The 144179-nt window shown below is 43.0% G+C and overlaps 4 protein-coding genes across 4 annotated transcripts; 2 read left to right on the forward strand and 2 right to left on the reverse strand.

Moving 5' to 3' along the window:
* Positions 1-3458: 3458 nt before the first annotated feature.
* Positions 3459-66917, forward strand: LOC149455943 (uncharacterized). The gene is made up of 17 exons (XM_089685680.1): positions 3459-3749; positions 4922-5079; positions 5572-5710; positions 6992-7183; positions 7584-7718; positions 8312-8439; positions 9148-9264; positions 25203-25380; positions 26837-26958; positions 31767-31881; positions 39815-40030; positions 59280-59450; positions 60623-60780; positions 61273-61411; positions 62694-62885; positions 63286-63420; positions 64014-66917. Exons 1-17 carry the CDS (start codon positions 3510-3512, stop codon positions 64143-64145), a joined length of 2667 nt encoding a protein of 888 aa, XP_089541806.1. The 5' UTR covers positions 3459-3509; the 3' UTR covers positions 64146-66917.
* Positions 66918-95936: 29019 nt separating this feature from the next.
* Positions 95937-100376, reverse strand: LOC149455944 (protein kinase C delta type-like). Its single transcript, XM_089685684.1, has 7 exons — positions 100266-100376; positions 99646-99816; positions 99045-99217; positions 98563-98701; positions 97456-97638; positions 96890-97021; positions 95937-96215 (listed from the first exon to the last, which is right to left on the reverse strand). The coding sequence occupies exons 2-7, from the start codon at positions 99766-99768 to the stop codon at positions 96051-96053; spliced, it is 915 nt and encodes a 304-aa protein (XP_089541810.1). The 5' UTR covers positions 99769-99816; positions 100266-100376; the 3' UTR covers positions 95937-96050.
* Positions 100254-102134, reverse strand: LOC149455945 (uncharacterized). The gene is made up of 2 exons (XM_089685681.1): positions 101351-102134; positions 100254-100381 (listed from the first exon to the last, which is right to left on the reverse strand). Exons 1-2 carry the CDS (start codon positions 102132-102134, stop codon positions 100254-100256), a joined length of 912 nt encoding a protein of 303 aa, XP_089541807.1.
* A 22303-nt stretch (positions 102135-124437) lies between these two features.
* On the forward strand, positions 124438-130321 carry LOC149455946 (protein kinase C delta type-like). Its single transcript, XM_089685722.1, has 6 exons — positions 124438-124728; positions 125901-126058; positions 126551-126689; positions 127972-128163; positions 128564-128698; positions 129292-130321. Exons 1-6 carry the CDS (start codon positions 124489-124491, stop codon positions 129421-129423), a joined length of 996 nt encoding a protein of 331 aa, XP_089541848.1. The 5' UTR covers positions 124438-124488; the 3' UTR covers positions 129424-130321.
* Positions 130322-144179: the final 13858 nt, after the last annotated feature.

The raw sequence follows: 144179 nt of genomic DNA on the forward strand, positions 1-144179 counted from the left end.
TTAGGCATTTTATGATTATAACGCATCTAGTATTTATGTTCATCTGCCTGATAAGATTTATTTTATTATTTTTAGCGCTGCACTTTTATGTGAGACTGTTTTGTAAATAAATGATCACTTTTCAGATGCTCATATGATTGTCCTCCCCTCTCTGTGCTGCTAATGACAGGAGGTACCCAGCATTGGATGTGCGACTCCAGAAACTTCCAAACACATACTTAGCTACATCCCCTACCCATGCATGCGCAGTCTGCTCTATTTTACTCTCACAGAATGCTGAACTGCAAGAGCAAGCGGAATGTGCATGCGTGGGTAGAGTGTATTCCTGAGTTTCTGGGGCCATGCATCCAACACTGGATACATCCTGCCATCTAAAGGATAGAGCGGAGAGGACAGTGATATGTCCACCTCCAGCCCAGGGGCCCCTGTCACCTACCAGGCCCAGCTCTAAGTTACTGTACCCCCATCTGGCCACACACTGCCACTGCAGAGCACAGAGTTCTCTTCATGCTGCCAGACATAGGAAGTTAGGCCTCTTCAACTGAGTACCTATCTGAGGCTTAGCCTTTTCACAATGAACAGGTAGGTACGTGATGGAGGTGACCTACTACACTTCACTGTGAATAAACATTTCTAGAATTATTATTAGCACTAAAATATTACACTTGTACCACAAACGGATGTCCCGGTTGGGGCCCCGGATCCCATTATCTATGTCCCACATAATATTGTGTGATTGTACAATGCTATGGCATATGTTAGAGCTTTATTCATGTATAGAAATAATGTGTGATGGAACAACACACATTACACAAGACACATTTTGTCACAGAGCTGTAATAATGCAGAATAGTGTTTGAATGTACAACCCCACAGTATATGTCAGAGAAGGTTGGCAGGAATGGCACTTGGAAGGGCTTCGTTATGAAGTCAGGATCTGATTACAAAGTAAAGCTAATATTCATGATGAGTCATATATATTACAAATATTTATTACAAGGTCACATCTTGACCTATAAATGAAGGTAATCTGATTCTGGCCACTTTGTAATTCTGTGTCTGCTTAGAGTGGAAATCTGATTTTCTGTTAAAAAAAAAAAAAAAATCTGAATTTGAGTTTTCCTAATTTGCATAATAATTGTCACCAGGAAGAATTCTATATGCTGCAAATCCTACTTGAGGAAAGGCAGCTGTTTGGGGCAAACAAGGTTGCCATGCAACATAGGTGGAATGGGCGGGGCCAAAGTCACGGTGGAGTGGGCGGGGCCCAGAGTAACAGTGGAGTGGGCGGGGCCCAGAGTAACAGTGGAGTGGGCGGGGCCCAGAGTAACAGTGGAGTGGGCGGGGCCCAGAGTAACAGTGGAGTGGGCGGGGCTAGCTTTTACATTCCAGAGCGCAACTGGAAGGTAGTCATTTCTCACTAGCAGCAGCAGGGTGAGGACACGTTTTTCATTGTTCTCATTCCAGTGCTAGAGATTACTTGAACGTATTATATAGATATCATATAATATATTCTATAAAAAGGAGACAACGTAGGAGGTTTACATCTCTCTGAATTTCTAATTTTTTCTGCAATTTAGCAAAAAAAATGACAATGTCAGAGTGCAGAGGAAGAGAGGCAGGGACTCTCTGTGTAGAGAGCTTCACATTTCATACTAAACTTGGACAAGGAAACTATGGGAAGGTAAGTAATCAAAGGCTAGTCCTGAGGACCTATAGACACAGCTAGGGCACAACATGACATTCTCAAGGATGACGGTTTGACAAATACAGATAAACATGTATGCTGAGCTCAGACTATGGGTGGGGGCACTGAAATACTGAGCAAGGGGGCTGTATACTCTGTATACAATTTACAGTTTAAAGCTGAACTCCAGGGAAGAAGAAACCCTTCTCCTTGTTGTGGGTCTCCCTCTACACTGCAAAGGTTAAATACTTGTTTTGCCTAGGGGGTGATGTAATTATGGCCGAAATTCAAATGGACATACATGATACAGCCTGTCAGTAGTGTTAACACAGCAGTGTTTGTTTTTCTGAGTCCCCCTGTAACATAGTGTATTACCTGCTGGTCCTGGCAGTAAGTCTGTGGTTTTTCAGCTTCTTTTAACAGACCAAGCTGTCCAGCAAAAGTGACAGTTGGGAGGTTGGAACAAACTATTTAATACTGACAGGGGTGCTGACAATGGTCAGTTTTTATTTATTTGTGTAAAACCTCTATCCCAAACAGATAAAAACTGTGTCTGCAGTTGCTTAATAAGTGTTGGCCGAGTTTGGCTTTAATTTGTTAGTCACTTATGTAAAGTCCATCTTAATCTACTACTCTATCTAGCACAACCCTCTCCACCAATTAGGAATGCTACTATCCCAGGGTGACTATGTTGCTCCTTGGTATGCTACAATATAATAAATCATGTTTGTGGGTTTAGTTAAGCTTTAACCCTTGCAGTGCAGATGGGTAAAGCTTTTCCCCAGAGTTCAGCTTTAATCGCTTGACCTCCGCCCTATAGCAGATTTACTGCTACAGGGCGGATGTTCTATGCAAAAATCACGTATATAAATGATTTTGCACTACCACCGTAGGGGGCATGCACACAGCCAGATCACCGCTTCTGCTGTGATTGGACACAGCAGAAGCCGATCAACAAGTGCCACCAATGGATAAGAGCTGTCACCCGTTGATTGCCGAGGAGATTGACAGAACACAGCTTTGCCTATGTAACAAGGCAGAGCTTTGTTCTTCCTGAGGCACTCTGCTAGATTTTCTTTACCCGCTAAGCAGGGAATTAAATATAGCAGATTGCCTAGTAAAAACACCCAACACTGTACACAAAAACACAGGTTAGGCACACAGTTAACACTCTGATCACCCTATATGTTTAACCCCTTCCCAGCCAGTGTCAGTAATACAGTAATAGTGTATATGTTTAGCATTGATCACTGTATTAGTGCCAGTTTACATATATGTGGATTGGATGCGGTCTGAACCACATCCAATCTGCATGACATGTGAAATAACATTTCTTCCTATGGGGCACTGGTGGTACGGCTTCAGTGCGGTTTGAAAAAGAGTCATGTAGGATTTCTGAGCAGTGTGGTCTGGTTCAGGTGCGGATTACAGGCTAATGACTTCTATGGGAACAGTTTCTAAACCACATATGTGTGAACAGGATAATCTTGAGAGCTAATTCTGTCCTTACCAGTGGTTAGTCAGAATAAGTAGGAGGAGGGGAGAGGGAGCATTTGTGGAATAGTTGGGGTTTACCTAGTTTGGACTAGGTAGGGTGTGCAGCAAGCAGTCAGAATCAACCATGTACAAGTCTGATTTCTGCAGAGTGAATTATGATTGGTCGTTTTGGGGTATGACACCTACGAATCAGCCTGCTGTAATGAAAAAGACCGATGGAGGCTCTTTGTTATGTCTACAGGACACTAATGCAGGTTGATAATATGTCAACAAATGACAGAAAAAGAGGAGGAAAAGAAATGTAATTAGAGACACAAATTGAGGAATGTTTAGTAATGATGTTACAGCTAGAGTATGTGGAAAAGATGATATACTAACTGTCCCTTTCTTACAGGTCGTGGCAGCCACCCATCGTGACAGTAAGCTCCTGGTGGCCGTGAAGTTGGTCAGCAAGAAGCTTCTAATTGATGAAGACCCAGATTCCGTCCTTATTGAGCGCCAAGTACTGGAAATGGTTGAGAGCAGCCCTTTCTGTACTCACCTCTATGGCGCATTTCAAACAAAAGTAAGTATTTTAGGAAAATATATACAGTAACAAAAAAATTCCTTTATGACATCTGTCTGTCCGCTTTTGAAGCTGAACTCCAGACAGGCAGGAAATATGCAGATGTGACACATGTATGTATTCACACAATCGTGGTTGGTGGTCTCCCCTGCCCCCTACACTGACAACCGTCATACTGCATTGTGCAATACTATGTAATGCAATCTGGCCTGACTGGCTCACACTGGTACCTGTTCCTCTTCTATTTTGAATCCTGCTGTGAGGAAGGGAAGCCAATATAAAAATGACTTTGGCTAATTTTACTGATTTACTTAATACAAGGGATGCACCGATACTGGTTTTTTTATCAGCAAGTACGAGTACCGATACTTTCGGTCAAGTACTCGCCGATACTGAGTGCCGATTCTTTGCGCTGCAATTTGCGCTAATGGATGCAAATTGCACCGCACAGAACAGCATGCAGTTTTAGAAGGAATACAATTCCCGTCCAAACCGCATACGGTTTCCCCACTGCTCTTGTGTGAACCCAGGCTTGTCATAGCCCGAGTTCACATAAGAGTGGTGCAGGTATACCTCCCTGCAGGCATCCCGTGCTGAGTATCAGTGGTAGAAGAGGAGAGAAAGTGGCAGGGATTTCCTCTCATTGCCGCAATGCTTGGGCTAGACGGCATCTGACTGGTCAGCTGCTCTCTCCTCTCCTACCACTGACACTCAGCATGGAATGCCTGTAGGAAGGTTTCCTGCACTGCTCCTGTGTGTTTGCACAGGAGCAGTGGGGAAACCGCATGCCATTTGGACAGGAATCGCATTCCTGTTCAAATCGCATGCTAAACTTTGCGGTGCAATTTGCATCCATTAAACGCAAATCGTGCCGCAAAGTATCAGTTAAGGTAACGGGAGTAGTTTCACGAGTACTCATGAAAATACTCGGTATCCCTACTTAACACATCACTGGAATCAAGGGATGGTTTATATCTGACTGAAGTTCAAATATAATTGGATGAGATAAGTCAGATGTAGGGAAAGACACCAGAAACATGTTACCAAAGGTTGTGCAGCGATAGACAGACATAGATGTCATGCAGTGTATTTTGGTAGAAAATATTCTGCTGCTTTTATTTTGACCTTTTTATTGAATTCATTCACTGACCTGTCTGTATTTGCTTCTCCAGAATTACTTATTTTTTGCTATGGAATTCCTGGGTGGAGGAGACCTGCGGAAGAAGATGATCACCACCAAGCAACCATTTGACGTCACCACCATCAGATGTCTGGCAGTGGAGCTGCTTTGCGGTTTGCAATTCATACATTTGAAAGGTGTAGTGCACAGGTAAGTACCTTGAATAAACTAATCATTTTTACAATCTGCCCCTCCTGCTGCCTCAGCACCTATACTGTTACTAAATCCTATTTGTGAAAAGATCGATGGCGAGCTCACACTTACCCATTCATCCTTCTCCATCCAATGTCTGTGGCTGCCCTTCTGCTGGCAGTTCACATAAGAGAATGGTTGAGCGCAAGTTGGATCACTTTTAATGTTTCACTTACAAAGTAAAGAAGAGGGCCCATTAGGTCAGGTTTGATTGAATTTTCCACCAGGACTGATTGATTAATTCAGATGAAAATGGTTGTTTAATGGTCATACAGTAGCAGTGTAATCAGTCCCGGGAAGACACCATTGTTTCCTGGATCAAATCATTCTGTCTACGGGCAGCTAGGAAAGGCAGATTTGTGAATGTTGATCCCTCTATTGATCAGTAACACTGGGACATATGGGAGATAATTGTCTGAACTGCAGAGCTAACGCTCTTTTTCTCCATAGGGACCTGAAGCCTGAAAACATCCTTCTAGATGATGTTGGTCATGTGAAAATTGCAGATTTTGGTCTAGCCGTGACCAATATGTTCAGAAACAAGAAAGTGAAGGAAAGAGCCGGAACAGACACTTATATGGCACCAGAAGTAAGTAAAAGACCAGTCATCTGCTGGTTCAATGTGCCCATACACAGGGCAATTATCAACTAGATTAGGCCTTAAGTAGAACCTGTATATAAGGAGCAATTATCAACCAGATTAGAGGTGAATTAAAGAGAACCTGTACACATAGGTCAATTATTGACTAGATTAAAGGGAAATTTTCAGTCTGGCATTTTCCAGTCTCAGCTGAGGGTCCCATCTGACACTGGAGGCAGCCAATGACTTCCCGAAGCAGTGCTTGTTCCACGGCTGGCAAATCTCTTTGTGACCCTAAGGAGGTCTGGTGTGCCCTGGAGGTGTTGAACACTGGCAGCCTTCAGAACAGAAAGAAGGTTGGAACTGAGACAAGTTTAATAATCTATGCTGACAGGTTCTCTTTAAGGTTCCCCTAACTGGGTGACATGTAAGGAAATCAGTTATCTGCCCTGATCAGACTTCGGAAATCTCACATTCAGTTATTTTGTGAGATTGGAAGTTTAGCTCAGGAGCCACCCACTTCTGGGGGTCCCATTGATCAGGAATGTTTGGAACTCAAGTAATCTTTATCTAGGACATCAGTCATCTTAAAGCAAAGTTCCACCTGGAAAAAAAAATAAAAGTCAGCAGCTACAAAAACTGTCCCTTGGTCCAGCGGTGTACTCAACCGCTGGTTTCACCAGCCGTCTTCTCTCCCTGGTGCCGGCATCTTCAGTGTGGGCACCCGGCTATCACAGTTTGCAGCTTCACATCCGGGTGCCCACTGCGCATGCGCGAAAAGCGCTGTGCTTTGTGAACGGCCCCGTAGATTTCTGGGACCTATCACGTGTCCCAGAAGACTACTGGGAAGGAGGGTAGGACGACAACTTCTGCTTCCCATCGCCTAGGCGATCGCAGCAGAAGTGGGGGCGGGTACCTGTCAAATCCCCCCCCCCTGCTCCACAAAGGTGCCAATCCTTAATGGGGAGCGGGGAACAAAGGCTTAAAGCGGAACTTCCCCTTTTTGGTGGAGCTCCTCTTTAAGGTGAACGTGTTAGGATAAAATTGCTTTGCCAATTTGTTTTTCTTCTTTGTTGTTGTGTCTAACAGGGGTAGAGGGTTGCACTTACATTTCTGAGTGCACAGGCAGTAAAACTGGACAGCGTGTAATATCTAGCTTGTGTCCGCTGCTTCTACATTAATTCAATATTACAAATTGAACATTTCTGGGCGAAGCTTTCTTCTAAGAGATGCTTCTGCTTTCCAGTCTGATTTGTCACTCTGATCCTAATCTCTCTGATTTTCTTACAGGTGCATGATGGAAAGGCATATAACCAAATCGCAGATTATTTCTCACTGGGAATAATTCTGTTTGAGACCGCCTTTAAATATCACCCATTCTACGACGGCGACGACTCGAAGAAGGTGAAACATTCCATATGCCATGAGGAGCCAAGTTATCCAGAAGAGGCTGACCCCGAACTCCTGGATTTACTGAAAAAGGTAAGTAGTGACATAGTCCCAGTGGGATAAGAAAAGTTTAGGCTCATCTAATGAGTCAGTGTGCTCTGCAAATGCAGTTTACTCTTTGCTTGCTATAGGGATCTGAACAAACTGGAGCCCCATTCATCCTAATGATTGTAAAAAAAAAGTGAGCTAGGAGGTGGAGGAAATTTGTCACATGACATTTCAAGGTATTCTTTGCAGCATGATGCAGAGAACACACCGCAGACTCCACATTGCGCTGTGCATTTCATTAATAGGATATAAATTGCCAACGCCATGTGGAGTATTTCCTGCGACCTGTGGGGAGAAGAAGCTACAGGTCTTTATAAATAAATCTCTTAGCATTTTATGCCATTGCTACCATCTTATGTTTTTCTATTTTCTTTTTCCTCTACAGCTCCTGTGCAAAGACCAGAGTCGTCGCAAAGTGGACGTTGACAACATCAACCAGCACCCATTTTTCAATGGCGTAAATTGGGAAGAGCTGGATGTGAACGGGACAAGTCCCCCATTTTCTACACAAAAAAAGAAGGTAAGTAGAAATTTCAGCAGTAAGTGTGCAGTCCACCCAGCCTGGCACTGTACACACACAATAAAGGGTGTTAGTAAGACAGCGAATCATTGTGCTTAAAGGGAAACAATCAAGACCAGATTAATGAAAAAATCTGAAAATTTCATCTTTATTATAATTGTGCAGCATTTTTACTTCATATCTTAGCTTTACTTGGAGTCTGACTCATCAGATTGAGAGTCTGGGGGAAGGAGTTGCAGATCGCTTTGCTACTGTTATGCACTCAGGAGCTGGGAGACAGTGTGTGAAAATGTGACCTTGAGAGGATAGCAACTGGTACACCTCAGGTGAGCTCTCAGTCTGACTCTCAAACTGAAGACTCAGGAAAAGTGAGTAAAGTGAAATAAGGGGACAAATATAAACCCTTTCAGAATTGAGTCTGCACAAATCTAATAGTGAAAATCCATATCCATGCTTATGCACAGTGGTGGCTGATATCTGACATCTCGCAATAATGGATTTGGATGACCCATACAGGTGGAAATGGCCCCCATAGGTCATAGAGGCATTTCTTTTATTAGTGGATCTAATTACTCTCTCTTTTGCTTTTTCAGACCACTACAAAATTGAAAAAAAAGGAAATAGAGCTGGAAGAAATCACAGACGACGATGAGGCTATTACAGCTAAGGATCAGCAGAGATTCAAGGGCTTTTCTTTTGTCAGCAAACAATGGAGAGCCTTGTAGACGAGGCTATTTCACCTAAGGAGTATAGGCTGTTCATTGGATTTTTGGTTTCAATGGTATTTTTGGATCAATGGTAAAAGCCAATAGACGCCAGATGAAGAACAACAAGTAGCTCTTGGAAAGGACTTCTGGATATTACAACATTTTAGGGCATTTTAACACATAGCAGCTCTGCTGTGTTCAGTAGAGGATCCATGAACAGATAGCCTATAGAGCAGCCTTCGTTAAATGGTGGACTGTGGGCCGTATGCGGACCGAGTCACTGTCCCATCCAGACCACCATATTTCCGCCATTTAGGAGCCAGTTCTTCACCTCAGCCGCCACCACTGCTGTCATTATCAAAGAGGGCAGAGGTAGGACATTGGTTACTAGGATACACAGCAGTCTTAGCAACCAATCACCTGCTAGGACACCTGAAAAGTTAACTCCGGCAGCTCCCACTCCCGCCCTCTATTCGAAGCTGCTGTGTCCCCAGCTCTCTGTCTAGAGCTGTCCTGTCTCCTGCTCTCTGCTCCAAATACCCCGTAGTGTTGTGGGACACGTGACAGGTCCCAGAAGACTACAGGGCCATTCACAAAGCGCAGCGCTTCTCACGCATGCGCAGTGGGCACCCGCTGGACCGAAGGCCAGGTAGGTGTCTGTATTTTAAAAGTCAGCAGCTACAAGTTTTGTAGCTGCTGACTTTTATTTCATTTTTTTCCAGGTGGAGCAGGTTCCTAGAGAGGATACTGATGGGATTGTTAGGCCAACTTTGCTTAATGGGTGGAAGCAAGTGTCTGGGAATGTTAAGTTCAGTCCAGTCATATCAGATGGTTAACAGGTCAGTGTTTCCAGGACAGCATAGTGAGAAACACAGATTTATTATTTCCACTGGAGATATAAATATTTGCCTGAGAGTATTACAAGACAGTAGTGGGCACCCTACAATGATTTTGCAGCCAGAATGGGCAGATTGATAACTGTGAGCAGTGAGCTGTGTATATTGCCATAGTTGGAAGGAACATATAATCTGCTGTGTTTTATACTCTTTTAAGGTGATGAACATCAAGAGGTGAAGAAAGCAGACCAGAGGTCAACGTGAAAGAAGATGAGGCAGACCAGAGGACAATGCGGGAACACAAAGAAGGCACTTGCGATTATCCCTTAGATACAAACCTGTAGAAAGAAGTGGAAACCTGACAGGGAGCTCACACAAAGTGGAAGAGGTCCCTGCTAAGATCAGGCTTACCTGACCCCAGGTAGCTGATACAGCACTGCTGTGTCACATGGCGAAAAGGTGAGTGCCAGAAGTGCAGTACAAGCTGGTGAGGTGGGTAGCACTTGTAGCGTCCCACAGCCACCAAGATTTCAGGCACAAGCCTGTAAAGCCCATAGAAGCCTTCCAGAAGTGCTTGCAAATCCTGGTTGGCAGCCCCCAGATTCAGCAGTACCTGGTATCCCCCATTCACAGCCAAAGCCAGAGTTCAGGTGGAAACGGCCAACTTGACAATGCCCCTTGATTTATGTTTTGCCCATTTTCACAGAAGATTGCTACAATTTGATTGTGGACCAAACTAATCTAATGTAAATTGCCCCCACCCAAATTAACACCTTGCCAGGCTATTTGAATGAAAACCAGTCATAGTTTCCGCATTTAGAACTTTTGTGGGGCTGACCCTTAAAAATGGCATTATAAACAAAACATTCAAAACACCAAGATTGGAGGAAGGAGCCTGACCATGTCTTGGAGTGGGAGCTCAATGTGAAAGCTCCCGGCTCCCAAGCACCTCCAGTGTCCTGCCGAGAAGGGGAGAGATGTGCGGGAAGCCCTGGAGAAACTAGCCGGGGAGAGGGGGGCTTTCCTGGTGGGGTGCGTGGACCGAGGACCTCCGGGAGTGGCAGCCGTCGCGGCGGGTCTTCCTGTGCTCTCGGCCCAGCACTGTGTGTTCCCCACAGCTCAGTGGACACCAGGCGATCAGGTGATCTGCCGCAAGGGAGTTCTGGGAAGCAGGGGAGCCGGCCAGCGTTTCTTGGAGCAAGGGAGACGCCGGCTCTCTTCCTCCTGCACACAGGACTGTGGCAGCTGGAGACACTGTGAAAACGGGCTGGGTGAACCCCCCCCTGCAATCCACTCATTGTGTGAGGGAAATGTCGAGTGCAGTGTTCCCCAGAAGAGTACATGGAGCCGCCTCGTCCCTCACTCGGACCCCGGACAGCATGAAAAACAAAGTATCAAAGGGAGGAGAGCCTAAGGCTTACCAAACAGGGTCAATTAAAAAATATATACCCTCACAGGAGAAAGACTCCAGAGAGACAACAGGGAATAAGTGTAAGAGGTGAAAGGGAAAACGGGGGGGGGGGGGGGGGGAATGTTCCAGACTATCCCTAGAAATAGCTAACAGTAGTCAACATATGGAAGAAGAAGTGGATATGGATAAAGTAGAAGAACAAGAGGAGAGCTCACAGATGCCTACTAAAGCAGAAATGTTTAAAGGACTTGAAAGATCCCTAAAACAGAAACTGGCAAAATTACATAAAGACCTGGGGCAAATATTATCAAGGGTGGAGGAGACGGAAAAAAAAAACTAGATAAACATGCCCAAATTATACAGAAATTAGAAAAACGGGCGATGGAAATTAGAAAGAAATTAAAGAAATTCAACATAGATTTTCTTCAGTGGTTTTGTTTACAGGAGACACGTTTGGTGCAAGAATCAAATGTGAAATTAAATTCCAGATATTATCCAATGTGGTTTTATGCAGATTCCCCAATTAAAAGTGCCAAGGGAGTGGCAATAGGTTTTGCAAAAAATATAAGGTTTAAGCTGGAAGACAGATTGGTAGTTCCAGAAGGGAGTTTTCTGTTTAAGGGAAAATTACAGGAAATTGACTGTACATTAGCAAATATTTATTGCCCGAATAAGAAACCGGAGGTATTCCTAAAAATTACTCTGAGGAAGTTAATGGATTTCAAAAAAGGCAATTTAATTGTGGCAGGTGGTTTCAATCTCTGCATGGATCCCAAGATGGATATGACGTCCCCTGTGCAGAGAGATGGTAGTAGGTCTCTGAAATCCTTGAAAAAAATGATATACTAATGTCAACTTGTAGATATATGGAAAATTAAGCACATGAATGGCAGAGACTATACGTTTTATTCTCTTGCACTTGAGATGTATTCAAGATTGGATTATATATTGCTGGTCCATCGACTTATCGAGTCTCTGGTCACAATGCAATTATTATGGGGAAATGAGCAGATCGGGGGGAACTTGTGGAGGTTAAATGAGACACTTCTCCAGGATTCAGAGGTGGATCAAAGAATTAAAAAAAAAAATTTTTTTTTGAGGAAAATGATTATGGGGAAGTGTCCGTAGCAACAGTGTGGGAGGCTCATAAGGCTTATATTAGAGGAATCCTGATAGCAATTGGAGCAAAAAAGAAGAGGGAAAGAAGAGAAAAAATAAACACGCTTCTTAGTGAACTCTGTGAGTTAGAGCAGATACATAAACATAAAGTAACAAAAGAGATTATGCAGAGGGTAATAAATAAAAGAGAAGAAAAGAATTAAATACATTTCTGGAAGAAGATAAGAGTGTTCAATAAAATGATATGTGAGAGATACAGATGGGGAGATAGGCCAGGAAAGTATTTAATGAGGGCTCAAGAGAAAAAAAATCTAGGAACTATATAGAGAAAATAAGAGACCACAAAGAAGAATTAATGTATTCAACTAAAGATATAGCTAAGGTGATTAAAGAATATTATAATACGCTATATAATATTATCCCCCACAGCTCCATAAGTAAAGGTGAAGTAGGAAAAATAGAAAAAAGACAGACATACTTAAAAAAGCCAGGATTACCAAAATTAAGTGAGGAGCAATTAAAATCCTTACCATTAGCAATAATGCAGGAGGAAATACACTTAGCATTAAAGAGTACTATAGCTGGGAAAGGTCCAGGACCTGATGGATACACAGTGAGATATTATAAAAAATATAAAGAATTATTAGTACCTAAAATGAGGATATATATGAATGCATTGGGGGATGGAAATGAGGAGGGAATCCCTACAAGCCCATGTAGTTCTCATACATAAGGAAGGTAAAGATGATACTCACTGTTCAAGTTACAGACCGATTTCCTTATTAAACACAGATACCAAACTATATGCAAAAGTTCTGGCAAACAGATTGAAAGACCTAATGTTGGAATGGATACACATAGACCAAGTAGGCTTTGTCCCAGGGAGAGAGGGTAGAGATAACGGACTGAGATCTCAGTTTCTCATACAAAAAAGTAGGAAAGAGAAAATCCCTGCGGTGGTACTCTCTATCGATGCTGAAAAGGCATTTGATAGAGTAGATTGGGGATATATGTTGAATTCATTGGAAGTATTGGGGATGGGACCTAGAATTAGAGAGTGGATAAGGAACTTATATAGTCAACCCTCTGCAGCAATCATGGTTAATGGGGAATTGTCAGAGTATTTTGGGATGCACAACGGAACTAGACAGGGACACCTTTTGTCTCCATTGCTATGTTTTATCATTGGGATCTCTTTTGGCTACAATAAGGAATAATAAAGATATAAAAGGAATTTGGATAGGTGATACGGAGCACAAGGTGGCAGCTTATGCTTATGTAGATGACATGCTGTTCTATGTGGGAAACCCAAGGATAACATTGCCAAATTTAATGAAATCACTTAAAGAATATGGGGAGATGTCAAATTTAAAAATTAACCCAACAAAAACAGAAATTTTAAACATAAATCTTCGAAATAGAGAGAAAAATAGTTTACAGGAGAAATTTCCCTTTGTTTGGAGAGAAAAAGAATTGAAATATCTAGGAATAAAATTAACTGTATCCTCCAAGAACTTGTATAAATTGAATTATATCCCATTATTAAATGAGATCAGGGATGAACTAAGGAAATTAGGAGGGGGAACCCCATCATGGATAGGTCGTATAAATTTGATTAAAAATGGTGATTCTTCCAAAAATATTATATAAACTTCAAATGATACCAATTAAACTACCAGAAGTATACTTTAGATCAATTAAAAAAATATTAAGATTTATTTAGAGGAATAAAAAACCGAGAATACGCCAGGAAATTTTATGTAGAAATAAAGAGAGGAGGAATGGGAGTCCCAGATATAAAAAGATATTATAACTCAGTAATAATGGCGGAGATTTTTGACTGAACATATAATGCAGAAGGGAAAAGCTGGGTTAAAATAGAAAATATACTAAGTAATACTAAATTAAGTGGAATTGTATGGTTAACGCCACAATACAGAGGATTAGCATGTTTTAGGAGTTTGGGATATTTTACACAAACAGATGGGATGGGAATATTATTCACTGTTAATGCCCTTAGGGTCCACAGAGTTTTTCCCCCCAGGTAAGGAAGGTATAACAGGGAAGTGGATTAAGAAGGAAGATACACAATTAAGGGATATAATGGTGGGAGAGGAAATAGGATCACTTAAGGAATTGGAAAAAAAAAGAAGTTTTTACGACAATGGATGAGTGGCGTTATTTTCAATTGAAACACTTTATAGGAAAACATTCAAAGCCTTTAACTGCTTGCTGTCCAGCCACTGTAGAAAAATGGCCACATGGTGGCACCGCTGCGCAATATCATGTTTTAAAATGTGATATTGCAAAACAGGTAGGGGGCGCGCCAAAGGCACGCGACCGCCCTACCCGTGCTGCCAATCGCAGCCGCTGGTGTTAATCACCGGGTCCCGGCCGGTCAATACCCGCCGGGTCCCGGCAATTGCAAACAGTGACACAGAGCACAGCTGCATTGTTTACAAAGCAGCTCTGCTCCCTGTCAGTTCCTAACACACTGTTCCTGAGAGAGGAGTTTAGCTCTTGGGATCAGTGTGTTCCTGTGAAGTACACACCCCCCGCCCACTAGTAAAACACTCCCTTCACACAGTTAACCCTTCGAGTGCCTAAAAAATAGTTAACCCCTTCCTCCCCAGTGCCATTAGTACAGTGTCAGTTTGTTTCACTGTCATAAATTGCTGATCACCGCCATAAATCGCTGAACGCCGCCATTAGTATAAAAAAAAAATCCCAGTATCTTTCCCTCCATTTGTAGGCGCTATAACTTTCACGTAAACCAATTAATTTACACGTATTGGGATTTTTTTCTTAGCAAAGACATGTCGCAGAATACATTTTGAGCGAAATTTATGATGAAATTTGATTTTAAAATTTTTTTACTGGACATGTTTTATAGCAAAAAGTCAAAAATATTGGTTTTTTTTCAAAATTGTCAGCCTTTTTTTTATAGCGCAAAAACATAAAAAAAAACACAAAGGCAATCAAATACCACCAAATGAAAGCTCAATTCGTGGGGGAAAAAAAAGGATGTAAATTTAATTTGGGTGCAGTGTTGCACGACCGCGCATTTGTCAGTTAAAGTAATGCAGCGACGTAACACAAACCGCTTCTGTAACCGCTTCCTGACCGCCCTATAGCAGAAATAGGGCTACAGGGCGGCATGGGTGTGCAAAATCACACACACACATATATAAAAATATATAAACACACGTGATTTGTGCTCCTGTGGTTTTCACGCCCCTCCCAGATAGCTTCAGATTGCCCATCAGTACACCAGTCATAACATTTAACCCCTTGATTGCCGGGAGCACGCACAATAAACCTCCATTGCTAGTATAGTGTCTGAACGGGTCAATATCTTTGATCAGCACTATACCAGCGTTCACATTAGTATAGCGTCCCCAAAAATGCAGCGTTAGCGGGATCAGCCCCGGCAACTGCCAGCACCTGCATTTAGCCTCTAAGCTTACCCCCCTTCAGACCCCACGGATGCCCAGACTACATGGGGAGCAGTGGCAAGATAGTTTGGGACTTGGTGTCATCCTTTTTCCATATGGGGTACCACTTATACGTGGATAATTTTTATTCAAGCGTGCCACTATTTAGACGTGTACAATCTTGGAACTGGCGCATGTGGCAAAGTGTGACCTAATGTGTGCCCACCATTAAAAGTGGGTGGATGCAGGGCGGTATATTCTAATGGTGAGCATACCACACACTTTCTGGCAGAGATTTCTTCTCTTTTTTTCATTCAGTCCACAGGATGCATACAAAAAAAAAAAAAAAAAAAAAAAAAAAGAACATAGCATACACACCCAACAAGGACCAGCGACGTACTGGTACATCACTGGACTTTGAATGGTTATACCAGGATGATGCCTACAGCTGCAGGCATCATCCTGGTATCGTTTTTTTCAGCCAGCGATCGGCTTTCATGTAAAAGCAATCCTAGTGGCTAATTAGCTGAAGGATTGCTTTTACAAGCAGCGGGATATGATGCCCCGCTGCCTTCCACGGCCTTCTCGGGCAGTCCCGTGCCATCGGGGGAACCTGAGAATGCAGCCAGTGTTTCTGCCAGCTGACCATAGAGCTGATTGGAGACCAGAGTGGTGTCAATTATCTCTATAGTCTAAGAATTCGGAAACTATGAGAATTTCATCACTTCAGTTCTGTAGGATATAAACAGCGCCATTTGTAAATTGGGAAAGCGTCTGATCACACCGATTTTGGTTTGATTAGATAATGTAAGGGCAGAGGAGATATCTAGAGCTTAATAGACCCCAGATTTCTCAAAAAAGAATATATGACAATGCCCATTGTAGTTATAGGGGATATTTGCATTCCCTGTGATAGCATTAAAAGTGATAAAAAAAAAAAAAATGAAAAGTATAGTATAAAAATAATTAAAAAAATCAAAAAACCTTAAAAAAACAAAAAAACAAAAAAAACTCGCCTCTTCCCATGCACGCACACCTTTGTGCACAAGCGTTGACCCTGTGCCGGTATGTAAACAGCGGTTGCACCATACATGTGAGGTATCGCCATGAACGTCAGATCAAGGGTAGTAATTCTAACACTAGACCTCCTCTGTAAATCTAAAATGGTAGCTTTTAAAGGCTTTTAAAATGTTGCCTATGGATATTAAAAATGTATGCAGTTTGTCACCATTGCACGGGGCATGCACAGTTTTAAAGAATGCCACACCTTTGTGCACAAGCGTTGACCCTGTGCCGGTATGTAAACAGCGGTTGCACCATACATGTGAGGTATCGCCATGAACGTCAGATCAAGGGTAGTAATTCTAACACTAGACCTCCTCTGTAAATCTAAAATGGTAGCTTTTAAAGGCTTTTAAAATGTTGCCTATGGATATTAAAAATGTATGCAGTTTGTCACCATTGCACGGGGCATGCACAGTTTTAAAGAATGCCATGTTTGATATCCATTTACTCGGCATACCATCATCTTTTATATCGTGCCAAATAATTGGCCAATATATTGTGTTTTTGTGCATTAAAAGTAAAAAAAGTGTATTTTTAAAACAAAATTGCTTTTGAAAAATCGCTGCGCGAGTACTATGTGCCATAAAAGATTGTAGTACCCACCATTTTATTTACTAAGGTGTTTGCTTTAAAAAAAAACACATAATGTTTGGGAGTTTAAATTAATTTCCTAGCAAAAAATACTGATTTTTTTCATGTGAACAAAAAGGGGTTTATTTACTAAAGCTGGAGAGTCCAAAATCAGACTCCCTTCTGCATAGAAACCAATCAGCTTCTAACCTCAGCTTGTTCAATGAAGCTTTGGCAATGAAACCTGGAAGCTAATTGGTTTCTATGCAGAAGGGAGTCTGATTTTGGACTCTCCAGCTTTAGTAAATGAACCCCAAAGTGTCAGAAAAGGCTTGATCTTCAGGTGGTTAGAAGAGTGAGTGATGTGTGGCATAAACTTCTAATGCTGGGCATAAAACGCCCCCCACCCCCCAAAACGACCCCTTTTTGGAAAGTAGACACCCCAAACTATTTGCTGAGAGGAATGTTGAATCAATAGAAGAATTTATTTTTTACCACAAGTTTTTGGAAAATTACATGTTTTTTTTTTTATACACAAAATTGTCACTTAAATGATTTACTGCTCACATGCCATGGGTATATGTGGAAATATTTCCCAAAATACATTCTGCTACTTCTCCCGAGTATGGGGGTACCACATGTGAGAGACGTTTTGGCAGTCTAGCCAAGTACAGGACCCCAAAATCCAATAAGCACCTTCAGGCTTTTAAAGGACTTTATTTCCTCATTACACTTCCAGACTACCTTTCACAGTTTCGGAGGCCCTGAAATGCCAAGATAGCACCTAACCCCCCCAAATGACCCCTTTTTGGAAAGTAGCCACCCCAAGGAATTTGATAAGAAGCATGGTAAGTATTTTGCAGATCTCATTTGTTGCCACAAGTTTTTGGAAAATGAAGAAAAAAAACAAAACATTTTTTCTATTCTTTTTTTATATTTCAAAACCTTGTGAGAAAAAATGAGATATGCAAAATACTCACCATGCCTCTTTTTAAATTCCTTGGGGTGTCTACTTTCCAGAAACGGGTCATTTGGGGGGGGGGGGTTGGTGCTATCCTGGCATGTCAGGGCCTTCGAAACTGTAATAGGTATTGAGGAAGTGAAATGAGGAAGTTGCGCACCTTCAGGCTTTCAAAGTGGTCATTGGCTTTCAGGCTCCTGTATGTGGCTAGGCTTCCAAAAAGTCTCACACACGTGCTATCCCCATACTCGGTAGAAGTAACAAAATGTATTTTGGGGTGTAATTCCACATATATGCATGACTTGTGCGAGAAATAAATAATTTAAAATGACACCTTTGTGTAAAAAAAAAAAAAAAATGTTTGTCATTTATTTTAATTAATTAATTTTGTCATGCTTTATCATTTTCTCTAAACTTTGAAACATTTCTGTCATCTCTTTCTTATTTGGTACTTGTAATTCACTGTCAGATTCTCTCTTCTTCATAATATCCGCTATTTGTTGACTACAGCTACTATTCATGCCCAATGATAATCTAGGGCTATTTCCCAGACTAGTTTCCATTTCACCCTTTTCGCTTGCGCCTTGGGACCTTTCCTTGGGATGTATATTTCTTAATCGTACCCGTTTGAGACCCTTTGAGCCCACTTCCTTTATTCTTCATGTCCTCTATGGGTCTTATTTTCTTCTATATGCTCAAGACAGGAAGATCCCAAATGTCTATATTTTGTGACCCAGCCTTGCCTTACTATTTATCCTTTTACTTTATTTTTCTAAGTCTCCTTGGTCCTCTTCTCTTCACCACTTCATGACCCTTGGGAATCCCCCCCTCCTCTCCTTCACCCCTTGCTCCTCTATGCCACAAAGGATAACAGCACACAGTAAGCCCCACCCGTTCTCACTCACCCTTCTCTTTCTACGTTCTTCGGGTGGAGGGCTTTCCTCAGACGCTCAGTCCTCAGGGGGATTCCTCCGGGTCTCCTGGGTCTTTCTTTTATAGCCCACTTCTATTTGGGGTCCATCCTTAAATAGCAAGCTGGGTCTCCTGGGTCTAAGCCCATACAGCAAGCCGGGGAACGAAGCCAGGAGCGAACCAGCACCTCCTGCTCTCCTCGGGACGCCGGCCGGCTTCTTTTCCTCCCAGTGATCCTCCGCGGTTTACCACGTGGTCCCGCCTCGTCACCTCGTCTCCCAGCAACCCGGCTCGTCGTCACGTGAAGCTCGGGGGGATCGATCTCCTTCTCCACCTCACTGCTCCTCACATCACCGATTCTCCGGCTGCTCCACCAATGCCTTCCGCACTCCGGTGAGTCTGCCCCTCCTTAACATACATCTAGAGGGCCCCTGGGGAGGTCGGGAAGCGGAGCCTAGCGGGAAGCTACTGCCTCGCGCTCTCCTCGGCCGCCATGTTCAGGCTCCTCCCCGTGTACCGCACAGCGCTCCTCTTATTACAGCGCAATTCCATGGCATAGGACATCGGGGGATGGCAGGTAGTGAAAGATGAAATAAAGAAAAGATTGTGTTCCAAATCTTACTAAACAGACACAAGAACAAATAGCACTGTGAGTTACATGCATCAGAAACAATGCTGGAACCCCCAATCAGGTTAGACATGATCACCTAGTGGACCATTTGAGGAAATTCAAATTGATTTCACACTCATGCCTAATAGTGTATGATGCAAGCTTCTGCAGGCGATAGTGGATCGCTTTAGTTGCTGGCCCGAAGCATTTGTAACAAAGAGGATACGCACCATTGCTAAAATCCATTGCAAAGAAATCTTCCCTCGATGGGGATGTCCAGTAAGTATAGACTCACACGAAAAAACAGCATTTTCATCAAAGGTTACACAACAAGTAGGCAAACTGATGAGCATTGACTGGAAGTTCCACATACCCTACCATCCACAGAGTTCTGGTCAGGCAGAACGGGCAAATAGAACCCTGAAGGAAAAACTAAGGAAGGCATCAGGTGGGGCATTTAAGGGATGGGAAGTGTACTAGCCAGCTGTTCTGGCTGAGATGAGGATGATACCAAATAAAGTCACCAAGCTTTCCCACTTTGAAATTCTTATGGGCGGGTCATTCCCCACTCCCTGGACAAGAGGTCCTTTGGTAGTTACGTCAGGTGATTTACAATAAATCCAGGAAAGATATTTCCAGGAATTGATTAGGGTGCTGAATGGTGTATACGGTGATGTCGCTCTCATTTCCTCTTCCCACAGATTGTCCAACCCACCCATACAAGCCAGGAGATCGGGTAGAGGTTAAGGAACTTCACAAAAACAAGACCACAGATCTGCCGTACAGAGAACCTACCATAGCGACAGCTGTGACTGCTGATTCCAACGTCTGGATACATGCTTCTAGAGTAAAGAGGATCCCGGAACCTTCAAGGAACCAGGAGAAACAGACGGAACAAGGAAAGGGGACAGACCTACCAGCGTCCTCCAATCTTTAGAATGCTGCTTCATCCAGAGACAGCTTGGAAGAACATTCTTTTGATTGGTTGTCTCTCAGTGATAACTTTTTCAGTGGCTTACTGGGCTAGTCACTGCTACTATCATCCAGAAGAATGGCCACTAATCTATGGTCACAACAATAGGACTGTAAGTGACAGTGGACTAATAAAAAAGGAGCAGAAAAGATCAATGACCGAAAAGATGTCGTTTTTTTAAATGTAAGTATAGGTATGCCAAACTCTCAGATTTCGAGAGTTGTTGGGTTTGCAGTATGCTCCACCCCGAAACAATGAACATTCCTTTGTATGCTGCACCAAAAAATGTGACATCAATGTTTATTGGTAATCTGAGTATTATCCTTACAAATGTTACTACAAGGCCTAAATATAAAAAGGGACTGTGAGCTAATGGTAAAGTTGTTATTATATATTTATTTTTGTAACTTTACTCTGCATAAATCATTTAACAGTGTCATTTCATGAGATAATTACAAGGCCGTGTTTAGGGGTGGGGCAACTAGTGGCGAGTAACTCTTAAGACCTGGCTAGTAGTTCAGGACTTTGAATTTTGAGCCCTGTATTTATTATTGTTAGGATCAAAAACACATAAAAAGGTATAAGGGCTCTTTCACACCAAGTGCTAAATAATCTAACTACTTGGAACGGTCGAGTGATGTAGTATTTTAAACTAGGCCATGTAAGCAGTCGTCTCAAAGATATACAAAAATACAAATTTCTGTACTCAAGGATGAGACAAAAAAGCCCTAATAGCTCAAAAACTGAGGATTGAGGAATTTCTTTCCTAGAAGGAAAATTCCAGACAACAAGTTCAACCAGTCAAAGAGTCCCTAATGTTCCTCCGCAAAACTCTGCAACTGAGCTAAAATGAGAAAGGACGCTCAGTTTTCCTTAACCAGAGTTCTATGTAATTCTCTGCTCCCAGAGTTCCTGAAGCCCAGTGGTGCTTTATATCCTCTCACCAACAGCTTTCTCCATCACTCATCATATACAAAATTCCTAAACAAGCTTGAATTGGATTGTTGGCCTTAAGAAACCTCTCATTTCAGAAATGACACATTTTTGTTTTTACATTAGGAGGTCTGTATGTGAGAGATAACAAGGAGACTACAGTGGTTACATTTGGGAATTGTTCTCTTGTATGACAAGCATGTGTTCTCAGTTCATCATCAAAAGGGACTGGGATAGACTGGAATTTCTGTGGTGCACTACAGCATCACCTGGATAATAAAAACAGGAAATGGTCACTAGTGAGGTGCCGGAGGGGGCAGATAAGAGCCAGCAACCGTGGAAGCAATGGCAATGCCTATAAATTAGTGCCCCGCCAGAAGTTAAAGGGAAACTTGACCCCCCCCCCCCCCCCAACTAGGGATGCACCGATAAATCATCAGCAGACAAAATATAATGGTTGAAAATAGTTTTATTGGCATTTTGCTGATAGGAAAAAAGGTGCCGGTAATGGCCACCGGAAAAAGTAAATTTGCTGCGATTTTATCACATTTAGGGTGCGGGTCATAGGTCATGTGACTCAAAAAATGTATCAAAAAACACAAAGACCGTCAATTAAAAAAACAAACAATATTTTTTGGCTTTTTGCTTTAAAACATATCCAATAAAAAAATAAAATTTCTTCATAAATTTAGGCCAAAATGTATTCTGCTACATGTCTTTGCTAAAAAAAAAAAATCCCAAAACCCGTAAATTAACTGATTTATGTGAAAGGTAAAGCGTCTACAAATGGTGGTATACACACTGGAATTTTTATTTATTTTTTATACTAGTAATGGCGGCGATCAACGACTTATAGCAGGACTGCATTCTAGCACTAAGTGGGAACTGACAAACAGCCATTGACATCCCCTGTGACATTAATACAGTGATCAGTGCTAATAAAAAGGTAATGACACTGGGCAGGAAGGGGTTAACATATGGGGCGATTAAAGGGTTAACTGTGTGTTGTGCTTACACTGTGTGCTGTTTTACTAAGGAGACATGCTGCTTTCTCATGCTGACAAAAGAGAGATCTGTATTGTTCACACACAGATCTTTCCCCTCTCAGCTTTAGCGGCAATCAATCACCGGCCGAGACCTGGTGATTGACATCCGTTGCAACCAATGGCAACGCAGGTAGGGCAAAGCGCACCCCCTACACGGAAATGCAAAATCACATACATTTACGTGATTTTGCACAGTGGCCACCCTCTAACAGTATATCTGCTATAGGGAGTTAGGTAAGTGGATATCTCTTTTCAGGCCTGGTTCACACCATTGTAGTTTTTTGCATTTTGTCTGTTTTGCAGTGCGTTTTGCGTTTCTGCTCGGAAGTTTTTGAAACTTTTTTTTATATGTTTAGTGTTTTTTGAATGCTTTATTTTTTGGGCTAACTTGTTCGGCTGTTTAAAAACACATCAAAAACACAAAATGTGTGTGTTTTTGCTGCGTTTTCAATGCATTTCAGGCCTGGTTCACATCAGTGCAGTTTGCATTTTGTCTAGTACTTTTTGCAGTACAGTTTTGCATTTTTTATACGTTTCGCGTTTTTTTTTTTTTAAATGTTTTGGGGGGAAAAACCTGCTGCTGGGCAGATTAAAGATGCATAACACAACAATGCAGCATGTGAGCATTTGTGGTATGTTTTTGATGCATTTCAGGCCTTGTTCACACCAATGCAGTTAGAGTTCTGTCCTTTTTGCAGTGCTTTTTGTATTTTTGCATGCACGTTTTTGACATTTTTATTTGGTTTGCAAATTTTTTTTTTTGGCCAACTTGTTGCTGGTCTGGCTAAGCATGCATCAAAAAATGAGTCAAACACATGAAAAATGAATCAAAACCACGTGAAAAAGGTGTAAAAAAATGCACTGCATGCGGTTTCTTTATTGAAGTCTATTGAACCAAAAACATGACGTTTTGTGTTTTAAAAAGTCCTGACACTTTCCAAAATTGCAGCAGCTTAAAAATGTATAGATGTGAACGTGTCCCCTAGGAAACCATATTAAATGGATTGTAGTGCGTTTCTGCAAAAAAAAACGCATTGGCGCGAACCAGGCCAGGTGCTTTTTTTTTACTCGGCAAATATGCACCAAAAATGTGGCAAGCAGGAATTTTAACACTGCAAGGGAAGCGCAATGGACCGATGTGAAATCATACACTGAATTTAAAAGGATGCATTTTTCTTAAGCTTTTCTTGTGCCTTTTTTATTTTTCTTTTAAAAAACACGAAAGCACTTCAAAAACTGCTCAGTGTGAAAGCAGCCTATTAGACGAAAAGGTGCTTAAAATAAATGTATTCAAATTCATGATAGTAATTAAAAAGCCGAATATAATATTACTATATGTATATTTTCTATATTTAAACCACTTGCCCTCCAGAGGATTTACCCTCCTTCTTGACCAGGCCATTTGTTGCGATATGGCGCTGCGTTGCTTTAACTGACAATTGCGAGGTCATGCAACACTGTACATAAATGAAATTTATGTCCTTTTTTTCCCCACAAATAGAGCTTTCTTTTGGTGGCATTTTGCTATAAAACATATCTAGTAAAAAATAAATCTTAATACATTGTAAATTAATTGGTTTGCATGAAAGTTGTAGTGTCCACAAATGGCGGTATATATACTGGATTTTTTTTTTTTTTTACTAGTAATGGCAAGAATCAGCGACTTATAGAAGGACTGCGGCGGGCATTCTGACACTGGGGGGGGGGGAACTAACTGCCACTGACATCCCAATGACACTAATACAGTGATCAGTGGTAATAAAAAGCACTGACACTGTACTGACACTGGGCAGGAAGGGGGTTAACATATGGGGCGATAAAAGGGTTAACAGTGTGCTGTTTTACATCATGCGCTGTGATTATTTTACTAGGGAGACATACTGCTGTGTGTTTCTCAAGCATGTCCTTGCTGGCAGGAGAGACCTGCGCCTCCTACCCAGAAATGGAAATCACACACACGCACACACGCAAATTTGTGCAACCCTGCCGCCCTGTAGTAATAGTTCTACTATAGGGCGGCGGGAAAGCGGTTAAACTGTCCATTTTGGTTTCGGTGTTATGCCAAATGCATCCTGAACTTTCAGGTTCGGTGCACCACTACCCAAAACACAAACAAACATTCACAGTGATTGCAGCTCTACACCGTTCCAAATTATTATTTTCTCATTTACCTAAATAATTGATGTAAATAACAGTCAGCATAATTCTCATGTTATCAACTATTAACCACATGCCGCCCAGCCACTGTAGAAATACGGCGGCAGGGTGGCACGGCTGGGCAAAAGCACGTTTTAAAACGTGTGTTTTTAAGCAGGTAGGGGGCGCGCGTGAGGTGCGCCGCCGCCCTACCTATCCCGCCGATCACAGCCGCGGATGTCAGTCGCCGGGTCACAGATGGTTGTTACCGGCTATGTCCCGGTGATCGACGGCAATCGCTGACAGAGAGCACAGCTGCAGTAGCTATGCTTTCTGTTAGTTCCCTGACAGCTCCAGGACACGCTGATTGGGACAGAAGAGCTTCTCTCTCCTGATCAGCACAATTGTCCGTTAAACTAGCACAGCGCTGTATAGCAAAAAAATGGCGTAAATTGCAGTATCTATACCATAGTTTGTAGACGCTATAACTTTCACACAAAGCAATCAATATACACTTATTGGGGTTTTTTTTTTTTTACCAAAAACATGTAGCAGAATACATTTTGGCCTAAATTTATAACCAACTTTGAGTTTACTATATATTTTTTATAGCTGAAAGTAAAAAATATTGTTTTTCTTCAAACTTTTTGTTTATAGCGTGAAAAATAAAAAGCGCGCAGGTGATCAAATACCACCAAAAGAAAGCTCCATTTGTGTGAAAAAAAGGACGTAAATTTCAACATCCTAATCGCTCTGATTTTCCCCACAGAGGCTTTCCAAATTGCCATATGATGGAGCTGCGGATTACTTTGCGTTGGGGATTTTACTATTTGAGGCTGCCTTTAATGCTTATCCCTTCCGTGGCCGTTTCGGCGATCTGAGTATAATACATGGTGTGCCATTCTTCCGGGCCCCCACTGACCCCGACTTCAAGGATTTTGTGGAAAAGGTACGTAATGACACAGTCCCAGCGGGACAGGGAAAGTAGACATTTAGGCTCATCCAAGGAGCCAGTGTGCTTTATAAATGCGGTTTAAACTTCATTTGCTTTGGGACTCTGAAAAAAGCAAAGCCCCATTCATTCTAATAATTGTAACAAAGAGTGTGCAAGGTGGTGGTAGAAACCTGTCACATGACCTTTAAACAAGTCATGTGACATCACTCCACCTATGACCAAGCATTCTTTGCAGCATTATGCAGAGAACACATCGCAGACTCCAGACTATGCTTTGCTTTTTATTGCCAAGATATAAATTGCCAGCACCGTGGGGAGTATTTCTTGTGATGTGTGGAGAATGGAAGCCGCAGGTCTCTATAAATAGACTTTAGCAGTTTTGTGCCATAACTGTCATCTTATGTTTTTCTATTTTGTTCCCCTACAGCTCCTGTGCAAAGATCCACAAAAGCGCAAAGAACATGTTTCCAACATACAAGATCACCCATTTTTCAATGTTATAAAAAACTGGTAGGAAGTGGAAGCGGGGGAGGCACGCCCTCCTGTTTTCATACGTCGGAAGGTAAGTAAAAAAAAAAAAGGACGATGTACATACTTACCTATTTCCAAGCTGCTCCAGTAAGGTCAGGTGACCCGTCTTTCTTGTGTCAGCCAGCAGCGGCTGAAAAGGAGAGGAAAGAGCTCCGGCAATGGCTGGAATGCCTGGGACTGGTGACATCAACCATAGGTTCATATGGCCCAACCTTTGTTAGTGCTCACTCCTCACCCTTGCAGCTGCCGCTGGCTGACACGGGGGAGCCAGATTAAGCAAATGGCTTGAAAAAAATATATATATACATATCCTATATATAGCATATATAGCCTGGAATTACACCTTAGTAAGACTAAAGGCAAACTTTTTTTTAGTTTTGGATAAAGTGGAGAGCGTTAGAACCCTTGCCAGTTTTTATTGCTGTCTGCACCCGTTAAAGAGATTCACAATGTCTGTCCTGCTTACTATTAACATTGAAAGTGAAAGTAAAGAGAACCCAAAATTATGGGTGATCCCCAGAAAAGTAATATAGGGGAATCTTCCAAGGGGACCCTGGTTCTGGTGACCTGGGGATCCCCAAAGGATTCCCTTCACTTGCAGGGATTTCCTCTAACTTCCTGTTTGGCTATGGGATGGGAAGTGAACTCTCTGAAAAGGGAAGCAGATGGTGAAGAAAAAAAAAAAAAAAAAGAAGAGGATAGCAACAGGCAGAAAGTGAAATAAGGGGACGCATATAAAACTTTTAGAAGCGAGTTTGCACAATTCTAATAGTGGAAAATCCATATCCTTGCTTATGCATAGTGGTGACTGAGAATATCTCACAGTCCTAGGGACTTGGATACATACAGGGGGAAATTGTTCCCAGAAGTCAGGAGGCATTTCTGCCAACAGTGGGTTTCATTGTTTTCTCTTTTACAGGGTTTCAGAGACATGACAAGACAGAAGATAAAGCTGGAAGACCTGATGAATGACATGGACAAGAATGGAGAATGTTATGCACCTATTTCAGATGAGGAACAGAAACTTTTTCTATTTCAATGGTTTTTATTAATTTTTTAAACAGTATAAAACAGAGGCAATAAAACACGCCCACGCAGGGGCTATCAATTTCACAGATAAACAAAATGCAAAATAAAAAAAAAAGGAAAAACAGTGCTCTAACGCCAACAGGGCAAAAGGTACGCCCACGCAGGGGCTATCAATGACACATAAGTTACAAAGAACAGAAACTTTTTAATGGCTTTTCTTTTATCAGTGACGAATGGCGAGCCATGATGAAGATGAAATGAAGCCATACACACCAGGTTGTAGAGAAAGAGAGAGAGAGAAGGAGAGAGAGAGAGGGAGAAGTAGAGAGAGAGAGAGGGAGGGAGGGAGAAGGATAGAGAGGGAGAAGGATAGAGAGGGAGAAGGATAGAGAAGAAGAGAGAATAGAGAGAGAGAGAGAGGAGAGAAGAGAGAGAGAGAGAGGGGGGGAGAGGGAGAGAGAGAGAAGGGGGGGGAGAGAGAAGGAGGGGGAGAGAGAGAGAGAGGGGGGGGGGAGAGAGAAGGGGGGAGAGAGAAGGGGGGAGAGAGAAGGGGGGAGAGAGAAGGGGGGAGAGAGAAGGGGGAGGGGAGAGAGAGAAGGGGGGAGAGAGAAGGGGGAGGGGAGGGGGGGGAGGGGAGAGAGAGAGGGGGGAGGGGAGAGAGAGAGGGGGGAGGGGAGAGAGAGGGGGGAGAGAGAGAGGGAGGAGAGGGGGGAGGGGGGAGAGAGGAGAGGGGGGAGGGGGGAGAGGGGAGAGGGGGGAGAGGGGAGAGGGGGGAGAGAGAGGAGAGAGAGAGGGGGGAGAGAGGGGAGAGGGAGAGAGAGAGGGGAGAGGGAGAGAGAGAGGGGAGAGGGAGAGAGAGAGGGGAGAGGGAGAGAGAGGGAGAGAGAGGGGGGGAGAGGGGGAGAGGGGAGAGAGAGAGAGGGGGGAGAGAAGGAGAGAGAAAGAAAGAGGGAAGAGAGAGAGCGCGAAAGAGAGGCGAGAGCGCGAAAGAGAGGCGAGAGCGCGAAAGAGAGGCGAGAGCGCGAAAGAGAGGCGAGAGCGCGAAAGAGAGGCGAGAGCGCGAAAGAGAGGCGAGAGCGCGAAAGAGAGGCGAGAGCGCGAAAGAGAGGCGAGAGCGCGAAAGAGAGGCGAGAGCGCGAAAGAGAGGCGAGAGCGCGAAAGAGAGGCGAGAGCGCGAGAGAGACAGGCGAGAGCGAGAGAGACAGGCGAGAGCGAGAGAGACAGGCGAGAGCGAGAGAGAAAGAAGAAGAGGGAGAAAAGGGAACAGAGGGGGGAAGGAGAGAGAGAAAGGGAAGAGGACAGAAAGAAGGGAGAGGGAGAGGGGGAGGAAGAGGGAGAGAGATGGGGGAGGAGAGGGAGAGAGAGAGAGAGAGAAGGAGGGAGAGAGGGGGGAGGGGAGAGAGAGAGGGGGGAGGGGAGAGAGAGAGGGGGGAGGGGAGAGAGAGAGGGGGGAGGGGAGAGAGAGAGGGGGAGGGGAGAGAGAGAGAGGGGGGGAGAGAGAGGGGGGGAGGGGGAGGGGGGAGAGAGAGGGGGGGAGAGGGGGGGAGGGGGGAGAAGGGGAGAGAGAAGGAGAAGGGGAGAGAGAAGGAGAGAGAAAGAGAGGGGGAGAGAGAAGGAGAGAGAGGGAGTAGGGGAGAGAGAAAGAAAGAGGGAAGAGAGAGAGGCAAGAGCGCGAAAGAGAGGCAAGAGCGCGAAAGAGAGGCAAGAGCGCGAAAGAGAGGCAAGAGCGAGAGAGAAAGAAGAAGAGGGAGAAAGGGGAACAGAGGGGGGAAGGAGAGAGAAAGGGAAGAGGACAGAAAGAAGGGAGAGGGAGAGGGGGAGGAAGAGGGAGAGAGATGGGGGAGGAGAGGGAGAAAGAGAGATGGGGGAGGAGAGAGAGAGAGAAAGAAAGAGGGAGAAAAAGGGCGAGAGACAGAGGGAGAGAGAGGGGGGGGAGAGAGAGGGAGAGAAGGAGAGGGGGGGGGAAGAGAGAGGGAGAGAAAGACAGAAAGAGAAAGGGAAGAGAGAGAACAGAAAGAAAGGGAAAGAGAGAATCATATATACATACACTCATTGAACTCTCTTGCTCTCACATGGGGGGGGCAGCACAAAATCTAAATAAAAATGAAATGGTGTTGTGCTAATATCAATAGTACTAAGGACACAATAATGCGAAGAGTGGGGAGACAGAAAAAATAACCCCCCCAAAAAAGGTGGTAAGTATAAAGGCCTGAATCCAGACCTAATTAGGTGCAATATGAACTGTCACAAAGACAACGTGAGTAATAATCAGCAAGTGCACATAAATAATACATAAAAATGTTAAGAACTGAACCCAGACCAAACTAAGTGCAATATAGATTGCGATGAAATACAACGTGAACAATAGTCACCAAGTGAACATAAATAATGTATTCAACATAAAATAGGACTAACACATCCTAAATAAAAGAGCAAAAAAAACAAAGAAAACTGTGCCAAAATCAAATGGCACAAGATACAGTCAGGTCTATAAATATTGGGACATCGACACAATTCTAACATTTTTGGCTCTATACACCACCACAATGGATTTGAAATGAAACAAACAAGATGTGCTTTAACTGCAGACTGTCAGCTTTAATTTGAGGGTATTTACATCCAAATCAGGTGAACGGTGTAGGAATTACAACAGTTTGCATATGTGCCTCCCACTTGTTAAAGGACCAAAAGTAATGGGACAATTGGCTTCTCAGCTGTTCCATGGCCAGGTGTGTGTTATTCCCTCATTATCCCAATTACAATGAGCAGATAAAAGGTCCAGAGTTCAAGTGTGCTATTTGCATTTGGAATCTGTTGCTGTCAACTCTCAAGATGAGATCCAAAGAGCTGTCACTATCAGTGAAGCAAGCCATCATTAGGCTGAAAAAACAAAACAAACCCATCAGAGAGATAGCAAAAACATTAGGCGTGGCCAAAACAACTGTTTGGAACATTCTTAAAAAGAAGGAACGCACTGGTGAGCTCAGCAACACCAAAAGACCCAGAAGACCATGGAAAACAACTGTGGTGGATGACCGAAGAATTCTTTCCCTGGTGAAGAAAACACCCTTCACAACAGTTGGCCAGATCAAGAACACTCTCCAGGAGGTAGGTGTATGTGTGTCAAAGTCAACAATCGAGAGAAGACTTCACCAGAGTGAATACAGAGGGTTCACCACAAGATGTAAACCATTGGTGAGCCTCAAAAACAGGAAGGCCAGATTAGAGGTTGCCAAACGACATCTAAAAAGCCTTCACAGTTCTGGAACAACATCCTATGGACAGTTGAGACCGACATCAACTTGTACCAGAGTGATGGGAAGAGAAGAGAATGGAGAAGGAAATGAACTGCTCATGATCCTAAGCATACCACCTCATCAGTGAAGCATGGTGGTGGTAGTGTCATGGCGTGGGCATGTATGGCTGCCAATGGAACTGCTTCTCTTGTATTTATTGATGATGTGACTGCTGACAAAAGCAGCAGGATGAATTCTGAAGTGTTTCGGGCAATATTATCTGCTCACATTCAGCCAAATGCTTCACAACTCATTGGACGCCGCTTCACAGTGCAGATGGACAATGACCCAAAGCATACTGCAAAAGCAACCAAAGAGTTTTTTTAAGGGAAAGAAGTGGAATGTTAGGCAATGGCCAAGTCAATCACCTGACCTGAATCCGATTGAGCATGCATTTCACTTGCTGAAGACAAAACTGAAGGGAAAATGCCCCAAGAACAAGCAGGAACTGAAGACAGTTGCAGTAGAGGCCTGGCAGAGCATCACCAGGGATGACACCCAGCGTCTGGTGATGTCTATGCGTTCCACACTTCAGGCTGTAATTGACTGCAAAGGATTTGCAACCAAGTATTAAATAGTGAAAGTTTGATTTATGATTATTATTCTGTCCTATTACTTTTGGTCTCTTAACAAGTGGGAGGCACATATGCACACTGTTGTAATTCCTACACCGTTCACCTGATTTGGATGTAAATACCCTCAAATTAAAGCTGACAGTCTGCAGTTAAAGCACATCTTGTTCGTTTCATTTCAAATCCATTTTGCTGGTGTACAGAGCCAAAAATGTTAGAATTGTGTCGATGTCCCAATATTTATGGACCGGACTGTATGTGCAAAACTAATCATACAAGGTGCATGAAACTATAAATGCATCATAAATAATACATAAAAATGTAAAGGCCTGAAACCAGAACAAACTAAGTGCAATATAGATTGTGATGAAAACAACGTGCACAATAATCAACAAGTGAACATAAATGATGTATTCAATATAATTGGACTAACACGTCCTAAATAAAAATGGCACAGAAAGCGCAGTGCAAAGAAAACTGTGACAATCAAAAAGCAAAAAAATATATGTGCAAAACTAACCATACAAGGTGCATGAAATTAAAAATGCACCTTATAATCAGGATTGATGCCAGTGAAAAACGCAGTGGAAATAAACGTGCGTCAATAAGCACAAAATAAAAATTTAAAGCATTGTGACATATAACAAATGAGTGACCATCAAAATAAATATAAGCGATCATCAAATCGACATAAAGTCCATGTAAATAGACCACCAACTCCAAACGAACAAAGCAACTGGGTGAAATGAATGATATATCCGTCACCGGCTAAAATGCCTCCTCACCTCCACGGCAAGACACCAAGGGGCCACACAGCTTTCAGGCCTCACACTCCCAGGGCCCTTAATAGATATCCAAGATGATGGAATCACACCAATCACAGGAATATGGCCTTCCTACCTTATAACCGAAATGATTTCAGTAGTGTTGAAACTGGTAATCCTTTTCACAGGAAAATCAGCCAGCTCAGACGTACTCTAGAGGAGAAAGAGAGAGCACAAACTTTAACAAAGAAATGCCAAATGAACACTTATATCACATCAGTTGAAATCAGGCCTCAAACACATGTATTGATATGGGTTTATACTTCCAGGGTGTACCAAAACGGCGGCGACCATCACCACGCTCCGCTAACAGACCCACACGTTACTGTCCGTGTGAAGTCACTTTTTTTTTTTACATTTTGGGACTTTTTCATTTATAGAACAAAAAAAATAAAAATCTCAGTGGTGAATAAATACCACCAAAATAAAGTTTTATCTGTCTCAAAAAAATTCATATGGGTACAGTGTTGCATGACCGCGCAATTGTCATTCAAAGTGTGATAGCACTGATAGCTGAAAATTGGCCTGGACAGGAAGGGGGTAAAAGTGTCTGGACCTGAAGTGGTTAAAAAACAAGTTCACCTTTTGGGCAAAAATAATAAATGCACATTTTTTTGCAGGTAAACAAATGTGCATTTATTATTTTTGTCCAAAGGAGCCTGGAAAGCATTGCACCAGAGATCAGAAGATCGCTGATGCCATGCAGGTCTCCTGTAGACCTGTCAGAATATCGGTTTGCCATACAGGATGTACGGTCAAGCAGATATACCGACAGGAAGCTTCAATGACCTATCACGGTGCTCCACAGCATCGAGGTAGTTCATTGACAACTACAAGCCCAAAGCCGCTAAGGCTGCCGGGACTTGTAGGCACTCATTGACAGAAAAAACAGCGCAAACCGATATTAAATATACATCCCAAGACTCAATTAATGCAGAAAAATTATTAATATTTTCTTGAGATCGTCCCACTCCAAATATATTAGATAGGATAAAGTCCTTATTCCGAGACCCTTGACCAGTAGTCACACCCGTTTGTTATAATCACACACCGCACTCACCAGATATAGGTGAATGAAACGCCTTACATTTTGGACTCGGAATCCAAGATCCCTTCGGATCAGCCTCCAATCTCAAGCTGCAAGTAGAAATCCCAAATTGTAGGTAAGACTAACGTCTTTCTCTCAATGCCTCAGAGATCCAAACTGGAATTTAAATCAGCCTCCAACCTCCAGGGCGACCAAAGATCACTATCTTAAAAGAATGTAATCAGCATTTGTTTAATGTGTCTGGAGCCAAACTGCCACATAGCCAGGATAAAGATCTCACAGTCAGCAATCGATGACAGCATGTAATGACATGGTTGATTTCTCCCTCTAGCAAGATGGCACCTGACGGCACCGGACACCGGCTGGCGCTCCACTCACCAGAAGTGACGTGGTACTTTGGACGGCAAAGCCAAAAGTGCTTCAACACGTTTCGCCCCTCCTCCAGGGCGTTTTCACAGACAATACTCCGGCCTTCAGCCGTTAATATACTATGTTTGCGACCCCCCCCCCCTATTCCGGATTGGTCAACTACTATTAACCAGGAAGATTCAGCTGTCCGCCATTTCTCATGCGGGATCCCTTTACAATATAGATCACATCACAAAAACCGACTAGATGACAATACAACATTCCAGTTGCAGGATAACATTACAACGAACAATCACTAATTAAACGGTATTCCAATATTTCAAAATAGTCCCATGGAGAATTAAAGCACCGCTCAATTATAACAATGCCTCTTACAGATATAAATATCCACATTCTAAAAATCTTTAATTATATTAAAAAGACAAAAATATATTTAAAAAAAAAGGAATTTATAAAGAAAAAATATTATATGCATATTAACCACTTGAGCACCTGAGGATTTACCCCCCTTAATGACCAGGCCTTTTTTTGCTGTTTGGCGCTGCACTAATTCAAATGATAATTGCGCAGTCATGCAATGCTGTACCCAAACAAAATTTACATCCTTTTTTTCACACAAATAGAGCTTTCTTTTGGTGGTATTTGATCACCTGTGCGCTTTTCATTTTTTGCGCTATAAACAAAAAAACCACAAAATTTTTGAAAAAAAACAATATTTTCTACTTTCAGCTATAAAAAATATATCGTAAACTCAAAGTTAGTCATAAATTTAAGCCAAAATGTATTCTGCTACATGTTTTTGGTAAAAAAAAATCCTGTGCATTAGAGGGCAAACTGGCGCTATCTAGGAGGGGCGCTAACACTATCGGAAGTCGCCAGCGACACTGATACAGTGATCAGTAAAAATTGGTTCACTGATCAGTGACACTGGTGACAGGGCAGTGAAGGGGTTAACTGGGGGGCGATCAAGGGGTTAAACAGGATTACTGGTGTACTGGCGTGCAATCTGGCGCTATCTGGGAGGGGCGCTAAAACTATCGGAAGTTGCCAGCGACACTGATACAGTGATCAGTAAAAATTGGTTCACTGATCAGTGACACTGGTGACAGGGCAGTGAAGGGGTTAACTGGGGGGGGGGGGGGAATCAGGGGGTTAAATGTGTCCTAGGTGTGTTCTAACTGTTAGTGTAGCGCTTTGTACTCACTTTTACTGTGTCTTCTTCTCTGTCTTGAACGGAATGTGTCCAGGCAGAGAAGAATGACATCATATCCTGCCCTGTGTAAATGTCAACACAGGATAGGACAGGGACCGATCATCTGATTTCAGCCAGAAATCACTGGCTGAAATCTAATGATTGATCCCTCCTGGATCGAATCGTGTCACCCGCGGGTCGGCGGGACGCGCGCGCCCCCTACCTGCGAAAGTGTCGGGAGCGCAGAGCCCGTTTTAAAACGTGCTTCTGCGCTCCACTGCTGCCCTGCACACGTATATATACAGTGGCAGAGCGGCAAGCGGTTAACACATAAAAAAAATTAAAATTAAGAAAAATTATAAATAAAAATAAAAAATAAAAAAAATATAATTCTAAAAATAAAAAATTTTTTTTAAAAAAAATAATATTACAAATAAAATAAAAATGTATTGAAAATCTTAATGCCCAAACACCATAAATCTTTACAAAACCAGATGGAACTCTACCAATTGGAAAGAAAACAATTTATATCAATGTCCACATTTAACCCTTTAGGGGCCAATGTGACTAACTGATAAATCCATTTTGTTTCATTCTGTGAAACAGACTTGACCAAATCACCACCACGCCAAGGGGCTGTGATTTTGTCTATGCCACAGAACAGCAACGAAGATGGATCTCTATTGTGAAATAACCTATAATGATGAGGTGGTTCTCCCTATATACTGGAGATGACATGGACATTCTAACAGATACGTTACGTGTGTACTTCCACATGAAAAACTCCAATCTTATGGGACATCCCATTAGACCGGGACTGAAAATGCGTATATTTCTTTCTATTCTTATCCCCCTTCATAGTCCTACATGCTAAGCACCTCCCATAGCCATGCTAAGCACCTCCCATTTAAAGAAGCCCACTCTATCTAAAAAAGTAAGCTTCGTCAAGGGTGCATCAAGGACATTTTTTACCAGCCTACTCCTAAGGGTTGCTGGTTTCCTATAAATAAATCTGGCTTCTTAGGCAATAAATCGATTAATACATCGTTTCTCATTAAAATAGGCCAGTGATTACCAATATTTTTCTCTAATAATTTATATTGTTTAGAGAACCCAGTGATAAAGGCTAGATCACAATTATCATTTTTCCTGCTTTTTGTGCATAATAAATCATCTCTGTTCATCTTTTTGACTTGTTCTTTTGTATCAATTAAGTTCTCCATCTTGTAACCTTTTTCTTCAAACCTCTGTAGCAACATATCAGACTGTATTTCAAAATCCCTATTATCATCACAATTACGTTTAATTCTAATTAGTTGGCTTTTTGGAATTGCACTCAACCACCTCCTATGATAACAGCTGTGATTGGGGATGTACCCATTTCTATCTACCTCTTTAAAGCGAGTACGGGTACAGAATCTATCCTCATATTTAAAGATGATTAAATCCAAAAAATGTATAGCCGTAGAACTAATATTATCGGTGAAAGAGATATTAAATGAATTCCTCCCCACATCCTGAATATATTCCTCCAATGCTCCCTGAGTTCCATCCCATATTATTACAAGATCATCTATAAATCTCTTATACAATAAAAATTCTGCTCTTATGTTCTTAAAAATATAGTCCTGCTCCTATAGGAGAAGTCCAGCTTCGGGGTTATCAGGTGTTAACATGGAAAGCAAAATAAAAAGTCCTGCTGCTCTTAAAGAAGTCCAGCTCCTGGGATTTAAAGGGTTAACATGGAAAGCTCCAATGATCCTTGTAGAAAGCAATATTCAACTATTCCGCTGCACCTTAAAGCGGAGCTCCACCCAAAAGGGGAATGTCCGCTTGTCTGCATCCCCCCTCCACTGCCATATTTGACACTTTTTAATGGGTGAGGGTTAACTGGTTTTGACAGGTACTTGCTCCCACTGAGGCCTGATGCTACATCCACTTAGGCAAGTAGGATTTAAAAAAAAAAAATATACAAAAATTCCATACTTCTCTTTTAAGTGGATCCAGGTAAATCCAGATTGCACACATCACTCTCTCTGCGCCCTTCTGCTTTCTGTTTCTGGTTTTAGATTGTGTGTCCTGGGACTGTAACCAAAAACCAGGTAAAAAAAATTAAGTTATTGACTTCCCATTGACTTCAATGCAAAACCGGCTCCCACTTCAATGCAAAAACTCCTGTCAATAGCAATCCTAAGTGAACACTTGTTTCTACTCTTATGAGTCTGGAACGTACCGCTACAAACTCGCACAAGACCCTTTTTTTCGTAATAGTACTCAAAATCAAATGCGTGTGGATCTCATCTGTGTGAACCACCTCAACAAAAACACATATCTGGCCTGTCATGCGAATGTGAGTTTGAAAACGCATCCAGAATCACATATGTGTGAAACAGAGTGGTTCCATCCACCTGGGCGTTTTGGGATCACAGCAGAATGGCTGCAATTTTGCTCGCAATCGCAAAATGCAGGTTCAGGTGCCATTATTTTCAATGGCACCTAAAACGTGGTACGGTTTTGTCGTGATTTTCACGCAGCAAATCACACCCCTTCCTAACGAGCACTGAACTGTTGCTCGTCACACTGCAAGGTCTCTCTCCTTCCTGCTAGTTCCCTGGTGCGGTGCTGGTGACAGGCAGGGAGGAGTAGGAGGTAAACAGCGCAATGTGAAAAATAAACGTTTAAAGAGTAACTCCACTTTTGTTGGGAAAAAACTACCCCTCGGAGTGATCTATGTACATTGCAAGGATAACAAACTTTGTTGCAGATTCCTATTTATTTCAGGTACTTGTATAGCGCTGTCAATTTACGTTTTATTACTATCAATCAGCTGCTGCACCTGCAGGGCTCTAATGAGGAAATTGCAGGGTCTGCATCCCTTAAGACATCATTTCCTATTGGGAGTATCTCACCAAAAGACATTTTTGTTGCAAGAGATGGCTGAATTCTGACTCGTATCTTAGTGCAGACTTCTGGGAAAGTCAGTGAGCCAATCACACAAGCAGGAAATGAGGTTGCTGGTGGTTGTTCTGTGTACAGAACACCATCAGATATCCATATTGCATTTTACAGAAAATTACAGCGGTGTAGAAGGAAAGGTAATTTTTAATAACATTCAGTCACAAAATGACTGCTGTCGCAATATATACACTATACAGTTAGGTCCATATGTCTTTGGACACAGGCAATTTTAATTATTTCAGGTATTTACCAAAACATATTCAAGCTATATTTATATAATGGATATGGGCTGACTGTGCACACTCTCAGGTTTAATTTGAGGGTATGTACATCCACATCGGAGGAAAGGTTTAGGAATTACAGCTCTTAAGAGTAGCCACCCCCCTTTTTCAAGTGACCAAAAGTAATTGGACAATTGAATCAAAAGCTGTTTTATGGCCAGGTGTGGGCTACTCCATTATTTCGTCATCAATTAAGCAGGTAAAAGGTCTGGAGGTGATTCTAAGTGTGGTATTTGCATTTGGAATCTATTGCTGTGAACCTGCATCATGCGTTCAAAGGGGCTGTCCATGCAAGTGAAACAGGCCATTGTAAGGCTTCAAAAATGAAACAAATCCATCAGAGAGATGGCAGCAACATTAAGAGTGGACAAATCAACAGTTTGGTACATTTTGAGGAAAGAAAAATGCACTGGTGAGCGCAGCAACATAAAAGGGCATGGACGTCCACGGAAGACAACAGTGGTGGATGATCGCAGGATCCTCTTTATGGTAAACAACAACCCATTCACAACATCCAGACAAGTGAAGGACACTCTCCAGGAGGTCGGCGTATCATTGTCAAAGTCTACAATCAAGAGAAGACTTCACGAGAGCAAATACAGAGGGTTCACCACAAGGTACAAACCGTTCATAAGCCTGAACAATAGAAAAGCCAGATTAGACCTTGCCAAAAAACATCAAAAAAAGCCAGACAAGTTCTGGAAAAGCATTCTTTGGACGGATGAAACGAACACTAAACTGTACCAGAATGACAGGAAGAAAAATGTGTGGGGAAGGCTTGCAACAGCTCATGATCTAAAGCACACAATGTCATCTGTAAAAAATGGTGGAGGCAGTGTGATGGCATGGGCATGCGTGGCTTCCAGTGGCACTGGGCCATTGGTGTTTATTGATGACGTGACAGAAGACAGAAGCAGCCGGATGAATTCTGCAGTGTTTACAGATATACTGTCAGCCCAGATTCAGCAAAGCTGGACGGCGCTTCACAGTACAGATGGATAATGATCTAAAACACATTGCCAATGCAGCCCAAGAGCTTTTTAAGGAAAAAAAGTGGAATATTCTGCAATGGCCGAGTCAATCACCTGATTTCGGCCAAATTGAGCATGCATTTTACTTGATGAATGCAAAACTAAAAGGCAGAAAGACCCACAAGGAACAACTGAAGGCCGCTGCAGTTAGAGCCTGGCAAAACATCAGAAAGGAGGAAACCCAGTCTTTGGTAATGTCCATAGCTTCAAGACTTCAGTGTAGCCAATAAAAAAGGACAGTTATCTACTGTCTTTAAACAGCAGAAAAGTGCCCATTAAAACGACACTTGTCCCCGGGCCTCCTCTACCACCACGCCCCCCCTGTGCACTTGATTAACGGACCAATCGCCTGCCCAAGCTGAGCTCAACCACTACTAATCGGCCGGCTGCGGAAAGGAAGTTTCAGAGCCCGCTGATTAGTAATGGATTGAGCTCTGTTCGGACTCGGCTTGAGTGGGGGGAAGAGGGGCGGGTCGCTGGTCACGTGTGCAGTGATGTGGTGACATATTTGAAAGTGATTGCAAGGAAGGGGCGCGGGGGAGGAGGACCAAAGGCTGCAGGAGGTCAGTGTGTGACAGCTCTGTGTGGCAGTCAGTCACCCCCCCCCCCCCCCCAGACACCGGGCCGCGCGCAGCTCCCCCCCCCAGACACCGGGCCGCGCGCAGCTCCCCCCCAGACACCGGGCCGCGCGCAGCTCCCCCCCAGACACCGGGCCGCGCGCAGCTCCCCCCCAGACACCGGGCCGCGCGCAGCTCCCCCCCAGACACCGGGCCGCGCGCAGCACCCCCCCAGACACCGGGCCGCGCACAGCTCCCCTGTAATAAAGGCCCCGCATAGTGTTGATACCTCATCCTTTTAAACCCAAAAGCATATTATTTACACTGGTTCTGTGGCGGATTAAGGAGGTAATTAAACTCACCTAGTCCTTATCTGTATTAAATTATCCTCAGATCCTGGGTATATTAATATGTGTTCGATTGATGAGGTGACAACTCTAGCACCGCAACTGGAGTAGAGGGCCCTGGGCTCGGGTCTGAGAGGTTCTTCGTGGATTTTTGTACTGGGGCCTGAAGGTTCGTTTCTTCTCTTCCTCATATCACAGACTCCCCCCCCCATATCACAGACCCCCTCATATTACCGCCCGCCATACCACACAGTGCCCGTGCGGAGAATGCCCGGAGACGTCCTTCACCAGCGTTTCGATCCCATAAAGTTGACGCTTCAAAGGGGCGGCAACGGTGGTCTGCGGGAGTTGTAGTCCGCCTGTGATTGGCTGACGGTCCTTGACCACCGGAAGGGGCGTTTCCGGCTGTGGTGCGATCCTGGAGCGGAGAGATTGAGCAGCGCGGAGCGGAGTGAGTGTTGCGGTACACACCTACACTCCGCGATACTCACTCTGATCCGCGCCAGGATCGCACCACATCCGGAAACACCCCTTCCGGTGGTCAAAGATCGACAGCCAATCGCAGGCGGACTACAACTCCGCACGGGCACTGTGTGGTATGGCGTGAAGGTGGGCGGTAATATGAGGGTCTCTGTGATATGGGGGGGAGTCTGTGATGAGGGAGATATGAGACGTTCTGTGATAGGAGGCAGAGGAGAAACTGGAACCTTCAGGGCCCCAGTACAAAAACCATGAAGGACCTCCCTGACCCGATCTAGGGCCCTTTACTCCTGTTGTGTGGCCCTTTATTACAGGGGAGCTCTGCCTTCCCTGATGTAAGGGGGGCTCTGGTGACCAAAGAACCTCCTACACCAGAGTTCCCCTTTACCCAGAATCTGCAGAGTGAATACACTAAGGTAAAGGGGTTCACTGATGTAAGAGGGGAGTGAGGACACTGATATAAGGAGGGAACTTTGATATCAGTGCCCCCCCCCCTCCTTAGGATCTCCACTCACCCCTTACATCAGTGATCCCCCCATAGACAGACTGACTGACTGCTAGACAGACTGACTGACTGCTCCACAGACTGTGGCCTGGAGCTGTCACACACTGATCTGTAATTTCCTGCAGCTTGTGGTCCTCCTCTCCCCAGTGCCCCCTCATTGCAGTCGCTTTCAAATTTGCTGGAAAGGCACCAAGTGTCATAACGTCATCACGCTCATGACCAGTGCCCCCCCCCCTTCCATCCCGCTGAAGGCAAGCTAGAGCCAAGCTCAGCCAAGTAGTAATTGGTCGGCTCCGAAACTTTGCATTTCTACAGCCGGCCAATTAGTAACTGGGTGAGCTTGGCTCGGACGGGTGAACGGTCCGCTGGTCAGGGCCCCCTCTACAGTGGCAGAACACCAGGGTCCGGTCACAAGTGGATCCTTTGGTAATGATATGTGATATGCAGGGATTCTGTGATATGGAGGGGATGATATGAGGGGATTCTGTGATATGGAGGGGATGATATGAGGGGATTCTGTGATATGGAGGGGATGATATGAGGGGATTCTGTGATATGGAGGGGATGATATGCGGGGATTCTGTGATATGGAGGGGATGATATGCGGGGATTCTGTGATATGGAGGGGATGATATGCGGGGATTCTGTGATATGGAGGGGATGATATGCAGGGATTCTGTGATATGGAGGGGATGATATGAGGGGATTCTGTGATATGGAGGGGATGATATGAGGGGATTCTGTGATATGGATATGGACATCAGAGTCTGCAGGATTCCCGTTACATTGCGGAGGGGGGGGACTGAGTGGACCCTGATGTAAAGGGCAATGCTGCAGACCCTGATGTAAGTGGGAACTCTGATGTAAAGGGGAATGCTGTGGACTGTAATGTAAGGGGGTTTGATGACCAGAGACCACCTCATTTCAGAGTTGCCCTTTACATCAAAGTCTGCAGTATTCCCCCTTACAACATGATCCGCAGCATTCCACTTTACATCAGAGTTCTTCTTTAAAGTACATCAAACTCCGCAAGATTTGCTTTACAGTGCAGGGGGGATCTCCGTGGACCCTGATATGAAGAGGAACTCTGTTCCCTTATGTGAAGGGAAACTCTGCAGACTCTGATGTAAGCGGGAATGTTGTGGACTCTGGTGTAAAGGGGATCTCTGGTGTAAGAACTGTTACATTAGAGTTTGCTGAGTTTCTCCTTACCTCAGAGTCTGCAAAGTTTCCCTTTGCACTGTAAGGGTGAACACTTCTGACTCTGATGTAAGGGGTAATGCTGGGAACTCTGATGTAAGGGGGGTTCTAATGATCAGAGAACCTCTTACATCAGAGTTCCCCTTTACCCCGGAGTCTGCAGAGTGAATACACTAAGGTAAAGGGGTTCACTGACATAAGAGGGGAGTGAGGACACAGATATAAGGGAGACCGTTATATCAGTGTCCCCCCTTACTTTACGGTCTGCACTCGCCCCTTACATCAGTGATCCCCCCATAGAGTGACTGACTGCCACACAGAGCTGTCACACACTGACCTCCTGCCGCCTTTGGTCCTCCTCCCCCGCGCCCCTTCCTTGCAATCACTTTCAAATATGTCACCACATCACTGCACACGTGACCAGTGACCCGCCCCTCTTCCCCCCACTCAAGCCGAGTCCGAACAGAGCTCAATCCATTACTAATCAGCGGGCTCTGAAACTTCCTTTCCGCAGCCGGCCGATTAGTAGTGGTTGAGCTCGGCTGGGGTGGGCGATTGGTCCGTTAATCAAGTGCACAGGGGGGGGGAGTGGTGGTAGAGGAGGCCCGGGGACAGGTGTAGTTTTAATGGGCACTTTTCTGCTGTTTAAAGACAGCAGATAACTGTCCTTGTTTTATTGGCTGCACTGCTTGCCCCCCCCCCCCCCCCCCATAGTGGCGGAACACCAGGGTTGGGTCGCAAGTACGATCTTTGCATCCCTGGTGGTTCAGCCACAGATATGAGGGGACTCTGTGATATGGAGAGGATGAGAGACTTTGTTAGGATTGTGGAAAGTTTATAAAAAACTACTTGTCCAAGGGACTAAATCGAGGTCCCAATCTTTTTGTCCCTCATGACAATCTACTTGTCTTGATTAAAAAAAAAAAACATTTAAATCTGAGCTGCTTTTGGAATGTCTGGGGCTTTTAAAAATGAAAGGGGCTTTATGGTGACTTAGAAGGTAACTCTACTTTCATGGGAGGAAAAAAGCAAATAATAAAAGAATATACAGTATATAAACAGTTAGGTCAGTATATATTTAGACACAGGCACAATTTTCATATTTTTGGCTCTGTATGCCACCAGAATAAATTAAAGAGAAACAATCCAAATGAATCTGAAGTGCAGACTTTCAGCTTTAATTCAAGGGGTTGAACATAAATATCAAGTAAACATTTTAGGAACTGCAGCCATTTGTATACACAGTCCTTCCATCTTCAAGGGCTCAAATGTAATTGAACAAATGAATATAATCATAAATAAAATATTCATTTTTAATATTTTGTTGGGAATCCTTTACTGGCAATGACTGCCTGAAGTCTGGAACCCATGGACATTACCAAAGACTGGGTTTCCTCCTTTCTTATGCTTTGCCAGGCTCTAACTGCAGCAGCCTTCAGTTATTCTTTGTGGGTCTTCTGCCTTTAGTTTTGCCTTCAGTAAGTGAAATGCATGCTCAATTGGGTTGAGATCAGGTGATTGACTCGGCCATTGCAGAATATTCCACTTCTTTTCCTTAAAAAGCTCTTAATTGCTTTTGCAGTGTGTTTTGGATCATTGTCCATCTGTACTGTGCACCACCGTCCAATCAACTTTGCTGCATTTGGCTGGATGTTATGAATGGGTTTTTCTTTACCATAGAGAGGATCCTGCAATCATCCACCACTGTTTTCTACCGTGGACGTCTTTTTATGTTGCTGAGGTCACCAGTGCATTTTTCTTTCCTCAGAATGTACCGAACTGTTGATTTGGCCACTCCTAATGTTGCTGCTATCTCTCGTATGTTTAATTTTTGAAGCCTTACAATAGCCTGTTTCACTTGCATGGACAGCCCCTTTGAACACATGATGTAGGTTCACAGCAATAGATTCCAAATGCAAATACCACACTTAGAATCAACTCCAGACCTTTCACCTGCCTAATTGATGAAGAAATAATGAACAAGTAGCCCACACCTGGCCATAAAACAGCTTTTGATTGAATTGTCCAATTACTTTTGGTCCTTTGAAAAAGGGTGTGTGGTTACTCTTAAGAGCTGTAATTCCTAAACCTTTCCTCCAATGTGGATGTACATACCCTCAAATTAAACCAGAGAGTGTGCACAGTCAGCCCATATCCATTATATATCTATAGCTTGAATATGTTTTGGTAAAAACCTGAAATAATTAAAATTGCCTGTGTCCAAAGACATATGGACCTAACTGTATAGTGTATATATTGCGACAGTCATTTTGTGACTGAATGTTATTAAAAATTACCTTTCCTTTTCAATCTACACCGCAGTAATTTTCTGTAAAATGCAATATGGATATCTGATGGTGTTCTGTACACAGAACAACCACCAGCAACTTCATTTCCTGCTTGTGTGATTGGCTCACTGACTTTCCCAGAAGTCTGCACTAAGATACGAGTCAGAATTCAGCCATCTCTTGCAACAAAAATGTCTTTTGGTGAGATACTCCCAATAGGAAATGATGTCTTAAGGGATGCAGACCCTGCAATTTTCCTCATTAGAGCCCTGCAGGTGCAGCAGCTGATTGATAGTACTAAAAAAACTCCCATACAGATCCTCTCTGCAAATGGACACAGACAGACAGCTCTTTCTTCAGAATAACAAAAGATACCTTAGATTGTACGCCCCTTGAGGGTTAGGGATTGATGTGAATGTACAATATTTATATGTAAAAGCGCTGCGTAAATTGACAGCGCTATAAAAGTACCTGAAATAAATAGGAATCTGCAACAAAGTTTGTTATAATCCTTGCAAATGTACATAGATCACTCAGAGGGGTAGTTTTTTCCCAACAAAATTGGAGTTACTCTTTATACGTTTATTTTTCACATTGCGCTGTTTACCTCCTACTCCTCCCTGCCTGTCACCAGCACCGCACCAGGGAACTAGCAGGAAGGAGAGAGACCTTGCAGTGTGACGAACAACGGTTCAGTGCTCGTTAGGAAAGGGGAGTGTGGGGTTCTTTTAATGGTCAGCAGAATCGCATCTGCTGAGTGAGTAAATAAGGCACCGACCCCAATGAATAAAACTGTCCACACTTGGGTGTTTTGGTATTGTGGCACAATCTGCAGTTCTGCCCGCAATCTCAAAATGCACTACAATTGCAAAACACAGGTTCAGGTGTCATGATTTTCAATGGCACCTAAAACGCGATGTGGTTTTACCACGGCGTTCCTGCGATTTACTGTGTGGCAGTCTCGGCAAATCTTGTAAAACTTGTCGCCCAAAAAGAAGCAGGAGCTTCTTTTGGGAGAAAAGCTTCATGCGATGCGATTTGCCACGTGAAATTCACGGCAAAACCGTACCACGTTTTAGGTGCCATAGAAAATAATGGCACCTGAACCTGCATTTTGCGATTGTAGTGCATTTTGCGATTGTAGTGCATTTTGAGATTGTAGTGCATTTTGAGATTGCGGGCAGAATTGCATAGCAAAAAAAAAATTATAATCCCATACCCACAGTTGATCCAGACAGAAAGGCAAATCCAGCCAGGAAGGCAAAAAAAAGTTATGGATTTTGGGGGTTAACCCCACACCATTTTTTTTTTTTCATTTTGGTTTGGGGCTTCCCCTCATAATCCATACCAGACCCAAAGTTGGATGGGAGGGGGGACCCCACGCCGTTTTTTAAAATTGTTTTTTAATTGCTGGCAATTTTTTCTTTTACATTCAGCTGTCAGTGGGAACCCCACTGACAGCTGAAACATGATGCATGCTTTTCACTACTAAAATACAGCATGACTTGATCAAATAACTCATGCAGTATTTTAGTAGCCTTTTTTTAAGTGAATTTACTATTTTTTAGTGCATTCTGGGTATTTCGGAGGGTCTCCTGAGGTTATCTTTTAAAAACGCTTCTAAACGCAAATGTGCATAAATGCGGCTAAACACGGTATGCAAACGCGGCTAAACTGATGTTTTTTTAACCTACGTTTTTCAGCAGTCAGTTTCCATCGTTCAGAAGAGTTTTCCAAACGCCCCGTGTACACGAACCCTTATTCTTCAATAACAAACTGTGCCAGATCTTGTATAATGTGTGTGTGAGATCAGGAGCAGACATCACAGGCACAACTGGGGGTAGAACAGACCATAGAGATGCACGTAGTAGTAGTTTTTACAACGTCTAGTTATTTTTAGGGCTGCAACTAACGATTATTTTTATAATCGAATAGTTGGCTGATCATGGTTTCGATTAAACAGACAAAAACCTCAAAGTTTGGTGTAATAATTAGTTAATATGCAAAGTTGAAAAAAAGACAATTTATTTGTGAATATCTGTATGCAGTGTTAAATATAAATAGCCAGCTATATGGTTAGGGAACACAATATCTAATCCACTCTGAGAATAAGACAGAAGAGACATATACACTATTAGAGGTTGAATCTGGTACATATCATTTTGACTCCGAGATCAAAAAGTTTATTTAAAGAAACAAAAAAATGTAAAAAAAACCCTAAAACGCTATTTTGCAGATTTTCAGACAAGACGGTAATATATTATTATAAATGACAGACTCCCTTGTCCTAGGCAGGCACCTTGATACAAGCTCCCTGCACCTGCTATCACTTAGGCTGGCCGTACATGAACACATTTTTACTTTATTAAAATAAAGATTAGAAAATATCTCAATTGAACACAGTTTTGGACAGTGTATGTGGTTTTTATTCAGAAATGACATTCATTTAAAAATAAGTTGATTGCTAAAAGCAAGTAAAATTTTTGAATGGCATTTGTCCACACATCGAATGTACAAAGAATGTTTGTACGAATATTCTCGTCCAAAAATAGATATACGTGTATGGCCAGCATAAGGCGTCTAGTAGCAGCAGCATGCGTTTTTTATCACCTGTCATAATGGAGTTAAAAAACCCAAATTAGCTCTTTATAGTACAAAAACAGCAGATAATCACTAATCATATATAAAAATATATCTCTATACCCAAAAGTAGGATATACTGAGAATTTTAACTGGGAGTCAGACATGAAGCTATATTAAGGGTGGAGGGAGGGAAAAAAATATTTTATATTAGCCCCTTGGAGCTAAGCGTACACAAATTAGCGACCCCACTGGACTGAGCTTTTTTCTGTGGGGCCCCTAATTTGCATACCCGTCTTGTCTCAAAGACTGTGATGTCAGTGAGAGCCCCGGGCCACGTTCTAACGATCAGGACCTGGAACTCCCAAATCCGGGTCACATGATCGATGTCAAAGCCTGTAATTGGAAAATAAAATAATTAATAAAAATACCTAGATTGAGGTTTAGTCTACGTCAGTGCCAGGGTTAGTGTTTGGGTCAAGGTCAGGGTCAAATGTCAAGGGTCAGTAATTTTTTTATTTTGTCAGGATTTTTTTAAAATAATTTTCTGGACCGTACTATGGGTACAAACAAAAACTAACACACACATATGTAGTATCATTTTAAATATAATGCATAATACTGGTAAACTTTTACTTGAAATTTAATTGTAAGGCCTTATATTACCTCCAGTCTATCAGCCTCCAGCTTCTCTGGGTTCAGATGCTGATCTTCCCCGCACAGAGTCCTTAAAGTGATTGGATTTTTTGTTAAACAACAAACATGTCATACCTACTCTGTGTAATGGATTTGCACAGAGCAGCCCTGATTCTGCTCTTCTGGGGTCCCCCACTGGCCCTTCTGACTCCTCCTGCCTTCAGAGTGCCCTTATAGCAAGCTGAAGAGTATAGGATAGAGCAGTGGTCTCCAAACTGCAGCCTGCGGGCCGGATGTGGTCCTTTGCCTGCTTTTATCTGGCCCCCGGGGAACCATTCCATCCAATGACACCAATAATGTGGGACCATTGCTCCCACAGACACCTATGACGGGGCACCATTGCTCTCACAAACACAGATGATGGGCACCATTGCTCCCACAGACACCAATGATGGGGCACCATCCCCCAAGAGACACCAGTGATGGGGCACTATTCCTTCCTTGAATACCAACAATGGGGCATTATTTCTCACACTAAAACCAAGGATGGGGGAATTCTGTACTCCCACTGACACTGGGGCATTTTTTACTCCCAGTGGGCACAGTCCGGCTTCCCTAAAGCCTGAAGGAAAGAAAACTGGTGTTTTGTTTAGAAAGTTTAAAGACCCCTGGTATAGAGTGTCCTTATAGCAAGATGAAAAAAAACTTCTACCTTTAGATTCATTCACTTCCTTCTTCTGCCCCGGACTACATGTCCCATGGCATAGCTCCTCACACATTCACAAGTTCTCAGGCACTTACTGACATGTATGGATGGTGTACTGAGCTGTATGTGTGCTGCACTGTATTTCCCACCACGTAAACAAATAATGCATAACGTATTCAGGCCAACTAATCGGCCTGTCAACTATTTTCATAATTGATTATGTCAATGATTGCTCACCTTTGCAAGCACGACGATGCCACTACACCGGCTGGTATGAGTAGGCAGGATAATCATGGAAGGAGCGAAGATTCAGCAGCGTTTGCCAGGTGGGGAGGATGTTGTGAGTTATTTCATGTTTTCATTTTTCTGTGAAAAGTTGAGCTAAAACTGGCAATACACTAGTAGAATTTTGTTCATCATTTTAAGTTTTATTAACATTCGTTCAATTCTTTTAATCATTATTGGAAAGAAATCGACATTCGTTTTCAATAGCAGTGAAAAGAAAATTTAAAGGAGAAGGATGAATTTCTAACAGTGAATGTGGTTTTCAATCAGAAAGTTGATTTTGTTCCAAAATTGAATTTTAAAATCAAGTGAAATTTTGATCTACTTTTCGGGTGGTCAGTCTGGGGAAGATGGGGGTAGGGTGGGTCAGTCTAGAGTGGATGGGGGTGGGGGGGTCATTCTGGAGCAGATGTTGTGGGGAGGGTCAGTCTGGGTTACACGACAGTGGGATGGTCAGTCTAGGGTAGATGGAGGTGGGGTGGTCAGTCTGGGGTAGATGGGGGTGGGGGGGTCATTCTGGAGCAGATGTTGTGGGGAGGGTCAGTCTGGGGTACACGGCAGTGGGTGGTCAGTCTGGGGTACACGGCGGTGGAGTAGTCAGTCTAAGGGTAGATTGGGTGGACAATCTAGGGTACATCGGGGTGGGGGGGATCTGTCTGGGGTAGATGAGAGTGGAGGGGTCAGTCTAGGGTGGGTGGGGGTAAGTCCGGGGTAGATTGGAGTTGGGTGGGGCTGCCTTGAGTAGATGGGGTGGGGGGAGGTGGGTTCCCCACTCCTTAGTGTTCCTAATATATTTCAATAAAAGTATTTTACAATCTCTGTGTTTATTTATCTCAGAGTTAGGCTACGTTCACACTAGCGTTGTGTGCAGGCGGCAGAGAGGCGTTTGGGAAGCGTTTTTACCGGTTCCCAAACGCCTCTGGCAATTCTGCACATTGCAGCACATGGTGCTGTTCTAACGGGAGCGGTAGCGGCGCGGCAAAACGGACGCCTCTGGACGAGTCAGGAGGCGTTGAAGCCTCCTATTCTTGTCTATGGTGCCGCTCCGCAAATGCCCAGCCGGCGTTTGCGGAGCGGTAACACCATTCAAACTTCATTCTAGGCATTTGTGGGGCATTTTTAACGCTCGGCAACTGCCGCTAAACCGCACATGCGGTGTTTGCAGAGAGTCAAAAAACGCTCCGCAAACGCCGGACCAACGCTTGCCAAACGCTATAGGGGCGTTTGGCAAGCGTTGGTAAAACAGTCAAGTGTGAACGAGCCCTTAGTGGTGATTTGTGTTGATTATCAGGTGGATCCTCCTGAAAGGGCCCATTCACTCTATATTGATGCATTAACATTCATCTTACAGCGATGTTTACACAATGCACTATAAGGCCCCGTTCACACTTGGGCGCATGGCCGGATCTAGCCAGTATGATATGGGGGTGCAGTAATAAATGTCAGGGGGCACAGGGTATAAGATCTGCAGGGCAGTGTATAAAAACAGGAATCAGTAGCGGAGTGTACTGGGGGTCAACAGATCAGAGGATGGGGTTTAGCAGAGCAGAGGGCAGGAATCAGCAGTTTGTAGGGCAGTGTACCGATTGACTTCTGTACAACCAGCCTCTAGGAAAATGTCCATACGACCAGCACAGCCAGTTATAGCTGGCAGCACTTATCAGTGATAAGTGATACGTCTCTCCGCTGTCAGAACACAATACCTCAGGGGAGTGATTTCCGCATCCACGTGGGAACCCCCATGTTGAACAAAAATGACTAATGTATAGACTGCCTTACTGAGCCTACCATAAGGAAGAATTTCATTAAAACCAACAAACTGTTGACACAATGAACACCTTGGGCAGGTTTATTTACTGTATATCAATGCATAATGTACAGAGTACAGGGGTTAGGTGTAAGTAATATACAAAACAACATATGGAGTGCAACAGTCAGGATGAGTGCCACATTCACATCAGTGTCCCCAAAGTGCCACCACCTTACTCCAGAGTCGGTCAGAGTCTGGCAGAGTGTCCCCTTACATCAGATTCTGGTAGTGTCCCCTTCTTACATCAGTCTGGCAGAGTCCCTTTTTTACATCAGAGTCTGGCAGATTGTTCCCTTACATCAGATTCTGGTAGAGTCCCTTTCTTACATCAGATTCTGGTAGCGTCCCCTTCTTACATCAGATTCTGGAAGAGTGTCCCCTTACATCAGATTCTGGTAGAGTCCCTTTCTTACATCACATTCTGGTAGAGTCCCTTTCTTACATCACATTCTGGTAGAGTCTCCTTCTTACATCAGAGTCTGGCAGAGTGTCCCCTTACATCAGATTCTGGTAGAGTCCCCTTCTTACATCTGAGTCTGGTAGTGTCCCCTTCTTACATCAGAGTCTGGTAGAGTCTCCTTCTTACATCAGAGTCTGGCAGAGTGTCCCCTTACATCAGAGTCTGGTAGAGTCCCCTTACATCAGAGTTTGGCAGATTGACCCCATTAAACATACTTTAACTACTGGTAGGCAGCTGGCAAGAAAAGGCTTACAAAAAAATGTTGTCGGCTCTGTACTGTGCATGCAGAGTGCCAAAGCGAGCCAATCAATGAACTGCTGGGTTCAGCCTCAACTTGTGTGGTGGGGTGTGTGAATATAAGCCATGCCTAAAAAGTGCCATGATGTCACTGCACAGGTGCACACCCAGTTCTCTAATTGGCTGGCTGCGGTACCGAGCATGCACAGTTCAGAGCCCATGGCAAGGGGGGTTTTATGGGCACTTTTCTCCTGTCTGTGAACATTTATGGACAAGAGAAAAGCGCCTGTTTTATACAAAGTGTCTATAAATGTATGGATGGTTGGCAACACAGGGCTGGGGGTGTACACATGCTGCCACTATGATGTTTTGCTTGGTGGCTGTGGCAGGAATGATATACTCTGTTGCATTTTGTGGGCTCAGTGCCTGCTGAACATGACCCATTCGAGTGAATGGAGCACCTCTGCAAGCACCCCACAACTGTGTGCAATGTATGTGGTTCCAGTGCACTAGTGTGGGGTTCTAGGGGTTAACCACTTGCCCTCCAGAGGATTTACCCCCCTTTCCTGGCCAGGCCATTTTTCACGTTACGGCGCTGCGTTACTTTGACTGACAATTGCGCGGTCATGAATTGCGCACCCAAATTAAGTTTATGTCCTTTTTTCCCACAAATTGAGCTTTCTTTCAGTTGTATTTGATCGCCTCTGCAGTTTTAATTTTTTGCACTATAAAAAAAAAGTCCGACAATTTGGAGAAAAAAAACAATATTTTTTTACTTTTTGCTATAAAACATGTCCAATAAAAAAATTTAAATTGCGTCATACATTTACGCCAAAATGTATTCTGCTACATGCCTTTGCTGAAAAAAAATCCCAATACGTGTAAATTAATTGATTTATGTGAAAGTTATAGCGTCTACAAATGGTGGTATATGTACTGGGATTTTTTTTTTCCATTTTAACTAGTAATGGCGGCGATCAGCGACTTATAGCAGGACTGCGACGGACATTCTGACACTGGGGGGACCTGGCTTGGTGTCACTGACATGTCAGCGACACCAATACAGTGATCAGTGCTAAATTAAAAAAAAAAAAAATATTGACACTGTACTAATGGCACTGGGCAGGAAGGAGTTAACATGAGGTGCGATCAAAGGGTTAACTGTGTGCTGGGAGTGTTTTAGTAGTTGGCGGTGTCTGTGTGCTTCACTGTAATCGCACTGCTCTGGTGATCCTCGGAAATCACCGGTGCAGGCGAGTAATTATCGGCTGGAGCTCGGTGATCAACAGCCACGGCCGTGAATGGCGGCACGGGTACGGCGCACGCCTCCTACCCAGAAATGCAAAATCACGTATATTTACGTGATTTTGCAGAGCAGTGCCGCCCTGTAGCAGTATTTCTGCTACAGGGCGGATGAGAAGAGGCTAAAGCAGATGGTGAGGAGGTGAAACAACACCTACTCACTGCCTGCCAAATGCTCTCTGAATGCAGATCACTCTTCAGAGACCAATGCTCATGTAAACAGGCCCCTAAAGCCATGCTGGGGATGGACAGAAAGGTGTTAAAACAGAAGCATCATAAAGGTGTGAGTGAAAACCCCAGAAGTTTAGCCAACTAGCAGATTGCCAGCTATATCCAATAGTACAAAGGTGTCCCGAAGTGTTAACTGGACATGAAGGGGGGAGGGGCAGAGAAGGGAAGGAGATGGGGAGGTTAGAGGGGAAGGAGATGGGGGAGAGAAGGGAAGGAGATGGGGGGGAGGGAAGGGAAGGAGATGGGGGAAGGGAAGGAGATGAGGGGGAGAGAAGGAACGAGATGGGGGAGGTTAGAGGGGAAGGAGATGGGGGAGAGAAGGGAAGGAGATGGGGGGGGGGGGGAAGGAGATGGGGGAGGGGGGAGAAGGGAAGGAGATGGAGAGAGTTCAACATTGGGCAGAGCTCAGCTCACTCAGCCCACGCTGGTCATGTGGCTCAGGCAGTCTTCAATCTTGCAGCCACCATGTAGTTGCCAGCTGTAGAGCTTCAAGTTTGAGCTTCTTTTTGTGCATCTTTAGAGCGAAGGGAGGCCCATTCGGATAAATGGTGCAGCTCCAAGAACATGCAAAAAACATGGCGTAGTAGTGTACTCAGGTGTGAATGGGGCCTAACCTGGTCGAAGTGACGTGGTGGCATTCTTATTGGCCCCCAATGTACCTTCCAGCAGACATACATTGAAGTGTAATGTGTGACAATGCAGTAAAGTGTACTGGGGTGCGCTGCCAAGCAATAGAACATGGACCGTTCTTCCACACACAGCAACGCACCTCACTGTATTGTTGCGCTGTGCTGGAATTGTGCGTTGGGGTGCCGTGTACATAAATGGGGGGAGACTGTACTGAACAATTCATATGAAGGAGGAGAGAACACATTTAACAGCCCTGTACTACTGAGCAGATAGGAGATTTCAGAGGCCATTTTGTTACAGAGATTTAATATGTCCTGTGATCTCCGGTATCTGGTGAAATCTCGTATCCCCTCACTCACGCGCCCTTTGATCTCTGGTATCCTGTGTATCCAGTGAACGGGGTGGTGTGTGATCTGGGGCAGTGATATCAGATTTATCTATAATAAAGAGTCGGTTCACCTTTACTTAGTTCTCCCAAACACCTCCCTATCCACAAAGGGCATTCAGATCCTCTCTTCTCCCCCTTCCCTCTTAAGGTGACCATACACTACGCAATCTGATTGTACAATCTTCCGTAGATCTACCATCAACTAGGTACCATCAACAAGGGCCTGCCTGATGTGGCCATCTTTACACATTTAAAAAAATTACAAATTTAAAAAAATATTTGGATTACTTTCTAAATCTTGGCCTAGGCAAGGGTGACACCCAGGCCTCGCTCATGCACACACATGCCAAAGGTCTCTAGCAGACACCCCTGCAGCCTTCATGCACGAGATCTTGCCAACTGCCTTCTGGGATGTGTGACGTAGACACCCCAGGATGCAGTTGATCTCACACAGGAGCACACAGGCTGCGTGAGTCAGAGACATAGACCCGTGGGGTGTGTGCATGTGCCACAGATCTGATGTATACACAGACAAGCCATGGAGATCTCTGTCCCCTAGACCTGGCAGAGAATTGCAGTGTGTCTGAGCATGTAACGGGTCTCCAGTGAGGATGGCGGATCTGGAGAAGAGCAGCTAATGGGGAAGTTCTGCTTCAACCAAGACAAAGCTGAACTGCTGAAAGTGCAGCCGATAACCGGCAATTGCATTTCCCAGTGATCAGTGTGTCATTGGACACGGCTGATCAGCTGATAAAAGGCAGCTATGATTGGCCTTTTACCACATCAAGTTATCAGCTGTGTCTGTAGGACACAGTGACCATGGAGATCGCCGGATGCACGCCCCTGGGGGCACGCAGGAGAGCGCGTTCTGGGAGAACGTCATATGACGCCCTCCCAGAACTGACCGGCCACAGTGAAGCTGTCATTCTGCTATCTGCGGTCGGCAAGTGGTTTTTAAAGAGTAACTTCATTCTGCCTAACCCCTTCCCCCAAAAAATCCCTAAAAATCATCTCAGAATACACATCCTACAACCATGGAGTCCAGCCTTGTCTTGGTTGAAAAAGAAATTCTCTCTTAGCCACTCTTCTCCAGAGCCGCCATCTTCACTGGAGATTTGACATGTGCCGACACGCCGGTGATCTCTGCCAGTACTCTGCCAAAGACCCCCTCGGTGCGATGCTACATCACACATCCCAGAAGGCAGTTTGTGAGATGTCATGCACGCTCAGACATGCCACGGGGGTCTTTGTCCGAGTACTGATAGAGACATGCAGCATGTCTGTACTGTACATGTGGGGGGAACATGACATCATCCTGGCCTAGGCCAAGATTTAGGAAGTAAAAAAAAAATAAGGAAAAATGTATTTACTTATTTTTGCTAATGTGTTAGAAGGAGGGAGGAGACCTAAAGAAAAAAATCAGCAAGGTTCCGCTTTAACATGAACTCCCTTCCCCTAAGGTGAACAGACTTCTCAACCCACTTAAGAAATGTGATTGCCTGTTGCAGTGGTCACATGATTGCAAGTCCATCCTGCCAACTCCCAATCATAGCAAGAGACGAGGAACTGTCTGTGACACACAGCACGGAAATGTATGCCGCCATGGATGTATTTGTGGGGTGTGTGGTCGTTAAGGCCCGCCCTTATTACTGCCGTACATATGAGTTATGTGGTCAGTAAGAGGTTAATATGGCTGTGCTCTGGTTTGCAAAAATGGCGCTCGCGTATGCCAGGTACAACGTTGAGCTTAGGCTATGCATTTCCTTGCCGCGGACCAATGAAAAATGGCGCCCGCGGTTTCGTGCATGCGCACTTGCCCCGGTCTCCGGCAAGATGGCGCCCGGTAATCTAGGCACGATTTTTTAGATCTTGAAACCTATAAATAGCAATGTACAGACATCAGGCTGCAAATGGCATACCCCTTTTGACAATGTACTTGTAATACGAAACGCATCAAGGAGGAGCCCTGCACGCCGTGACGTCAAGCCGCCGGATCACGGAGGTCCAGCGGCCACCTTATTTTACCAGCTGGTCAGTGTTATATTCATGAAATTGTCATTTTATTGCTTCACCTCTAGTACAAGTGTACGTGTTTGGATTATATACTATTTAATACCATTAAAGCATCATTTAAATACACTATGGGAATACCCTTTTTTTTTGCTCCGCACTGAGCATTTTAACTTCCCAGCAATCCCCGGTAAACATCCCAGAGCCTGGGCGAGGTTGATCCATTTACCCTGGCGTGCCAATATCCTGTAACCTAAGGAAGGCCATCCACTCTCAGGCTGCATTCCGGACCACCCTATGAAGGGATCCCTGACTGTTCCAACAGTATACGATACAACGCGCTATATTTATGTGCTTTTGGTGAGTGCGCATTTCATATATCTATTCACACACCCAACTGAGGATCCATATACTGCGATTTAACTTAATCACCTGGCGATTATCCTGACAGTTATCTGGAAGATTATACTAAGATCGTTATGACATTTTATGTTTGAAAAACACATCAGAGGTGCCTGTGCATTTTTATGTAGGGGACTATATTTCCAAGTGGTTTTAGGCATTTTATGATTATAACGCATCTAGTATTTATGTTCATCTGCCTGATAAGATTTATTTTATTATTTTTAGCGCTGCACTTTTATGTGAGACTGTTTTGTAAATAAATGATCACTTTTCAGATGCTCATATGATTGTCCTCCCCTCTCTGTGCTGCTAATGACAGGAGGTACCCAGCATTGGATGTGCGACTCCAGAAACTTCCAAACACATACTTAGCTACATCCCCTACCCATGCATGCGCAGTCTGCTCTATTTTACTCTCACAGAATGCTGAACTGCAAGAGCAAGCGGAATGTGCATGCGTGGGTAGAGTGTATTCCTGAGTTTCTGGGGCCATGCATCCAACACTGGATACATCCTGCCATCTAAAGGATAGAGCGGAGAGGACAGTGATATGTCCACCTCCAGCCCAGGGGCCCCTGTCACCTACCAGGCCCAGCTCTAAGTTACTGTACCCCCATCTGGCCACACACTGCCACTGCAGAGCACAGAGTTCTCTTCATGCTGCCAGACATAGGAAGTTAGGCCTCTTCAACTGAGTACCTATCTGAGGCTTAGCCTTTTCACAATGAACAGGTAGGTACGTGATGGAGGTGACCTACTACACTTCACTGTGAATAAACATTTCTAGAATTATTATTAGCACTAAAATATTACACTTGTACCACAAACGGATGTCCCGGTTGGGGCCCCGGATCCCATTATCTATGTCCCACATAATATTGTGTGATTGTACAATGCTATGGCATATGTTAGAGCTTTATTCATGTATAGAAATAATGTGTGATGGAACAACACACATTACACAAGACACATTTTGTCACAGAGCTGTAATAATGCAGAATAGTGTTTGAATGTACAACCCCACAGTATATGTCAGAGAAGGTTGGCAGGAATGGCACTTGGAAGGGCTTCGTTATGAAGTCAGGATCTGATTACAAAGTAAAGCTAATATTCATGATGAGTCATATATATTACAAATATTTATTACAATTCACATCTTGACCTATAAATGAAGGTAATCTGATTCTGGCCACTTTGTAATTCTGTGTCTGCTTAGAGTGGAAATCTGATTTTCTGTTAAAAAAAAAAAAAAAAAAAAAAATCTGAATTTGAGTTTTCCTAATTTGCATAATAATTGTCACCAGGAAGAATTCTATATGCTGCAAATCCTACTTGAGGAAAGGCAGCTGTTTGGGGCAAACAAGGTTGCCACGCAACATAGGTGGAATGGGCGGGGCCAAAGTCACGGTGGAGTGGGCGGGGCCCAGAGTAACAGTGGAGTGGGCGGGGCCAGAGTACCAGTGGAGTGGGCGGGGCCAGAGTAACAGTGGGGTGGGCGGGGCTAGCTTTTACATTCCAGAGCGCAACTGGCAGGTAGTCATTTCTCACTAGCAGCAGCAGGGTGAGGACACGTTTTTCATTGTTCTCATTCCAGTGCTAGAGATTACTTGAACGTATTATATAGAAATCATATAATATATTCTATAAAAAGGAGACAACGTAGGAGGTTTACATCTCTCTGAATTTCTAATTTTTTCTGCAATTTAGCAAAAAAAATGACAATGTCAGAGTGCAGAGGAAGAGAGGCAGGGACTCTCTGTGTAGAGAGCTTCACATTTCATACTAAACTTGGACAAGGAAACTATGGGAAGGTAAGTAATCAAAGGCTAGTCCTGAGGACCTATAGACACAGCTAGGGCACAACATGACATTCTCAAGGATGACGGTTTGACAAATACAGATAAACATGTATGCTGAGCTCAGACTATGGGTGGGGGCACTGAAATACTGAGCAAGGGGGCTGTATACTCTGTATACAATTTACAGTTTAAAGCTGAACTCCAGGGAAGAAGAAACCCTTCTCCTTGTTGTGGGTCTCCCTCTACACTGCAAAGGTTAAATACCTGTTTTGCCTAGGGGGTGATGTAATTATGGCCGAAATTCAAATGGACATACATGATACAGCCTGTCAGTAGTGTTAACACAGCAGTGTTTGTTTTTCTGAGTCCCCCTGTAACATAGTGTATTACCTGCTGGTCCTGGCAGTAAGTCTGTGGTTTTTCAGCTTCTTTTAACAGACCAAGCTGTCCAGCAAAAGTGACAGTTGGGAGGTTGGAACAAACTATTTAATACTGACAGGGGTGCTGACAATGGTCAGTTTTTATTTATTTGTGTAAAACCTCTATCCCAAACAGATAAAAACTGTGTCTGCAGTTGCTTAATAAGTGTTGGCCGAGTTTGGCTTTAATTTGTTAGTCACTTATGTAAAGTCCATCTTAATCTACTACTCTATCTAGCACAACCCTCTCCACCAATTAGGAATGCTACTATCCAAGGGTGACTATGTTGCTCCTTGGTATGCTACAATATAATAAATCATGTTTGTGGGTTTAGTTAAGCTTTAACCCTTGCAGTGCAGATGGGTAAAGCTTTTCCCCAGAGTTCAGCTTTAATCGCTTGGCCTCCGCCCTATAGCAGATTTACTGCTACAGGGCGGATGTTCTATGCAAAAATCACGTATATAAATGATTTTGCACTACCACCGTAGGGGGCATGCACACAGCCAGATCACCGCTTCTGCTGTGATTGGACACAGCAGAAGCCGATCAACAAGTGCCACCAATGGATAAGCGCTGTCACCCGTTGATTGCCGAGGAGATTGACAGAACACAGCTTTGCCTATGTAACAAGGCAGAGCTTTGTTCTTCCTGAGGCACTCTGCTAGATTTTCTTTACCCGCTAAGCAGGGAATTAAATATAGCAGATTGCCTAGTAAAAACACCCAACACTGTACACAAAAACACAGGTTAGGCACACAGTTAACACTCTGATCACCCTATATGTTTAACCCCTTCCCAGCCAGTGTCAGTAATACAGTAATAGTGTATATGTTTAGCATTGATCACTGTATTAGTGCCAGTTCACATATATGTGGATTGGATGCGGTCTGAACCACATCCAATCTGCATGACATGTGAAATAACATTTCTTCCTATGGGGCACTGGTGGTACGGCTTCAGTGCGGTTTGAAAAAGAGTCATGTAGGATTTCTGAGCAGTGTGGTCTGGTTCAGGTGCGGATTACAGGCTAATGACTTCTATGGGAACAGTTTCTAAACCACATATGTGTGAACAGGATAATCTTGAGAGCTAATTCTGTCCTTACCAGTGGTTAGTCAGAATAAGTAGGAGGAGGGGAGAGGGAGCATTTGTGGAATAGTTGGGGTTTACCTAGTTTGGACTAGGTAGGGTGTGCAGCAAGCAGTCAGAATCAACCATGTACAAGTCTGATTTCTGCAGAGTGAATTATGATTGGTCGTTTTGGGGTATGACACCTACGAATCAGCCTGCTGTAATGAAAAAGACCGATGGAGGCTCTTTGTTATGTCTACAGGACACTAATGCAGGTTGATAATATGTCAACAAATGACAGAAAAAGAGGAGGAAAAGAAATGTAATTAGAGACACAAATTGAGGAATGTTTAGTAATGATGTTACAGCTAGAGTATGTGGAAAAGATGATATACTAACTGTCCCTTTCTTACAGGTCGTGGCAGCCACCCATCGTGACAGTAAGCTCCTGGTGGCCGTGAAGTTGGTCAGCAAGAAGCTTCTAATTGATGAAGACCCAGATTCCGTCCTTATTGAGCGCCAAGTACTGGAAATGGTTGAGAGCAGCCCTTTCTGTACTCACCTCTATGGCGCATTTCAAACAAAAGTAAGTATTTTAGGAAAATATATACAGTAACAAAAAAATTCCTTTATGACATCTGTCTGTCCGCTTTTGAAGCTGAACTCCAGACAGGCAGGAAATATGCAGATGTGACACATGTATGTATTCACACAATCGTGGTTGGTGGTCTCCCCTGCCCCCTACACTGACAACCGTCATACTGCATTGTGCAATACTATGTAATGCAATCTGGCCTGACTGGCTCACACTGGTACCTGTTCCTCTTCTATTTTGAATCCTGCTGTGAGGAAGGGAAGCCAATATAAAAATGACTTTGGCTAATTTTACTGATTTACTTAATACAAGGGATGCACCGATACTGGTTTTTTTATCAGCAAGTACGAGTACCGATACTTTCGGTCAAGTACTCGCCGATACTGAGTGCCGATTCTTTGCGCTGCAATTTGCGCTAATGGATGCAAATTGCACCGCACAGAACAGCATGCAGTTTTAGAAGGAATACAATTCCCGTCCAAACCGCATACGGTTTCCCCACTGCTCTTGTGTGAACCCAGGCTTGTCATAGCCCGAGTTCACATAAGAGTGGTGCAGGTATACCTCCCTGCAGGCATCCCGTGCTGAGTATCAGTGGTAGAAGAGGAGAGAAAGTGGCAGGGATTTCCTCTCATTGCCGCAATGCTTGGGCTAGACGGCATCTGACTGGTCAGCTGCTCTCTCCTCTCCTACCACTGACACTCAGCATGGAATGCCTGTAGGAAGGTTTCCTGCACTGCTCCTGTGTGTTTGCACAGGAGCAGTGGGGAAACCGCATGCCATTTGGACAGGAATCGCATTCCTGTTCAAATCGCATGCTAAACTTTGCGGTTCAATTTGCATCGATTAAACGCAAATCGTGCCGCAAAGTATCAGTTAAGGTAACGGGAGTAGTTTCACGAGTACTCATGAAAATACTCGGTATCCCTACTTAACACATCACTGGAATCAAGGGATGGTTTATATCTGACTGAAGTTCAAATATAATTGGATGAGATAAGTCAGATGTAGGGAAAGACACCAGAAACATGTTACCAAAGGTTGTGCAGCGATAGACAGACATAGATGTCATGCAGTGTATTTTGGTAGAAAATATTCTGCTGCTTTTATTTTGACCTTTTTATTGAATTCATTCACTGACCTGTCTGTATTTGCTTCTCCAGAATTACTTATTTTTTGCTATGGAATTCCTGGGTGGAGGAGACCTGCGGAAGAAGATGATCACCACCAAGCAACCATTTGACGTCACCACCATCAGATGTCTGGCAGTGGAGCTGCTTTGCGGTTTGCAATTCATACATTTGAAAGGTGTAGTGCACAGGTAAGTACCTTGAATAAACTAATCATTTTTACAATCTGCCCCTCCTGCTGCCTCAGCACCTATACTGTTACTAAATCCTATTTGTGAAAAGATCGATGGCGAGCTCACACTTACCCATTCATCCTTCTCCATCCAATGTCTGTGGCTGCCCTTCTGCTGGCAGTTCACATAAGAGAATGGTTGAGCGCAAGTTGGATCACTTTTAATGTTTCACTTACAAAGTAAAGAAGAGGGCCCATTAGGTCAGGTTTGATTGAATTTTCCACCAGGACTGATTGATTAATTCAGATGAAAATGGTTGTTTAATGGTCATACAGTAGCAGTGTAATCAGTCCCGGGAAGACACCATTGTTTCCTGGATCAAATCATTCTGTCTACGGGCAGCTAGGAAAGGCAGATTTGTGAATGTTGATCCCTCTATTGATCAGTAACACTGGGACATATGGGAGATAATTGTCTGAACTGCAGAGCTAACGCTCTTTTTCTCCATAGGGACCTGAAGCCTGAAAACATCCTTCTAGATGATGTTGGTCATGTGAAAATTGCAGATTTTGGTCTAGCCGTGACCAATATGTTCAGAAACAAGAAAGTGAAGGAAAGAGCCGGAACAGACACTTATATGGCACCAGAAGTAAGTAAAAGACCAGTCATCTGCTGGTTCAATGTGCCCATACACAGGGCAATTATCAACTAGATTAGGCCTTAAGTAGAACCTGTATATAAGGAGCAATTATCAACCAGATTAGAGGTGAATTAAAGAGAACCTGTACACATAGGTCAATTATTGACTAGATTAAAGGGAAATTTTCAGTCTGGCATTTTCCAGTCTCAGCTGAGGGTCCCATCTGACACTGGAGGCAGCCAATGACTTCCCGAAGCAGTGCTTGTTCCACGGCTGGCAAATCTCTTTGTGACCCTAAGGAGGTCTGGTGTGCCCTGGAGGTGTTGAACACTGGCAGCCTTCAGAACAGAAAGAAGGTTGGAACTGAGACAAGTTTAATAATCTATGCTGACAGGTTCTCTTTAAGGTTCCCCTAACTGGGTGACATGTAAGGAAATCAGTTATCTGCCCTGATCAGACTTCGGAAATCTCACATTCAGTTATTTTGTGAGATTGGAAGTTTAGCTCAGGAGCCACCCACTTCTGGGGGTCCCATTGATCAGGAATGTTTGGAACTCAAGTAATCTTTATCTAGGACATCAGTCATCTTAAAGCAAAGTTCCACCTGGAAAAAAAAATAAAAGTCAGCAGCTACAAAAACTGTCCCTTGGTCCAGCGGTGTACTCAACCGCTGGTTTCACCAGCCGTCTTCTCTCCCTGGTGCCGGCATCTTCAGTGTGGGCACCCGGCTATCACAGTTTGCAGCTTCACATCCGGGTGCCCACTGCGCATGCGCGAAAAGCGCTGTGCTTTGTGAGCGGCCCCGTAGATTTCTGGGACCTATCACGTGTCCCAGAAGACTACTGGGAAGGAGGGTAGGACGACAACTTCTGCTTCCCATCGCCTAGGCGATCGCAGCAGAAGTGGGGGCGGGTACCTGTCAAATCCCCCCCCCCCTGCTCCACAAAGGTGCCAATCCTTAATGGGGAGCGGGGAACAAAGGCTTAAAGCGGAACTTCCCCTTTTTGGTGGAGCTCCTCTTTAAGGTGAATGTGTTAGGATAAAATTGCTTTGCCAATTTGTTTTTCTTCTTTGTTGTTGTGTCTAACAGGGGTAGAGGGTTGCACTTACATTTCTGAGTGCACAGGCAGTAAAACTGGACAGCGTGTAATATCTAGCTTGTGTCCGCTGCTTCTACATTAATTCAATATTACAAATTGAACATTTCTGGGCGAAGCTTTCTTCTAAGAGATGCTTCTGCTTTCCAGTCTGATTTGTCACTCTGATCCTAATCTCTCTGATTTTCTTACAGGTGCATGATGGAAAGGCATATAACCAAATCGCAGATTATTTCTCACTGGGAATAATTCTGTTTGAGACAGCCTTTAAATATCACCCATTCTACGACGGCGACGACTCGAAGAAGGTGAAACATTCCATATGCCATGAGGAGCCAAGTTATCCAGAAGAGGCTGACCCCGAACTCCTGGACTTACTGAAAAAGGTAAGTAGTGACATAGTCCCAGTGGGATAAGAAAAGTTTAGGCTCATCTAATGAGTCAGTGTGCTCTGCAAATGCAGTTTACTCTTTGCTTGCTATAGGGATCTGAACAAACTGGAGCCCCATTCATCCTAATGATTGTAAAAAAAAAGTGAGCTAGGAGGTGGAGGAAATTTGTCACATGACATTTCAAGGTATTCTTTGCAGCATGATGCAGAGAACACACCGCAGACTCCACATTGCGCTGTGCATTTCATTGATAGGATATAAATTGCCAACGCCATGTGGAGTGTTTCCTGCGACCTGTGGGGAGAAGAAGCTACAGGTCTTTATAAATAAATCTCTTAGCATTTTATGCCATTGCGACCATCTTATGTTTTTCTATTTTCTTTTTCCTCTACAGCTCCTGTGCAAAGACCAGAGTCGTCGCAAAGTGGACGTTGACAACATCAACCAGCACCCATTTTTCAATGGCGTAAATTGGGAAGAGCTGGATGTGAACGGGACAAGTCCCCCATTTTCTACACAAAAAAAGAAGGTAAGTAGAAATTTCAGCAGTAAGTGTGCAGTCCACCCAGCCTGGCACTGTACACACACAATAAAGGGTGTTAGTAAGACAGCGAATCATTGTGCTTAAAGGGAAACAATCAAGCCCAGATTAATGAAAAAATCTGAAAATTTCATCTTTATTATAATTGTGCAGCATTTTTACTTCATATCTTAGCTTTACTTGGAGTCTGACTCATCAGATTGAGAGTCTGGGGGAAGGAGTTGCAGATCGCTTTGCTGCTGTTATGCACTCAGGAGCTGGGAGACAGTGTGTGAAAATGTGACCTTGAGAGGATAGCAACTGGTACACCTCAGGTGAGCTCTCAGTCTGACTCTCAAACTGAAGACTCAGGAAAAGTGAGTAAAGTGAAATAAGGGGACAAATATAAACCCTTTCAGAATTGAGTCTGCACAAATCTAATAGTGAAAATCCATATCCATGCTTATACACAGTGGTGGCTGATATCTGATATCTCGCAATAATGGATTTGGATGACCCATACAGGTGGAAATGGCCCTCATAGGTCATAGAGGCATTTCTTTTATTAGTGGATCTAATTACTCTCTCTTTTGCTTTTTCAGACCACTACAAAATTGAAGAAAAAGGAAATAGAGCTGGAAGAAATCACAGACGACGATGAGGCTATTACAGCTAAGGATCAGCAGAGATTCAAGGGCTTTTCTTTTGTCAGCAAACAATGGAGAGCCTTGTAGACGAGACTATTTCACCTAAGGAGTATAGGCTGTTCATTGGATTTTTGGTTTCAATGGTATTTTTGGATCAATGGTAAAAGCCAATAGACGCCAGATGAAGAATAACAAGTAGCTCTTGGAAAGGACTTCTGGATATTACAACATTTTAGGGCATTTTAACACATAGCAGCTCTGCTGTGTTCAGTAGAGGATCCATGAACAGATCCCCTGATGAATCAGAGCTAACCGGGACGGACATCAGTTTTCTATAGCAATGGCCATTCAGTTTGTGTCTGCATTTACACAGCGGATACGGGTTGACCTGTGATAGTTCTATGGGTGGTCGGATGTAAATGGACTATAGCCTATAGAGCAGCCTTCGTTAAATGGTGGACTGTGGGCCGTATGCGGACCGAGTCACTGTCCCATCCAGACCACCATATTTCCGCCATTTAGGAGCCAGTTCTTCACCTCAGCCGCCGCCACCGCTGTCATTATCACAGAGGGCAGAGGTAGGACATTGGTTACTAGGATACACAGCAGTCTTAGCAACCAATCACCTGCTGGGACACCTGAAAAGTTAATTCCGGCAGCTCCCACTCCCGCCCTCTATCCGAAGCTGCTGTGTCCCCAGCTCTCTGTCTAGAGCTGTCCTGTCTCCTGCTCTCTGCTCCAAATACCCTGTAGTGTTGTGGGACACGTGACAGGTCCCAGAAGACTACAGGGCCATTCACAAAGCGCAGCACTTCTCACGCATGCGCAGTGGGCACCCGCTGGACCGAAGGACAGGTAGGTGTCTGTATTTTAAAAGTCAGCAGCTACAAGTTTTGTAGCTGCTGACTTTTATTTCATTTTTTTCCAGGTGGAGCAGGTTCCTAGAGAGGATACTGATGGGATTGTTAGGCCAACTTTGCTTAATGGGTGGAAGCAAGTGTCTGGGAATGTTAAGTTCAGTCCGGTCATATCAAATGGTTAACAGGTCAGTGTTTCCAGGACAGCATAGTGAGAAACACAGATTTATTATTTCCACTGGAGATATAAATATTTGCCTGAGAGTATTACAAGACAGTAGTGGGCACCCTACAATGATTTTGCAGCCAGAATGGGCAGATTGATAACTGTGAGCAGTGCGCTGTGTATATTGCCATAGTTGAAAGGAACATATAATCTGCTGTGTTTTATACTCTTTTAAGGTGATGAACATCAAGAGGTGAAGAAAGCAGACCAGAGGTCAACGTGAAAGAAGATGAGGCAGACCAGAGGACAATGCGGGAACACAAAGAAGGCACTTGCAATTATCCCTTAGATACAAACCTGTAGAAAGAAGCGGAAACCTGACAGGGAGCTCACACAAAGAGGAAGAGGTCCCTGCTAAGATCAGGCTTACCTGACCCCAGGTAGCTGATAAAGCACTGCTGTGTCACATGGCGAAATGGTGAGTGCCATAAGTGCAGTACAAGCTGGTGAGGTGGGTAGCATTTGTAGTGTCCCACAGCCACCAAGATTTCAGGAACAAGCCTGTAAAGCCCATAGAAGCCTTCCAGAAGTGCTTGCAAATCCTGGTTGGCAGCCCCCAGATTCAGCAGTACCTGGTATCCCCCATTCACAGCCAAAGTCAGAGTTCAGGTGGAAAAGGCCAACTTGACAATGCCCCTTGATTTATTTTTTGCCCATTTTCACCGAAGATTGCTACAATTTGATTGTGGACCAAACTAATTTAATGTAAATTGCCCCCACCCAAATTAACACCTTGCCAGGCTATTTGAATGAAAACTAGTCATAGTTTCCGAATTTAGAACTTTTTTGGGGCTGACCCTTAAAAATGGCATTACAAAAAAAACATTCAAAACACCAAGATTGGAGGAAGGAGCCTGACCATGTCTTGGAGTGGGAGCTCGATGTGAAAGCTCCCGGCTCCCAAGCACCTCCAGTGTCCTGCCGAGAAGGGGAGAGATGTGCGGGAAGCCCTGGAGAAACTAGCCGGGGAGAGGGGGGCTTTCCTGGTGGGGTGCGTGGACCGAGTACCTCCGGGAGTGGCAGCCATCGCGGTGGGTCTTCCTGTGCTCTCGGCCCAGCACTGTGTGTTCCCCACAGCTCAGTGGACACCGGGCGATCAGGTGATCTGCCGCAAGGGAGTTCTGGGAGGCAGAGGAGCCAGCCAGCGTTTCTTGGAGCAAGGGAGACGCCGGCTCTCTTCCTCCTGCACACAGGACTGTGGCAGCTGGAGACACGTGAAAACGGGCTGAGTGAACCCCCCCCTTCAATCCACTCATTGTGTGAGGGAAATGTCGAGTGCAATGTTCCCCAGAAGAGTACCTGGAGCCGCCTCGTCCCTCACTTGGACCCCTGACAGCATGAAAAACAAAGTATCAAAGGGAGGAGAGCCTAAGGCTTCCCAAACAGGGTCAATTAAAAAATATATACCCTCACAGGAGAAACAGACTCTAGAGAGACAACAGGGAATAAGTGTAAGAGGTGAGAGGGAAAACGTCGGGAAATGTTCCAGACTATCCCTAGAAATAGCTAACAGTAGTCAACATATGGAAGAAGAAGTGGATATGGATAAAGTAGAAGAACAAGAGGAGAGCTCACAGATGCCTACTAAAGCAGAAATGTTTAAAGGACTTGAAAGATCCCTAAAACAGAAACTGGCGAAATTACATAAAGACCTGGGGCAAATATTATCAAGGGTGGAGGAGACGGAAAAAAAAACTAGATAAACATGCCCAAATTATACAGATATTAGAAAAACGGGCGATGGAAATTAGAAAGAAATTAAAGAAATTCAACATAGATTTTCTTCAGTGGTTTTGTTTACAGGAGACACATTTGGTGCAAGAATCAAATGTGAAATTAAATTCCAGATATTATCCAATGTGGTTTTATGCAGATTCCCCAATTAAAAGTGCCAAGGGAGTGGCAATAGGTTTTGCAAAAAATATAAGGTTTAAGCTGGAAGACAGATTGGTAGTTCCAGAAGGGAGTTTTCTGTTTCTTAAGGGAAAATTACAGGAAATTGACTGTACATTAGCAAATATTTATTGCCCGAATAAGAAACCGGAGGTATTCCTAAAAATTACTCTGAGGAAGTTAATGGATTTCAAAAAAGGCAATTTAATTGTGGCAGGTGGTTTCAATCTCTGCATGGATCCCAAGATGGATATGACGTCCCCTGTGCAGAGAGATGGTAGTAGGTCTCTGAAATCCTTGAAAAAAATGATATACCAATGTCAACTTGTAGATATATGGAAAATTAAGCACATGAATGGCAGAGACTATACGTTTTATTCTCTTGCACTTGAGATGTATTCAAGATTGGATTATATATTGCTGGTCCATCGACTTATCGAGTCTCTGGTCACAATGCAATTATTATGGGGAAATGAGCAGATCGGAGGGAACTTATGGAGGTTAAATGAGACACTTCTCCAGGATTCAGAGGTGGATCAAAGAATTAAAAAAATAAATTTTTTGAGGAAAATGATTATGGGGAAGTGTCCGTAGCAACAGTGTGGGAGGCTCATAAGGCTTATATTAGAGGAATCCTGATAGCAATTGGAGCAAAAAAGAAGAGGGAAAGAAGAGAAAAAATAAACACGCTTCTTAGTGAACTCTGTGAGTTAGAGCAGATACATAAACATAAAGTAACAAAAGAGATTATGCAGAGGGTAATAAATAAAAGAGAAGAAAAGAATTAAATACATTTCTGGAAGAAGATAAGAGAAGAGTGTTCAATAAAATGATATGTGAGAGATACAGATGGGGAGATAGGCCAGGAAAGTATTTAATGAGGGCTCAAGAGAAAAAAAATCTAGGAACTATATAAAGAAAATAAGAGACCACAAAGAAGAATTAATGTATTCAACTAAAGATATAGCTAAGGTGATTAAAGAATATTATAATACGCTATATAATATTATCCCCCACAGCTCCATAAGTAAAGATGAAGTAGGAAAAATAGAAAAAAGACAGACATACTTAAAAAAGCCAGGATTACCAAAATTAAGTGAGGAGCAATTAAAATCCTTACCATTAGCAATAACGCAGGAGGAAATACACTTAGCATTAAAGAGTACTATAGCTGGGAAAGGTCCAGGACCTGATGGATACACAGTGAGATATTATAAAAAATATAAAGAATTATTAGTACCTAAACTGAGGATATATATGAATGCATTGGGGGATGGAAATGAGGATGGAATCCCTACAAGCCCATGTAGTTCTCATACATAAGGAAGGTAAAGATGATATTCACTGTTCAAGTTACAGACCGATTTCCTTATTAAACACAGATACCAAACTATATGCAAAAGTTCTGGCAAACAGATTGAAAGACCTAATGTTGGAATGGATACACATAGACCAAGTAGGCTTTGTCCCAGGGAGAGAGGGTAGATATAACGGACTCCGATCTCAGTTTCTCATACAAAAAAGTAGGAAAGAGAAAATCCCTGCGGTGGCACTCTCTTATCGATGTTGAAAAGGCATTTGATAGAGTAGATTGGGGATATATGTTGAATTCATTGGAAGTATTGGGGATGGGACCTAGAATTAGAGAGTGGATAAGGAACTTATATAGTCAACCCTCTGCAGCAATCATGGTTAATGGGGAATTGTCAGAGTATTTTGGGATGCAGAACGGAACTAGACAGGGACGCCCTTTGTCTCCATTGCTATGTTTTATCATTGGGATCTCTTTTGGCTACAATAAGGAATAATAAAGATACAAAAGGAATTTGGATAGGTGATACGGAGCACAAGGTAGCAGCTTATGTAGATGACATGCTGTTCTATGTGGGAAACCCAAGGATAACATTGCCAAATTTAATGAAATCACTTAAAGAATATGGGGAGATGTCAAATTTAAAAATGAACCCAACAAAAACAGAAATTTTAAACATAAATCTTCCAAATAGAAAGAAAAATAGTTTACAGGAGGAATTTCCCTTTGTTTGGAGTGAAAAAGAATTGAAATATCTAGGAATAAAATTAACTGTATCCTCCAAGAACTTGTATAAATTGAATTATATCCCATTATTAAATGAGATCAGGGATGAACTAAGGAAATTAGGAGGGGGAACCCCGTCATGGATAGGTCGTATAAATTTGATTAAAAATGGTGATTCTTCTAAAAATATTATATAAACTTCAAATGATACCAATTAAACTACCAGAAGTATACTTTAGATCAATTAAAAAAATATTAAGATTTATTTAGAGGAATAAAAAACCGAGAATACGCCAGGAAATTTTATGTAGAAATAAAGAGGAGGAATGGGAGTCCCAGATATAAAAAGATATTATAACTCAGTAATAATGGCGGAGATTTTTGACTGAACATATAATGCAGAGGGGAAAAGCTGGGTTAAAATAGAAAATATACTAAGTAATACTAAATTAAGTGGAATTGTATGGTTAACGCCACAATACAGAGGATGAGCATGTTTTAAGAGTTTGGGATATTTTACACAAAAAGATGGGATGGGATGGGAATATTATTCACTGTTAATGCCCTTAGGGTCCACAGAGTTTTTCCCCCCAGGTAAGGAAGGTATCACAGGGAAGTGTATTAAGAAGGAAGATACACAATTAAGGGATATAATGGTGGGAGAGGAAATAGGATCACTTAAGGAATTGGAAAAAAAGGAGAAGTTTTTACGAGAATGGATGAGTGGCGTTATTTTCAATTGAAACACTTTATAGGAAAACATTCAAAGCCTTTAACTGCTTGCCGTCCAGCCACTGTAGAAAAATGGCCACATGGTGGCACCGCTGCGCAATATCATGTTTTAAAACGTGATATTGCAAAACAGGTAGGGGGCGCGCGACCGCCCTACCCGTGCCGCCGATCGCAGCCGCCGGTGTCAATCACCGGGTCCCGGCCGGTCATTACCCGCCGGGTCCCGGCAATTGCAAGCAGTGACACAGAGCACAGCTGCATTGTTTACAAAGCAGCTCTGCTCCCTGTCAGTTCCTAACACACTGTTCCTGAGAGAGGAGTTTAGCTCTTGGGATCAGTGTGTTCCTGTGAAGTACACCCCCCCCCCCCCCCGCCCACTAGTAAAACACTCCCTTCACACAGTTAACCCTTTGAGTGCCTAAAAAAAGTTAACCCCTTCCTCCCCAGTGCCATTAGTACAGTGTCAGTTTGTTTCACTGTCATAAATTGCTGATCACCACCATAAATCGCTGATCGCCGCCATTAGTATAAAAAAAAAATCCCAGTATCTTTCCCTCCATTTGTAGATGCTATAACTTTCACGTAAACAAATTAATTTACACGTATTGGGATTTTTTTCTTAGCAAAGACATGTCGCAGAATACATTTTGAGCGAAATTTATGATGAAATTTGATTTTAAAATTTTTTTACTGGACATGTTTTATAGCAAAAAGTCCAAAATTTTGTTTTTTTTTTTCTAAATTGTCAGCCTTTTTTTTATAGCGCAAAAACATAAAAAAAATGCAAAGGCGATCAAATACCACCGAATGAAAGCCCAATTCGTGGGGAAAAAAAAGGATGTAAATTTAATTTGGGTGCAGTGTTGCACGACCGCGCATTTGTCAGTTAAAGTAATGCAGCGACGTAACACAAACCGCTTCTGTAACCGCTTCCTGACCGCCCTATAGCAGAAATACTGCTACAGGGCGGCATGGGTGTGCAAAATCACACACACACATATATAAAAATATATACACACACATGATTTGTGCTCCTGTGGTTTTCACGCCCCTCCCAGATAGCGTCAGATTGCCCATCAGTACACCAGTCATAACATTTAACCCCTTGATTGCCGGGAGCACGCTCATGCACAATAAACCTCCATTGCTAGTATAGTGTCTGAACGGGTCAATATCTTTGATCAGATCAGAACTATACCAGCGTTCACATTAGTATAGCGCCCCCAAAAATGCAGCGTTAGCGGGATCAGCCCCGGCACCTGCCAGCACCTGCATTTAGTTTCGACGCTTATCCCCCTTCAGCAAGTGCAGTGTCAGTAGGTCACTGTCACTTGATACATTGCACACAAAACCGCAGTGTTCGCAGAATCAGGCCTGATCTCTGTTAGCACTTGCCCGTAAATTTTGATGACTCTCTGGCAGAGTGCCAGAACAAGTGCCGCGCTACCTTTTGGTGAACTGGCGAGTACCAGCGGTCTAGTACCCTTGGTCTTTCACATACCTCCTTGATTTTTGGAGCTGTTTTTCACGGAATATCTGTATGCGTTATGCATCAAAGCAATTTATATGCACAACAATTTATCGCTGCCAACCCAAATTCAAACCTTGCCAGACCAGTCGCATGGAAACGCATTACGGTTTCCAAATTTAAATTTTTTTGGGGCCTAACCCTCACCATGGGCATTACTAAAAGAAATGAATTGCGGTTGCATTGGTCCACAGACCCGATTCATCATATGCCGTGTTCTCTGCTGCCATGGCCAGGCATATAGATATGAGAGTATAATGTGTTTTATGCATTTCAACGACGATACACTCTGTCATCCTCGGGGAGACCCTGAATTTGACCGGCTCCACAAAATTCAGCCCCTTGCAAATCACTATAACAAAAAATTTGCAGATGTCTATACTCCCCGGCAAAACATCTGCGTTGATGAGTCCCTGATTCTTTTTTCTGGCCGCCTTGCATTCAAACAATTTCTCCCCAGCAATCGTGCCAGATATGGGGTCAAGATGTAGAAGACCTGTGAGAGGGCAACAGGCTATACTTATGTTTTGGATTTACGAGGGAATAGATAGTCACGTGGACCCCACGGATGCCCAGACTACATGGGGAGCAGTGGCAAGATAGTTTGGGACTTGGTGTCATCCTTTTTCCATATGGGGTACCACTTATACGTGGATAATTTTTATTCAAGCGTGCCACTATTTAGACGTGTACAATCTTGGAACTGGTGCATGTGGCAAAGTGTGACCTAATGTGTGCCCACCATTAAAAGTGGGTGGATGCAGGGCGGTATATTCTAATGGTGGGCATACCACACACTTTTTCTGGCAGAGATTTCTTCTCTTTTTTTCATTCAGTCCACAGGATGCATACAAAAAAAAAAGAACATAGCATATACACCCAACAAGGACCAGCGACGTACTGGTACATCACGGGACTTTGAATGGTTATACCAGGATGATGCCTACAGCTGCAGGCATCATCCTGGTATCGTTTTTTTCAGCTGGCGATCGGCTTTCATGTAAAAGCAATCCTAGTGGCTAATTAGCTGCAGGATTGCTTTTACAAGCAGCGCTGCCTTCCACGGCCTTCTCGGGCAGTCCCGTGCCATCGGGGGAACCTGAGAATGCAGCCAGTGTTTCTGCCAGCTTACCATAGAGCTGATTAGAGACCAGAGTGGTGTCAATCATCTCTATAGTCTAAGAATTCGGAAACTATGAGAATTTCATCACTTCACTTTTGCAGGATATAAACAGCGTCATTTGTAAATTGGGAAAGCATCTGATCACACCGATTTTGATTAGATAATGTAAGGGTAGAGGAGATATCTAGAGCCTAATAGACCCCAGATTTCTCAAAAAAGAATATATGACAATGCCCATTGAAGTTATAGGGGATATTTGCATTCCCTGTAATAGCATTAAAAGTGATCAAAAAAAAAATGAAAGGTACAGGGTAAAAATAATTTAAAAAAATCAAAATAACTTTAAAAAAAAAAAAACTTGCCCCTCCCATGCACGCACACCTGTGTGCACAAGCGTTGACCCTGTGCCCGTATGTAAACAGCGGTTGCACCATACATGTGAGGTATCACCATGAACGTCAGATCAAGGACAGCAATTCTAACACTAGACCTCCTCTGTAAATCTAAAATGGTAGCTTTTAAAGTGTTGCCCATGGATATTAAAAATGTATGCAGTTTGTCGCCATTGCACGGGGCATGCACAGTTTTAAAGCATGTCATGTTTGATATCTATTTACTCGGCATACCATCATCTTGTATATCTTACCAAATAATTGGCCAATATATTGTGTTTTTGTGCATTAAAAGTAAAAAAAGTGTATTTTTATACAAAATTGCTTTTGAAAAATCGCTGCGTGAGTACTATGTGCCATAAAAGATTGTAGTACCCACCATTTTATTTACTAGGGTGTCTGCTTTAAAAAAATATATAATGTTTGGGCGTTTAAAGATTTTTTCATGTGAACAAAAAGTGTCAGAAAAGGCTTGATCTTCAGGTGGTTAGAAGAGTGAATGATGTGTGGCATAAACTTCTAATGCTGAGAATAAAACGCCCCCCACCCCCCAAAACGACCCCTTTTTGGAAAGTAGACACCCCAAATTATTTGCTGAGAGGTATGTTGAATCAATAGAAGAATTTATTTTTTTACCAAAAAAATTTTTGGAAAATGACATTTTTTTTTTTTTTACACACAATTGTCACTTAAATGATTTACTGCTCACACATGCCATGGTTATATGTGGAATTATTCCCCAAAATACATTCTGCTACTTCTCCCGAGTATGGGGGTACCACATGTGAGAGACGTTTTGGCAGTCTAGCCAAGTCCAGGACCCCAAAATCCAATAAGCACCTTCAGGCTTTTAAAGGACTTTATTTCCTCATTACACTTCCAGACTACTTATCACAGTTTGAGGCCCTGAAATGCCAGGATAGCACCTAACCCCCCCCAAATGACCCCTTTTTGGAAAATAGTCACCCCAAGGAATTTGATAAGAAGCATGGTAAGTATTTTGCAGATCTCATTTGTTGCCACAAGTTTTTGGAAAATGAAGAAAAAAAACAAAAACATATTTTTTCTATTCTTTTTTTTATATTTCAAAACCTTGTGAGAAAAAATTAGATCTGCAAAATACTAACCATGCCTCTTTTTAAATTTCTTGGGGTGTCTACTTTCCAGAAAGGGGTCATTTGGGGGGAAGGGGGGTTGGTGCTATCCTGGCATGTCAGGGCCTTCGAAACTGTGATAGGTATTGAGGAAGTGAAATGAGGAAGTTACGCACCTTCAGGCTTTCAAAGTGGTCATTGGCTTTCAGGCTCCTGTATGTGGCTAGGCTCCCAAAAAGTCTCACACATGTGGTATCCCCATACTCGGTAGAAGTAGCAAAATGTATTTTGGGGTGTAATTCCACATATACGCATGGCTTGTGCGAGAAATAAATCATTTAAATGACAACTTTGTGTAAAAAAAAAAAAATGATTTTGTCATTTTCCAGAAACTTGTGGAAAAAAAAATAAATCTTACATAGACACAATATGCATCTCAGCAGATAGCTTAGGGTGTCTACTTTCCAAAAAGGGGTCATTTGAGGGTGTTTGTACTATCCTGGTATTTTAGCACCTCAAGAAATCTAATAAGCAGTCAGAAAGTAAAAGCTGTGTAAATTCCATTATCTATACCATAGTTTGTAGACGCTGTAACTTTCACACAAAGCAATAAATATACACTTACTGGGATTTTTTTAACCTAAAACATGTAGCAGAATACATTTTGGCCTAAATTTATGACAAAATTTTAGTTTTTTTGGATATTTTTTATGACCGAAATGAGAAAATGTTTTTTTAAAACATTTTTCTTCAAAAATGTTTTTGTTTATAGCGCCAAAAATAAAAAGTGCACAGGTGATCAAATACCACATAAAGCAAGCTCTATTTGTGTGAAAAAAGGACATAAATTTCATTTATGTACCCTACTGCATGACCGCGCAATTGTCTGTTAAACTAGCGCAGCGCTGTATAGCAAAAAAAGGCGTAACTTGCAGTATCTATACCATAGTTTGTAGACGCTATAACTTTCACACAAGCAATCAATAAACACTTATTGGGATTTTGTTTTGGCCTAAATTTATAACTCAGTAAATATAAATCACTGATTCGCCCCAATTCTTTATAAGCACACTTCACCTCTACCCTTAGAGGTGTACAAATATAAACATAAATATGCTCAGTGAGAAATTAATAAAAGAAACCCTTCATTAGATAATAATTTCAAATTAAAATCCAAAATATATAAAAAATTATAAAAATTAAAAACCAAAATGTCCAAAAGTATATATATCCAATACCCCAATAAAATAAATAAGTACGTGTTGTCCAAAATTGATTCAAGTGTAAAAGCTCTCCGCTGTTTGCAAAAACTTGATTACCTCAAAAAAACAAAAATATACATAGTGCATTATCCTTTATAAATCAAAAAATGACATGTGAAATCACTCCAATAATGATCACCCAAGTGAAAAACAAGTGTGTATATCAAACCACATACACATGCAGTATACAGTGCCAAACCGTGTATGTGAAACACTCTACTGTGCTCAAAAACTCACAACACAGTGTACACTTCTATCAGGGTAAGGAGTCCTTTATGATTATGTCCAATGACGAAACGCGTCAAAGGGAAGTGACGTCAGACGCATACGGGAAACCGGAAGTGGAGTGGCGGCCATCTTGGAGAGGGCAAAAATCGGCTGTGACTTGCGATTAGGACTCTCCTGGATCCTGGATGGCAAAAAGGTTTCTATATGCTTTATGCGATTGAAAGATGGTTTTAATGTAAGCAGTACTATTAAAAATTTGGATCTGATTATGTGGCAGTATTACACTATGATTTGTTCCTTATATATGGGTATCTGAATGGCGTATATGGTGGAAACATATCTGAGTTGCTAGGGTGGAAGGATCCATACAGTGCTATGGGATCAAAGTAAACCCTGAGGACACCTGCAGGAGGTTTTATCTCATCGTGCAATTTTTGTGGATCGAGATCAAAGCAAAAATTATTTTGAATATTGGTAAGGGTATTCACTCCTTACCCTGATAGAAGTGTACACTGTGTTGTGCGTTTTTGAGCACAGTAGAGTGTTTCACATACACGGTTTGGCACTGTATACTGCATGTGTATGTGGTTTGATATACACACTTGTTTTTCACTTGGGTGATCATTATTGGAGTGATTTCACATGTCATTTTTTGATTTATAAAGGATAATGCACTATGTATATTTTTGTTTTTTTGAGGTAATCAAGTTTTTGCAAGCAGCGGAGAGCTTTTACACTTGAATCAATTTTGGACAACACGTACTTATTTATTTTATTGGGGTATTGGATATATATATTTTTGGACATTTTGGTTTTTAATTTTTATAATTTTTTATATATTTTGGATTTTAATTTGAAATTACAATCTAAATGTATAACTAACTTTGAGTTTACTATATATTTGTATGAAAAAAAGGACGTAAATTTCGTTTGGGTGCAGCATTGCATGACCGCGCAATTATCAGTTGAAATTCTGCAGCGCCGAGTAGCAAAAAGAGGCCTGGTCATTAATGGGGGTAAATCCTCAGGAGTGCAAGTGGTTAAGAATAAGAGAGGATTGGAATCCTTTTTCGCACTTATTAGGTACACGGGGAGATGGGAAACACGGAACCTCTAAAATATATAAGATTCTCACTGAAATAAACGCAGATATAAGTTCTCCATATATAGAAAAATGGGAAAGAGAAATAGGAGTAACAATAGGTGCGGAAAAACAGAGGAAAATGTATAGAATAATCCACTGAAATATAAATATGCAGGAGGTAGAAATGAATTATAAGTGTTTGGGAAGATGGTATATCACACCGAGTGTGGCACACAGATTGAGTAGAGATAATTGACCTTTATGTTGGCGCGGATGTGGAGGTAGAGGCACAATGTATCACGTATGGTGGGAGTGTTCTAAAATACAAGAGTATTGGGGGAAAATAGTAAGCTTGATTCAGAAAATTACAGAGGTTGATATTCTAGTAGACCCAGAGATTTGCCTTTTTCATAGTACTAAGCTTTCAGTTAAAAAATACAAAGAATATGGTTTATTGTACTATTTGAATGCAGCAAAGGGACTTATACCAAAGTATTGGAGGAGACAGGAGGTGCCAAAAATAAAAGATTGGGTGGATAGGGTGGATCAAATATGTAAATTGGAGGAACTTTATCGTTTGCATGAAGATAAGATGGAGAGTCACCATACAAGATGGAACAAATGGGAGGAATTCAAAAAGTCAAGGCTAGCCTTAGAGGTTATGGGGGATTAACAAAGAATAATATGGAAATATATTTTGTTCTTCTTTTATAGGGTTTACGATCCAGAAATGAACAGGAAAATGCAGAGCAGAAGGGGTCAGGGATTGGATGGGGGGGATGGGTGGTATATAAGTAGGGGGAGGGGGGGGAGGGGAAGGGAAGGGATGAAACAATAAATGTTTTGATAATATGCTAAGGTTTTAATGAGCATGTTTGTATAACTTGTTTATCTGAAAAATAAATAAATATTTAAATTTAAAAAATGGAATTACAAAAAAATGAAATTGTGGTCATATTGGTCCCAGGGATGCACAATTCCTGATGCCCGACGCCCGGACATGCAGTTCCAGGCACCTGGCAGCACAGTGGTTAAATGCTTAGCACTTCCGCCTGGCAGTACTAGAGTCATTCGTTCAAATCCTAACCACGGCACCACCTGCCTGGAGTTTGCATGTTCTCCCTGTGCTTGCGTGGGTTTCCTCCAGTTACTCTGGTTTCCTCCCACACTCCAAAGACATGCTGGTAGGTTAATTGGCTCCTGTCTAAATTGTCCCTAGTATGTGTATGTATGAATGTGAGTTAGGGATCTTAGATTGTACACCCCTTGACAGTTAGGGACTGATGTGAATGTACTATATATATATATATATATATATATATATATATATATATGTGTGTAAAGTGCTGCGTAAATTGACATCACTATATAAGTAGCTGTAATTAATAAATAAAATAATAATTTTGCTCTACATTTAGCCCAACTGTAGGCAGACAGCAGGGCTTGTCAGGTGGAAGCAATTTGGTGGCTCTGAAAAAAGATTCAGTTATTATTCTACCGCTCTGATTAAATAAGTTAAGATCCAGAAAGTTAACGCTGTGTTTACTATAGTTGTAAGTGAGTTTAATATTTAATGAATTATTGTTCAAAGTGCCCAAAAAATTCAATAAAGATTGTTCGTCACCATCCCAAATGAGGAGGACATCATCTATGTATCTTTTGTAGAAAGAGAGTTCGGGCCATTCTCTTCCATAGATGATGTCCTCCTCCCACCTGGCCATGAAGAGATTGGCCAGGCTGGGGGCAAATTTAGCCCCCATTGCAACGCCCTTTGTTTGCAAATAAAACTTCTGGTCGAACCAGAAATAGTTCCTAGTCATTGCAAAGTCCAATAAAATTAATATAAAATCTTTTTGTGAACTGAGCATCCCATTAAAATCATTTAAATAAAATTTCACAGCCTCCATGTCGTCAGCATGATTAATGCTAGTGTACAGCGAGGTTACATCTGCTGTGACTAAAAAAGTATCAGTATTCAAAGTCACTTGTTTAATTTCTTGGAGCACTTGTTTTGTGTCTTTCAAGTAAGCGGGGGTCCTAGTTACCAGCGGTTGTAAAAAATGATCGATATATTGCCCTGCTCTTGAGCAGAGTGACCCAAGGCCGCTAATAAATGGTCTCCCGGGGGGATTCATGGGATCTTTATGTATTTTCGGTAGTATATACATTATTGGTAGTTTTGGGGCTGTGGGGCAAAGAAAGAGTTTCTCTTTTTTAGTGAAAATGTTATCATCATAGGCCTGTTGTATAATTACTTTCAGTTGTTTTTTGAATTGGCCCACAGGATTTCTTTGTAAGGGAAGATATGTGTTATTATCATTCAAGATATTGTAGACCTCTTTCATGTAGTTAGTTTTGCTCAGGATTACTACCCCTCCCCCCTTATCCGCTTGATGAACCACAAGGTCTTTCCTTTTCAACAGAGCATCAATAGCCTGTTGGGATGAGTCATGGTGTTTAATAGGTTTTATTTTTATAGTCTCGAGATCTTTAAAAACCATATCTCTAAAGGTATTAATGTAGGCGTTTGACTGTGGGGGTGGGTTAAATAAAGAAGCGTTCCAGAGATTTGAATTGATATGTCCATTTGCTTCTGCATTACGAATAATAGGATTGTTAGAAAAATATTTCTTGAGTGATAGTTGTCTGATGAATTTTCTAACGTCTATGTAAGTCTGGAATTTGTTTAAAGACTTCTTTGGGGCAATATAAAATAACAGCAGCTTGAACACTTAAAGGTACCACAGAACCCTTGAAGATATTAATGGGACGATAGAATGGTATCAATACTTCAATAGAGCGGGTGTAGACCTGTTGAAATTCCTTATATTGAGGATATATTACTTCTCTTGATGTAGAAATTAATAAAGTAAGAGATAAATTAACCCCATATAAAGACCACAGTGAATACATGGTAGAGTCCAATAAACTGAAAATACATATGGAAAATCTGGAGAAGGAATAAAAGAATAAAAAACGGAAAAAATATGCCCGTGATCATAGAGACTACCAAGAGCAACAAGTCTTCACGTGGCAGGATAAAAAAGAAGAAAACACTACATCAGATCTTTCTTTTAAACCAATACCTTATCTACTCCCGAAATCTTTAAAAACACCTCGCAATGGTCCACCTAGACATAGATTGAGATCCCATAGCCAATACATGTCACCAAGAAGGGGTAATACGAGTTATAATTACAACATACCAGTCAATAATAAATATGATCCGCTACATCCAAACTATGATGAAAATGTTGGCTCACGCAGTTTAAGGTGGCATCCCAGACAACAGAATAATAAGGTATATAATAGAGATTATTCTGGATACAGACCTGGGACTAACAAACAAAATATTAACTCTAGACCTAACTATTCCTCACCTAGAGTAAACAGAGGTAGAGCTCCACAACAATATTGGGGTAATTCAAACCAGAGATCTATTCCCCAGCAGAACAGGCCTGACAATAGGGCTACCAACTTTCCAAGAAATCATAACCATCCTCAGAATGGGCCACCAAATAGGGACTATACTCCGGTTCATTTTTTAGGAGCCAATCAGGCACGCAAAAGAAGTGCCACGGAAGAGGTAAGAGAGGAGGAAAAAGGGTCAATAAACCCAAAAAAAGAAAGATGTGAAAAAGACAGGAATATTCAATCTGAGTGATGTAGAATTATCCACGCAAGAACTAGACTTGCTAAACAAAGGACTTAATTTTGCCCCTAAGAAGTCTTTAAACAAATTCCAGACTTATATAGACGTTAGAAAATTCATCAGACAACTATCACTCAAGAAATATTTTTCTAACAATCCCATTATTCATAATGCAGAAGCAAACGGAAATATCAATTCAAATCTCCGGAACGCTTCTTTATTTAACCCACCCTCACAGTCAACGCCTACATTAATACTTTTAGAGATATGGTTTTTAAAGATCTCGAGACTATAAAAATAAAACCTATTAAACACCATGACTCATCCCAACAGGCTATTGATGCTCTGTTGAAAAGGAAAGACCTTGTGGTTCATCAAGCGGATAAGGGGGGAGGGGTAGTAATCCTGAGCAAAACTAACTACATGAAAGAGGTTTACAATATCTTGAATGATAATAACACATATCTTCCCTTACAAAGAAATCCTGTGGGCCAATTCAAAAAACAACTGAAAGTAATTATACAACAGGCCTATGATGATAACATTTTCACTAAAAAAGAGAAACTCTTTCTTTGCCCCACAGCCCCAAAACTACCAATAATGTATATACTACCGAAAATACATAAAGATCCCATGAATCCCCCCCGGGAGACCATTTATTAGCGGCATTGGGTCACTCTGCTCAAGAGCAGGGCAATATATCGATCATTTTTTACAACCGCTGGTAACTAGGACCCCCGCTTACTTGAAAGACACAAAACAAGTGCTCCAAAAAATTAAACAAGTGACTTTGAATACTGATACTTTTTTAGTCACAGCAGATGTAACCTCGCTGTACACTAGCATTAATCATGCTGACGACATGGAGGCTGTGAAATTTTATTTAAATGATTTTAATGGGATGCTCAGTTCACAAAAAGATTTTATATTAATTTTATTGGACTTTGCAATGACTAGGAACTATTTCTGGTTCGACCAGAAGTTTTATTTGCAAACAAAGGGCGTTGCAATGGGGGCTAAATTTGCCCCCAGCCTGGCCAATCTCTTCATGGCCAGGTGGGAGGAGGACATCATCTATGGAAGAGAATGGCCCGAACTCTCTTTCTACAAAAGATACATAGATGATGTCCTCCTCATTTGGGATGGTGACGAACAATCTTTATTGAATTTTTTGGGCACTTTGAACAATAATTCATTAAATATTAAACTCACTTACAACTATAGTAAACACACCGTTAACTTTCTGGATCTTTCCTTATTTAATCAGAGCGGTAGAATAATAACTGAATCTTTTTTTAAACAAACTGATCGTAACAGTTACATACCGCTGGATAGTTGTCATCACCCTGTTTGGTTACAAAACATACCCAAGGGGCAATTTACACAAATTAGGAGAAATTGTACCAATATTGACGTTTATTATGCCCAAGCCTCCATTATAAGGGACAAGTTCATTGAAAAAGGATATAATGAATGGAAATGAAATCAAATATTGGATGAAATTGGCAACGCCAACAGGGAAGAGATTGTTAGTGATACGGTGAGACAAAGACAACAAAAAATTTGCCCGTTCGTCACTGATTTTTCCATTCAATATAAAGCCATTATTAAAATTATTAACACCAATTGGAAAATCTTAAAATCAGACCCTATTTTAAATCGCATTTTACCTGAAAAGCCAGAGATTCGTTTCAGAAAAGCCATGCCCTTGAGAAACCGAATAGCCCCAAATATAATTAATCCCCCTTCCAATACTAGCTTCTTTTCAGAAATGAAAGGCTTTTTCCCTTGCCGTAAATGTATTATTTGTAGATGCAGTAATCATACCAAAAAAGCAGATTGTTTCAACTCCACCACTAAAGTAAACACATATAAGATTAACAATTTCATTACGTGTAATAGTAAACACGTAGTCTACTTGCTGCAATGTCCCTGTAAGTTGCAATACGTTGGTCCAACTACGAGAAGACTCAGGGACAGACTAAGGGAACATGTAAACAATATTAAAAAAGGGTTCAAAGAACATTCCCTATCCTTACACTACAGAACTTGTCATAATAGGGACCCTACCTCGCTCATCTTCATGGGCATTGGGATTATAAAAACACATTGCAGGGGATTTAACAAGAAACGAGCGGTTTCGCAACTAGAATCCAAATAGATCTTTGAACTGGATTCTTTACATCCTAAGGGGCTGAATATAGATTATGACATGAATTGCTTCATTGATAATAGCTACTGAATTTCTGAATACTACAATACATATTTTGTAACCATGATGCATCTCCTGATGATCTTTTTAACATATATATTTTAATATATTTATAAAACATTTTTTTGGGAAATTGTCGATTACTATTATCTTATTAGTTTTTATGATTCATATTTAAGATGTTTTAGTGTTATTATACAAATTTTCTGATGGCTTTTTTTATGGTTCTTAGCCCTTTATATTGCTTATTTACGAGCAAATACCTGTTTTATTATATATATTTTCTCTTACTGGATTTGATATATATACAAATATACACAATTTTTATTTGTGTTATCTAAAGATGGCTTATGCTTTTTATTACATTCCATGATTTTAACATGATGCTTATGTATGTTTTAGCTTTTATCGCTATTTTTGACTGCCCATGTGATTTTAGTCTTTTTATATTGTTTTATACACACATTTGCTCACCAGTGCATATACTTGCCGAATATTCATAATTGATGTCTTTAATTGGGAACATAAACTTCATTTTTTATATTCTGGAAGTATATTATTTATAAACATTGACGAATTGACTTATAATTAGTTTAACATAAATTTACATATATGATGGGTCGGAACATTTCACCCATTATTTATATCCTCTGTTATAAATATCCTCTCTTGTCCACCAACAGATGACTATAGATACATCTGTTTTAATCTTTTATAAGAGTCCCACAGACCCCCTGAATATAGATATGGCATTAATTGTTCCATTGCAGCACATCGCAGCCTGTTTTCATAGTTTTTACACTATGTCCTGGTGAACATGTGGTGTTTGTGTCTTTTACTACCAATAAAATGGCGACGCTGTGCATGCAGACAATTTTTGGGACCGACTGTGAAATCATGGTCCACAACAATATGGCGCCCGCGATCTGCGCATGTGCCGGATGCAGACAAGATGGCGGCAACGAGTGATCGTGTGTGCCATTCTTCTGCCAGCTTTAGCGCTAAGAGGGGCACTCGTTTCTGCCCACTCTCACATCCCCTAAGTCTGGGCAACATCCATACACCGATGCATATGGAAAGGTGTATGGTAATTTTATTATGGGCAGTATAGATGCATTAGACTACAACAAAAGGGTGCCGACGCACTGTGCATGCGCCGGCAAAATGGCGGCTGCTAAATGCAGTTTATGCCATTTTTTGCCTATAAATAGAGCTGTACTGACGTCTGGTGCTGTAAGCCTGCACCCTATGATTATGTGCTTCGCACGAAACGCATCAAGGTAAGGGCCTACAGCATCCTGATGTCCCCGCCGCCGTTTGGCGGCCATATTTATTCACATGGTCAGTTTCTTGATTTATTCTTTGTATGAATTTTATCTTTGTTGGAATAAAATTACCCCATTGAATGCAGTATCACGCTATGTGGCATTATTCTTTGGTTGCCTGCCAGTTTCACCACTTGCAGAGACCAGTTTAGAGGTGTCCTGAGACCGTGATACCATTAGAGGGGTTCTCAAAGACACAAGCGTGGGAACCTGACTACGCCTGGAAGTGATTATCCTGACTGACCTGATGAGAGGAGTATGATCTCAAATGCGTTTTGATAACGCACTTCTGGCGAGTGCGCAATTCATTCATATATTTTTACGATCTTTCCATACCACCAAATGGAAGGAACTACAATCCTTGAATTGTGACTTATTAGAACTCAGAGTTTACAATCTGTAATTCAGTGACTTTAACCACTCACATGTGGTAACATACTATTGTCTGTACTCATATTTTTTATTTATATTATTTTTATTCAGAACATTTTGGTATTCACATTATTACTTTTTTATACACAGCGCTGCACTATTCTCTATATACAATTCAGATGTATGTTGGTTCTATGTATCCCAATACAAAGGATTGCAATACTAATACAGGCATACCTCGGTTTACCAACACCTCAGTTAATGTAATTTTCGGTTTACGAATGAAAATCCATTGAAAATAATGCCTCGGTTTACACAATTGTTAATAATTTTTTTCGCAATGCAAAGTGTACGTCGGCGCTGATTTTTTAAATGCAAATGCCAGCCTTTTTTTTTCTTCACTATAGTTCACAAGCTTATCTATCACTTTCCCCGAATTTACAGAAAACGTTGTATCTTTTAATATTCCTTTAGGGATATAAACGCAAAGAAAACTTTCTCTTTTAGCTGGGGGAAGTGACAGCTGAATTTCTGAGCTATAGTGAAAAAAAAAAACGTGACACTTACATTTAAAATAAAAACCGGCACCACAATAACTAAAAAAAGGCGTGGGGTCCCCCCTCCTATCTACACCAAGCCCTTCGGGTCTGGTATGGATTTAGAGGGGAACTTCCATGCCAAAATTAAAAAAAATGGCCCGGCAGGTCAGGAAAGGGGGGGATGAGCGAGCGCCCCCCCCTCCTGAACCATACCAGGCCCCATGCCCTCAACATGGGGGGGGTGCTTTGGGGCAGGGGGGCTCCCCCCAAAGCACCTTGTCCCCATGTTGATGGGGACAAGGGCCTCTTCCCCACAACCCTGGCTGGTGGTTGTGGGGGTCTGTGGGCAGGGGGCTTATCGGAATATGGAAGCCCCCTTTAACAAGAGGGCCCCCAGATCCCGCCCCCCCTACGTGAATGAGTATGGGGTACATGGTACCGCTACTCATTCACAAAAAAACAAAAACTGTAGTGTAAAAAAAGACAGGACATGGTCTTTGACAAGTCCTTTAATAAAAGCAAAATCTAAAAGAATGTCCCCCGAAGTAGATCCAACATGAATCACGGTGTAAAGCGCCGCCGACCCGATAAAAGAAAAAAAAAAAAGGTTCTGTTCCCGACGATGGCTGCCCAGCCCTCTGATGTTGGTAGGGTGACAGCTCTTAAATATGTAAGGGGCGGGGCCACCCAGGGACATCACACATGTGACCTCACCCCATGTGACATCATTGATGTCACATGGGGCGGGGTCACTCAGATGATGTTCCCGGGTGGCCCCGCCCCTTACATATTTAAGAGCTGTCAACCAAGCTCACAGCAGAGGGCTGGGCAGCCATCGTTGGGAACGGAATATTTTTTTTTCCTTTTTCGGGTCGCGGGCAGCGGTCTTCGTTATTGACGTTTGATCTACTTGGGGGTGCTGTCAGGGATCCCAGATCTTTCCGTTGCGCACGGGTCTGCGCATGTGCGGTATGCCAGGCCGCACTAGCATGCGAGCATTAGGACCTGGGCACCCGCAATGGCAGCAGCGCTCGCGCATGCGCACTCGCGATCTGGACATGTACCTGGCACCAATGAGGGCGCAGGGCGCCCTATTTAAACAGGTCAGGTCTGTGCACTAGTTGCCGTATGGTCTTACCTGTATCCTGTGTTTCCTGAAGTAGATTGCCTTGTTGCCGACCCTGCCTGACCTTGATTCGCTGACTGTCTCCTGCTCTGATCCTTGGCTTGTCTGACCATTCTCCTGTCTAATCCTGCACGTTTTGATCTCCTGTTACCGAACCCGGCTTGTGACCAGTTTATTCTTCTGTCTACTGTGTTGTACCTTTCTGCCTCCACCGCTACCGACCCGGCCTGCCCGACTCTGCTCTCTCTACCTCCTTACATCAGGCTCTCGCCTGCTATACACCTATGGCAAGTGCTTCTACCACAGCTGAGTGCACCCAGGGGCCTGCTCCAAGTCCATCCCCACCATCAGAGGCCCTGGTGAACAAGCAGGTCGGGGCTTAGATTCCGCGACTTGGGGAATTCCGGTCTGTGGAACGCTAGAGGCTACCGCCGGCAGGTCCATAACAGGGGCATTCTTTTAGATTTTTCTTTTATTAAAGGACTTGTCCGTGTCCTGTCTTTTTTTACACTACACTTTTTGTTTTTTGTTTTTTTGAATGTGTAGCGGTATCATGTACCCCATACTCATTCACGTGGGGGGGTGCCAGGATCTGGGGGCCCTCTTGTTAAAGGGGGCTTCCAGATTCTAAGTCCCCTGCCCGCAGACCCCCACAACCACCGGTCAGGGTTGTGAGGAAGATGTTCTTCTCCCCATCAACATGGCGACAAGGTGCTTTGGGGGGGAGCCCCCCTTGCCCCAAATCACCCCCCCATGTTGAGAGCATGAGGCCTGGTATGGTTTAGGAGGGGGGGGGCACTCGCTCGCCCCCCCTTTCCTGACCTGCCGGGCTGCATGCTCGGATCAGGATCTGGTATGGATTTTGGGGGGGACCCCAAGCCATTTTTTCTTTTTTTATTCTGGCGTGGGGTTACCCCTTAAGAGCCATACCAGACCTGAAGGGCTTGGTATGGATGGGAGGGGTATCCCACACCGTTTTTTATATTTTTTTTAATTGCAGACCTTTATTTTTAGAGTCAGCTGTCAAAATATATATTACCTAGACCTTCGAAATATGTAAAACCATTACAGAAATAATTATAAAGGATAAGAAACAAAAACAGAATCAATAGAACTAAGGAAATCAAATTAGAATACATAAAGATATGCCTAGCTACAAATAGTGCTGTTTGTTAAACACAGTAGACGCGATCGAGTGCCGTCTGTCAGAGGACTCCACACAGAGATTTACTATTAAACAATCTAACGTCTAAAAAGAAAGCGCCCACGGCAGACGGCTAAAATGTGTTCTGCAAATGAAGGAGGACCGAGGGCTGGGCCCACAGATTCAGAGGGTACACAATGCCACACACACACAGACATCGGTTCTTTTACAACAATTACGTTTACTGAACAGTTATAGTGAACAAGTAGTTGAGCATACATAAACAGAATGATAACAGCGTATATCCATACAGTAAGAATTATACTGTCTAACACTAACCCCGTACTTGCGGACTTTTCCCCAATGTCCAGAAAGCAGCCTGGCTGCGCCTGAATGTTCCTGAGCAAGATATAACGTTGGGGTGCACCCTATGTATTGCGCAATACTATTTGTAATCCAAAGGAAAGTGGAGAATGTCTCTTGTAGCTTTCTGGTATATCCAAAATGTCACTGAACACGTGTGGTGCAATGTGCTGCGGCCAAGCCACACTTACAGTTCCTTGGCAGGCTCCTGGTGCTTTCTCCTGATCCACTGGTCCACTCCAGAAGCGGACAATACAGTCACTTGTTTCCCGGTCTCGTCGCGGTGAATCTTCCCTAGGTGCCGTCGCCAGACTCCACTGTGAGCCATAAATCCTCTTCCAGGCGCCACACAGATTCTCCAGACATCCTCAGCATACACCAGCCAGACACAGACTCCCTGTCACTTCCTGCTCTTCCTGCATTTACAGTTCACTATGATCCTTCTAAGGGTTCTACTCAGCCCCTAAATTAGCATTAATTAAACTTTCTAAGGTAAAAAAGCATTAGTCTTGTCTTAGTAAACTTCAATGCAAAATCGATTCTTGTACTTTGCTGCCATCTACTGACCAAAAAGCATATTGCAGGCATATTACAGTTTAACATTGCACATCAGTATTTATCCATGCCTCACACCCTTACACAGATGCGCATTTATATCCATGCACAGACGCTGGAAAAGCGTCTAGTTCTTGACTGTCATAAATTCCTTTGAAAAACTATTTTTTACACATTTAAAATTTTTTTTAAAATGTAAGATATTGTGAAGTCCCGATATTTGTGAAAGCAAATTTCAATGTGAACATGCTCTACAGGCTCCAGAAACAAAAAAATACTTAAAGCATATTTTTTAAACTCAAAGTTAGTTATAAATTTAGGCCAAAATGTATTCTGCTACATGTTTTTGGTAAAAAAAATCCCAATAAGTGTATATTGATTGCTTTTTGTGAAAGTTATAGCGTCTACAAACTATGGTATAGATACTGCAATTTATGACATTTTTTGCTATACAGCGCTGCGCTAGTTTAACGGACAATTGCGCGATCACGCAATACGGTACATAAATGAAATTTATGTCCTTTTTTTAACACAAATAGAGCATTCTTTTGGTAGTATTTGATCACATGTGCACTTTTTATTTTTGGCGCTATAACCAAAAAAGTATTGAAGAAAAAAATGTATTTTTGAAAAAAAATATTTTCTCATTTTGGTCATAAAAAATATCTAAAAAAACTAAAATTTCGTCATAAATTTAGGCCAAAATGTATTCTGCTACATGTTTTTGGTTAAAAAAATCCCAATAAGTGTATATTAATTGCTTTTTGTGAAAGTTACAGCGTCTACAAACTATGGTATAGATAATGGAATTTACACAGCTTTCACTTTCTGACTGCTTATCAGATTTCTTGAGGTGCTAAAATACCAGGATAGTACAAACACCCTCAAATGACCCCTTTTCGGAAATTAGACACCCTAAGCTATCTGCTGAGAGGCATATTGAGTCCATGGAAGATTTATTTTTTTCCACAAGTTTCTGGAAAATGACAAAAACTTTTTTTTTTTTTTACACAAAGTTGTCATTTAAATGATTTATTTCTCGCACAAGCCATGGGTATATGTGGAATTACACCCCAAAATACATTCTGCTACTTCTACTGAGTATGGGGATACCACATGTGTGAGACTTTTTGGGAGCCTAACCACATACAGGAGCCTGAAATCCAATGACCACTTTGAAAGCCTGAAAGGTGCGTAACTTCCTCATTTCACTTCCTCAATACCTATCACAGTTTCAAAGGCCCTGACATGCCAGGATAGCCCCAAACCCCCCCAAATGACCCCTTTCTGGAAAGTAGACACCCCAAGGAATTTAAAAAGAGGCATAGTGAGTATTTTGCAGATCTCATTTTTTCTCACAAGGTTTTGAAATATAAAAAAAATAGAAAAAATAAGTTTTTGTTTTTTTTCTTCATCTTCCAAAACCTTGTGGCAACAAATGAGATCTGCAAAGTACTTACCGTGCTTTTTATCAAATTCCTTGGGGCGTCTACTTTTCAAAAAGGGCTAATTTGGGGGGGTTAGGTGCTATCTTGTCACTTCAGGGCCTCCGAAACTGTGATAGGTAGTCTGGAAGTGTAATGAGGAAATAAAGCCCTTTAAAAGCCTGAAGTTGCTTATTGGATTTTGGGGTCCTGTACTTGGCTAGACTGCCAAAAAGTCTCTCACATGTGGTACCCCATACTCAGAAGTAGCAAACTGTATTTTGTGGAGATAGTTTGGGGTGACTACTTTCCAAAAAGGGGTCTTTTTGGGGGGTGGGGGCATTTTTTGCCCAGCATTAGAAGTTTATGCCACACATCATTCACTCTTCTAACCACCTGAAGACCAATAATCCTAAATAAAAAGGTATGCGCTAATAACAAACTTATACAAAAGTGTATATCATAATTCAAAAAACAGTGTTTTAAATAAATAATTATAGTGTCCAAACATAAATACCGCCCCTTGATGACGTCGGTGTGAAGAAACCGGTTGGGCGTAGCCTACTTGATGTGGACGTTAGAGAGCCTTGCTGTTCTGTGCTGTATGGGAGAGATCCGCGGTGAGCGGTAACTGTATCTCAACCCTTTTTTGCGATTGAAGCTGGTGTCTGTTGGACACCTTGTTTGTTAGTTTCCTTATACCGTTTTTATTAAAGAGATAAATGAAAAAAACGTATTGCACCATTATGTTCTCTTTTTTGTCCCTGAGTGTACTGCATGCTCTCATGGAGGTATGAGAAAGAGTGGAGAAGTTCATCATAAGAGCTTAGGCTGCAAAGTTGTTTGTCTGTGATTATTATTATCTGGAAGTATCTGAAACATCACCATATCTATTTGGACATCGGGTTCATTGCTCCCAGAACACAAGCGCTGTTGCTGGTTTATAATCTGACCAGCCATTAGCTCTGGTGAGTTCATTTAATCTCCTTTGGTGGTGGATTTTTCACAATTGATTCAAGTCACTGAAGATATATATATATTTTTTGGACACTAATTTATGTTTGGACACTATAATTATTTATTTAAAACACTGTTTTTTGAATTATGATATACACTTTTGTATAAGTTTGTTATTAGCGCATACCTTTTTATTTAGGATTATTGTTGCCAAAATTTATTTTGGGTGGGATATGCTGCTGACATTTTGATGTTTTTTGTAAGTGGCGCTTTTTTCTTTTTTAATTTGGCACCTGAAGACCAAGCCTTTTTGTTCACATGAAAAAAATCTGTATTTTTTGCTAGGAAATTAATTTAAACCCCCAAACATTATATATTTTTTTTTAAAGCAGACACCCTAGTGAATAAAATGGTGGGTACTAAAATTTTTTATGGCACATAGTACTCGCGCAGCGATTTTTCAAAAGCAATTTTTTTTAAAAAAAATACTTTTTTTACTTTTAATGTACAAAAACACAATATATTGGCCAATTATTTGGTAAAATATAAAGGATAATGGTATGCCGAGTAAATAGATACCAAACATGACATGCTTTAAAACTGCGCATGCCCCGTTCAATGGCGACAAACTGCAAACATTTTTAATATCCATGGGCAGTGCTTTAAAAGCCACCATTTTAGATTTACAGAGGAGGTCTAGTGTTAGAATTACTGCCCTTGATCTGACGTTCACGGCAATACCTCACATGCATGGTGCAACCGCTGTTTACATAACGGCACAGGGTCAAGGCTTGTGCACACAGGTGTGCGCGCATGGGAGGGGCAATTTTTTTTTTTTTTTTTTTTTAGTTATTTTGATTTTTTTTAAATTATTTTTACATTGTACCTTTCATTTTTTTTATCACTTTTAGTGCTATTACAGGGGATGCAAATAACCCCTATAACTTCAATGGGCATTGTCATATTCTTTTTTGAGAACTCTGGGGTCTATCAGACTCTAGATATCTCCTCTGCCCTTACATTATCTAATCAAACCAAAATCTGTGTGATCAGATGCTTTCCCAATTTACAAATGACGCTGTTTATATCCTGCGAAACTGAAGTGATGAAATGCTTGTAGCTTCCAAATTCTTAGACTAAAGAGATGATTGGCACCATTCTGGTCTCCAATCAGCTCTATGGTCAGCTGGGAGAAACACCGGCTGCATTCTCAGGTTCCCCTGATGGCACAGACTGCCCGAGAAGGCCGCGGGGGAGGGGGGACATCATCTCCCACTGCTTGTAAAAGCAATCTTGCAGCTAATTAGCCACTAAGATTGCTTTTACATGAAAGCCAATCACCGGCTGAAAAAAACGATACCAGGATGATGCCTGCAGCTGTAGGCATCATCCTGGTATAACCATTCAAATCCAGTGATGTACCAGTACATCGCTGGTCCTTGTTGGGTGTATATGCTATGTTCTTTTTTTTTTTTGTATGCAGCCAGTGGACTGAATGAAAAAATGAGAAGAAATCTCTGCCAGAAAAAGTGTGTGGTATGCCCACCATTAGAATATACCGCCCTGCATCCACCCACTTCTAATGGTGGGCACACACTAGGTCACACTTTGCCACAAGTGCCAGTTCCAAGATTGAATAAATGTCTAAATAGTGGCACGCTTGAATAAAAAGTGTCCAAGTATAAGTGGTACCACATATGGAGAAATGATGACACCAAGTCCCAAACTATCTTGCCACTGCTCCCCATGTAGTCTGGGCATCCGGGCGGGCTCCACGTGACTATCTTTTCCCTCGTAAATCCGAAACTTATAAGTATAGCCTGTTGTCCTCTCACAGGTCTTCTACATCTTGACCCCATATCTGGCACGCTTGCTGGGGAGAAATTGTTTGAATGCAAGGCGGCCAGAAAAATTAATAAGGGACTCCTCAACGCAGATGTTTTGCTGGGGAGTATAGATATCTGCAAATTTTAGGTTAAGGTGATTTGCGAGGGGCGGAATTTTGTGGAGCCGGTCAAATTCAGGGTTACCCCGAGGATGACAGAGTGTATTGTTGCTGAAATGCATAAAACACATTATACTCTCATATCTAAGCCTGGCCATGGCAGCAGAGAACACAGGCATATGATGAATCGGGTCTGCGGACCAATAAAACCACAATTCATTTCTTTTAGTAATGCCCATGTTGAGGGTTAGGCCCCAAAAAAATGTAAATTTGAAAACCATAATGAGTTTCCATGCGAATGGTCTGGCAAGGTTTGAATTTGGGTTGGCGGCGATACTGGTACTCGCCAGTTCACCAAAAGGTAGCGCGGCACTAGTACTGGCACTCTGCTGCATATGAGAGTCATCAAAATTTACCGGCAAGTGCTAACAGAGATCAGGCCTGATTCTGCGAACACTGCGGTTTTGTGTGCAATGTATCAAGTGTCAGTGACCTACTGACACTGCACTTGCTGGGGGAGAAGGGGGGGGGTAAGCGTAGGGGCTAAATGCAGGTGTTGGCAGGTGCCGGGGGCTGATCCCGCTAACGCTGCGTTTTTGGGGATGCTATACTAATGTGAACGCTGGTATAGTGCTGACCTGATCAAAGATATTGACCCGTTCAGACACTATACTAGCAATGGAGGTTTATTGTGCATGAGCGTGCTCCTGGCAATCAAGGGGTTAAATGTGATGACTGGTGTACTGACGGGCAATCTGACGCTATCTGGGAGCGCAAATCACGTATATATATATATATGTGTGATTTTGCGTACCCATGCCGCCCTGTAGCAGTATTTCTGCTGTAGGGTGGTCAGGAAGCGGTTACAGAAGAGGTTTGTGTTACGGCGCTGCGTTACTTTAACTGACAATTGCGCGGTCATGCAACACTGCACCCAAATTAAATTTACATCCTTTTTTTCCCACAAATTTAGCTTTCTTTCGGTGGTATTTGATCGCCTGTGCGTTTTTAATTTTTTGCGCTATAAAAAAAAAGGCTGACAATTTTGAGAAAAAAAAAACATATTTTGGACTTTTTGCTATAAAACATGTCCAGTAAAAAAAATTAAAAAATCTAATTTTGTCACAAATTTCATCCAAAATGCATTCTGCGACATGTCTCTGCTAAAAAAAAATCCCAATACGTGTAAATTAATTGGTTTACATGAAAGTTATAGCGTTTACAAATGGCAGGAAAGATACTGGGTTTTTTAAATTTTTTTTATCCTAATAATGGCGGCAATCAGCGACATATGGCGGCGATGAGCGATTTATGGCAGGACTGCGGCGGACATTTTGACACTGGGGGGGAACTGACTTGGGGTCACTGACATCCCTAGTGACACCAATACAGTGATCAGTGAAAAAAAAACCCACTGACACTGTACTAATGTCACTGGGGAGGAAGGGGTTAACATTTTTAGTGTTAACTGTGTGAGGGGAGTGTTTTACCAGGGGGCGGGGGGGTGCTGGATGGGGACAGGCTGATCGAGAGAGAAACTCTTCTCTCCCTCTTCAGCTTGTCAGGGGCTGACAGGCAACTGTCAGCGATCACCGCTAATCGCGGGGAAACGGCCGGTAATGACCAGCGGAGACCCGCTGCTGACACCTGCGGGACAGGTAGGGCGGCGCGCGCCCCCTACCTGTTTTGCAAAACCACGTTTTAAAACGTGGTTTTGCGCAGCTGTGCCGACCTGCAAATGTACTAATGCAGTGGCTGGGGCTGAAGAAGTTAAAGGATTTTGAAAGCAACCATATCCCACTTTACCAGATATGTTGCCTTGCCCTTTTTAAAGTGTAATAAAGTCTTCCTGATTGTTTAAGAAAAAAAAAGTGCTCCGTGTAGCTTTAAGTCATAATGTACTTGTATGCACTGCATGCTTTTACATTATTACAAACCTACCCTTAATGGAGCTCTCCAGCGCTGCACTTTCATAGCTCTCCCAGGTCTCCAGGACTTTCGTCTTCTCTTGGTCTTCCGAGTTTTGTATCTTCGGCTGTTTGAACGGCCGAGCTGAAGTGACGTCACTCCCATGCATGCGAACAGGAGTCACATCACAGATAGCGGACTGTAAACTTGGTCTGAGCCGTGCATATGTGGTTTATATCACATTACCTGCTGACAGGAGGGGGGGGACATTTATGACACAAGAGAATCTTCTGTTATACAATCCCTGTCTGTCAGCGGGTTTTATGATTCTGGACTTTACTACCACTTTAACCTTCTGGTCAGAGGCGGCATAGAATTGATTGAAGCCAAATGCCAACTTAGTATGATACAAAGCATAGAAAGAATCAGCCTGTACTCTTCCTGTGAGGTACACTAGAGTCACGATACTTACCCTGACATCTAGTAATAGTTGTCGGCACACACCAGGTACACAATAAAAACCAACTTCTGTTGGAAAACTGATAAAACACTGCAAGGCATTTTGTATTTTGTGCCCTTTCCTGAAACTCTACAATCAATATGACTTGCCAGATCCAGGATCAAGACACATTATATAAAATAGCTGGGCTTGGCTGAGTCTACCCTAGATTGACTTCCCCACTCCTATTTACCCCAGACTGACCCCTCCACTGCCACTATACCCCAGACTTATTCCTTGACCTCCCTCTACCCCAGACTGATCCCTCCACCCCCCCCCCCCCCCATCTACCCCAGACTGACCCCCACCCCAAACTATCGCAGACTGAACCCCCAACCCCATTTACCTCAGACTTACACCCTCCTTATCTACCCCTGACAGACCCCCCCACCACCCTCTATCACAGTGTGATCCCACTGAGCCCCTACCCTCATCTACCCCAGACTGACCCCCCTCCACCCCCACAGAACTCTTAAGCACCCTTTACCCCTGACTGACCCTCCCCCACCCCCATCTACCGCAGACTGGACCCCTACCCCCCACCTACCCCTGACTTACCCCACCCACACAAATCTAACCCAGACTCATCCCCCTCCTAACCCAGACTGATCCCCTCCACCCCCATTTACCCAGACTGACCCTCTCTGCCCCACCTACCCCAGAATGACCCTCTCCACCCCCATCTACCCAAGACTGAAACCCTTTACCCCATCTACCCCAGACAACCCCCTCTACCCCAGACTAACTCCCTCCACCTCTGTCTAACCCAGACTGACTCCCTCCACCCAATCTACCCCAGCCTGACCCCCTCAACCCCCACTTTACTCCAGACTGACCCCCCACCTATCTCAGACAGAACTCTTAACCACCCTCTACCCCAGACTGACCCTCCCCTACCCACCACAGACTGGAACCCTCCCCCCTATCTACCCCACCCACACAAATCTAACCCAGACTCATCTCCCACCTACCCCAGATTGTCCCCCTCTACCCCCATTTACCCAGACTGACCCTCTCCACCGTCACTATACCCTAGACTGATTCCTTCACCTCTCTCTACCCCAAACGGATCTCTCCACCCCTATTTACCCTAGACTTACCCCCCCACCCCAGATTAACCCCCCCACCCCCATCTACCTCATACTGACCCCCCCACCCCCATCTACCTCAGACTTGTACCCCCATCCTTATCTACCCCTGACAGACCCCCCTTCCACAGTGTGATACCACTAACCCCCACCCCCATTTATCCCAGACATCTACCCCCATCCCCATTTTACCCAGAATGACTCACCTACCCTAAACTTACCCCACCCATCTCATCCCCAGACTGACCCACCCCCATTTACCCGAGGCTAACCCCCTCCCAGACCCCCATCTACCCCAGGCAGACCTACCCCCCAGACCGCCATGTACCGCAGACTTACCACCCACAACCTTCTAGCACTGTCTCGGTCTGAAATGCCTTGCAGTGACTTATGTTTTCCATAAGCTACAACCTGGTGTGTATGGCTTTATTTCATCTTCATCATGGCTCGCCATTCGTCACTGACAAAGGAAAAGCCATTAAAAAGCTTTTGTTCCTCAGCTGTAATAGGTTCATAAGGTTCTTCTTCTTCGTCCATGTCATTCATTAGGTCTTCCAGCTTTATCGTCTGTCTTGTCATGTCTCTGAAGCCCTGTAAAAGAGAAAGCAATGAGACCCACTATTCAATGAAATGCCTCTATGACTTATGGGAACAATTTCCCCCTGTATGTAACCAAGTTCATAGGGCTGTGAGATATTAGATATCAGTCACCACTATGCATAAGAAAGGATATGGATTTTCCAATATTAGAATTGTGCAAACTCACTTCCACTCTATCCAAAACTAAAAAAAAAGGTTTGCCTTTTAGTTTTACTAAGGTGTAATTCCAGGCTATATATATACTTTTTGTTTTCAGGCCATTCACATAATCTGGCTCCCCTGTGTCAGCCAGCGGTGGCTGCAGGGGAGAGGAGTGAGCACAACAAAGGTTGTGTCATATAAGCCTATGTGTGATGTCACCACTTCCAGGCATTCCAGCCATTGTCAGAGCTCTTTCCTCTCCTTTGTATCCACTGCTGGCTGACACAAAGAAGTCGGATCACCTGACCTGACTGGAAAAGCCTGAAAATAGGCAAGTATGTACATCTTTTTTTTTTACATAGGTTAGTCAACATAGATATTAGGGGGAGTAGACATTTTTATGATTAGTTAGGTTTTTAGCCTGGAAGTCTACTTGAAGCACAATGATACTTTGTCTCACAAACTTCATTTTTTCTGAACACACACACACACACACACACAGACACCTCAAAGTCTTTACTTACCTTCCGACGTATGAAAAAAGGAGGGCGTGCCTCCCCCGCTTCCAGTTCCTTCCAGTTTATGCCATTAAAAAATGGGTGATCTTGTATGTTGGCAACATGTTCTTTGCGCTGTTGTGGATCTTTGCACATGAGCTGTAGGCGAAAAAACAGAAAAACATAAGATGATTGTTATGGCACAGAATTGCTAAAAAGTCTATTTATAAAGACCTGAGACTTCCACTCTCCACACATCACAAGAAATACTCCCCACGGTGCTGGCAATTTATGTCCTAGCAATAAAAAGCAGAACGTAATGAGGAGTCTGTGATGGGTTCTCTGCATAATGCTGCAAAGAATGCTTGGTCTCATAGATGGAGAGTGATGTCACATGATGTTTCAAGGTCATGTGACAGGTTTTCGCCACCACCTTGCACACTTTTTTTTTTACAATCAGCATGAATGTGCTTCACTTTTTTCAGAGTCCCAAAGCAAATCAAGTTCAAATCACATTCATAAAGCACACTGGCTCCTTGGCTGAGCCTATAAGTGTACTTTCCCTGTCCCGCTGGGACTGTGTCACTACGTACCTTTTCCAGAAAATCCTTGAAGTTGGGGTCAGTGGGGTGCCGGAAGAATGGTACACCATCTATTATTGTTCTCGGATCACAGGCAATGCCACGGAAGGGATAATCTTTAAGGGCAGCTCTAAATAGTAAAACCCCCAACGCAAAGTAATCCGCAGCTCCATCATATGGCTTTTCGGAAAGCATCTGTGGGAAAATCGGAGAGAGAGAGAGAAATTAGGATCATATTGACAAAGCAGACTGGAAAGCAGAAGCATCATTTTGAACAAGGCTCCACCCAGACATTTCATTTTTAAATGTATAACTTCGTTATTTTAGCAGCATCCGACCTCTATGTATAGCACAGACAAACTAGCCTTTGCACACCATCCAGTTTCACTGTCTGTACACACAGAGCTACAAGGAATATTCGCTGCCCCTTGCCAAATTGACAAGAGTGATTTTTATCCTGACAGATTCTTATTAAGAAGACTGAATGAATTTCAAATAATCCTGAGCAAAGAGATGGGACCCCCAGGGCTGGACCCAAATGGAATGTGAGATTTCTACAGTACAATTAGAGCAGTTATTTCCTTTCCTTATATGTCACCCAGTTATTGGCACATTAAAGAGAATCTGTCACCATGGAATAAACCTGTCCTAGCTGAAACTTCTTTTCAGTGCTGAAGGCTGTGATTGTTCAACCTCCAAAAGTGATGCTAGCTCCTGGGCAGGCCACAACATCAGGGCAGGCCACATATAGGGACTTGCCAGCTATGGAACTAGCACTGCTGCTGGGAGTCAGTGGCTTTCTTTAGTGCCAGATGAGACCCTCAGCTGAGACTGGTAAAGACCAAGCTGATAGATTATCTTTGTTCTAGTCAATAATTGTCCTATGTATATAGGTTCTCTATCATCTAGGCCTAATCTGGTGGATATTTGCTCATTATGTTCTATTTAATTCAGGCTTAATTTGGTCTACAATGTCTCTGTGTATACAGATTTTCTTTAAAGTTGGACAGGCCCAGTCTGGTCTTTTATTGCCATGTGTATACAGGCTTCTACAGGATTATTATGCTAGACAATTGCCCTGGGCACATTGGAAAAGTCAATTAATGTTCTTTTACTCACCTCTGGGGATGCATGAAGCGAGTGTCCACGGTCTTCTGTCACCATGTTGGATCCAAACACGTTGGTTGCTGACACACCGTAGTCGGCAATTTTTACATGACCGGTGCCATCTACAAGAATGTTATCAATCTTCAGGTCTCTGTAGAGAAAAAAGAAAAAAAAAAAAAAAGTCAGATTTGCATTTCAGACAATTTTCCCCCTTTAACCCATATATCCCAATATTACTGATCCATAGAAGGATCAACAATCACAAAGCTCCATTTTCTAGCACTGCCCATACACATTACGATCCGATCCAGGAATCCATTAGTTTGTTTGATGACCTAACTGCAGTAAATGAGCTGTACTGGAAGATGAACGGGTAAGTGTACGCTCACCATTGTCCTTTCCACAAACTGGCTTTGATAGCAGTTTTGTTGTTGAGGTGGAGGGAGGGGAGCAGCAAATTGTAAAATGATTTAAGAATGTATTAAAGTAATTACCTGTGCACTACTCCTCTGGAATGCAGGTGCTTCAGACCACACAGGAGCTCCGCGGACAGAATTCTGATCATGGAGAGGTCAGCTGGCTTCAAGTTGTTTGCTATGCCCAAGGTTTCAAATGCGTCATACACATCTCCTCCTCTCAGATAGTCCATAACATAGAATAGGTAATCCTGGGGAAAGGAATATAGACAGGTTAGTGAATTAATTTTAGTTAAAAGGTCCAAATGAAAATAACATGTTATATTTTTCTACCAAAACACACTGCATGACATCTATCCATCCCATGTAGGCTATCTTCACTCCATGTACAGCTGTAGGTGACACCATTATATAATTTGTTATAGCATCTCGCTTTCAGGCAGTTGCTGTAACTACTGGATGGTTCCCTGAATAAAGCATACATGTACTAAACTTATAAGCATTGTACATTTCTTGGTAGCTTGTTTCTGGTGTCTTCTACATCTGCTTAATCTCATCATTATCAGCTTAATCTATTATTATCATCAAGCAATGTTTGTGCTCCTATATGTTACATTTATATATATACGCTATTCATACGATAATTCTGTCTTTTTAACTTTTCCAAAATTAGACTTACCTCTGTCTGAAAGGCAGCATAGGCATGGCTGCAGAAAGGACTGCCCTCTGCCATCTCCAGGGCTTGGCGTTCATTGAGGACTGTGTCTGGGTTGTCATCAATTGGATTCCTCTTGTGGACCATCTTCACGGCCACCAGTCTTCCGCTGTCACGGTGTGTTGCCAGCACCACCTGTAGGAGAGAAACAGTTAGTACATCATTTTTTCCATGTGCTCTATATATAACATCATTGCTGGACCTTCCTCATGTTCAATGCTTAATTATCTTTCTTTTCCCCCTTCTTCTGACCTGTTGGTTTTGCCATCTGCAGAAATATGACCAACTGCCATTTGTGTCCTGTATACACAGACAGCCTCCGTCCTCCTTATTCAACCCACCAGGCTGATTCTTAAGCGTTGTAACCCAGAGCAACCAATCAGAATTCACTCTGCAGAAGTCAGACAAGGTGCATTCTGACTGGTTGCTGCACTGGCAGGCATAATCTGACACTCCACATTAAAATTTTCCCTTGCAGTGGGGGTGGGGTTATTCTGCACATGGTGTACAGTCTTCAGTGAGGATGGTCATCTTGTGTCCCCCAGTGTTCAGTGTCCCCCTGGCAGTTATCTTTAATCACTTACCTTCCCATAGCCTCCCTCTCCAAGTATCTTGTGAAAGATGAAGTCCTCTGGACCCAGGAAAGTCTTTTCACGTTGTTCACTCTCTGTGCTGTGGATCGTCGTCGGTCCGGTAACTCCTAGAGAAAGAAAGACATTTAATTTATTACCCCGTCACCATACAAATCATGTTGCTGTACTTATGCCTATTGGTAATTGAAGGCTCCAAAACAGAAATAACTGCTAACAAGGAGTACAACAGACAAAAATCGCTTACTCCGGCTATAACTGATAATTCTGTTTTGCATTTAATCAGTTAAACAGATATCAAATCAATAACTAATTCTGCTGCCAACAAGGGAATCCAAAGCCTATTCAAACAGCGCCCGTCCCTGGTATACTTGGCATTTGACTGCCATCTCACCACTCTTCATGCCATGATTATAAATAAATAAAACACTCTTATTCAGAGAGTTACTGCCAGGGCGGGTAGAAATACTGTACAGAGCAGGAAGCTATTATACCTGTCAAGAGCAAGGGAGGGGTTATAACACAAACGTCCCTTTCCCAGTGACACCAACTCCCCTAATTTTTTATCCTGGTGTCATAAGGACAGGAAGCAAGGGGAAAGCTCCTCATTGGAACACGGAGAGCAATACAATACAGATGGGTTCTAACCCCTGTCTGCTCTCTCCAAAAAAAGCATGAAAAAAAACCTTTTTTGTCCATTAACGGTGACAGGAATCCTTTCACCTGAAGGTTCCCTTTCTGTATTTATCATCATGCTCTCGATACTGCTTTACAACAGAGGCATGCTGGGAGTGGGAGGGGTTAACCTGGGCCGGCCTACAGTTTGCCGTTTGACAGTGTCCTATCCATCTTAAGGCCGCAGTATAAAACAACTGTATACAGGTGTTAATGCTACTGACAGCCTGTATCATGTATGTCAAGTTTTATTTTGGCCAGAGTTACACTTTAACATTTCTAAATCCTCCCTATAACAAAGTAAATCTCTGCTGTTTGAATTCAGTTCTACTCTAATGTTGGAGTTGATGCAGAAATACCTTCCCCTCCCCCCTATATACTATATGAAAATCCATAATATTTACCTCCTTCATCTGTTCTTCCTTTCTTGGTCACAGGACACTCACATTCAGGCTCTTCATCAGATTTCCTCTTCTTGCCTCTCTGTCCTGTTTCTGTAGCGCTGTCATATCTGCGCTGGTTCCTCGCCGTCTCGCCATCTTCCTCTGAAGAGCCGTGTAGTGTCTCTCTAGCAGTATAATATCTGCTCGGCTTATCCTGATTCTGAGCATCTTCCTCTGAAGAGCTCTGTAATGTCTCTCTAGCAGTATAATATCTGCTGTGGTCCCTCGCCGTCTCGCCATCTTCCTCTGAAGAGCTCTGTACTGCCCTTTTCTTGGTCACAGGACTGTCACCGTCAGGCTCTTCATCAGATTTCCTCTTCTTTCCTCTCTGTTCTACAGAGCTCTGTCCTGTCTCTGTAGCGCGGTCATATTTGCTCTGCTTTCTCTGATCCTTGTCATCCTCCTCTGAAGAGCTGCAAGGCGTCCTTCTTTTCTTGGTCACAGGACTCTCACAGTCAGGCTCTTCATCAGATTTCCTTTTCCTGCCTTTCTGTTGTGCGGAGCTCTGTACTATCTCTGTAGCGTTGTCATTATTGCTGTGGTTCCATGGAGTCTCACCATAGTCCTCCACACAGGTCTGTACTACCTCTCTGGTCACATCAAGTACTTCCTCCTCCCTGCTCCGCTTTCTGGTGTTCACATCTGAATATTTAAATGTTGAACAACTGCTGATCTCATCTCGGTTGTCATCTTGCCTAGGTCGTGTCCGGGTGGTTGGAAAAAGAAGAGTCTTCCACCAACGCATGAATCTTGCCATTTTTTTTGTTGTATATACAACAGAATGAAATACTCTCTAGCTGTGGAATGAGACGATAAAAACGTGTCTACACTCTGCTGCGGCTAGTGAGAAATGACTGCCTACGCTCTGGAATGTAATGCTAGCCTTACTGTGTCACAGGCCCCGCCCACTCCACTGTGACTTTGGCCCCACCCACTCCACTGTGATGTTGGCCCCGCCCACTCCACTGTGACACTGGCCCCGCCCACCCCACTGTGATGTTGGTCCCGCCCACTCCACTGTGACATTGGCCCCACCCACTCCACTGTGCCTTTGGCCCCGCCCACTTCACGTGGAGCTAGACTCCGCTGTGACTTTGGCCCCGCCCACTGTGCCTGTGTTGCCACGGCAACCTTGTTTGCCACAAACAGCTGCATTTCCTCAAGTAGGATTTGCAGCACTTAGGAGAATTCTCCCTGGTGACAGCTATTATGCAAATTAGCAAAACTCAAATTCTGATTTATTACAGAAAATCAGACCGATGTCCACTCTAAGCAGACCCAGAATTAGGAAGTGGCAGAATCAGGTTTCCTTCATTTATAGATCAGGATATAACCTTGTAATAAATATGTCTCATCATGTGTGTCACCAAATATTAGATTTACTTTGTTATCAGATCCTGAATTCATAACTAAACCCTTCCATGTGCCATTCCTGCCAACCTTCTCTGACATATACTGTGGGGTTGTACATTCAAACACTATTCTGCATTATTACAGCTGTGACCTGTTCTGTGGCAGAATGTGTTTTGTAATGTGTGTCCTCCCTCTTAGATTGTAAGCTCTCAGGATCAGGGCCCTCTGATTCCTCTTGTACCAGATTGTATTGTAAGTGTAATGTCTGCCTTCCTTTTGTATAATAATAATGCGTGTTTTTCAGTCAATACATGTATATGGCTCTGACACATTCCATAGCATTGTACAGTCACATATTATAACTAATATAAATGCATATAGCTCTGATATATGCCATAGCATTGTACAACCACACACTATAATCTGGGGCATAGTTAACGGGACCCAAGGCCCCAACCACAGCATTCATCTCTGGTGCAGGTGCAGCATTTCAGTGCTAATAGGCATTCTAGAAATGTTTATTCACAGTGAAGTGTAGTAGGTCACCTCCATCACGTACCTACCTGTTCATTGTGAAAAGGCCAAGACTCGGATAGGTACTCAGTTAGGGAAGCCTACTTCCTATGTCTGGCAGCATGAAGAGAACTCTGTGCTCTGCAGTGGCAGTGTGTGGCCAGACTGGGGTACAGTGCCTGGTAGGTGACGGGCCCCTGGGCTGGAGGGGGACATATTACTGTCCTGTCTATCCTGCAGATGGTAAGATGTATCCAGTGTTGGATGCACGGCCCCAGAAACTCATGGACACACACTCAGCATTGTTCTCTACCCACGCTTGCACATTCAGCTCTCTCTTGCAGCTCAGCATTCTGTGAAAGTGATAGATGGCAGACTGCGCATTCATGGGTAGGGGACGTAGCTAAGTGTGGGGGGACAATCATATGAGCATCTGAAAAGTGATCATTAATATACAAAACAGAGCACAGCAATGTTAGCCTCTTACTGACCACATAACTCATATATAGTATTCAGTAATAAGGGCGGGCCTTCGTGACCACACACAATGCTCATACACATCCACGACGGCTGACATTTCTGTGCTCTGTGTCAGACAGCCCGTGGTCTCTAGTTATGATTGGGAGTTGGCAGGATGGACTCATCAGTACTCTGGGGAAAAGCCCCTTGGTATGTCTGCATGTGTGGCATCTCACAAAGTGCCTCCTGGGGTGTGTGATGTAGCATGGCAGGAGCCGTTTGTTACACGTTGTGACACATGTGCACTGACATCGGAAAGGGGGGGCTAGGGGGGTCATTTGGTAGAGTACTGACAGAGATTGGCAGTGTGTCGGCACATGTCCAACCTCCAGTGAAGATGGCGGATCTGGAGAAGAGCGGCTAAGGGAGAACTTCTGGTTTAACCAAGACAAGGCTGGACTCCATGGGGTAGGATGTTTTCTGAGATGGATTTTTGGGGGAGGGGTTAGACAGAATGAAGTTCCTGATTAAAGAAAAACATCACCGTAACCCCCCCACAAGACCCTCTGTATGCGCAGACACACCAATTCTCTGCCAGGTTTTAGGGACCCCCAGAGAGCTCCATGGCAGGTGTGTGTATAAGTCAGATCTCCGGCACATGCACACATCCTGCAGGTCTCTGCCAATCCTCTTTCAGAGACCCCCCCCCCCAGCCTGTATGTGAATGTGTGAGATCGGCTGCATCCCGGGGTGTCTACATCACATATCCAAGGAGTCTGTTGGTGATGTCCTGTGCATGTGCATGCAGGCTGCTGGGGCTTCTGCCAGAGACCTTTGCCGTATGTGCATGTGTGTTGGCCTGCGATATCATCCATGCCTAGGCCAAGATTTAGCAAGTAATAAACATTTTTAAAGTTTTTTTTTTTTTTAAATGTTTAAATCTTGCCCATACACTATACAATTTGATTGTACAATCTCCTTTAGATTTACCAAAACAATGTAATAGAGGGACACATCTAAATAAGCCATTCGTTTGTATCACATCAGGCTGGCCCTTGAACTACAGTTGATGGTAGATCTAAGGAAGATTGTACAATCAGATTGTGTAGTGTATGGTCACCTTAAGAGGAAGGGGGGAGAAGAGAGGATCTGAGTGCACGTTGTGGATAGGGAGGTGATTGGGAGAACTGAGCAATGGTGAACCGACTCTTTATTATAGGGAAATCTGTTATCACTGTCACAGATCACACACCACCCCGTTCACTGAATTGTATGGGATAGCAGAGATTACAGGACGTGTTAATGAGGGAATACGAGATTTCACCGGATACCGGAGATCACAGGACATGTTAAATCTCTATAATAAAATGGCCTCTGAAATCTCGTATCTCCTCAGTAGTACGGGCTGGTAAAGGTGCTCTCTCCTCCCTCACACATGTTGTTGAATACGGTATCGCCCGTTTATGTACACGGCCCCCCAATGCAGAATTCCAACCAGCAGAACAATACAGTGAGGTGTGTTGCTGTGTGTGGAAGAACGGTCCACGTACGATTTCTTGGCAGCGCACCACAACACACTTTACTGCATTGTCATACATTATACTGCAGTGTATGTCTGCTGGAAGGTACATTGAGGGCCTCTAAGAACTCCCAACACTTCACATCAAACACCTTAGACCTCATTCACAGCTGAGTACACTACTGCGTCATGTTTGTTGTTCTTTTTTTGGAGCAGCACCATTTATTTGAATAGGCCTCCCTTCAGTCCAAAGAAGCTCATGGACCAGATTTTGGACATGAGCCAAGAGCGTTTTGCATTGCACATTTATCACACAGAAAAATGATGGCAGCTACCTGTGTTTGGGATCTCTTTACGTGTCTGTCCGCATTTCTTCTACACCAAAGTGTGAACGGGGCCCTGTGCTACATTGATGTGCATTGTGCTAAACATCGCTGTACGATGAATGGTCATTCATCAATATAGAGTGATTGGGCCCTTACAGGAGGATCCACCTGATAGTCAACAGAAATCACCACTAACTCTGAGATAAAGAAATAAACACACAGAGATTGTAAAATCATTTTATTGAAATATACAAAACACACTGAGGAGTGAGGAAACCAACCCCCACCATTGATACCCCTCCCCCATCACTAATACCCTCCCCCGCCCCTTCAAATACCTGGGATTGACCACCCACCCCGTCAACTACCCCAGATGGATCCCCCTGCCCCTATTTACCCCAGAGTGACCCCCCCACCCCCTCAACTACCACAGACTATCCCCCTTACCCCAATATGTCCTCCCTGCCCCCATTTACCCCAAAATGTCATCCCAGCCCCCATTTACCTCAAAATGTCCTCCCTGCCCTCATTTACCCCAAAATGTCATCCCAGACCCCATTTGCCCCAAAATGTGCTCCCTGCCCCCATTTACCCCAAAATGTCATCCCAGCCCCCATTTACCTCAAAATGTCCTCCATGACCCCATTTACCCCAAAATGTCCTCCCTGCCCTCATTTACCCCAAAATGTCCTCTCTGACCCCATTTACCCCAAAATGTCCTCCCTGCCCTCATTTACCCCAAAATGTCCTCCCTGCCTCCATTTACCCCAAATGTCCTCCCTGCCCCATTTACCCCAAAATGTCATCCCTGCCCTCATTTACCCAAAAATGTCCTCCCTGCCTCCATTTACCCCAAAATGTCCTCCCTGCCCTCATTTACCCCAAAATGTCCTCCCTGCCCTCATTTACCCAAAAATGTCCTCCCTGCCTCCATTTACCCCAAAATGTCCTCCCTGCCTCCATTTACCCCAAAATGTCCTCCCTGCCTCCATTTACCCCAAATGTCCTCCCTGCCCCATTTACCCCAAAATGTCATCCCTGCCCTCATTTACCCAAAAATGTCCTCCCTGCCTCCATTTACCCCAAAATGTCCTCCCTGCCCTCATTTACCTCAAAATGTCCTCCCTGCCCCATTTACCCCAAAATGTCCTCCCTGCCCCATTTACCCCAAAATGTCCTCCCTGACCCCATTTACCTCAAAATGTCCTCCCTGACCCCATTTACCCCAAAATGTCCTCCCTGCCCCCATTTACCCCAAAATGTCCTCTCTGCCCCATTTACCCCAAAATGTCCTCCCTGCCCCATTTACCCCAAAATGTCCTCCCTGCCCCCATTTACCCCAGCCTTCCATACCCCCGCCCCCATATACGCAAAATTGACCCCCCTTTACCCCAGACTGACCCCCACCCCCATTTATCACTGGACTGCCCCCCACCCCCAAGACACTGACACCTCCTGCAATCAACTGCTGATACTCCACACTGAAGACTAATTAATTTGAGAGACTTGTTTTGCTCCTGCCCATCACATATCCCCATTGCCTGTAATGCTGCCCATACATAAGGGGTTAACCGGTTCAAGCTCCTCCTTGGGATCCAGCTTGGCGCTATGCCCCTCCAACCAATCACTGCTTGTGTGATTAGACACAGGGGGCGGGGCTTTTGACTTAGCCAGTCGCACACAGGGGGCGGGGCTCGTGCCTCTCCATAAGTCTGCAGCTTCTCAGTGTTCTGTCAGCGGCGGATCGTCAGACACCAGACACAGCGCTGGTAGGTGAATGGGATGGGGCCACGGTGGGGTATAATGTAGGTGGTTGTGGTTGGGGCTTCTCAGGGCTCTGGCAGGTGACAGGCGGCTGGGAGGAATATGTCACCTCATCATCACCATCCTCCTCCTCACCGCCTGTTATCACCCTGAGACCCCCGCACTACCACAGCGTACATTACAGGTGATTGCGGTACGCTCCCATTATCCCCATGTTGTGTTTACCAGACAATATTACCTCCAAATGTGACATTGATGTGAATGGGATCATTCCTCCACTACATGGAGTGCGCACAGTCGCAGCGCAGGCTTCATAGGGCTCATTGACACATGCAGCAACCCTTGTGGTTGATGGGGGGAGGGGAGGTAATACGTCTCCTCCTCACAGCCTGTTTTATTCCTGAACATTCTGCACCATCGTGTCACATCCACATTCATTACACACAGTTGTAGTTTGGTCCCATTCACTTGGCAGGGGGGAGCATTTGTTGCAATTACAGAATGTGTACAGTCCTGAGCGGCTCCATATTCTCCTTTAGGTGGCAGTAAAACTGTGGCTGAACCTCCTGTGTTTACCATTCCCTGGATGCCGGTGTGAATGAGGCCTCAGAATTAAAACGGGTGGTGAGGAGGTGACATAATCTCCTCCCCTCTGCCTGTCAACCTCCCTCTGAAAAGTGATCCACTGCAGATCTCTGTAAAGGGGAGATAATATTGCCATAAGTGTGAATGAGCCATAAAAACCCATAGATTGTACAATGGTGGGACACAACATAATTCTTCTCCAGTCTGTGATGTGTGTTCTAGTCATCATGATCAATGTACAATGATTTGTGAACACACTGAAGCAGCAATCTCAACTATTGGTCAGTGTTGGGGTTCTCGCACATGGCAGCCAAAAACACAACTTTGTGAACTGTACTTGTGACTGATGTGAATGCAGCTCATTGTTATCTATGGGTCTGTACACACAGCCGTGTAAATGTCCAAAAACTAGTGCTGTGTTCTCCTTGCGATCGGGACCTTTCCGATCCTGTGACAGCCAATCACGGCAGTCACATGACCCTAAACCCCGTCTCCCAGCCAGAAACCCCTTAAAGGGCCAGGAGGTGCCGGCGCGAAGCAGTTAAAAAGAAAAACTTAATTCCTGGTCATTATATTATGTGTGTACTCCTGAATACTCATACATGTGTACACACATAAATCACACCCCACTTGAAAAAAAAATTCAGCAAGATTGTGGAAGAGACTACTAGTTTCATGTATAAGAGCATCCTGGGAGGTGGAGGAATTTGACGCACTTCTATACATAGTACACACATGCACTATACAGATCCTACTCACATAGTTTTTTCTTCCAGGAAGATCTGGTATGCATGCGTCAGTACTGTGTGTAAGGATCCTTAGGCCTCGTTCACATGGGGCGTACTAAAGGCTATGTGAATGGAGCACCGTGGTTACCCTCACAGGGGACAAACAGGTATGCCATGCATCCGTGTGCACTCAGTCCCTTTCATGTCAATATGGACACAGACGCTGCTCCCAATCTTACATCCTTTTGGGTAAACACAACCCATCTGCAGGTGTATGCTTTAGTACGCACCATTCGAACGAGGTCTTAATGGTGGCCATACACCGCAATAAATTATTTTTTTTAATTTGTATTTTTGCAATCAATTTAATCCTGATTGGAATAATTGATCTAGAACTGACAATCCATTCGATCGATGGGCCACACACAGGGAAGAGGATTTGGACTGATAGAGTAGATGATTGGAAGTTATCAGTCATATCTCTGATTTCCCCGTACAATCTAATACATGGCCATATGAAATGTGCAAATCGCTCCATGGCATGATGGTATGCAAAGGATGCTGTGCCCAGGTTCCTCTGCATTTCCCTATTGACAGTTCTCCATTTTTCAAGATCTCTGAACCCTTTGTTTAAAGAGACAGGACACTCAGAGACCGGAGAGAGTGCCTGGGCGGCCTCTAGTGCCCAGGAGGCATGTCTGTACGTGCGTGTGTATAATGTGCCATGCTGATGGTTGAACTCCAGGCTGGGGCTGACTATACAATCTCCTCTACCATCAGCTATGTAGTGCAAGGGTCTGCCTAATTTGATAGAAATGGACAGGTTTGTTTACATCTGCCTTAATATTGCATCATTTGTTAAATGTAAAGGTAATTGTACGTTCAATCTGTACAGTGAATGGACAGCTTTAAAGTGACACTAAACAATATCCTTCATCTAAGCCAGGCATGTCCAAAGTCCGGCCCGCGGCCATTTACGGCCCGAGGGTCGGTTTAATACGGCCCTCCATGTCAGTGTGTCAGTGTGTCATATGGAGCGGCCGGTCCGGTATTTCCACCTCGGCCGTGTCAGAATACCGGGCCGGCCGCTCAGCTCTGCAGCGGGACCTTACCTGTTCCTCTATCCAGCGGCGCGCTGTCTTCCCGGCTTCTGTAGTGTGGGCGCTGGGCATGACAGCCGGGTGCCAAGTGCGCATGCGCAAGAAGCGGTGCTTTTTGTGAATGGTAAGGCGGTACCTGGGACACATGACAGATCCCAGAAGCCGCCGGACCAATCACAAAGCGCAAGTGCTTCTCGCTCATGCGCACTGGGCACCCGGCTGTCATGCCGAGCGCCATTACAGAAGCCGGGAAGACAGCGCGCGGCTGGATCGAGGAACAGGTAAGATCAAAGAACAACTGCGGAAGTAAGAGCGGGTACCTGTCAAATTCAGGTACCCGCTCCCCACCTCCCCAAAGGTCAGCAGTCATCTGTACTGTCCGCAGTCTCTGGTCATCCCTGTGCTGTCCGCAGTCTCTGGTCATCCCTGTGCTGTCCGCAGTCTCTGGTCATCCCTGTGCTGTCCGCAGTCTCTGGTCATCCCTGTGCTGTCCGCAGTCTCTGGTCATCCCTGTGCTGTCCGCAGTCTCTGGTCATCTCCTGTACTGTGTCTGCAGTCCATTAGTTCAGAATTTTTTTTTTCCTGTTTTCTGCCTCTAAAACCTAGGTGCGTCTTATGGTCAGGTGCGTCTTATACGGCGAAAAATACGGTAACTTGGCATAAAATAATTTATTTGCATTTAATTGTAATGGTTCAAAGAATGTTTGGAAAAATGTTCGGCCCTCCACCATGTTCACTTCATCCAATCTGGCCCTCTTTGAAAAAAGTTTGGACACCCCTGATCTAAGCTGTAATATGCAACTGACTACAATAAAGCTCTCCTTTTTAGTTAAAAAAAAAAAAACAATATTCTTATTCGCCAAAAAAACGCATACACATCCACTACTTAATGACCCTGCAATTTATGTTTTGTCAATAATTTCCTCTGTATTTCTGCCTCCTTGTAACATCCTCTATAAGCTCTATACCCCATCACTTCCATTTGTTTGTATCGAGCATTGCACAATAGTTGTTCTATCCACATTACACATCCTATAGTTCATCTTGGGAGTGAGCTGTGCTTTTTTATATATATACTGTATATATATATATATATATATATATATAGTTAGGTCCATATATATTTGGACAGAGGCACAGTTTTAGATTTTTCAGGTATTGACCAGGACATGTTCCAGCTATAGTTATATAATGGATATGGGTTGAAAGTGTACACTCTCAGGTTTAATTTTAGGGTATGTACATCCAAATTGGAGTAAGGGTTTAGGAATTACAGCTCTTAAGAGTAGCCATCTCCCCTTTTTCAAGGGACCAAAAGTAATTGGGACAATTGAATCAAAAGCTGTTCATGGCCAGGTGTGGGCTACTCCTTCATTATTTCTCGATCAATTAAGCAGGTAAAAGGTCTGGAGGTGATTCTAAGTGTGGTATTTGCATTTGGAATCTATTGCTGTGAACCTACATCATGCGTTCAAAAGAGCTGTCCATGTAAGTGAAACAGGCCATTGTAAGGCTTCAAAAAGAAACAAATCCATCAGAGCGATAGCAGCAACTTTAGGAGTGGCCAAATCAACAGTTCTGTACATTGAGAAAAGAAGAACACACTGGTGAGCTCAGCAACATAAAAAGGCATGGACGTCCACGAAAGACAACAGTGGTGGATGGTTGCAGGATCCTCTCTATGGTAAAGAACAACCCATTCGCAACATCCAGACAAGTGAAAGACACTCTTCAAGAGGTGGGCGTATCATTGTCAAAGTCTACAATCAAGAGAAGACTTCATGAAAGCAAATACAGAGGGTTCACCGCCAAAAAACATCTAAAAAAGCCAGACCAGTTCTGGAAAAGCATTCTTTAGACGGATGAAACTAAGATTAATCTGTACCAGAATGATGGGAAGAAAAAAGTGTGGAGAAGGCTTGGAACAGCTCATGGTCCAATTCTGCAGTGTTTAGAGATATACTGTTCAGCCAAATGCAGCAAAGTTGATTGGACGGCGCTTCACAGTACAGAAGGACAATGACCCAAAACACACTGCAAAAAGCAACCCAGATGCTTTTGAAGGAAAAGAAGTGGAACATTTTGAAATGGTTGAGTCAATCACCTGATCTCAACCCAATTGAGCATGCATTTCACTTGCTGAAGGCAAAACTAAAGGCAGAAAGACCCACAAACAAAGAACTGAAGACAGCTACAGTTAGAGCCTGGCAAATCACCAGAAAGGAGGAAACCCAGTCTTTGGTAATATCCATGGGTTCCAGACTTCAGGGAGTCATTGCCAGTAAAGGATTCTCAACAAAAAATTAAAAATGAACATTTTATTTATGATTATATTAATTTGTCCAATTACTTTTGGTACCTTGAAAAAGGGGGGATGGCTACTCTTAAGAGCTGTAATTCCTAAACCCTTCCTGAATGTACATACCCTCAAATTAAACCTGAGAGTGTGCACTTTCAGCCCATATCCATTATATAACTATAGCTTGAATATGTTTTGGAAAATACCTGAAAAAAACTAAAATTGTGCCTGCACCCAAATATATATGGACCTAACTGTGTGTGTATGTGTGTGTGTATGTGTATGTGTGTGTATATATATATATATATATATATATATACACATACATACAGTGGGATCATGAGGATCCTCTACCAGGAAGTCAGATCACGTCAGCAAAAGCAAAAGGAATTTGCAAATATGGGGAAGGCCGAGAGCAACAGAAGGGACCTGGAACACAATAGAGTGAGCGCTCAGCCACTCATGGAGAGCAATGTATTCTATCAATGAATGCAAAGCTTCCTCTGATTGGCTGAGTCAAAGAGGCAGGCTGATGATTTCACAAAATCAAACTCAACCTTTGTATCAGAGAAAGCTTTTTAGTCATTGATAGAATACATCACTTTCTATGAGTGGCTGAGTGCCGCTCAGACAGATTTTATTGTGCTCCAGGTCTGAGACAGGAAGGTCTTGGCTAGGACTGGAACACGTTGCTGGATACTGTATATAGCCTCAGTTACAGCACATCCAGTGGCCTCACGTTAGTGAGAGACATAGCTAGTTAGGGTCTCATTTTGCCTTGGCTCCTCCACCCCCCCCAGAAAACAGCACTTTTGCATTTTCTCTCCTAGGTTACATAGTTAGTCTGGCTGAAAAAAGACAAAAGTTCATTCAGTTGAACCATAGAAAAAAAAAAAGTTATAATCCTATACCCACAGTTGATCCAGAGGAAGGCAAAAAAAAGGTATGGATTTTGGGGGGGAACCCCACACCATTTTTTTTTAATTTTGGGGTGGGGCTTCCCCTCAAAATCCTTACCAGACCCAAAGTTGAATGGGAGGGGGGACCCCACGGCGTTTTTTAAAATTATTTTTTAATTGCCGGCAATTTTTTCTTTAACACTCAGCTGTCAGTGGGAACCAATGATTGCTCACCTTTGCAAGCACGACGATGCCACTTCACTGGCTGGTATGAGTAGCCAGGATAATCATGGAAGGAGAGAAGATTCAGCAGCGTTTGCCAGGTGGGGAGGATGTTGTGAGTTATTTCATGTTTTCATTTTTGATGAATTTCTAACAGTGAATGTGGTTTTCAATCAGAAAGTTGATTTTGTTCCAAAATTGAATTTTAAAATCAAGTGAAATTTTGATCTACTTTTCGGGTGGTCAGTCTGGGAAAGATGGGGGTAGGGTGGGTCAGTCTAGGGTGGATGGGGGTGGGGAGGTCATTCTGGAGAAGATGTTGTGGGGAAGGTCAGTCTGGGGTACACGGCAGTGGGATGGTCAGTCTAGGGTAGATGGAGGTGGGGTGGTCAGTCTGGGGTAGATGGGGGTGGGGGGGTCATTCTGGAGCAGATGTTGTGGGGAGGGTATGTCTGGGGTACACGGCAGTGGGTGGTCAGTCTGGGGTACACGGCGGTGGAGTAGTCAGTCTAAGGGTAGATTGGGTGGACAATCTAGGGTACATCGGGGTGGGGGGGATCTGCCTGGGGTAGATGAGAGTGGAGGGGTCAGTCTAGGGTGGGTGGGGGTAAGTCCGGGGTAGATTGGAGTTGGGTGGGGCTGCCTTGAGTAGATGGGGTGGGGGGGAGGTGGGTTCCCCACCCCTTAGTGTTCCTAATATATTTCAATAAAAGTATTTTACAATCTCGGTGTTTATTTATCTCAGAGTTAGGCTGGCCATACATTATACAATTATCTGCAGATTTTTGGTTTAGATTTACCAAAAACCATATAATAGGAGGACAAACCTAAACAACACTTTCAGTTGTATCCAATTAGGCAGGCCCTTGCACTACATAGTTGAAGGTAAATCTAAAGGAAATTGGGCAGAAAATCTGCAGATAATTGTATAATGTATGGCCAGCCTTAGGCTACGTTCACACTAGCATTGTGTGCAGGCGGCAGAGAGGCGTTTGGGAAGCGTTTTTACCGGTTCCCAAACGCCTCTGGCAATTCTGCACATTGCAGCACATGGTGCTGTTCTAACGGGAGCGGTAGCGGCGCGGCAAAACGGACGCCTCTGGACGAGTCAGGAGGCGTTGAAGCCTCCTATTCTTGTCTATGGTGCTGCTCCGCAAATGCCCGGCCGGCGTTTGTGACGCGGTTGCGGGGCGTTTGCGGAGCGGTAACACCATTCAAACTTCATTCTAGGCGTTTGTGGGGCATTTTTAACGTTTGGCAAATGCCTAGCAACCGCCGCTAAACCGCACATGCGGCGTTTGCGGAGAGTTAGCCAGTGGATCTAGCCAGTATGATATGGGGGTGCAGTAATAAATGTCAGGGGGGCACAGGGTATAAGATCTGCAGGGCAGTGTATAAAAACAGGAATCAGTAGTGTAGTGTACTGGGGGTCAACAGATCAGAGGATGGGGTTTAGCAGAGCAGAGGGCAGGAATCAGCAGTTTGTAGGGCAGTGTACCGATTGACTTCTGTACAACCAGCCTCTAGGAAAATGTCCATACGACCAGCACAGCCAGTTATAGCTGGCAGCACTTATCAGTGATAAGAGATACGTCTCTCCGCTGTCAGAACACAATACCTCAGGGGAGTGATTTCCGCATCCACGTGGGAACCCCCATGTTGAACAAAAATGACTAATGTATAGACTGCCTTACTGAGCCTACCATAAGGAAGAATTTCATTAAAACCAGCAAACTGTTGACACAATGAACACCTTGGGCAGGTTTATTTACTGTATATCAATGCATAATGTACAGAGTACAGGGGTTAGGTGTAAGTAATATACAAAACAACATATGGAGTGCAACAGTCAGGATGAGTGCCACATTCACATCAGTGTCCCCAAGGTACCACCACCTTACTCCAGAGTCGGTCAGAGTCTGGCAGAGTGTCCCTTTACATCAGATTGTGGTAGCGTCCCCTTTTTACATCAGAGTCTGGCAGAGTCCCTTTCTTACATCAGAGTCTGGAAGAGTCCCTTTCTTACATCAGAGTCTAGCAGAGTGTCCCCTTACATCAGATTCTGGTAGCGTCCCCTTCTTACATCAGAGTATGGCAGAGTCCCTTTTTTTACATCACAGTCTGGCATAGTGTTCCCTTACATCAGATTCTGGTAGAGTCTCCTTCTTAAATCAGAGTCTGGTAGAGTCTCCTTCTTACATCAGAGTCTGGTAGAGTCCCCTTCTTACATCAGAGTCTAGTAGAGTCCCTTCCTTACATCAGAGTCTGGCAGAGTGTCCACTTACATCAGAGTCTGGCAGAGTCTCCTTCTTACATCAGAGTCTGGCAGAGTCTCCTTCTTACATCAGAGTCTGGTAGAGTCTCCTTCTTACATCAGAGTCTGGTAGAGTCTCCTTCTTACATCAGAGTCTGGTAGAGTCTCCTTCTTACATCAGAGTCTGGTAGAGTCTCCTTCTTACATCAGAGTCTGGTAGAGTCTCCTTCTTACATCAGAGTCTGGTAGAGTCCCTTTCTTACATCAGAGTCTGGCAGAGTGTCCCCTTACATCAGAGTCTGGTAGAGTCCCCTTCTTACATCAGAGTTTGGCAGATTGACCCCATTAAACATACTTTAACTACTGGTAGGCAGCTGGCAAGAAAAGGCTTACAAAAAAATGTTGTCGGCTCTGTACTGTGCATGCAGAGTGCCAAAGCGAGCCAATCAATGAACTGCTGGGTTCAGCCTCAACTTGTGTGGTGGGGTGTGTGAATATAAGCCATGCCTAAAAAAAGTGCCATGATGTCACTGCACAGGTGCACACCCAGTTCTCTAATTGGCTGGCTGCGGTACCGAGCATGCACAGTTCAGAGCCCATGGCAAGGGGGGTTTTATGGGCACTTTTCTCCTGTCTGTGAACATTTATGGACAAGAGAAAAGCGCCTGTTTTATACAAAGTGTCTATAAATGTATGGATGGTTGGCAACACAGGGCTGGGGGTGTACACATGCTGCCACTATGATGTTTTGCTTGGTGGCTGTGGCAGGAATGATATACTCTGTTGCATTTTGTGGGCGCAGTGCCTGCTGAACATGACCCATTCGAGTGAATGGAGCACCTCTGCAAGCACCCCACAACTGTGTGCAATGTATGTGGTTCCAGTGCACTAGTGTGGGGTTCTAGGGGTTAACCACTTGCCCTCCAGAGGATTTACCCCCCTTTCCTGACCAGGCAATTTTTCACGTTACGGCGCTGCGTTACTTTGACTGACAATTGCGCGGTCATGAATTGCGCACCCAAATTAAGTTTATGTCCTTTTTTTCCCACAAATTGAGCTTTCTTTCAGTTGTATTTGATCGCCTCTGCGGTTTAAATTTTTTGCGCTATAAAAAAAAAGTCCGACAATTTGGAGAAAAAAAAAACATTTTTTACTTTTTGCTATAAAACATGTCCAATAAAAAAATTTAAATTGCGTCATACATTTACGCCAAAATGTATTCTGCTACATGCCTTTGCTAATAAAAAATCCCAATACGTGTAAATTAATTGGTTTATGTGAAAGTTATAGCGTCTACAAATGGTGGTATATGTACTGGGATTTCTTTTTTCCATTTTTACTAGTAATGGCAGCGATCAGCAACTTATAGCAGGACTGCGACGGACATTCTGACACTGGGGGGATCTGACTTGGTGTCACTGACATGTCAGCGACACCAATACAGTGATCAGTGCTAAAAAAAAATATATATATATATATATATATATATATTGACACTGTACTAATGGCACTGGGCAGGAAGGGGTTAACATGAGGTGCGATCAAAGGGTTAACTGTGTGCTGGGAGTGTTTTAGTAGTTGGCAGTGTCTGTGTGCTTCACTGTAATCACACTGCTCTGGAGATCCTCGGAAATCACCAAGTGCAAGCGAGTATTTATCGGCTGGAGCTCGGTGATCAACAGCCACGGCTGCGAATGGCGGCACGGGTACGGCGCGCGCCTCCTACCCAGAAATGCAAAATCACGTATATATTTACGTGATTTTGCACAGCCGTGCCACCCTGTAGCAGTATTTCTGCTACAGGGCGGATGAGAAGAGGCTAAAGCAGATGGTGAGGAGGTGAAACAACACCTACTCACTGCCTGCCAAATGCTCTCTGAAGAGCGATCTGAATGCAGATCACTCTTCAGAGACCAATGCTCATGTAAACAGGCCCCTAAAGCCATGCTGGGGATGGGCAGAAAGGTGTTAAAACAGAAGCATCATAAAGGTGTGAGTGAAAACCCCAGAAGTTTAGCCAACTAGCAGATTGCCAGCTATACCCAATAGTACAAAGGTGTCCCGGAGTGTTAACTGGACATGAAGGGGGGAGGGGCAGAGAAGGGAAGGAGATGGGGGGGGGGGGAGGGGAAGGAGATGGGGGAGAGAAGGGAAGGCCATGGGAAAAGTGAAGGAGATGGGGGGGAAAAGGGAAGGAGGTGGGGGGGAGAAGAGAAGGAGGTGGGGGGAAGGAGAAGGGAAGGAGATGAGGGGGGGGAGAGAAAGGAAGGAGATTGGGGGGGAAGGGAACGGAGATGGGGGAGAGGGAGAGAAGAGAAGGAGATGGGGGGGGGGGGAGAAGGGAAGGAGATGGGGGAGGGGGAGAGAAGGGAAGATGGGGGAGGGGGGGAGAAGGGAAGGAGATGGGGAGAGTTCAACATTGGGCAGAGCTCAGCTCACTCAGCCCACGCTGGTCATGTGGCTCAGGCAGTCTTCAATCTTGCAGCCACCATGTAGTTGCCAGCTGTAGAGCTTCAAGTTTGAGCTTCTTTTTGTGCATCTTTAGAGCGAAGGGAGGCCCATTCGGATAAATGGTGCAGCTCCAAGAACATGCAAAAAACATGGCGCAGTAGTGTACTCAGGTGTGAATGGGGCCTAACCTGGTCGAAGTGACGTGGTGGCATTCTTATTGGCCCCCAATGTACCTTCCAGCAGACATACATTGAAGTGTAATGTGTGACAATGCAGTAAAGTGTACTGGGGTGCGCTGCCAAGCAATAGAACATGGACCGTTCTTCCACGCACAGCAACGCACCTCACTGTATTGTTGCGCTGTGCTGGAATTGTGCGTTGGGGTGCCGTGTACATAAATGGGGGGAGACTGTACTGAACAATTCATATGAAGGAGGAGAGAACACATTTAACAGCCCTGTACTACTGAGCAGATAGGAGATTTCAGAGGCCATTTTGTTACAGAGATTTAATATATCCTGTGATCTCCGGTATCCGGTGAAATCTCGTATCCCCTCACTCACGCGCCCTTTGATCTCTGGTATCCTGTGTATCCAGTGAACGGGGTGGTGTGTGATCTGGGGCAGTGATATCAGATTTATCTATAATAAAGAGTCGGTTCACCTTTACTTAGTTCTCCCAAACACCTCCCTATCCACAAAGGGCATTCAGATCCTCTCTTCTCCCCCCTTCCCTCTTAAGGTGACCATACACTACGCAATCTGATTGTACAATCTTCCGTAGATCTACCATCAACTAGGTACCATCAACAAGGGCCTGCCTGATGTGGCCATCTTTACACATTTAAAAAAATTACAAATTTAAAAAAATATTTGGATTACTTTCTAAATCTTGGCCCAGGCCTCGCTCATGCACACACATGCCAAAGGTCTCTAGCAGACACCCCTGCAGCCTTCATGCACGAGATCTTGCCAACTGCCTTCTGAGATGTGTGATGTAGACACCCCAGGATGCAGTTGATCTCACACAGGAGCACACAGGCTGCGTGAGTCAGAGACATAGACCCGTGGGGTGTGTGCATGTGCCACAGATCTGATGTATACACAGACAAGCCATGGAGATCTCTGTCCCCTAGACCTGGCAGAGAATTGCAGTGTGTCTGAGCATGTAACGGGTCTCCAGTGAGGATGGCGGATCTGGAGAAGAGCAGCTAATGGGGAAGTTCTGCTTCAACCAAGACAAAGCTGAACTGCTGAAAGTGCAGCCGATAACCGGCAATTGCATTTCCCAGTGATCAGTGTGTCATTGGACACGGCTGATCAGCTGATAAAAGGCAGCTATGATTGGCCTTTTACCACATCAAGTTATCAGCTGTGTCTGTAGGACACAGTGACCATGGAGATCGCCGGATGCACGCCCCTGGGGGCACGCAGGAGAGCGCGTTCTGGGAGAACGTCATATGACGCCCTCCCAGAACTGACCGGCCACAGTGAAGCTGTCATTCTGCTATCTGCGGTCGGCAAGTGGTTTTTAAAGAGTAACTTCATTCTGCCTAACCCCTTCCCCCAAAAAATCCCTAAAAATCATCTCAGAAAACACATCCTACAACCATGGAGTCCAGCCTTGTCTTGGTTGAAAAAGAAATTCTCTCTTAGCCACTCTTCTCCAGAGCCGCCATCTTCACTGGAGATTTGACATGTGCCGACACGCCGGTGATCTCTGCCAGTACTCTGCCAAAGACCCTCTCGGTGCGATGCTACATCACACATCCCAGAAGGCAGTTTGTGAGATGTCATGCATGCTCAGACATGCCACGGGGGTCTTTGTCCGAGTACTGATAGAGACATGCAGCATGTCTGTACTGTACATGTGGGGGGAACATGACATCATCCTGGCCTAGGCCAAGATTTAGGAAGTAAAAAAAAAATAAGGAAAAATGTATTTACTTATTTTTGCTAATGTGTTAGAAGGAGGGAGGAGACCTAAAGAAAAAAATCAGCAAGGTTCCGCTTTAACATGAACTCCCTTCCCCTAAGGTGAACAGACTTCTCAACCCACTTAAGAAATGTGATTGCCTGTTGCAGTGGTCACATGATTGCAAGTCCATCCTGCCAACTCCCAATCATAGCAAGAGACGAGGAACTGTCTGTGACACACAGCACGGAAATGTATGCCGCCATGGATGTATTTGTGGGGTGTGTGGTCGTTAAGGCCCGCCCTTATTACTGCCGTACATATGAGTTATGTGGTCAGTAAGAGGTTAATATGGCTGTGCTCTGGTTTGCAAAAATGGCGCTCGCGTATGCCAGGTACAACGTTGAGCTTAGGCTATGCATTTCCTTGCCGCGGACCAATGAAAAATGGCGCCCGCGGTTTCGTGCATGCGCACTTGCCCCGGTCTCCGGCAAGATGGCGCCCGGTAATCTAGGCACGATTTTTTAGATCTTGAAACCTATAAATAGCAATGTACAGACATCAGGCTGCAAATGGCATACCCCTTTTGACAATGTACTTGTAATACGAAACGCATCAAGGAGGAGCCCTGCACGCCGTGACGTCAAGCCGCCGGATCACGGAGGTCCAGCGGCCACCTTATTTTACCAGCTGGTCAGTGTTATATTCATGAAATTGTCATTTTATTGCTTCACCTCTAGTACAAGTGTACGTGTTTGGATTATATACTATTTAATACCATTAAAGCATCATTTAAATACACTATGGGAATACCCTTTTTTTTTGCTCCGCACTGAGCATTTTAACTTCCCAGCAATCCCCGGTAAACATCCCAGAGCCTGGGCGAGGTTGATCCATTTACCCTGGCGTGCCAATATCCTGTAACCTAAGGAAGGCCATCCACTCTCAGGCTGCATTCCGGACCACCCTATGAAGGGATCCCTGACTGTTCCAACAGTATACGATACAACGCGCTATATTTATGTGCTTTTGGTGAGTGCGCATTTCATATATCTATTCACACACCCAACTGAGGATCCATATACTGCGATTTAACTTAATCACCTGGCGATTATCCTGACAGTTATCTGGAAGATTATACTAAGATCGTTATGACATTTTATGTTTGAAAAACACATCAGAGGTGCCTGTGCATTTTTATGTAGGGGACTATATTTCCAAGTGGTTTTAGGCATTTTATGATTATAACGCATCTAGTATTTATGTTCATCTGCCTGATAAGATTTATTTTATTATTTTTAGCGCTGCACTTTTATGTGAGACTGTTTTGTAAATAAATGATCACTTTTCAGATGCTCATATGATTGTCCTCCCCTCTCTGTGCTGCTAATGACAGGAGGTACCCAGCATTGGATGTGCGACTCCAGAAACTTCCAAACACATACTTAGCTACATCCCCTACCCATGCATGCGCAGTCTGCTCTATTTTACTCTCACAGAATGCTGAACTGCAAGAGCAAGCGGAATGTGCATGCGTGGGTAGAGTGTATTCCTGAGTTTCTGGGGCCATGCATCCAACACTGGATACATCCTGCCATCTAAAGGATAGAGCGGAGAGGACAGTGATATGTCCACCTCCAGCCCAGGGGCCCCTGTCACCTACCAGGCCCAGCTCTAAGTTACTGTACCCCCATCTGGCCACACACTGCCACTGCAGAGCACAGAGTTCTCTTCATGCTGCCAGACATAGGAAGTTAGGCCTCTTCAACTGAGTACCTATCTGAGGCTTAGCCTTTTCACAATGAACAGGTAGGTACGTGATGGAGGTGACCTACTACACTTCACTGTGAATAAACATTTCTAGAATTATTATTAGCACTAAAATATTACACTTGTACCACAAACGGATGTCCCGGTTGGGGCCCCGGATCCCATTATCTATGTCCCACATAATATTGTGTGATTGTACAATGCTATGGCATATGTTAGAGCTTTATTCATGTATAGAAATAATGTGTGATGGAACAACACACATTACACAAGACACATTTTGTCACAGAGCTGTAATAATGCAGAATAGTGTTTGAATGTACAACCCCACAGTATATGTCAGAGAAGGTTGGCAGGAATGGCACTTGGAAGGGCTTCGTTATGAAGTCAGGATCTGATTACAAAGTAAAGCTAATATTCATGATGAGTCATATATATTACAAATATTTATTACAATTCACATCTTGACCTATAAATGAAGGTAATCTGATTCTGGCCACTTTGTAATTCTGTGTCTGCTTAGAGTGGAAATCTGATTTTCTGTTAAAAAAAAAAAAAAAAAAAAAAATCTGAATTTGAGTTTTCCTAATTTGCATAATAATTGTCACCAGGAAGAATTCTATATGCTGCAAATCCTACTTGAGGAAAGGCAGCTGTTTGGGGCAAACAAGGTTGCCACGCAACATAGGTGGAATGGGCGGGGCCAAAGTCACGGTGGAGTGGGCGGGGCCCAGAGTAACAGTGGAGTGGGCGGGGCCAGAGTACCAGTGGAGTGGGCGGGGCCAGAGTAACAGTGGGGTGGGCGGGGCTAGCTTTTACATTCCAGAGCGCAACTGGCAGGTAGTCATTTCTCACTAGCAGCAGCAGGGTGAGGACACGTTTTTCATTGTTCTCATTCCAGTGCTAGAGATTACTTGAACGTATTATATAGAAATCATATAATATATTCTATAAAAAGGAGACAACGTAGGAGGTTTACATCTCTCTGAATTTCTAATTTTTTCTGCAATTTAGCAAAAAAAATGACAATGTCAGAGTGCAGAGGAAGAGAGGCAGGGACTCTCTGTGTAGAGAGCTTCACATTTCATACTAAACTTGGACAAGGAAACTATGGGAAGGTAAGTAATCAAAGGCTAGTCCTGAGGACCTATAGACACAGCTAGGGCACAACATGACATTCTCAAGGATGACGGTTTGACAAATACAGATAAACATGTATGCTGAGCTCAGACTATGGGTGGGGGCACTGAAATACTGAGCAAGGGGGCTGTATACTCTGTATACAATTTACAGTTTAAAGCTGAACTCCAGGGAAGAAGAAACCCTTCTCCTTGTTGTGGGTCTCCCTCTACACTGCAAAGGTTAAATACCTGTTTTGCCTAGGGGGTGATGTAATTATGGCCGAAATTCAAATGGACATACATGATACAGCCTGTCAGTAGTGTTAACACAGCAGTGTTTGTTTTTCTGAGTCCCCCTGTAACATAGTGTATTACCTGCTGGTCCTGGCAGTAAGTCTGTGGTTTTTCAGCTTCTTTTAACAGACCAAGCTGTCCAGCAAAAGTGACAGTTGGGAGGTTGGAACAAACTATTTAATACTGACAGGGGTGCTGACAATGGTCAGTTTTTATTTATTTGTGTAAAACCTCTATCCCAAACAGATAAAAACTGTGTCTGCAGTTGCTTAATAAGTGTTGGCCGAGTTTGGCTTTAATTTGTTAGTCACTTATGTAAAGTCCATCTTAATCTACTACTCTATCTAGCACAACCCTCTCCACCAATTAGGAATGCTACTATCCAAGGGTGACTATGTTGCTCCTTGGTATGCTACAATATAATAAATCATGTTTGTGGGTTTAGTTAAGCTTTAACCCTTGCAGTGCAGATGGGTAAAGCTTTTCCCCAGAGTTCAGCTTTAATCGCTTGGCCTCCGCCCTATAGCAGATTTACTGCTACAGGGCGGATGTTCTATGCAAAAATCACGTATATAAATGATTTTGCACTACCACCGTAGGGGGCATGCACACAGCCAGATCACCGCTTCTGCTGTGATTGGACACAGCAGAAGCCGATCAACAAGTGCCACCAATGGATAAGCGCTGTCACCCGTTGATTGCCGAGGAGATTGACAGAACACAGCTTTGCCTATGTAACAAGGCAGAGCTTTGTTCTTCCTGAGGCACTCTGCTAGATTTTCTTTACCCGCTAAGCAGGGAATTAAATATAGCAGATTGCCTAGTAAAAACACCCAACACTGTACACAAAAACACAGGTTAGGCACACAGTTAACACTCTGATCACCCTATATGTTTAACCCCTTCCCAGCCAGTGTCAGTAATACAGTAATAGTGTATATGTTTAGCATTGATCACTGTATTAGTGCCAGTTCACATATATGTGGATTGGATGCGGTCTGAACCACATCCAATCTGCATGACATGTGAAATAACATTTCTTCCTATGGGGCACTGGTGGTACGGCTTCAGTGCGGTTTGAAAAAGAGTCATGTAGGATTTCTGAGCAGTGTGGTCTGGTTCAGGTGCGGATTACAGGCTAATGACTTCTATGGGAACAGTTTCTAAACCACATATGTGTGAACAGGATAATCTTGAGAGCTAATTCTGTCCTTACCAGTGGTTAGTCAGAATAAGTAGGAGGAGGGGAGAGGGAGCATTTGTGGAATAGTTGGGGTTTACCTAGTTTGGACTAGGTAGGGTGTGCAGCAAGCAGTCAGAATCAACCATGTACAAGTCTGATTTCTGCAGAGTGAATTATGATTGGTCGTTTTGGGGTATGACACCTACGAATCAGCCTGCTGTAATGAAAAAGACCGATGGAGGCTCTTTGTTATGTCTACAGGACACTAATGCAGGTTGATAATATGTCAACAAATGACAGAAAAAGAGGAGGAAAAGAAATGTAATTAGAGACACAAATTGAGGAATGTTTAGTAATGATGTTACAGCTAGAGTATGTGGAAAAGATGATATACTAACTGTCCCTTTCTTACAGGTCGTGGCAGCCACCCATCGTGACAGTAAGCTCCTGGTGGCCGTGAAGTTGGTCAGCAAGAAGCTTCTAATTGATGAAGACCCAGATTCCGTCCTTATTGAGCGCCAAGTACTGGAAATGGTTGAGAGCAGCCCTTTCTGTACTCACCTCTATGGCGCATTTCAAACAAAAGTAAGTATTTTAGGAAAATATATACAGTAACAAAAAAATTCCTTTATGACATCTGTCTGTCCGCTTTTGAAGCTGAACTCCAGACAGGCAGGAAATATGCAGATGTGACACATGTATGTATTCACACAATCGTGGTTGGTGGTCTCCCCTGCCCCCTACACTGACAACCGTCATACTGCATTGTGCAATACTATGTAATGCAATCTGGCCTGACTGGCTCACACTGGTACCTGTTCCTCTTCTATTTTGAATCCTGCTGTGAGGAAGGGAAGCCAATATAAAAATGACTTTGGCTAATTTTACTGATTTACTTAATACAAGGGATGCACCGATACTGGTTTTTTTATCAGCAAGTACGAGTACCGATACTTTCGGTCAAGTACTCGCCGATACTGAGTGCCGATTCTTTGCGCTGCAATTTGCGCTAATGGATGCAAATTGCACCGCACAGAACAGCATGCAGTTTTAGAAGGAATACAATTCCCGTCCAAACCGCATACGGTTTCCCCACTGCTCTTGTGTGAACCCAGGCTTGTCATAGCCCGAGTTCACATAAGAGTGGTGCAGGTATACCTCCCTGCAGGCATCCCGTGCTGAGTATCAGTGGTAGAAGAGGAGAGAAAGTGGCAGGGATTTCCTCTCATTGCCGCAATGCTTGGGCTAGACGGCATCTGACTGGTCAGCTGCTCTCTCCTCTCCTACCACTGACACTCAGCATGGAATGCCTGTAGGAAGGTTTCCTGCACTGCTCCTGTGTGTTTGCACAGGAGCAGTGGGGAAACCGCATGCCATTTGGACAGGAATCGCATTCCTGTTCAAATCGCATGCTAAACTTTGCGGTTCAATTTGCATCGATTAAACGCAAATCGTGCCGCAAAGTATCAGTTAAGGTAACGGGAGTAGTTTCACGAGTACTCATGAAAATACTCGGTATCCCTACTTAACACATCACTGGAATCAAGGGATGGTTTATATCTGACTGAAGTTCAAATATAATTGGATGAGATAAGTCAGATGTAGGGAAAGACACCAGAAACATGTTACCAAAGGTTGTGCAGCGATAGACAGACATAGATGTCATGCAGTGTATTTTGGTAGAAAATATTCTGCTGCTTTTATTTTGACCTTTTTATTGAATTCATTCACTGACCTGTCTGTATTTGCTTCTCCAGAATTACTTATTTTTTGCTATGGAATTCCTGGGTGGAGGAGACCTGCGGAAGAAGATGATCACCACCAAGCAACCATTTGACGTCACCACCATCAGATGTCTGGCAGTGGAGCTGCTTTGCGGTTTGCAATTCATACATTTGAAAGGTGTAGTGCACAGGTAAGTACCTTGAATAAACTAATCATTTTTACAATCTGCCCCTCCTGCTGCCTCAGCACCTATACTGTTACTAAATCCTATTTGTGAAAAGATCGATGGCGAGCTCACACTTACCCATTCATCCTTCTCCATCCAATGTCTGTGGCTGCCCTTCTGCTGGCAGTTCACATAAGAGAATGGTTGAGCGCAAGTTGGATCACTTTTAATGTTTCACTTACAAAGTAAAGAAGAGGGCCCATTAGGTCAGGTTTGATTGAATTTTCCACCAGGACTGATTGATTAATTCAGATGAAAATGGTTGTTTAATGGTCATACAGTAGCAGTGTAATCAGTCCCGGGAAGACACCATTGTTTCCTGGATCAAATCATTCTGTCTACGGGCAGCTAGGAAAGGCAGATTTGTGAATGTTGATCCCTCTATTGATCAGTAACACTGGGACATATGGGAGATAATTGTCTGAACTGCAGAGCTAACGCTCTTTTTCTCCATAGGGACCTGAAGCCTGAAAACATCCTTCTAGATGATGTTGGTCATGTGAAAATTGCAGATTTTGGTCTAGCCGTGACCAATATGTTCAGAAACAAGAAAGTGAAGGAAAGAGCCGGAACAGACACTTATATGGCACCAGAAGTAAGTAAAAGACCAGTCATCTGCTGGTTCAATGTGCCCATACACAGGGCAATTATCAACTAGATTAGGCCTTAAGTAGAACCTGTATATAAGGAGCAATTATCAACCAGATTAGAGGTGAATTAAAGAGAACCTGTACACATAGGTCAATTATTGACTAGATTAAAGGGAAATTTTCAGTCTGGCATTTTCCAGTCTCAGCTGAGGGTCCCATCTGACACTGGAGGCAGCCAATGACTTCCCGAAGCAGTGCTTGTTCCACGGCTGGCAAATCTCTTTGTGACCCTAAGGAGGTCTGGTGTGCCCTGGAGGTGTTGAACACTGGCAGCCTTCAGAACAGAAAGAAGGTTGGAACTGAGACAAGTTTAATAATCTATGCTGACAGGTTCTCTTTAAGGTTCCCCTAACTGGGTGACATGTAAGGAAATCAGTTATCTGCCCTGATCAGACTTCGGAAATCTCACATTCAGTTATTTTGTGAGATTGGAAGTTTAGCTCAGGAGCCACCCACTTCTGGGGGTCCCATTGATCAGGAATGTTTGGAACTCAAGTAATCTTTATCTAGGACATCAGTCATCTTAAAGCAAAGTTCCACCTGGAAAAAAAAATAAAAGTCAGCAGCTACAAAAACTGTCCCTTGGTCCAGCGGTGTACTCAACCGCTGGTTTCACCAGCCGTCTTCTCTCCCTGGTGCCGGCATCTTCAGTGTGGGCACCCGGCTATCACAGTTTGCAGCTTCACATCCGGGTGCCCACTGCGCATGCGCGAAAAGCGCTGTGCTTTGTGAGCGGCCCCGTAGATTTCTGGGACCTATCACGTGTCCCAGAAGACTACTGGGAAGGAGGGTAGGACGACAACTTCTGCTTCCCATCGCCTAGGCGATCGCAGCAGAAGTGGGGGCGGGTACCTGTCAAATCCCCCCCCCCCTGCTCCACAAAGGTGCCAATCCTTAATGGGGAGCGGGGAACAAAGGCTTAAAGCGGAACTTCCCCTTTTTGGTGGAGCTCCTCTTTAAGGTGAATGTGTTAGGATAAAATTGCTTTGCCAATTTGTTTTTCTTCTTTGTTGTTGTGTCTAACAGGGGTAGAGGGTTGCACTTACATTTCTGAGTGCACAGGCAGTAAAACTGGACAGCGTGTAATATCTAGCTTGTGTCCGCTGCTTCTACATTAATTCAATATTACAAATTGAACATTTCTGGGCGAAGCTTTCTTCTAAGAGATGCTTCTGCTTTCCAGTCTGATTTGTCACTCTGATCCTAATCTCTCTGATTTTCTTACAGGTGCATGATGGAAAGGCATATAACCAAATCGCAGATTATTTCTCACTGGGAATAATTCTGTTTGAGACAGCCTTTAAATATCACCCATTCTACGACGGCGACGACTCGAAGAAGGTGAAACATTCCATATGCCATGAGGAGCCAAGTTATCCAGAAGAGGCTGACCCCGAACTCCTGGACTTACTGAAAAAGGTAAGTAGTGACATAGTCCCAGTGGGATAAGAAAAGTTTAGGCTCATCTAATGAGTCAGTGTGCTCTGCAAATGCAGTTTACTCTTTGCTTGCTATAGGGATCTGAACAAACTGGAGCCCCATTCATCCTAATGATTGTAAAAAAAAAGTGAGCTAGGAGGTGGAGGAAATTTGTCACATGACATTTCAAGGTATTCTTTGCAGCATGATGCAGAGAACACACCGCAGACTCCACATTGCGCTGTGCATTTCATTGATAGGATATAAATTGCCAACGCCATGTGGAGTGTTTCCTGCGACCTGTGGGGAGAAGAAGCTACAGGTCTTTATAAATAAATCTCTTAGCATTTTATGCCATTGCGACCATCTTATGTTTTTCTATTTTCTTTTTCCTCTACAGCTCCTGTGCAAAGACCAGAGTCGTCGCAAAGTGGACGTTGACAACATCAACCAGCACCCATTTTTCAATGGCGTAAATTGGGAAGAGCTGGATGTGAACGGGACAAGTCCCCCATTTTCTACACAAAAAAAGAAGGTAAGTAGAAATTTCAGCAGTAAGTGTGCAGTCCACCCAGCCTGGCACTGTACACACACAATAAAGGGTGTTAGTAAGACAGCGAATCATTGTGCTTAAAGGGAAACAATCAAGCCCAGATTAATGAAAAAATCTGAAAATTTCATCTTTATTATAATTGTGCAGCATTTTTACTTCATATCTTAGCTTTACTTGGAGTCTGACTCATCAGATTGAGAGTCTGGGGGAAGGAGTTGCAGATCGCTTTGCTGCTGTTATGCACTCAGGAGCTGGGAGACAGTGTGTGAAAATGTGACCTTGAGAGGATAGCAACTGGTACACCTCAGGTGAGCTCTCAGTCTGACTCTCAAACTGAAGACTCAGGAAAAGTGAGTAAAGTGAAATAAGGGGACAAATATAAACCCTTTCAGAATTGAGTCTGCACAAATCTAATAGTGAAAATCCATATCCATGCTTATACACAGTGGTGGCTGATATCTGATATCTCGCAATAATGGATTTGGATGACCCATACAGGTGGAAATGGCCCTCATAGGTCATAGAGGCATTTCTTTTATTAGTGGATCTAATTACTCTCTCTTTTGCTTTTTCAGACCACTACAAAATTGAAGAAAAAGGAAATAGAGCTGGAAGAAATCACAGACGACGATGAGGCTATTACAGCTAAGGATCAGCAGAGATTCAAGGGCTTTTCTTTTGTCAGCAAACAATGGAGAGCCTTGTAGACGAGACTATTTCACCTAAGGAGTATAGGCTGTTCATTGGATTTTTGGTTTCAATGGTATTTTTGGATCAATGGTAAAAGCCAATAGACGCCAGATGAAGAATAACAAGTAGCTCTTGGAAAGGACTTCTGGATATTACAACATTTTAGGGCATTTTAACACATAGCAGCTCTGCTGTGTTCAGTAGAGGATCCATGAACAGATCCCCTGATGAATCAGAGCTAACCGGGACGGACATCAGTTTTCTATAGCAATGGCCATTCAGTTTGTGTCTGCATTTACACAGCGGATACGGGTTGACCTGTGATAGTTCTATGGGTGGTCGGATGTAAATGGACTATAGCCTATAGAGCAGCCTTCGTTAAATGGTGGACTGTGGGCCGTATGCGGACCGAGTCACTGTCCCATCCAGACCACCATATTTCCGCCATTTAGGAGCCAGTTCTTCACCTCAGCCGCCGCCACCGCTGTCATTATCACAGAGGGCAGAGGTAGGACATTGGTTACTAGGATACACAGCAGTCTTAGCAACCAATCACCTGCTGGGACACCTGAAAAGTTAATTCCGGCAGCTCCCACTCCCGCCCTCTATCCGAAGCTGCTGTGTCCCCAGCTCTCTGTCTAGAGCTGTCCTGTCTCCTGCTCTCTGCTCCAAATACCCTGTAGTGTTGTGGGACACGTGACAGGTCCCAGAAGACTACAGGGCCATTCACAAAGCGCAGCACTTCTCACGCATGCGCAGTGGGCACCCGCTGGACCGAAGGACAGGTAGGTGTCTGTATTTTAAAAGTCAGCAGCTACAAGTTTTGTAGCTGCTGACTTTTATTTCATTTTTTTCCAGGTGGAGCAGGTTCCTAGAGAGGATACTGATGGGATTGTTAGGCCAACTTTGCTTAATGGGTGGAAGCAAGTGTCTGGGAATGTTAAGTTCAGTCCGGTCATATCAAATGGTTAACAGGTCAGTGTTTCCAGGACAGCATAGTGAGAAACACAGATTTATTATTTCCACTGGAGATATAAATATTTGCCTGAGAGTATTACAAGACAGTAGTGGGCACCCTACAATGATTTTGCAGCCAGAATGGGCAGATTGATAACTGTGAGCAGTGCGCTGTGTATATTGCCATAGTTGAAAGGAACATATAATCTGCTGTGTTTTATACTCTTTTAAGGTGATGAACATCAAGAGGTGAAGAAAGCAGACCAGAGGTCAACGTGAAAGAAGATGAGGCAGACCAGAGGACAATGCGGGAACACAAAGAAGGCACTTGCAATTATCCCTTAGATACAAACCTGTAGAAAGAAGCGGAAACCTGACAGGGAGCTCACACAAAGAGGAAGAGGTCCCTGCTAAGATCAGGCTTACCTGACCCCAGGTAGCTGATAAAGCACTGCTGTGTCACATGGCGAAATGGTGAGTGCCATAAGTGCAGTACAAGCTGGTGAGGTGGGTAGCATTTGTAGTGTCCCACAGCCACCAAGATTTCAGGAACAAGCCTGTAAAGCCCATAGAAGCCTTCCAGAAGTGCTTGCAAATCCTGGTTGGCAGCCCCCAGATTCAGCAGTACCTGGTATCCCCCATTCACAGCCAAAGTCAGAGTTCAGGTGGAAAAGGCCAACTTGACAATGCCCCTTGATTTATTTTTTGCCCATTTTCACCGAAGATTGCTACAATTTGATTGTGGACCAAACTAATTTAATGTAAATTGCCCCCACCCAAATTAACACCTTGCCAGGCTATTTGAATGAAAACTAGTCATAGTTTCCGAATTTAGAACTTTTTTGGGGCTGACCCTTAAAAATGGCATTACAAAAAAAACATTCAAAACACCAAGATTGGAGGAAGGAGCCTGACCATGTCTTGGAGTGGGAGCTCGATGTGAAAGCTCCCGGCTCCCAAGCACCTCCAGTGTCCTGCCGAGAAGGGGAGAGATGTGCGGGAAGCCCTGGAGAAACTAGCCGGGGAGAGGGGGGCTTTCCTGGTGGGGTGCGTGGACCGAGGACCTCCGGGAGTGGCAGCCATCGCGGTGGGTCTTCCTGTGCTCTCGGCCCAGCACTGTGTGTTCCCCACAGCTCAGTGGACACCGGGCGATCAGGTGATCTGCCGCAAGGGAGTTCTGGGAGGCAGAGGAGCCAGCCAGCGTTTCTTGGAGCAAGGGAGACGCCGGCTCTCTTCCTCCTGCACACAGGACTGTGGCAGCTGGAGACACGTGAAAACGGGCTGAGTGAACCCCCCCCTTCAATCCACTCATTGTGTGAGGGAAATGTCGAGTGCAATGTTCCCCAGAAGAGTACCTGGAGCCGCCTCGTCCCTCACTTGGACCCCTGACAGCATGAAAAACAAATTATCAAAGGGAGGAGAGCCTAAGGCTTCCCAAACAGGGTCAATTAAAAAATATATACCCTCACAGGAGAAACAGACTCTAGAGAGACAACAGGGAATAAGTGTAAGAGGTGAGAGGGAAAACGTCGGGAAATGTTCCAGACTATCCCTAGAAATAGCTAACAGTAGTCAACATATGGAAGAAGAAGTGGATATGGATAAAGTAGAAGAACAAGAGGAGAGCTCACAGATGCCTACTAAAGCAGAAATGTTTAAAGGACTTGAAAGATCCCTAAAACAGAAACTGGCGAAATTACATAAAGACCTGGGGCAAATATTATCAAGGGTGGAGGAGACGGAAAAAAAAACTAGATAAACATGCCCAAATTATACAGATATTAGAAAAACGGGCGATGGAAATTAGAAAGAAATTAAAGAAATTCAACATAGATTTTCTTCAGTGGTTTTGTTTACAGGAGACACATTTGGTGCAAGAATCAAATGTGAAATTAAATTCCAGATATTATCCAATGTGGTTTTATGCAGATTCCCCAATTAAAAGTGCCAAGGGAGTGGCAATAGGTTTTGCAAAAAATATAAGGTTTAAGCTGGAAGACAGATTGGTAGTTCCAGAAGGGAGTTTTCTGTTTCTTAAGGGAAAATTACAGGAAATTGACTGTACATTAGCAAATATTTATTGCCCGAATAAGAAACCGGAGGTATTCCTAAAAATTACTCTGAGGAAGTTAATGGATTTCAAAAAAGGCAATTTAATTGTGGCAGGTGGTTTCAATCTCTGCATGGATCCCAAGATGGATATGACGTCCCCTGTGCAGAGAGATGGTAGTAGGTCTCTGAAATCCTTGAAAAAAATGATATACCAATGTCAACTTGTAGATATATGGAAAATTAAGCACATGAATGGCAGAGACTATACGTTTTATTCTCTTGCACTTGAGATGTATTCAAGATTGGATTATATATTGCTGGTCCATCGACTTATCGAGTCTCTGGTCACAATGCAATTATTATGGGGAAATGAGCAGATCGGAGGGAACTTATGGAGGTTAAATGAGACACTTCTCCAGGATTCAGAGGTGGATCAAAGAATTAAAAAAATAAATTTTTTGAGGAAAATGATTATGGGGAAGTGTCCGTAGCAACAGTGTGGGAGGCTCATAAGGCTTATATTAGAGGAATCCTGATAGCAATTGGAGCAAAAAAGAAGAGGGAAAGAAGAGAAAAAATAAACACGCTTCTTAGTGAACTCTGTGAGTTAGAGCAGATACATAAACATAAAGTAACAAAAGAGATTATGCAGAGGGTAATAAATAAAAGAGAAGAAAAGAATTAAATACATTTCTGGAAGAAGATAAGAGAAGAGTGTTCAATAAAATGATATGTGAGAGATACAGATGGGGAGATAGGCCAGGAAAGTATTTAATGAGGGCTCAAGAGAAAAAAAATCTAGGAACTATATAAAGAAAATAAGAGACCACAAAGAAGAATTAATGTATTCAACTAAAGATATAGCTAAGGTGATTAAAGAATATTATAATACGCTATATAATATTATCCCCCACAGCTCCATAAGTAAAGATGAAGTAGGAAAAATAGAAAAAAGACAGACATACTTAAAAAAGCCAGGATTACCAAAATTAAGTGAGGAGCAATTAAAATCCTTACCATTAGCAATAACGCAGGAGGAAATACACTTAGCATTAAAGAGTACTATAGCTGGGAAAGGTCCAGGACCTGATGGATACACAGTGAGATATTATAAAAAATATAAAGAATTATTAGTACCTAAACTGAGGATATATATGAATGCATTGGGGGATGGAAATGAGGATGGAATCCCTACAAGCCCATGTAGTTCTCATACATAAGGAAGGTAAAGATGATATTCACTGTTCAAGTTACAGACCGATTTCCTTATTAAACACAGATACCAAACTATATGCAAAAGTTCTGGCAAACAGATTGAAAGACCTAATGTTGGAATGGATACACATAGACCAAGTAGGCTTTGTCCCAGGGAGAGAGGGTAGATATAACGGACTCCGATCTCAGTTTCTCATACAAAAAAGTAGGAAAGAGAAAATCCCTGCGGTGGCACTCTCTTATCGATGTTGAAAAGGCATTTGATAGAGTAGATTGGGGATATATGTTGAATTCATTGGAAGTATTGGGGATGGGACCTAGAATTAGAGAGTGGATAAGGAACTTATATAGTCAACCCTCTGCAGCAATCATGGTTAATGGGGAATTGTCAGAGTATTTTGGGATGCAGAACGGAACTAGACAGGGACGCCCTTTGTCTCCATTGCTATGTTTTATCATTGGGATCTCTTTTGGCTACAATAAGGAATAATAAAGATACAAAAGGAATTTGGATAGGTGATACGGAGCACAAGGTAGCAGCTTATGTAGATGACATGCTGTTCTATGTGGGAAACCCAAGGATAACATTGCCAAATTTAATGAAATCACTTAAAGAATATGGGGAGATGTCAAATTTAAAAATGAACCCAACAAAAACAGAAATTTTAAACATAAATCTTCCAAATAGAAAGAAAAATAGTTTACAGGAGGAATTTCCCTTTGTTTGGAGTGAAAAAGAATTGAAATATCTAGGAATAAAATTAACTGTATCCTCCAAGAACTTGTATAAATTGAATTATATCCCATTATTAAATGAGATCAGGGATGAACTAAGGAAATTAGGAGGGGGAACCCCGTCATGGATAGGTCGTATAAATTTGATTAAAAATGGTGATTCTTCTAAAAATATTATATAAACTTCAAATGATACCAATTAAACTACCAGAAGTATACTTTAGATCAATTAAAAAAATATTAAGATTTATTTAGAGGAATAAAAAACCGAGAATACGCCAGGAAATTTTATGTAGAAATAAAGAGGAGGAATGGGAGTCCCAGATATAAAAAGATATTATAACTCAGTAATAATGGCGGAGATTTTTGACTGAACATATAATGCAGAGGGGAAAAGCTGGGTTAAAATAGAAAATATACTAAGTAATACTAAATTAAGTGGAATTGTATGGTTAACGCCACAATACAGAGGATGAGCATGTTTTAAGAGTTTGGGATATTTTACACAAAAAGATGGGATGGGATGGGAATATTATTCACTGTTAATGCCCTTAGGGTCCACAGAGTTTTTCCCCCCAGGTAAGGAAGGTATCACAGGGAAGTGTATTAAGAAGGAAGATACACAATTAAGGGATATAATGGTGGGAGAGGAAATAGGATCACTTAAGGAATTGGAAAAAAAGGAGAAGTTTTTACGAGAATGGATGAGTGGCGTTATTTTCAATTGAAACACTTTATAGGAAAACATTCAAAGCCTTTAACTGCTTGCCGTCCAGCCACTGTAGAAAAATGGCCACATGGTGGCACCGCTGCGCAATATCATGTTTTAAAACGTGATATTGCAAAACAGGTAGGGGGCGCGCGACCGCCCTACCCGTGCCGCCGATCGCAGCCGCCGGTGTCAATCACCGGGTCCCGGCCGGTCATTACCCGCCGGGTCCCGGCAATTGCAAGCAGTGACACAGAGCACAGCTGCATTGTTTACAAAGCAGCTCTGCTCCCTGTCAGTTCCTAACACACTGTTCCTGAGAGAGGAGTTTAGCTCTTGGGATCAGTGTGTTCCTGTGAAGTACACCCCCCCCCCCCCGCCCACTAGTAAAACACTCCCTTCACACAGTTAACCCTTTGAGTGCCTAAAAAAAGTTAACCCCTTCCTCCCCAGTGCCATTAGTACAGTGTCAGTTTGTTTCACTGTCATAAATTGCTGATCACCACCATAAATCGCTGATCGCCGCCATTAGTATAAAAAAAAAATCCCAGTATCTTTCCCTCCATTTGTAGATGCTATAACTTTCACGTAAACAAATTAATTTACACGTATTGGGATTTTTTTCTTAGCAAAGACATGTCGCAGAATACATTTTGAGCGAAATTTATGATGAAATTTGATTTTAAATTTTTTTTACTGGACATGTTTTATAGCAAAAAGTCCAAAATTTTGTTTTTTTTTTTCTAAATTGTCAGCCTTTTTTTCATAGCGCAAAAACATAAAAAAAATGCAAAGGCGATCAAATACCACCGAATGAAAGCCCAATTCGTGGGGAAAAAAAAGGATGTAAATTTAATTTGGGTGCAGTGTTGCACGACCGCGCATTTGTCAGTTAAAGTAATGCAGCGACGTAACACAAACCGCTTCTGTAACCGCTTCCTGACCGCCCTATAGCAGAAATACTGCTACAGGGCGGCATGGGTGTGCAAAATCACACACACACATATATAAAAATATATACACACACATGATTTGTGCTCCTGTGGTTTTCACGCCCCTCCCAGATAGCGTCAGATTGCCCATCAGTACACCAGTCATAACATTTAACCCCTTGATTGCCGGGAGCACGCTCATGCACAATAAACCTCCATTGCTAGTATAGTGTCTGAACGGGTCAATATCTTTGATCAGATCAGAACTATACCAGCGTTCACATTAGTATAGCGCCCCCAAAAATGCAGCGTTAGCGGGATCAGCCCCGGCACCTGCCAGCACCTGCATTTAGTTTCGACGCTTATCCCCCTTCAGCAAGTGCAGTGTCAGTAGGTCACTGTCACTTGATACATTGCACACAAAACCGCAGTGTTCGCAGAATCAGGCCTGATCTCTGTTAGCACTTGCCCGTAAATTTTGATGACTCTCTGGCAGAGTGCCAGAACAAGTGCCGCGCTACCTTTTGGTGAACTGGCGAGTACCAGCGGTCTAGTACCCTTGGTCTTTCACATACCTCCTTGATTTTTGGAGCTGTTTTTCACGGAATATCTGTATGCGTTATGCATCAAAGCAATTTATATGCACAACAATTTATCGCTGCCAACCCAAATTCAAACCTTGCCAGACCAGTCGCATGGAAACGCATTACGGTTTCCAAATTTAAATTTTTTTGGGGCCTAACCCTCACCATGGGCATTACTAAAAGAAATGAATTGCGGTTGCATTGGTCCACAGACCCGATTCATCATATGCCGTGTTCTCTGCTGCCATGGCCAGGCATATAGATATGAGAGTATAATGTGTTTTATGCATTTCAACGACGATACACTCTGTCATCCTCGGGGAGACCCTGAATTTGACCGGCTCCACAAAATTCAGCCCCTTGCAAATCACTATAACAAAAAATTTGCAGATGTCTATACTCCCCGGCAAAACATCTGCGTTGATGAGTCCCTGATTCTTTTTTCTGGCCGCCTTGCATTCAAACAATTTCTCCCCAGCAATCGTGCCAGATATGGGGTCAAGATGTAGAAGACCTGTGAGAGGGCAACAGGCTATACTTATGTTTTGGATTTACGAGGGAATAGATAGTCACGTGGACCCCACGGATGCCCAGACTACATGGGGAGCAGTGGCAAGATAGTTTGGGACTTGGTGTCATCCTTTTTCCATATGGGGTACCACTTATACGTGGATAATTTTTATTCAAGCGTGCCACTATTTAGACGTGTACAATCTTGGAACTGGTGCATGTGGCAAAGTGTGACCTAATGTGTGCCCACCATTAAAAGTGGGTGGATGCAGGGCGGTATATTCTAATGGTGGGCATACCACACACTTTTTCTGGCAGAGATTTCTTCTCTTTTTTTCATTCAGTCCACAGGATGCATACAAAAAAAAAAGAACATAGCATATACACCCAACAAGGACCAGCGACGTACTGGTACATCACGGGACTTTGAATGGTTATACCAGGATGATGCCTACAGCTGCAGGCATCATCCTGGTATCGTTTTTTTCAGCTGGCGATCGGCTTTCATGTAAAAGCAATCCTAGTGGCTAATTAGCTGCAGGATTGCTTTTACAAGCAGCGCTGCCTTCCACGGCCTTCTCGGGCAGTCCCGTGCCATCGGGGGAACCTGAGAATGCAGCCAGTGTTTCTGCCAGCTTACCATAGAGCTGATTAGAGACCAGAGTGGTGTCAATCATCTCTATAGTCTAAGAATTCGGAAACTATGAGAATTTCATCACTTCACTTTTGCAGGATATAAACAGCGTCATTTGTAAATTGGGAAAGCATCTGATCACACCGATTTTGATTAGATAATGTAAGGGTAGAGGAGATATCTAGAGCCTAATAGACCCCAGATTTCTCAAAAAAGAATATATGACAATGCCCATTGAAGTTATAGGGGATATTTGCATTCCCTGTAATAGCATTAAAAGTGATCAAAAAAAAAATGAAAGGTACAGGGTAAAAATAATTTAAAAAAATCAAAATAACTTTAAAAAAAAAAAAACTTGCCCCTCCCATGCACGCACACCTGTGTGCACAAGCGTTGACCCTGTGCCCGTATGTAAACAGCGGTTGCACCATACATGTGAGGTATCACCATGAACGTCAGATCAAGGACAGCAATTCTAACACTAGACCTCCTCTGTAAATCTAAAATGGTAGCTTTTAAAGTGTTGCCCATGGATATTAAAAATGTATGCAGTTTGTCGCCATTGCACGGGGCATGCACAGTTTTAAAGCATGTCATGTTTGATATCTATTTACTCGGCATACCATCATCTTGTATATCTTACCAAATAATTGGCCAATATATTGTGTTTTTGTGCATTAAAAGTAAAAAAAGTGTATTTTTATACAAAATTGCTTTTGAAAAATCGCTGCGTGAGTACTATGTGCCATAAAAGATTGTAGTACCCACCATTTTATTTACTAGGGTGTCTGCTTTAAAAAAATATATAATGTTTGGGCGTTTAAAGATTTTTTCATGTGAACAAAAAGTGTCAGAAAAGGCTTGATCTTCAGGTGGTTAGAAGAGTGAATGATGTGTGGCATAAACTTCTAATGCTGAGAATAAAACGCCCCCCACCCCCCAAAACGACCCCTTTTTGGAAAGTAGACACCCCAAATTATTTGCTGAGAGGTATGTTGAATCAATAGAAGAATTTATTTTTTTACCAAAAAAATTTTTGGAAAATGACATTTTTTTTTTTTTTACACACAATTGTCACTTAAATGATTTACTGCTCACACATGCCATGGTTATATGTGGAATTATTCCCCAAAATACATTCTGCTACTTCTCCCGAGTATGGGGGTACCACATGTGAGAGACGTTTTGGCAGTCTAGCCAAGTCCAGGACCCCAAAATCCAATAAGCACCTTCAGGCTTTTAAAGGACTTTATTTCCTCATTACACTTCCAGACTACTTATCACAGTTTGAGGCCCTGAAATGCCAGGATAGCACCTAACCCCCCCCAAATGACCCCTTTTTGGAAAATAGTCACCCCAAGGAATTTGATAAGAAGCATGGTAAGTATTTTGCAGATCTCATTTGTTGCCACAAGTTTTTGGAAAATGAAGAAAAAAAACAAAAACATATTTTTTCTATTCTTTTTTTTATATTTCAAAACCTTGTGAGAAAAAATTAGATCTGCAAAATACTAACCATGCCTCTTTTTAAATTTCTTGGGGTGTCTACTTTCCAGAAAGGGGTCATTTGGGGGGAAGGGGGGTTGGTGCTATCCTGGCATGTCAGGGCCTTCGAAACTGTGATAGGTATTGAGGAAGTGAAATGAGGAAGTTACGCACCTTCAGGCTTTCAAAGTGGTCATTGGCTTTCAGGCTCCTGTATGTGGCTAGGCTCCCAAAAAGTCTCACACATGTGGTATCCCCATACTCGGTAGAAGTAGCAAAATGTATTTTGGGGTGTAATTCCACATATACGCATGGCTTGTGCGAGAAATAAATCATTTAAATGACAACTTTGTGTAAAAAAAAAAAAATGATTTTGTCATTTTCCAGAAACTTGTGGAAAAAAAAATAAATCTTACATAGACTCAATATGCATCTCAGCAGATAGCTTAGGGTGTCTACTTTCCAAAAAGGGGTCATTTGAGGGTGTTTGTACTATCCTGGTATTTTAGCACCTCAAGAAATCTAATAAGCAGTCAGAAAGTAAAAGCTGTGTAAATTCCATTATCTATACCATAGTTTGTAGACGCTGTAACTTTCACACAAAGCAATAAATATACACTTACTGGGATTTTTTTAACCTAAAACATGTAGCAGAATACATTTTGGCCTAAATTTATGACAAAATTTTAGTTTTTTTGGATATTTTTTATGACCGAAATGAGAAAATGTTTTTTTAAAACATTTTTCTTCAAAAATGTTTTTGTTTATAGCGCCAAAAATAAAAAGTGCACAGGTGATCAAATACCACATAAAGCAAGCTCTATTTGTGTGAAAAAAGGACATAAATTTCATTTATGTACCCTACTGCATGACCGCGCAATTGTCTGTTAAACTAGCGCAGCGCTGTATAGCAAAAAAAGGCGTAACTTGCAGTATCTATACCATAGTTTGTAGACGCTATAACTTTCACACAAGCAATCAATAAACACTTATTGGGATTTTGTTTTGGCCTAAATTTATAACTCAGTAAATATAAATCACTGATTCGCCCCAATTCTTTATAAGCACACTTCACCTCTACCCTTAGAGGTGTACAAATATAAACATAAATATGCTCAGTGAGAAATTAATAAAAGAAACCCTTCATTAGATAATAATTTCAAATTAAAATCCAAAATATATAAAAAATTATAAAAATTAAAAACCAAAATGTCCAAAAGTATATATATCCAATACCCCAATAAAATAAATAAGTACGTGTTGTCCAAAATTGATTCAAGTGTAAAAGCTCTCCGCTGTTTGCAAAAACTTGATTACCTCAAAAAAACAAAAATATACATAGTGCATTATCCTTTATAAATCAAAAAATGACATGTGAAATCACTCCAATAATGATCACCCAAGTGAAAAACAAGTGTGTATATCAAACCACATACACATGCAGTATACAGTGCCAAACCGTGTATGTGAAACACTCTACTGTGCTCAAAAACTCACAACACAGTGTACACTTCTATCAGGGTAAGGAGTCCTTTATGATTATGTCCAATGACGAAACGCGTCAAAGGGAAGTGACGTCAGACGCATACGGGAAACCGGAAGTGGAGTGGCGGCCATCTTGGAGAGGGCAAAAATCGGCTGTGACTTGCGATTAGGACTCTCCTGGATCCTGGATGGCAAAAAGGTTTCTATATGCTTTATGCGATTGAAAGATGGTTTTAATGTAAGCAGTACTATTAAAAATTTGGATCTGATTATGTGGCAGTATTACACTATGATTTGTTCCTTATATATGGGTATCTGAATGGCGTATATGGTGGAAACATATCTGAGTTGCTAGGGTGGAAGGATCCATACAGTGCTATGGGATCAAAGTAAACCCTGAGGACACCTGCAGGAGGTTTTATCTCATCGTGCAATTTTTGTGGATCGAGATCAAAGCAAAAATTATTTTGAATATTGGTAAGGGTATTCACTCCTTACCCTGATAGAAGTGTACACTGTGTTGTGCGTTTTTGAGCACAGTAGAGTGTTTCACATACACGGTTTGGCACTGTATACTGCATGTGTATGTGGTTTGATATACACACTTGTTTTTCACTTGGGTGATCATTATTGGAGTGATTTCACATGTCATTTTTTGATTTATAAAGGATAATGCACTATGTATATTTTTGTTTTTTTGAGGTAATCAAGTTTTTGCAAGCAGCGGAGAGCTTTTACACTTGAATCAATTTTGGACAACACGTACTTATTTATTTTATTGGGGTATTGGATATATATATTTTTGGACATTTTGGTTTTTAATTTTTATAATTTTTTATATATTTTGGATTTTAATTTGAAATTACAATCTAAATGTATAACTAACTTTGAGTTTACTATATATTTGTATGAAAAAAAGGACGTAAATTTCGTTTGGGTGCAGCATTGCATGACCGCGCAATTATCAGTTGAAATTCTGCAGCGCCGAGTAGCAAAAAGAGGCCTGGTCATTAATGGGGGTAAATCCTCAGGAGTGCAAGTGGTTAAGAATAAGAGAGGATTGGAATCCTTTTTCGCACTTATTAGGTACACGGGGAGATGGGAAACACGGAACCTCTAAAATATATAAGATTCTCACTGAAATAAACGCAGATATAAGTTCTCCATATATAGAAAAATGGGAAAGAGAAATAGGAGTAACAATAGGTGCGGAAAAACAGAGGAAAATGTATAGAATAATCCACTGAAATATAAATATGCAGGAGGTAGAAATGAATTATAAGTGTTTGGGAAGATGGTATATCACACCGAGTGTGGCACACAGATTGAGTAGAGATAATTGACCTTTATGTTGGCGCGGATGTGGAGGTAGAGGCACAATGTATCACGTATGGTGGGAGTGTTCTAAAATACAAGAGTATTGGGGGAAAATAGTAAGCTTGATTCAGAAAATTACAGAGGTTGATATTCTAGTAGACCCAGAGATTTGCCTTTTTCATAGTACTAAGCTTTCAGTTAAAAAATACAAAGAATATGGTTTATTGTACTATTTGAATGCAGCAAAGGGACTTATACCAAAGTATTGGAGGAGACAGGAGGTGCCAAAAATAAAAGATTGGGTGGATAGGGTGGATCAAATATGTAAATTGGAGGAACTTTATCGTTTGCATGAAGATAAGATGGAGAGTCACCATACAAGATGGAACAAATGGGAGGAATTCAAAAAGTCAAGGCTAGCCTTAGAGGTTATGGGGGATTAACAAAGAATAATATGGAAATATATTTTGTTCTTCTTTTATAGGGTTTACGATCCAGAAATGAACAGGAAAATGCAGAGCAGAAGGGGTCAGGGATTGGATGGGGGGGATGGGTGGTATATAAGTAGGGGGAGGGGGGGGAGGGGAAGGGAAGGGATGAAACAATAAATGTTTTGATAATATGCTAAGGTTTTAATGAGCATGTTTGTATAACTTGTTTATCTGAAAAATAAATAAATATTTAAATTTAAAAAATGGAATTACAAAAAAATGAAATTGTGGTCATATTGGTCCCAGGGATGCACAATTCCTGATGCCCGACGCCCGGACATGCAGTTCCAGGCACCTGGCAGCACAGTGGTTAAATGCTTAGCACTTCCGCCTGGCAGTACTAGAGTCATTCGTTCAAATCCTAACCACGGCACCACCTGCCTGGAGTTTGCATGTTCTCCCTGTGCTTGCGTGGGTTTCCTCCAGTTACTCTGGTTTCCTCCCACACTCCAAAGACATGCTGGTAGGTTAATTGGCTCCTGTCTAAATTGTCCCTAGTATGTGTATGTATGAATGTGAGTTAGGGATCTTAGATTGTACACCCCTTGACAGTTAGGGACTGATGTGAATGTACTATATATATATATATATATATATATATATGTGTGTAAAGTGCTGCGTAAATTGACATCACTATATAAGTAGCTGTAATTAATAAATAAAATAATAATTTTGCTCTACATTTAGCCCAACTGTAGGCAGACAGCAGGGCTTGTCAGGTGGAAGCAATTTGGTGGCTCTGAAAAAAGATTCAGTTATTATTCTACCGCTCTGATTAAATAAGTTAAGATCCAGAAAGTTAACGCTGTGTTTACTATAGTTGTAAGTGAGTTTAATATTTAATGAATTATTGTTCAAAGTGCCCAAAAAATTCAATAAAGATTGTTCGTCACCATCCCAAATGAGGAGGACATCATCTATGTATCTTTTGTAGAAAGAGAGTTCGGGCCATTCTCTTCCATAGATGATGTCCTCCTCCCACCTGGCCATGAAGAGATTGGCCAGGCTGGGGGCAAATTTAGCCCCCATTGCAACGCCCTTTGTTTGCAAATAAAACTTCTGGTCGAACCAGAAATAGTTCCTAGTCATTGCAAAGTCCAATAAAATTAATATAAAATCTTTTTGTGAACTGAGCATCCCATTAAAATCATTTAAATAAAATTTCACAGCCTCCATGTCGTCAGCATGATTAATGCTAGTGTACAGCGAGGTTACATCTGCTGTGACTAAAAAAGTATCAGTATTCAAAGTCACTTGTTTAATTTCTTGGAGCACTTGTTTTGTGTCTTTCAAGTAAGCGGGGGTCCTAGTTACCAGCGGTTGTAAAAAATGATCGATATATTGCCCTGCTCTTGAGCAGAGTGACCCAAGGCCGCTAATAAATGGTCTCCCGGGGGGATTCATGGGATCTTTATGTATTTTCGGTAGTATATACATTATTGGTAGTTTTGGGGCTGTGGGGCAAAGAAAGAGTTTCTCTTTTTTAGTGAAAATGTTATCATCATAGGCCTGTTGTATAATTACTTTCAGTTGTTTTTTGAATTGGCCCACAGGATTTCTTTGTAAGGGAAGATATGTGTTATTATCATTCAAGATATTGTAGACCTCTTTCATGTAGTTAGTTTTGCTCAGGATTACTACCCCTCCCCCCTTATCCGCTTGATGAA

The sequence above is a fragment of the Staurois parvus genome, unplaced genomic scaffold (assembly GCF_062004578.1).
Source record: "Staurois parvus isolate SC_StPar_1 unplaced genomic scaffold, SC_StPar_1.0 ptg000381l, whole genome shotgun sequence".
NCBI classification, from domain to species: domain Eukaryota; kingdom Metazoa; phylum Chordata; class Amphibia; order Anura; family Ranidae; genus Staurois; species Staurois parvus.

Bases quoted from the DNA above. Each gene is read 5' to 3' on its own strand.
- LOC149455944 (XM_089685684.1), bottom strand. From the start codon at position 99,768: ATGGTCCACAAGAGGAATCCAATTGATGACAACCCAGACACAGTCCTC. The intron at 97,639-98,562 runs GTGAGTAAAAGA...ATTTTCCCACAG, and splicing joins CGCTTCATGCATCCCCAGAG to ATGCTTTCCGAAAAGCCATA. The intron at 97,022-97,455 runs GTACGTAGTGAC...TTTCGCCTACAG, and splicing joins TCAAGGATTTTCTGGAAAAG to CTCATGTGCAAAGATCCACA.
- LOC149455945 (XM_089685681.1), bottom strand. From the start codon at position 102,134: ATGCGTTGGTGGAAGACTCTTCTTTTTCCAACCACCCGGACACGACCT. The intron at 100,382-101,350 runs GTAAATATTATG...TTCTTTCTCTAG, and splicing joins AGGAAGAACAGATGAAGGAG to GAGTTACCGGACCGACGACG.
- LOC149455943 (XM_089685680.1), top strand. From the start codon at position 3,510: ATGTTTAGTAATGATGTTACAGCTAGAGTATGTGGAAAAGATGATATA. The intron at 25,381-26,836 runs GTACGTAATGAC...TCTCTTTTACAG, and splicing joins TCAAGGATTTTGTGGAAAAG to GGTTTCAGAGACATGACAAG. The intron at 31,882-39,814 runs GTATTGATATGG...GACCACCGGAAG, and splicing joins AAATCAGGCCTCAAACACAT to GGGCGTTTCCGGCTGTGGTG.
- LOC149455946 (XM_089685722.1), top strand. From the start codon at position 124,489: ATGTTTAGTAATGATGTTACAGCTAGAGTATGTGGAAAAGATGATATA. The intron at 128,164-128,563 runs GTAAGTAGTGAC...TTTCCTCTACAG, and splicing joins TCCTGGACTTACTGAAAAAG to CTCCTGTGCAAAGACCAGAG. The intron at 128,699-129,291 runs GTAAGTAGAAAT...TTGCTTTTTCAG, and splicing joins TTTCTACACAAAAAAAGAAG to ACCACTACAAAATTGAAGAA.